The sequence below is a fragment of the Pomacea canaliculata genome, linkage group LG6 (genome assembly GCF_003073045.1).
Source record: "Pomacea canaliculata isolate SZHN2017 linkage group LG6, ASM307304v1, whole genome shotgun sequence".
Classification (NCBI taxonomy): Eukaryota; Metazoa; Mollusca; class Gastropoda; order Architaenioglossa; family Ampullariidae; genus Pomacea; species Pomacea canaliculata.
In genome coordinates, this window is record NC_037595.1 from 11264902 (window position 1) to 11409080 (window position 144179).

The window sequence follows — 144179 nt, forward strand, 5'->3', positions numbered from 1 at the left end:
CATGACATACTTCATGAAAATAACAAAAGTTTAAATACCCACTGGTCCAAATTTTTCTCTCAAATCTACCGGTTTACTTCTTTAAAAAAAAAAGATATGAATGACAGAAACCATTGGTTTTTTTTTAGTTGTTATTGTCTACAAGTTACAGAATGAATTTCTAGCCTAAATTATATTGTGACTTTGTATAACAAGTTTCAGAAAGCAGGCTGTTTATATTTAGTTAAAATAAAGTACATATCTAGTTTATTCATTACTTCACTGATAACCCTTTTTTTTGTTTTGTTTTCTGGGTTTTTTTTTTTGGGTTGTTTTGGTTTTTGTTTGTTTGTTTGTTTGTTTGTTTGTTTGTTTGTTTGTTTGTTTGTTTTGTACATGCAAGCAACTTTCTCGTTTTATTCAAAATCTGATCTCTCCAAGCATGCAGCATTGCCACAAATCAGGTTTCGTATACAGGTTTATTTTATGAGAAGGCATTCTCCCAAAACTCTGAGCCAGTAATTAGCTCCATTTTGTTGAGGGATTCCCATGTTTTTGCAAACCTTTGCGGCATTATGCTGGAACATTAAGCTTACTTCAGTGTTTGTGGCTCCATAGAACATGACAGTTGACAGCGCTCATTAATTATGACAGATATCTATAGTAATAAAGAGATTATGATCAATTATAATAATAAAATATAGGGTTAGAAGCTAAAATCACTTAGGGAAAAAAAACAAAAAAGGAACTCCAGTTTACCTTTTATTTGAAGAATTTTATTTTTGAAGAAAGCCTGCATTTATAAAACTTAATTTGTTGAAAGTCTCACGAAAATTTCTTAAAATCCCAGTTACATTTATAGCATAGATTTTTATTGCCAGACGGAAGAGAATATATCTATCTGTGAGCTAAGAGACATCGAAGAAGCACTTTACTGTCTGCCTTTTCTCATGATTCCATTTACCCCAATGTGATCACAGATGTTTTATACCCTGATGTATGCTGTTAAGGAAGGACTACATCCAAAACTAGTCAACTTTAAGTAGACATGATACGGTCAATAGTTTTGTTCTACCGGCTATCACTTAAGGGATTAAATGTAAATATTTATGACTTTATATAAGGAATATGTATACAATTATTGCATTTACAACTGTGAAGTGTTGACTGCTTGTTTTTCTTAGCACTTTAAGCTTTTTTGTTATATATTATTGCACTGTGTTATTGTTCAAGTTGTTATGTCATTTTATGTATTCATTCATATGCCCTCAGATTTGAAAATATCATTTGTGTCATATATATATATATATGTATGTGCCAAGATAAAATTCTTGTGTTCAGTTACATCATCGTTCCTTCTTTTTTATTTACAGGAAATCCCTTAAAATCACATAAGTCTTCCAAACAACATCGATCATTCTTTTAACCATGTTAATGAATGTCCTAATAATATACGGAATGCATATACTTGAATATAATTGGTTTATTTATGCATATAAGAAAACTTTGGTCGAGCTGTAATACATGAGATCATTTTCAATAAAACTAGACGTCAGTAAGAGGCAGTTGAACATGTGTGCAGCTGCAACAGCAGCAGCAGCAGCAACAACAACAACAACAACAACAACAACAACAACAACAAAAGAGCGTAAACCTCAGCAAGCCTGGCAGCGTGATAGGACTCAAGAGTCAACACTGGAAAAACAAGTCCTAAGGAACAACGTGACGAATAATAATAACCTGAAGCGAGAGACCACTAATGGACGAAAAAGAATTTATGTATCCTGTCAGCAAGTTGACACCAGATAGTGACTGTGAACAAGATGTCAACACCAGGAGCAGCAAAGCCAACCAAACGTTTGCAATGCGTAAGCCCATCTGGAGATCCACTGGCCTCAGCATCCACACAAAGATAAAGATCTTCAAGAGAAACATTCTTAGTGTCCTCCTATATGCGTCAGAGGGCTGGAACACCACAGCCTCCATCTAGAAAAAGCTAAAAGTGTTCTGAACTAAGTGTTTGAGTGCATACAAAAGATCTTTTGGCCCAACACCATCTCGAATGAAAAACTGCAAGACAGGGCAAGGACAGGGCAAGGACGTGCTCCTTGGTAGAAGCAATCGTACGTCGGTGGCGATGGGTAGAACATATGTGTGTCGAATGCCTTCAGACTCCCCACAACAGCCCTTCGATGGACACCGAAGGGAAAGTGGAAAAGAGGAAGGCCCAACCAGACACGGAAGTGAACCACTTAGAACAGACCTGGGCAAACGCCGGCCCGCGGTTCGGATCCGGCCCGCCTCCTGTCTCCGACCGGCCAGCCCGCTTGCCCGCCCGCCAGTATATATATATACTATATGTACAGTATTGGGTAAAACTGAGTTAACTATATTAGTCCGGCCCTCTAAAACCATCCCAATTTCTCATGCGGCCCCTTGGGGAAATTAATTGCCCACCCCTGACTTAGAATGACCTCACGAGCAGAGGACGATCACTCGAGACATTGAGACAAGTTCCAAAACAACAGCAGACAGAACCAGATGGAGGTCCCTTGTTGTCGCCTCACCTGCTATACGGCGCAGAGAGGACTGACTTAATGAATGAGCTAGAAATAAAACCAGTAGTGGTTCAAGTGATCGTGGGGGTGCGATATCACACCCCTATAGGTAGGTAACGGTTAAGGTCGTCCCATGACCATTTTCGGGTCGATAGTGAGTGAGGTGCTAGAGACTTCGGGTCCAGCGTTACCTGTCTTCTCCGCCTCGATTTCTGACCTTCCCAAACCCTTTTTGGAGGCAGGTACATATTCCCGCCAGTTGAGTCGACTGGGGAAAGTGAGCTATCCTTTACAGCAGCTGTTCTCAACCTTTTACTTGTGACACCCCCTGACGAACAATGGCACATCCGTGCGCCCCCCCCCCCTTAGCCACACAATGTAAGCTAATTTCACTAATACCGGTATAAGAAACTTGTAAAAAATGACCACCTTCGCGCCCCCCTTGTAAGCACGTCGCGCCCCCCGGGGGGGGGGGTCGCCCCACCGTTTGAGAACCGCTGCTTTACAGGTATCGAACCGGTGCACCTTTCAGTTCTGAATCAGTGCTCTTACTGCTCAACTATCCACTCCTTAGCACGCCTGCAGGTCAGGAGCAGTAGAGCTAAAGGTTATGATTATCATCACTAGGTGAACACAAGCACGGGGGTGAAAATAGTGATCACGACGTCCAATCACAGAGTTGTAAATGGCGAAAGTAGCTGAACAGATGAGAGGGACCTAGAGAAATTGACCAGCAGTTGTGCTGAGGTAAGGTTGATGATGTGGGAAATACAGAGGAACAATTGTCTGAAAGGTCCAGCAACATACAGCTATGACCACGGTAAGAAAGCGGCCAGTTAAGTGTTACATCTGTGGCGATGGTCATAGTCGTCGTAACTTGCATCAGGGGAAAGAACTGGCCTCACGCAAACACCCACAGCGAGAAGATCAGTGGTTTCCAATGTTATTTATCAGTTGTAGAAATGCGGGACATGTCTGAAGATTATGTCTCGAAAAGGCAGACGGGCAGGTGGCGTACGCGTGAGTGAGTGCTTAATACTTTGATTTTATTCCTTCTTACATATTTTTACACTATTAAAAGTTTATCATATTTAAGAAACATACTCTAAACAAATTAATGCAACATTAATGCCCACAGCATCGATTGTTCCACATGTAGTTTTGATCCGGCTTCGATTAAGATTCTCACTCTTTATTAGTCGGTCTCTTTGCTCTTCTATCTAAATTGATGAATAAAACTAACAAAATTTTTAAAAAAATCGTTTCCGTATCATTTCCATCGATAATACATTTTCTATTCTACACAAACTTGGCTTAGATATTTTAATTACTTCAGGGGTTTTTTCCGTCCATGATGGAGACATGATGACATAAAATATATATAACTTAAAACAAGAACAATTTCAGCAAGAATATACTGCTTGTCATCAAAAGAGATGGGAGACAAGCATGTACTTACTTATGCTTGCTTGCGTCATGTGGCCTTTACCTCCCTTGAAAACCCTTGCAGTTTGACTTCTTCGTACAGAGGGATCAAGAGGAAATGTAAAGTTTACATCTCTTTGTTGCTTTGGTTTCATGAATCATGAGCTCAGCAAGAGCAACTGACTGTAATGCATGCTCTCCCTCGCTTTAGAACACCAGTGTGTTCCTGAAATAAAACCTATATCTTCGGTAATGTGAGTCACACAACACTAGATTCTCTGTTAAAGTTCCGGATGTGATCACATCCGCCTGTCGCTTAGTTTACGTACGCTGGGAGTCAACAGACGATATAGTGTTGCGCTGTAATTGAATTAAATTGAAGTAAACCCCTCGATTAAATTGAAGTAAACCCCTCGATGTTACTTTTTATGTGTATGTTCAAAACATACAAACATGGCATTAAATAATAAGAGTATTTTTAGTCAATAAACTCGAGGGAACAAGCACAAATGACATTGATTTACTCACCAGTTGCTTCTTCTTTGACGATAAGTATGAGGAAGACTGAAAGGACATCGACGTAAACTGTATCCGGAACGTCAGCAAAATTTACATTTCGAATTTCGAATATTTGATAACTCTTGAGACATACAGAACGTCCATTGATGGTATATAGCCAGATACAAATGTTTCTGTCCAAAGACTGCGCACATAATCGCCCACTTGTTTGTCTCTCCTCAGTGGCATGTGACATTCATAGTTCATACAGTCATACTTCCGTCTCTAATGAATTCAGCTGTTATTCAGTTGGTCATAGTGTTCATTTCCGCTTGAAGAGGAAAACTCACACTTTCGATATAGTAGGTCTCGCGCTCTCGTTTTCTCGTAACCCAGTCGGTGGTAAATCGTTTGGGTAAACATGGGCAGTGAGGAAAACAGCAGCTATGTCTCAGGACTATGGATTTCAGAAAGAACTTTCCCTGCAAATACCATATAAGTAACTCTGTTAGGCAGGAACATAAACCCAAACAAGTCGGCCAAAGACAAAGACGCCAAGACCATAACAAACGATGCAGGACAAAGAGAAAGCTGGATGGAATACTTTGAATAGGTCCTGAATCTACCTCGTCCACCATCTTTACTTGACATACCACCAGCAACTGAACCACTTCACGTCAACTCCAGCCCTCCCACTAACGCAGAAATCATCAAAGCTAATTATCCATAGATTGTTCGAAGATTCGTCCTGCCCAAAACCGGGTCCGCTGGCGAGGTCAGGTTCACACAGGGAAGGCGAGGCGAAAAACTCACGCAATGATTCTTTCTCACAAAACAAAAAACACGAAACTTTTCCAGAACAGACCTGTTTTTCCTGTCTGCGGGTGTACTGTTTATCTAAATTGCAGTATGTTGGTATAAAATGTTTTCCATGTTTTTTCACTATGAATTCAACCTGTAAATTTGCAATCAAAAAGATTTTTAAAATTTATACAGCCAACAGTCTAATGAGGAACTACTACTGAAGTACTTCTATGACTTGTCTTTCAATAGCTTTATCGCTAGAATAGAGCGGCCAGTACTAAACTTACACTATAAGTTAATCACTCCTTAGCCTACAAATACAACCATAGCAGAAGATAAATCAAAAGCCAAAACTATGGAGGTCAGTTGTAAGTGTTGAAAACAAATATTCGCCGGATCTTTTCCCTATTTCATTTTTTTTCAGATGCGTATAAATACACACACACACTACAGGAGCAGGTCAGATGAACTCTGTCATCAGCTACTGTCGTGCACAAAGTTTTCCAAACAGCGTATTTGAACGTTTGTCGCGAGACCAGCAGCCCCAAAAACTGGTTTGTAAAACAATTTGCAAGCAGGTTTAGCAAATCGCTGTTTTCGAAAAACATGTTTACCAAACAGTTTTTCGTTTCCCGTTTACCCGCCGCTTCAGAATGTGGCATTTATACCTAGGGTCCATACGTTAGAATTTTAATTTGCGCTTCGATTTGTGCAGATGTTTGAAAATTCATTTCATTCACAATGAGTCCACCACTAAAGTGTAAAAGTCAAGAAATTTCAAAATGTTGAGATAAACGGTTCGCGTTTTATAAATAGAGAAAATTTGGTTGGGGTTGGTATGGACCCTAGCGGCCATTAGAGGGTTAAAAGATTATACTAGTAAATCAAGAATCAGAAGGAATTTATGAAAAATAGATCACACAAATATATGTATATACGTACGCTGAAAAAATCGGCTCATTACGTGCGCCTCAGTACAATCAGCAATTGGTACTACTTATACTATGCACTACTATTGCATCTTGTTATGCGCGCAAACACACACACACCATCCACTTAACTCTACCAGTCATTACTGCTGCTGAAAGTTTATTCCTGTTTACTTCCTGATACTAATGCCGCTCCACATTCGCTAAGCGATTGGTAAGTGGATTTGCTCATCTGGGCGCGTACCTCTGGATGCTGCGACAATAACGAGGGAGCAGACCGTTGCCACGTAGTCCCTGGGCTGTGGCGGCAGCTTGACGAATGAAATGAAAAGCAACCCCAAAGCAGCTCGCAAGAACAAGAAGGTAAACAACGACGTCAGGAAAGGCATACCACGAAGGTAGCTAAGGAATACTTGATTGACCACCGAAAGAACAGCATCCAACTCCGCCGATTTTCCAGGTCTGTTGGACGAGGTCGAGTTGGCCGTACGAAGTCTCAAGAGAGGGAAATCACTTAGGGTCAACAGCGTCTGTTTTTACGATGTTGTGTGGGGTTTTAATTACATTTTTCCTGCCATTCCCTGACCAGTCCAGCTAATTTGATCTCATTTTCTTTTAAGTGCGATAAATTTATCTCTACCCTTCTCTACTAAATTTATCCCTCTTAGGTTCTTTTGCTCTTTCTCTCTTTTCTATTTTTCATCTTACGGTCAACTATCAAGTAACACCGCACCGACTACGGAGTTGCTACATTAAAGTAGAAAACTGGTCTTCTACACCTTCTTTGTCCCTTTGTGTCAATCTGATCTGACTTGTCATTAGCTGTAATAGATTAATAGCTACTCCTTCCCACTAAGCTATGCGCTGGCACCTCGGTTAGTACTTTCAATCTTTCTCTCCTCTCTTTCTCATTTTACAGAAGAACCATTAATATCAATTTGACAGATAAATTAAGCATAATACACTGACTGAGCTGAGAATAATAATAAATTTAATATATAAATAATAAAATTAAATACTCACGACCATATGTCAAAACTACTCACAAAACAATGGGTCGTCAAATTTCCATCTAAATTTTCAATCCTCCAGTATACGTTACTTTAATTATCGTTTTCTTTAGTATAATGTTCGTTATTCTTGGTCCCTCCAATGCATATCACATGTACTAACTCTGATTTAATGTTTTCACTATGAAAACACCCCAACACCGCTCACGACTCCATTTTATTACAGTATATTGTACATGTACAGCCCTCAGTTACATACAAGGATTGTGTTGTCATCACCCTGGCGAAATATGCGAGGAAGCTGAGGGTGTGATACACAGCGGTGATGGAGTCGCTGGCGACGCCGTAAGTAACGACGACGACTATTCTGACTCAACATGTCCACCACCGACAAGTGTCCAAAGTCCACATAGCGCTGGAAACTACTTGAAGGTTGAAATAGGGGAGAAATAAAATACAAATAGTGTATAAAAACGGTAAGAACGTTTGTGCTCAACTGTTCCACTATTTATGATATTTTGAAATATATTTAGATAGGATTGTGATATGAGTTGCTCCCCTCCATGACTGCGCCTTTGGCGATTGCATTGTTCACCAAATAGTACAACCGGCCCTGATTATTCGTTTGAATAAAAAAACAAGCAAGCAAGGAAATAAATTTATCTTATTCCGTGTTTAATTAAAATATACTTGCTGCATGTTTTATGTTGTGTATATTTCCTTAATCGTGTATGTTATGAGATACTATCTGTAAATATTGTGATTGTATGCATGTGCTGTGAGTAAAAGGTGCTGTTTAGGTAACGTAGGTGCCCTTGCATCCAAATATTCGCTATTTGAACCATTCCAGACAGAGATACATTTAGATAAATTACATTAGCTTTTAGACACCAGAGGTTATTAGTCAGAAATCAGCTACAATCATCAAAAAACTCAAAGGGGATAAGTTGGAGACTTCAATCTGAAATGAGAGAATGCTCTGACCAGGCATTACTAGACTGATAGAGATTTCTCTATGAAAATACCAACCAAGAACTTTGCATAGCTCCTGGTGTTATTTTTGTGAGATTGAGAGTGTGTGTGTGTGTGTGGGTGTGTTGCATTACAAAAAAACACGTGAAAGTTGGGAAGTAAAATTATAAGACACTACATTTCTCCGTTTTTCCACACATGTCTTTTTTGTATAACATGTATACATAAATGTGTTAGTGTGTATAATTGACTTAATTGTCCATGCGAATGTATTGACAAAGGGGAGTAAAGTAGAAAAGAACAAGAGAATATGGAAAACAATTCTTTTTAAATTTAATTTTAGTCAAGATATAATTTTGAGAAAAAGAATTTTCTCAAAATTCTTTTTTTCAAATGAGAATATATAAGGATCAAAATATTTAAGGGATAAAAAAGACGCCAAGCCTTGTTTATAACGTTTTTAAAATTATTAGTATGTTGACATCTTCCTTTCCACTGCAGTTAAATATTTGTGTTACTTCAGTAGTACCTCACGAAACATTGCTAGCTGTAACCGCGCTTAGTAATATAAGGGAGACAAATTGATAACTCTTGCCATATGTTGTAATGGACATCGCTAAAGTAAATTACCATATTAAATACATGAATTTTTAATATTCTAGTTACAAAAAAATTGTTTCTTATCTTGTCATAGGTCTTATGTTATCATGATCTTTCTCCGTATTTCTGAAGCTCTACGTTCCACTTCACTTCTGACTGCGGTTCGTTTTAATACAAATACTGCGGTTCGTTTTAATATAAATCCCTTTCTAGCCAGTGGGTGCTTCAAGTCTTTGGGTAACACAGTTCGCTTGCCTGAAACGAAATTATTGTTAGTCTGCCTCTGTTAAGAAATGTACAAATCATTATAATAATTTATGAAATGCACCAAGAGACATTTCTGGAAAGGGTTTGCTTGAGAATTCAAGACGTTTTAATAGACCTGCCACGGGTATATTTTTCCTCACACAAACACGCACATACACCCACCCACACACTAAAGGTATTAGTGCTATATCATACCTAGAAGAACTGAATTGTGCTTTTCGTATAATGTACCAGGTATACGTGTGGGCTGGTAGCCCGTGTGGTTGCAACATTTTTACGTGCAAAAGAGCAACAGATCTCTCTCTTTTGTCCCTGTTTCCAGTCATTGGTTGGACATAATAAGCTGCAGTAAGTTTGATGTAGGTGTGCCAATTAGGCTATTTCTGTGCCCCTTCCAGTAGATCATCCAACTGGCGGCTTCGGCTTGTCCACTCCTTGCCACTCAGCCATCATTTCTGTTCTGTTTGCCTCGTCGACGTCCTCTCTCCAGCAAATCCATAAGGACAAAAGAACAAAACTCCAAACAAAACAAACAAACAAACAAACGAACAAAACCAGCGGTTTTGCTCTTTATTATCTCAGCTATAATCTCGTCAACGGCTTTTCTCAACAGGAACATTTTACTAAGGAGTCCACAAAATATTTGGTACATACGATATGTATACTAAAGAAAGGGAGAAGCCTACAAATTACCAGCTGTGTGCAGATCAACCATTTCGGTTCGTTCGTCGTTCAATACATCCGGAGAAGTTATGCATTCAATATTATATGGGTATTCTTTCATTATTTAATTGGAAAAATGGCAGCCAACGGGTTTTTAATATGTTAGCCTTACACTGTGTCAAGGCTACAATAATCAGGTTAGACCGTCATCCGCTCCTGTGCAAAAACAAAAAGTGTTCAGTTCTGGACGTTGTCAAGAATTTGTGTATTTAAGGAAGTAAATGTCGTCTCTGCCTTTTTCTCTGTTGGCATCATTTCTCTGGATCAGGCCATACAAACTTTTAATTATGTTTTTACTTACTCGCTTCAAACACACAATTGGTACGTACACATTACTTTTTTTAAACTACAAAAAAGACAACTTCTCCTAATTTAGCTTTTTGATAGCTTGAATCTTAATTATTTTATTCAGAATCAGTAATTTTTTTAAAAAGTTTTTAATATCTGCTCAATCGAGTTTCAGCCCACGGAGTCAAAAGATGGTCATGGCCGAGGTCAAACACTGCGACACTATCGCGTTTAATCCTATAGTTAAGAATCTATGATGTAGTAGCAGGCATTTTCATCATCTAGGGGAGAAGATAAGCTTTAATTTGATACCAAAAATCTAGGAACGGTTGTTTGAAAAACGTGCTCTAAAAGCAGATGTGAAGAGTTAAAATAGCGATTTGTTATCATCAGAAAACATAAACTGAATTTAATCTTGGCATTTAAAAAAATCGAGAATTCCTCAAACTACAAGACTGTCAGGTTTATTTTTCTAAAAATGATTCTACACCTTTAAAATAGATTACAACCGACCATGGAAGGCCCTCAAGTTGTAAAAAGTTGGAAAGGGGCACTACTCTCACGGGATCATGAAGAACTCATGATTTACGTCCCTTGATCACAAAAAATACAGCGGGGCGGAGGGAATGAAATGCACGGTTACGTTTGTAAAATAATAGTTGCTTTTCGTCGTCGTCTTCGTCCTCCTCCTCCTCCTCCTCCTCCTCCTCATCATCATCATCGTTTATTCCTTTTATCTTTTTATCAACACGTGAGCGTCTGCCAGGCGATGACCGTCTTCGCGTCGTTACCAGTATTTACAAATAAAATATTGTAGTGTTACCTAAAGGATGTCATTTATGAGGAGGGTCACGTGCAGAAAATGCTACCATCCACCCGCATGAAGCGTGGAATTGATTTCCTATGGCACTGTACTGCTGTCTCTTGCTATCCTGGTTTACATCGTCCATAGTATTACCATCCTTAATTAAAGAAGATAAATTTCACGCACCAAGTACAAATGATGTAGCAAAAAGGTTTCTTACCGTTTATCAACCACACAAGATCACTTATAAAGACTTAGTAAGTGATCGAAAAACAAAAACCACATGTAAATAATCAAGTGGATGAAATATGAAATATGCAAGATTTGTCAGCAGCTTCACAAATATCTCGAAAATTTTTTTTTTGTTTTGTGCAATTTATTTTGCTTTGTTGAACAAAATATGCCACACATTTGTTTGTTCAAGTTCTCGACTCGGAGAGAAGTACAATAGCCATTTTACCATTAGGGTGCACAGCGCGTTGCGTCTTGCTGTAGCACACAAGTGAAGCACAAAACAAACAAAACTAGAATATATAAAGAAGAGAAGAATGAACAGCGCAAATGACACAAACATAAAAACAACTGAATTTTCAAACTTTATTTTTATTGCTTTTTTTCTTTCTCTTTATCTCTTATCTTTCTTTCCTCATAAGCGGGGATATCAATATTCGGCTTGTAGTCCGTGCTGACATGTACGGTCTATGTGTACATTCCACCCAAGTTTTGAGTGCGACGTGGATGTACACTAGTGTCCACACTAGTATTATTTTATTTTCCAGTTGTTATGTTTACTTTGTTTTATAATTCAGTTTTCTTTGTGTTTTGTGTCATTTCTCCTGTTCATCTTTTTCTCCCTTATTTTGTTTTTTTTTTTCTTTATTTTATGGAGAATACATTCAATTGTCGGTCCTAACCCTGACTGTGACAGTATGTTCAGTTGCAAACCGTTTCACTTCAGCTTTCTAACCGCCAACACCAAGTACTCGGCTGAGAAAAACGTTTTATTGCTCGGTTTATTGCCTGTGATCACCTCCCTTCCTCGGGGCCAGGGTAGCAATTAGGGAAAACTACCCCTGGTACAGCACCGTGTACTCCACGTGTACTCCTACCTTCCCTCGCACGGGCGAAACCATTTCAAAAAAAATAACGCCCACCGCGACTTAAGCCTTTAAAGAGGACGAAATCAGTGCAGGAAAAGCATCGGAAATAACTCAGCATGCTAACCACAATCTTCGCTGAATAACATTCATATTATGAACTCTTTAGTTGTGTTTGCGATATAGATCTGTTTTCATGTAGGACAAGATCGGGTAATCCCTCTCTTACAAGCACCGTTACAGCTAGCAATGTGCCCTCAATCTCAAGCGTTTCGTTTTTCATTGGTCCATGCTATCACGTGACAGAGAATGCTCAGCTGTCGATGGTTATGAAGGTGATAATAAGATTGCCAACATTTTTGGTTTTGTTCTCTGACGTTTGGGGATGGCCAGTCAAAGTCCGTTGATGTGTAGAGAAGATCTGCGATTACGGACATTCACAAGGTACAAACAAAGGTTTTGTTTTGTTTTTTTCTTACTTTTCACTATTGCCCCTTTACGGCATCTTCATCTCCCTTTCTTCTACTCACCGGCACGTTCAACGATCGCTAGGTACCAAAAGTTACTAACATTTATTCTCATCTCTTTCAAAGAAGTTATTTACAGTCAACTCAGCCATTAAAGCTCTTGCTTTTGTTGTTCGTAGACATAATTCATTGAACTGCTCATTGTCATATGATAACTAGTATAGGGTGATAGTGTTGGTGTCGCACTCTCGCTTCCCCGCCAGTCGAGCAGACACGCGGGTGGACCGACAAACGCAGGGTGGATCAGATAGCTGAGCGGTTGACCATCGGAAGAACGGAATGGCTGGTGTCAGATCACTTACGGAGGGAGAGCGGCGAGGTGCTCGGTGTTGCTAGAGAGTTCTGTCCCTTGGCCAACAGGCTGAGGTGATCGGCTCTCCCTGATATTGTTTATGTTTTGTTGTCGTGGTTCGATTTTGGAGAAAAATGTTGGACCTTCATGTTTACATGTGCTTCTGCTGCTTTTTCCTCCTCTTCTGGTTTGCAACAGGAGGGTATAGAATGTATATAATGTTATTTGAAGTGCGAACTCTGGATCTATTTGCTGGGTTCTACTCTCCCGCTTCACTCGCTTCTGCAGCGACCTTGGGCTACATTGAGTAAACTGAGATGATGATCACTCTTTTGCAGTTTCATATGATAACATTTCTTCATGTTCTCAAGATTATTCAGTATAGTCCCAGTATTCTCCTGATTCTCACTAACATTATTCCCTGGAGTCGTTACCGTTACATCTGCATTTATCTCCCTTTACTGTCCGCATTGTTTTTCCTTCTACATCTTTGTTACTATTTTGTGATTTTGTTGTACATCCTTGTTAACTTGCTCTACATCTTTGTTACTTTTTGTTAACTTGTTCTGCATCTGTTTTATGAGTTTGTTCACCGCAATAAGTTCGTCTTTGGCTGAAATATTACGCTTTTTAAATTCCCACGTATTATTACTATTAACAACCTTTCCCATAATGCTAGTCCTTTTTCACACCTTTCCTTTTGCAATATCATGTTACTCTCAGCTCTTGTTATTTTTATTTCGTTCCTCTTTTTGTTTTCTGTATTTGATTTTATTCTTCGTTCAGTACGGTTGCTTATTCTTTTATAGTTTATATGCTATTTCTGTTCCTGTCCCTGGTATGCTGTTCATGTTTCGTTTTTGTTCTTAAGCGCTTAGAGCATGTTCCTTAGGAGTGTGAGTATGCACTTTACAACATTTGTATTTATTATCATTTATTATTAGGCCGAGATGGCGAGGATAGGACAGGTTAGTCAGGTCACCAACCTCAGCTATCCAGATAGAAATTGGGGATGGGGAATTGAACGATGCGAAGTAATGGAGGGGCAGTAGCGCTAGCTACGATTCAGAAGGAATAGAATTCGCTTAACGAACATCAATCAGTGAAGGTTAGACGGGTGACAATTTAACGACCTGACCACTCTTTAGAAATTGCAGGCGCCCAAGTAAGTTAACCTTTAGGTAAGAAATGTTGTCTAGTAGACTTGGGTGGCAGCAGTTGCTTCATGCTAGTGTCGATGCGCGATGGGTTGTAGTTCATAGACTGATTCGTAGAAAGTCAGCGACCACCTGTCCACATTGTACTAGCAAGGTTGTTATTGATCATAGCTAGTAACGGAATGGCAGAGAGTGTGTATATGGTGTGTTCAGCCAATCGCGAGAGATGACGATCGCCGGTCATGAAAATTTAACATTGTGCCAGTCGAGGAATCGGGGTCTTAGCACTGGATGCTCGAGGAGGAAGATAGTAGCAAAGATTTGTTCAAGGCTGTTCAGCTCCACAGAAAATAATCCCCAGAATGAGGAGCGTTATACCAACCTTTCTTTAACAAAGAAAAGCCGGGCCCCCATGACAACCGCGGACCCCTCTGTTCCCCCCCCCCACCACCCCGCCCCAAACTCAGCAGAAGGCTGCGGTCGTGACTTTGTCGCGCCTCGAAACCACTTCCGTATCTTTTAAAAACAATTTGAAACCATCATCTCTTTCTATCAGCGCTACAGCTGTTCCCGCACCGTGTTACACACGCGCACTGACTATTCGTATGCAATCACTCTCATAGGCTCAGCACACAAACACACATAAACAAGCACCTGTGTGAGTGTGTATACATATATATATATACACACACACAGACACGCAACCCAACCCCACCCCCGACACACACACCAAGAAAATTAATAACATATTAGAGAAAAAGAAACAACTAAAATATGGGAATACATTTGTAACTCTCACTCTTCTAGTGTGTATGTTAAAAGAGAGAGTGTGTGTGTTTATGCGTTCCCAGTTAATGCCATTGCTGCCGAAGTGACAGTTTTGATAAAAACAGTAATCTGTTAGAAATTAATAGCTCTTTATTTAAATTGTCACAATATAGTAAATATACGCTCTCTGCTTACTAAAACAATGCAAGTGTCTAATCTTTATGCTGAACACTCTTTGATTTGGGAAAGTCAGCGACAGACACGAGGGGATGCTGACCACAGCGCTACAGCTACAACGAGCTGCGCATGCGCACTGGCAGAATTGGTATGCAACCACATGCATAGGCTCTACACACACTCACAAACAAACAGCTACAGGCTTCTCGAACTTCCGCTTGGCTTATTTGATTCTTCTAATACTCGGAAATATTTAGCAAAGTAAGCGCCCGGCTTGTTGTCGTCACACCACAACCCCCACCACTCGGTTACACGTCAGCTATTTCCTGAGCAACGCATTGAGGAACTATGATATACCATTGACCTAGTTGAACTATCTTGAGATATGTAGACTCCCGTGATCTGTGTTATTTTTTTTTTCTATACAGCGTATCCCATGCATTATTAACAAGCATTGCTCTCTCTCGCTTTGACACTTGGCTGGTCACACTACGGGCTGCGCAACATGGCCAACCGCTCGTTAACCCTCATGTTCAAAGAGGACTTGCGATTCCGGTCGTTCTTAAGGTACAGAACAGAATCTCTTGTATGGCTGTCTCTCTATCATCGCTTGTTTATGATACGATATCATCACTTACTTAGACTTATTGTCTTTATCTTAATGATAAATACTGCTAGCGAGACAGTAATCAGGACCAATCTCTGTCTGGCCGCACTGACATTCGGACATTGATAGTATTTTTTTTCAGAAAAAAGAACAAAACTATTGACAGCCAGCAAAGTTATCCTTTTTTCTAGAAATGTTAAGAGCAAACACGTTTGTATGCATTTGCACGCGCGCGCGTACACACACTACATATGTATATAATTACATATATATTTACAACCTCTTATTGTATTTAGACAGATGATTAATATAATGCGTGTTGTGCTATAAACGTGACATGTAGAGTGGACATTTAGCCTCAACATAATTAATAAATTAAAACTTGCCGGTTTTGGAACTTCCGCTTTATTTTATCCTATTCTGTTATGATACTCGCGAATATTTAAAAAAGTTAGTAGTATTCTAGTTGTCTTTTTTCTTCTTATTTTACCTACAGACCTACTTTGGATGCTCATTGTTTTCATGGTTGTAAGTTGTGTTTTATGCCAGTGGTCTACCGCTTTCTTTGTTTAGTTTGTATGTTTTTGCAACAACAACAACAACAACAACAACAACAACAACAACAACAACAACAACAACAACAAGACTTTGAGCAGAAAGAAGAGAGTCGGGCGCATACCTTGATTATCGACTGCGACCTCAAGATACAAAACTTGTAATTAGCAGCAAAGTTTATAAATTAACCGGTTACAAAGTTTGATCTTCTCACATGTAATCGAATTATGATGCTTAATCTTGATTGCCCAATAACACAATAATAACTATAAGCCAGTAGGAATCTATGGATAGTGTGGGCAATTAATCATATGATTATTATGACAAACTTTCATTGCTGTTCTTCAGTAGTAGTTATCGTAGTTATCGCCACAGGAGAGGAAGCCGGCGTAGGCAGCGGAGTTCAGCGAAGGATATAGGTTTTAGCGGACACTATAAAAGCCCTTCCGTCGACAGGGGTAGAAGTATAGGGACCGGACCCCGACACGCCGACCAATGTATAGAAGTGTAACCGGGGCACCATCCGGTAGTGCAGTGGTTAAAACACTCGCTTGTCACCAGTGCAGTGAGCGGCTCAGGGTTAAGATCTCGTCTCGGGACATTCTCTGTATGTGATACCTGTCCACGTTGCTGCATCGGGTGTCCCTTGTCGTGTCCCGAAGCGAAATCTGAAAACAACTGCATTATCGGGTGCCATTCTCTCGTCCCGTTTCTGCTTTGCCCTTATATACCTCACACGGGCCAAATTTTTGGCGATGATTCTGTACTCCCCTACCAATTGGTTCATAACAAACGAACACATTCTTTGGTGCAGAGATGCATCTCCGGCCTAATTATAATTCATTGCCGGGCGACCTCTACACTCAAAATATAATTATGTGCAACCAACTGTTTAGCATCCTTCATAGTCTATAATCTATAGCTTACATGTGCACATACAGATGATTCTGAAGAATCTTGGTTCCGTTAAAAAAAATTATTTGTACTTGATGAACAAGCTTATGAGAGGAAGAAGATGGAAAAGAATGCGCACGTCATTTAAAAACCAAATATTCGCGAACTTTTAACGCGTAACACATGGTGCACGCATTCTTACACAAACGGGAAAATCCACTAACTATCCCACCCACGCAGGGCCGTGCTTAGGGGCAGGCGGACGAGGCATCTGCCTAGGGCCCCGCGCTTCAAGGGGCCCCGCGCTTTTGATTGTAGCCTATTGACGAACGTTACAAATAAATTAATCGTAGGCTTATGTTGTAATGTATATGCAGCGTGCTGTCAATGATAAAAGACGAGATATCCCTGAGGACAAAAGTGACTTTAGATCCCAACTAAAACCGTGTGATCGTGGCGTGAGGGCCCCGCACATGCCCTTTGCCTCGGGCCCCGAGGGGGCTAAGAACGGGCCTGCACCCACGCCTCCAAACTATCGCATTGGGTGACTTTCTTCTCCAAAGCCAAGAACCACCGAAACAAGCGCACCACGAGCCTTCCCCCTTAAATCGGGATGCCCATGAAAGACTAGACGTCATTGTCGTCGTCGTCATCATCATCGTCATCATCATCGTCATCATCGTCGTCGACTTACAAAAGATTGGCACATAGTAACATAATATATTTATCACAGAGGCGTTTATAAAGTGCGAGACTGAGAATATTTTTCTTCATCTATTCGAAGAAGGTATAGTTTCAACGTGTAAGCTACATGTATTCAATATTAAAGAAAAGACCCACAGAGAGGAGAGTCACCCTCAAACGACAAAGCAAGTATTCCAAGAGTATTCCAATACTCTGCTGAAATCATCTCCCTTATGGTGTGCTTAAAATAATTTCTTTTTCTTCAAGTTCGTCAGTGGCCTTTACACTATCCATTGCGTCAGGAATATCCGTGTCACGTGGCCTTCGTGATATCTCTGACTGAGCCTCAATGCCCTGATAGATCCCAGGTAGCTACTCAACACATTTAGTGTCAGTGCGTTCGTCGTATTTTTACCGCACACTACTCCAAAGGGGTCTGTATGATCATGACGTCACTACAAACGGCGAAGTGAGGAGCTCGGCAGCATGTGTTCGTTTCCGGCAGCGGCGGCGTTAGGGGGTGGCAAATGGGGCGGCCGCCCCAGGCCCCGCTCTCGAAGGGGCCCCGCGCTTCAGTTCCGAGGTCATCTTTATGACTTATTGCTGGCTGTGTTAAACAAGTTGTAACAAAAAAATTGACTTTCAGAAAACACTTCTAAGTTTTAATTAAGCAAATTATTGAATCCATGTCTTAACTTTAAACCCGACAATAATAACAAGCAGTTTATTAAGTTATCGTCACCATATTATTTCGCTTTAAGAAAAAGCCGGTACTGTCACAAACGGTGGGAAAGGTTACGAACAATTAAAACACTAAATTCGTGCGTTATTTCGCGAAATTGATCCAGCCTATCTAACTGTATATAAATTAGTGCTTCCGGCATCATATCAATAGGGATGTTGATACACGTACTCCATTACCCCGGCCCCTCGCGGATGGTCGGCCCCAGACCCCGCGTGTTCCTAACGGTTCCTAACGCCGCCTCTGCTTTCCGGCAGAGCGTTTAGTCTGTTTGCTGTCACAAGTTTGCTGTTCCCTTTTCACTGGATGTAATCTTGTCAGTTCTGTCTCAAGTTTTCTCATTGTGCGTTCGTCCGTCTGGGTTGCAAGACTCAGCTGACCGTCACTCTAAAAGTCAAATGGCCAGCCGCTCATCTTCTCACATGTTTAGAGAAGACTTGAGATTCCACTCGTTCACAAGATACAGAACAGAATTTCTTGCATGTCTGTTTAGCGTGTTTTCACGTCTTTCTCATCTGATATTGGAGCTACTTTTTAATTATTGTCTCTCTCTTTGAATTTTTTTCTAATCATCGATATTTCTTACAAGACAGCGCTAAGAAAACATCTCTGTCTCACAATTTCTTGTAGAAGTCAGGGTGTACAAATAGCGACTTTCAGGTATCAAAATTATCCCATCGTGCGACTTCTGAAAGACTTTAATCAGTTTCGGTGTGGGGGGGGGGGGGATTGTTTCACGGGAAGGTAGACAGTGTCGGTAGGAGGAACAATTTTACAGAAAGTAAGAACAACGGCAACAAGTTATTGGTATCGAGACAAGACAAACCTGGTCTATATTCATACTTTGTCATACTAACGGTTGGCCAATCCAGCTACTTATTATTTTTTTTTTAAAAAAAAAAAAAAAAAAAAAAAAAAAAAGCCGACAAAGTAAAAGAGAGCAGTTTGAAAAGGGGACGCTACTGTCAGCTTCCTCTAAAGTCTAAACTAATGGGTTTGCGTCCCATGAGAAAGGGCGAGGGGAAAAAAAACCGCTGATATTTTTTATGAACTTCATTCGCTGGATTAGTCACGTGGTAATTTTTTTAAAGCCGTTACCTCGTATATACTTTTCTTCTCTTCCTCTTGGACTGAAACAGTTCTCTAACTGTTCACCTTCCAACATGTGACGCTCAGTCTCTCTCGCCTGTGGGAATATTGTTAACCGACACATCTCTAGACATGTAGGGGTGGAGCCACCTATGGCGAGTAAGGGTCCTTCTCCAGTAGCTATAGTGATGAAAAAGACAATGTTTGTTTGGGTTTTGCATCTATTAAACATTCGTACTTAGGTCTTAAACTTTCTTACTTTCTCTATGAACTATTCATCCTTGTAATTATACAAACGGACCTAGTGAGCCTTTTCTTTCTTATAATGTTTCAGTCGGGCACCTACAGGCTACCTCTATGATAGTAACACCAGAAGTGAACGGTGTCTTGGCTGTGGACGGAGACGTGAACAGTGTCATCGCCGCACGTGCCCCATCCAGGAGGTCAGCGCGTTCGCTGCTCAGGCTGCAGATGCGGGCAACACAAACACTGAGTATATCAACCCCTGTGAGAGAATGATCAAAAGACTAGCATCTGCTGGATATTTTTTCAATCGCATCAGTGGTCGGGTAGAGTGCTTTGGCTGTGGGCGGAGACTAGATCAGTGTCACAGCAGCACGTGTCCCAGAGAACACCTCAACGTGCCACAGACCACACGGCATGATGCAACAGTTGATGCTCTGGAACTTTACACTACGTTTGGTGTAAAACTCAGGCAACCTTACTTTCCACAAAACTGAGACTTTTTAAAGCTCAATATCTACTTGCTGGACTAAAATCTTAACACGGTGTGCCTTTATTATCTTCGTCTTTCATCTTCATCCACCTCCTCCTCCTCCACCTCCTGCTCCTCCTCCTCTTCATAATCTCTCTGTCTGGTTGCCCTCAGCAGTTCCATGTAGCTACCAGTTCTCGTCGTCTTTGTGTGAGAATGGTGATTACTTCATCATGCAATATTACAGTATATTTCATTAGCACTCTGCGTGTCTTTTGTAACTGGGTTAGTTTTACTATTTTATTTCTGATATTTACTTTTGTTTTTATTGTTAGTAACTGTATGCTTGTTTGCCTTTCTATAGTTCAATGATTCCTGCTTTAACGAGATTTAAATTAATCTTTACATCATCCTTATTTGGATACATGCATAATTTTTAATGCTTATTTCTTTTGTAATAATATATATGTAAAGCTACACTTTGTATCTATTAACTGCAATTGCGCTGCTTTAATTTCTTACATTTTACAACATGTATGAAATCAATACAATTTTGTTCTTGGTGATTGGTTGTCAATTATAGATGAAGACCTTAAAGAATTGTAGCTAATTTGGCTTGCGACAATCTTTTAAATGTTTAGTGAACGTGTATTGAAGGACATATGCATACATACGGTTAGTTGGCTGTTTGAGTTTTACATGCCAGCATACACGCATACACACATCCAAAATATATACTAGCATACATTCAGAATAGTAAAAACACTAAGCAAACTAACAAGCTGGTGTGTAAAAAGCAGTTAGCACTCACAAATTTTAAAATGTACACATAACAATAATCCTAGAACAATCGTGCACATCACAGGACAGTCATGCCCAAACAAGCCTTCCGTCAACAAAGAGTGTTTCTTCGGATTAATTTTATTGATGCCAGATACATAAAGCATCAGCATCCCTTTCGTGGCTTTATACCACTAATTGTTTTATTACAATCCATTGTCAAGCATAGCAATTAGCACTGTAACAAGGGAGACAACTTTGTAACTCTTGACTCATAACTACTTCGATGAGTGTGCGCACTGAGGGCTGCCAGCTGTAAGTACCTTGGTACAGTGATAGAGGGAAGATTATCCTCTAGTGATCACGTGATCCAAGTATACAGACAGCCCCAGTAAAGTCTGTACCTTTTGAGGAAACTCCGCAGCTTCAACGTCAGGTCTGGGGTACTGTGGACTGTTTACAGGTCTCTTGTTGAGAGCATCCTCACATTTAGCATCGCCGTCTGGTATGGTCACCTCCTCGTCAAAGACAAGGCAAAGCTGGCCAGAATCATCCACTAGGAAAATAAAAGTACTGGTATACTAGTACTATGCTCATTCTATGTTTGCTATGCTCATACTGTTTGCTATGCTCATATTATGTTTTACATGCTCATGTTATGTTTGTATATGTGGTTGGGCTTGTGATCAAAAGAAAAATTTCTGTCTTGGACTTCCTCGGATAGACAATAAAGTTTGATTTGATTAAAAGAGAAGTTTTCATGCCTAAATGTGTGTGTGTGTCGTGGAGAGAAGCAATGTTCTTCCACATTCAATCACTTTTTTTACATCCTGTTAACTAAATGTACTAGTGTGAATGCAATGAATGTCTGCGTGTTTGAGTGAGCGTTTTTATTTTCTTTCGATTTTTTCCTTCTTTAAAAAAAAACTACTTTAAAATGAATGAAGCATTTTAAACACAATGTTTTTTAAACTCATGTTTGCATATAAATTCCAATGTTATAATTTATAAGGTATAAAATCTGAATTTTGCCGTTCTTTCTGACAAATTAAGCATCCTTCTCACAGGTGCAATGTCAAGGGTCCTCCAAACACTCATGTGGTTCTGTTCACAAACCTGAAACAAAGTTACACCATACCCGCCGATGTACTCTAAGACAAAAACAAAGCTTAACATGAATCAGAAAATTAAACGTTATTTTAAATATTCGTGTTTGAAAATATTTCAGCATAAAAAAAACCAGTGCTAATAAATGCTACTTTAATACTTTTCATAACTTTATGCTTTTGTTTCTTAACTAATAAAAGAAAGAACCAGATCTGTGAGCATCACTATACTTACCTTGTATTTTGCTCCCTGTCAGTAGGAATGGTCCTGATAAACTTGTGCAAAATGGAATAGCACCAAACTTCATCCCTCTAGAGCAGCGGTTCTCAACCTTTTACATGTGGCGACCCCCCTGACGAACACCGGTACGTCCGCGACCCCCTTAGCCAGCTAGGTCGGTGGAAGAGCGGGGGGGGGGGGGGAGCCTTAGCTAACCTCGAACGCCGCGTCGAGGAAATCAACAACGGAAGAACAAAGTTCGTATCTGCAAGAAGTATAACTGTTAATGAAATTTTACTAAAGCAAATTCTGTGGTGCTAATAAATATTATTTTATTGGACACTCACTTTGATTAATGAGAAGGTTGAGCCTGCTTGCTGTTGCATAGAGAAGCGAACCTGTGTGCGATGTTCGTACCCACTGCTATTCGCAGCTCAGCCTCTGCGTCCACACGATTTCTGTATTGAGACTTCAGTGCTGCCAATGCTGAAAATCCTTGCTCACACATATATGAAGTTGAAAATGGCAGAAGAACTTTCATTGCTTTCTCAGAAAGGAGAGGATATTCACCGTTGATGCTAATCCAGAATGTTGGCACTGGTGTTGTTTGGAAGACCATTTTCAGGGATTGGTCACTCGAAAGGTCGATGAGCTGCTCTTCTTCTTGCGTGGACAACCCGCTTGTGCTAGGATCAGCCAGAAATGGATTACGAATCCAATCGTATTTAGTCACATCAATTTCAGCGAAATAATGCTGAAACCTTTCTTGCAGTCCGCTTAGATGGGCAATAATTACATTCTTCACCTGAATCAAGATTCAAGTTAACGGCAGCCTTGCACTTACACAAGCACGGAAACATATCAAAAATATTTTCTTGGAGTATCTTCTGCGTCCACAACGAAATGTTTCGGACGAAAGCATTCATCTTGTCAGTTGTTTGTAATATGGTGGTGTCCTTCCCTTGTCTGGTCATGGCCTTCTGTCAGGGACCTATAGAGTACTAGGACTGAGCACGTGCGAATGAAAGGTGTGAATGATGGACGTTTCCTGAATGCGTGCCTTTTAGATGTTTTAAAAAAAAGAGAGGTGTGACTGGAGAGGGAGAGGGGAGTCAGCGATGAGAGATTGGGAAGAGAGAGGGCAAAAGGTGAGAGGAGGAGATTGGAGGCTTAATTGTTGAGAGGGGGATTGTGTTTTGAGTTTTGGAAGTGAGAAGTCACTGCATTGCCGAGACAGTGTACTTGAATAGGGAGAAGAGATTTGGAGTTTGATCGCCCTCACCACTCGGTTACACAATGTAAACTAATTTCACTAATACCAGTATAAGAAACTTTTTAAAAAAATGACCACCTTCGCGACCCCCTTGTAGGCACGTCGCGACCCCCCAGGGGGTCGCGACCCACAGGTTGAGAACCGCTGCTCTAGAGTCTAGATTCTAGAATATTCCAAGAAGACAGAGTTAGATGGTGAAGCTTCATAACAATCTCTGGGAGAAGACTGATAAAAGAATAGCAAAACAGTATAAAAAAAAACCCACTTAAACATTGTTGAAAACATTACTAAGATTTTCCACTTCTGTGAATATAAAAGAAAATCAGCTAATTGGTAAAAATGGCTAAATGGGCTGAATGGTTTAAAAATAGACCTCTTTTACAAGTATGACTAAATAAGTAGGCAGGCTAGCAGTAAGACTAAGACACACTTTACAAGCATAGCTAAATTAGTAGGCAGTACAGTACAAAGAGGTAACAAACTTTATACGCTTTATAAAATAAGTAAGCAGTCTTGTCTTTGGACGAAGGAAAAAACAAAAACAGTTATTCATGTGTAAACTACAGTAAATTAAATTCATGAAATTAGATCATTCGTAGTCTGTTTTTTACGGATGAATTTTTGGTTGAGTATGAACTTTTAACTGAATAAATTTAGTTGAAACTTACTTGAAGCTAAAAATTATACTTCTGAGAGATAGATTGTCTTTCTTATCATTAAGCAGCTGCTAAAGGCATATTTGTTAACATTGTTCCTTGGATTGATAGTGTGTTCTTGTAGTTTAGATAATGCAAAATCTTGTTATTTTGTTTTCATGATCATATTGTTACTAATATTTGTAAAATGCTGTGATTCATTAGGCAATGGCGTTCTTTAATTATTGTTATTATTATTTAAAAAAATTTAAGTGTTTCAGAACAAATCACAACACTCACCATGTTCGCTCTTATTCACATTCAAAGAGATATTTTAAACGGAAAACAAAATGTCATGAAAGAAACTGTGCTACAACTGTTTGGTAATCCTGTCATTTGATGGCGATGCCTATCTCACTGATTTGTCTGGAATGGGTGTTAGCGGTCAGTGAAGGACCTTGACTATCCTGACCCTTTGTTTCTTAGGATTTGTTACTTGGTCAAATTACCGCCCTTACTGCTTATTTACCTTTATCTCACATCCATATGATTGCTTTCATGGCTTAAAGGAAGCAGATCCATCCGTCCATAAAAAGGGAAGATTAAACTGTTATTAGAAAAGACGTTTCGTTGTCTGTTTTCTCCATGTTCTGACCGGGCAGGTCTTCCTTCTCTTGCCACTCGTTTGTTTCCTAGTCTGTAAAACAAAAGTAATAACTGCTAAACCAAACTCAAACAAAAACAGCGAAGCAAAAATAAAATTCCAAAAACTTTTCCTTAGAAGGAAGCTGGCTGTAACTTAACTTGTAACTTAAAAATATTTGGCATTAAAACAGAATCTCACTTGTAATTAGGGCAAAGAATATTGTGTGATCATTTATTCATTATCTTTGAATCTTGAAAAATCACGTTGTATTCCCTATGTATTCTGTATCCTCTAAAACCACAATTGTCTAATAACATTTCTGTAATAGTTCTGATTTTTTAATTTTAATTATTATTCTAAATCATACAACATATAGAATGTTATTCCAGCATCTTACATTCTTTTCATTTTCTACTTTGCATTTTTGCATAGTCAGGCTCCTACATGACACGACAGCTTCAACATTCCTTTTTACTGCACATTATTTTCTTCATACATGGCGAAAGCCTAAAAAAAAAATCATCTCCATACGACCAGCCTATGAACTGGATATGGGCTCGACAGGAAAACCAGTCCTGTGACTATTTTCCGCCGCTAACCCAGCATTTATCTCGACCTGACCTCAGTCAACTGCTTGCAATATGTCTACTGTGCCGGTCTATCATTGCCACTGTCTGTCGCGTCCATCAGACGAGTCAAACGAAATCAGAACTGAAATAGTTACCATCAAACGATGATTGGCTTGACTGTACCGAACAAATGTCGCCATATTTGTGAATACAAATCGAGTAACACGACGTAGACATGCTCACAGACAGACGACTACTTCACGTCTGCTTTGCGAGTGAAGGCGCTGCGTGGCGATCGTTGAGTCGTGGAAGTGCAAACGCTCGCTCGCTGCACAGTTTACACCTCGCGTTACTTTAACTCAATACTCAGAAACTCGTGCGTTCAAACCGAGATCTGTTCCTAATACCTCGTGTGGAGGTCACCATTATGCGCTGATGTCATCAGGCTCATCGCTCGCTCGATGACTGGTTCATGCAGCTTTTGCGCAGCCGGTCGCTCGCTGGCTTCGTTCCGAGGGTGATAAGGGGTAGAGTGTGTGGTTCGGGTAGACCCGGTGCTATGGCTGTGTACGCCTTACATGTGTAACGGGATGAAACTTCCCAGCAGGACTAAACGTCTCGGTATAGTCTGCGCATGTTACTGATAGTGAATGAAATTGTAAAACTCATGTTTAATTGATGCCTAATGATAACTCATGTTACATGCTAGAGCTGCTTGACAATGGGAAAGTAAACTAAGAATTTGGAATTCCATCTGAAATATGGCTTTATTGCTGAATCTGGGTAAATAAGGGCACCATATCAAATACTTTCCACTTGGCTCTTGCTAGAAATAAAATAACTTTGTAAAAGCAAAATTATACAAGCATATTTTGAAAATATCAGCGTACTATTCAAAAGGCACAGCAGCGAAACCAAACGTCTCGTCATGAAGCAAAGAAAAAATAAAGCCTATCGGTCACGTGAATCTTCGATTGGCAGTTTACTTGACATAAAAGTAAAGGACGAAACATTACAGGACATACGAAATAAATAACATTGCAAAAGCAAAATTATGCAACTCACAATATGCTTTGAGCTTGTTTTGATAAATAAACCCAAGAAAATGTTTACTAATCCATCGGAAGTTTGAACCGAGACGTTTAGTACTGCTAGGAAGTTTCATCCTGTTACAACATGCACAGCACTCAGAAACGACAGTCTGACATTACAGAGGGTTGTTGTTGCGATTTGTGTGCAGTTATGTGGCCTTTGGCTAGGAGACATAATCTCACTACTTACATACAATTCTCAGCAGGATTAATTCATTAGTACATCGTATGAAATAGACATTGTTTGGATGTGGAGGAGACACAAAAACATAATGTAATCACACATATTCTGAAAGCTATTATTAGCATTGCATTGTGTGTGTGTGTTTTCCAGATGGAAACGCTGCTAGTCTTTCTGATGAAAGCTTTGGGTCTCTGCGCGATCACCTCTTTCTCAGCAAACAAGCCTTCCATCATGCTACTGTCCAACCGCTTGCTGAACGATCTGCGTACTTTTTATTTTGTGCGTCTAGGCGCAGACATCTTACTTATATAGCGGTGAAAATTCACCACCACCAAGGACCGAAGGCCGCGCCCAGCGCATATTGAGCAACCAATCGGTGAGCTAACCAGCGAAACGATCCTCGCCAGGCAGACTGTGACTCGAGGAAGGTTGTACTGTTCGTTATTCAGATGTGGAGAATGTCTATGTTGAATTTCGACAAGTTAATGAACACATATGGCGACATCAGTAGGTAAGTAACTCTTTCAATTCTAAACCCTCTTGGAAAACAAGAGCGACTCCCGTCCGGGGTGTATGTAAGACAAACACAGAGGAAACCAAAGGCAGAAAGGGTAGCGCTGGGTTGAGCAAGTTGACCTAGTTGGTTCCTCACGCGGCACAACCGGGCTGATTTCCCTGTAAACCTAATTTACAGGAAAGTCGAATGCGGGCGAAACATTCCAGGTTCAGTGACTAAGAGGAGTTTTCTTTATTTTACATATTCGCCATCTATGAAGAAATTAATGAACAGAACAAGTGAGTGCCTGACCCTCTCGCATCGTGCGAACAAAAAGTAGTACTGACTCGATTTGAGAGCCTGCCATCTTGTTGAGACTGTCATGTCATACGAGAATCTTTTCTGTGTGAAATTATAAATCCAAACTTAACAATTTTGAAAATATCTTAAATCTTTTGAATAATGTTAACTTCTGGGGTATTTCAATTATTTCAGCAATAAGGTTAAGGCTGAAACAGTACAAATTTATGTATTAGGCTGTATATTTTCTGATGAAAGTAGATGGAGCAAATGTGAAATAAAATGTTCCTTTAATCATTCCTTACTGGCTGTGAGGCCAGTTAAGGAAGTGAGATTTTTCGTGATGTTTTTGCCATGAAAACCAATAACATATAGTTAAAAAAACAGGTCGTTACAAGTATCTAAAACTATCCAAATAATCATGAACAAAGGTTAAATTAAAGAACTATAATTATTTTTTCAAAATATTGCGGTTTCCCATAATCCAGAGCGAGGTGAAAATCGAAATAGATGTTATAACTATTTTATGAATTTGGTAATTACATATTTTAAGCACAAAAGCTTCTATATATATCACGATAAAAATCTGGAAACCATCGCATATGACAGATAAAATTAACTAGGTAACATTCTGGTAGGTTGCTTATATTAGTGTGATTTATTATAAATCTTTATGACCCTGACAATTGTCCAGCGACTTCCTCTTTCGTGTTAAGAACAATAGACAAAGGCCAACTGTAAATTAATGGCTGACTGCAACAGCGACAGGAAAATGGCCGATAAAGAAATGAAAGGGCAAGGCCAGGCATGCCCGCTGTGGCATGCCTGGCCTTGCCCTTGCATTTATTTTGCACTTCATGTCTTGGTGCAGCTGAACCATTAGGCCACGCCTTCTCCTACATTTTTGTTCACGCTGAGGGAAGACGGAAAAACAGATTTCATCCAAGTGACAGCTTTGAGAAATTGAGGATATTTTCAAAATAGAGATAACAATGTGCTAAATAAGTGTATTACATATAAAACACACCTTGTTATCTTAGTTGCTGAATTCATCAACTAGTCAATACATATGATTGTGAGCTTTCGTTACAATAAACCTACTTTAGTGTTTGATTAATCACATAGTGAAAGGACACGAGAGTTATCCTAACAATACACTTTGTCTGTCCCTCTTCTTTTTTTTATGCGTTCACATCAACCCTAGTAGCATTGAAAGAGGAACCCATATGGGACCCATGTCAGATTTACCTGGGATTCATCTGACAAATCCATGTGGGTCCCAGGCCGAAAATGAAAGCTGGCAAAGCAAGGGACCCATGTGTGTTTGCACAGATCTTATACTTTAAACCGTAAATGTTGCATAAAATAAATACCGAAGGACAAGTTAAGTTGTCATAATCAGTACTACTTAAAAGAATAGAATATTTCTTTCATCACAACCATCAACGCTCCAAAATTATCTCTCTCAGCAGAAGATAGTCTTTTTACAATTGACATTTTGAAGACATCCATCGACGCTTTTCATAACTCAGTCCAACATAATAATTATAATCGTGCTTCACGGACTAGTGGCTTCTCTGAAGACCACTCACTGCCCGACACGCCCCACCGCGCAGGCTTCACACACAGTAGCTGCAGTGGGGTCGTGACCTCTCCAGTGCCCCATCCTGAAAGGGTAGCTACAGTAGGCGTGACCCGAGCTGTGCTTTTCTAGTACAAGAGTCTGTGTGCGTCACTAGTAGGCGTGGCCTAAACAGCGCGAGCTGTCAACGCGAGACTGACGAGGCCGTTGGCAAGCCTCTCTCTGTCACCAACAGATGAAAAGATAGAGGGATTGGACGGTGGACGGCAAACCGTTAATATGTTGTTATGTCCTGATTCATTTCAGTTATTACAAATTTATGCTATCTGAATAAGATTCTCTGCTGCAGGCGCTTAAAGATTCAGCGGGAGGTCAAAATATAAAATACATAATTATATATATACATTTACGCAAAAATTTATAGTACATATTGGCATGTATAACATACACATACACACAATATGCGAGACAGGGACAATACTTTATTCATCCTTGTGGAAACAAAACAATACCAAAGTAGCACTACAATATCTTGTGAATCACACGTTCACTCCACACAGTCCACACAAATATACACCTACCTACCTCACTCACTCTCTCACCCACTCACCAGTATTATGACGCTGACAAAAAAATAGATATATGTTACTTTGAAGTATATTAAACCATCATTCATCTCACATAAATGTGCTTTTTAAACAATAACTTTTAAAGAACGTCGATGAAAGGATTACAAAATGTAAAAGTTGTGAGATTTATCCTCCGTTTCCTTTAAATATTGTCAGTATGTCTGCGGATATAGACACACGTGTCGTAAAATCCATGTGGGTCTACTACCGTTGTGAGATTTAGCCTTGCTGTCTGCTGACTAGGGATGTTGAGCTGTTCTTGGGGGCAAGCTTCATGATGCTCTTGGTCAGGTGTATGACCACAGCCAAAGCACTGTACGCGCCCATTATAGACATTGAAATAGTAGCCTCTGATCAACGCCAGCCTGTAAATAAGGATGTCAATAGACACTATTCATTAATTAAAGCCTCAGAGCAAAGTAATAAAAATAATTTATCAAAATAATACAGACCAGTGACAATATAACGGGTTTAAAGTGTCATCTAAAACTAATTGTTTTATTTCTAAATTAAGAGCAAGTTTATGCATTAAAACTCAAAGCTTTGAGGACTGTAGTTGTATTGCTCTTCAAATTTTTCATATTCGTGCTATCAAATACCACTACTCCATGTTACACTTCCTAATATTTTACATTTGTGTATTTTTTTAATGATCAGCACTGCAAATTGATGGCCCCATCTAATGTACTCAAACAAGCTTCCAGAAACGAAACGTATTCTGTGAGAAGATTTTCTTTAATATTTAGGCAAGCAAAGTAAGCTGATTAATTCAAAGCACCATTGTTGTACAAGTTTGCGGACACCTTGGCTTGTCAAGGGAGGTAAGACATAATCTTATGGGAAAGGCTGGTTATTGCGCTTTGTTGAAAAAAACAAAAACAAAACACAACAAAAAACTAAACCCCAAACTCTTCATCATATTATTAAGGTGCGCGCGCTCACACGTTTTTAGAATAAGTTTTGTTTTCTTTTCCAATCGAATATCAGCTGGAGGTATTTTTTGCAGATCCATATACTGCCTATTAAAAATGTATTACAATTGTGTGGTTCTCTTTAGGTACATAATAACGATAAGGAGAAGGAAACTAATATAACACATGTCTACCTACGTTGTGAGATTTAGGCGTGCAGTCTGCTGACTAGTGATGTTGAGCTGTTCTTGGGGGCAAGCTTCATGATGCTCTTGGTCAGGTGTACGGCCACATCCAAAGCACTGTTCGCGCCCATTATAGGCATTAAAATAATAGCCTCTGGCCGCCGCCAGCCTGCAAATAATGATATCAACAAACACCATTCACTAATTATAGCCTCAGAGGGAAGTCGTAAAACTAATTTATCAAAATAACACCGATTAGTGAGAATGTTAAGGGTTCGAAATTATGAACAATGGAAAACGTGAGGCAACTTTTCATGGAAATATTTATACTTTTATTTGCAGACGATATTGTAATAATATTAGAAATTATAATGGGAGTAAAGAATCAAGTGAATATATTGCATGGAACATCACTAATTCTTAGCCAAATCGTAAGGTGAAATAAGATAATATTATTGTTTTCAGAACACATCTCCCTGTATGGCGCAGACTTAACTGATATCAAAGCTAAATATTTCACTACCATTGATGATATAATTCCATTTTGCCCAGTGACAATAATCCTCTACCTAAAGCATTTAATAAAACTACTAACTACTCCTAACCCTCGGTTTAGCCAGACATGTCCTAAACCATGTCTAAAAAGAATAAACCTAATATCAGATCCCCAGCTCTGCTTCCCATTATTATCCAGTCCTACTATCATTTTGTAGCCTCTCCATGGAAGTCTAATTGTTAATTTTTTAACCAGTATCTAACATTAGTATGTGTTAATGAAAAGTGGCTATTTCATAAAATCATTATGTATCATCATGTTAGGAGTATGTGTGCTACAGCCAGATATTTTTTCATAGCGCATGTATACATGTTTGTATATATTTCCATACAAATACTTTCATTGAGGCCCCATACATCTGCTCTGTACTACAAAAGGCTGGTTTCTACATCCACAGAATGATTGCCTATCTTATATAATGTATTTATAATGCAAAATACTGCTTTCTTAGCCTTAGTTAATTCTTCAAATGTACTTAGCCTAGTAGAGAAATGATGGCCTAAATGCATATACAGTCAAATCTCCCTACTATGCCACCTACCGGGACCGAGCAAAAGTGGCATAGTAGCGAGAGTGGCATAGTAGAGAGGGTTCGTAAAAACAGCTTTATTTGTTCAAGTTACCCGTCAGTCCAAAGCAGGGGTGGGCAATTAATTTGCCCAAGGGGCCGCATGAGAAATTGGGATGGTTTTAGAGGGCCGGACTAATTTAGTTAACTCAGTTTTACCTAATACTGTATATATAGTATATACTGGCGGGCGGGTGGGCGGGCTGGTCAGAGATAGGAGGCCTTTGCCCAGGTCTGGTCCAAAGCTCTCAAGAATCGTCGGCTTCGCTAGCTGTCTTCTCTCATTCTCCCTCTCACCTCTTCATCCTCCACCCCTCCCAACCACATCCGCGCACCTGCATCCTGTCGCTAGTCGACCCCCTCACACCTTCCCTCTGTCACGTGGCTGTCACCCGGCCAGCGACCACCTACCCCCCACATTGCCAGCCTCCACCCTCCCTGTGTGCGTGCTAGGTTCCATCCACCTAACTGCGATGTCCCACACTACCGTACAGTATAGTAATCGAGCACTGCGCAGAATTTCACAACTTGTGTCTTTTAACAATCACAAAAAAGTGGCATAGTAGCGAGAGTAGGGGTGGCATAGTAAATTTTTTTTTACATTGAATTTATAGTCGGGACCGAGCAAAAGTGGCATAATACCGAGAGTGGCATAGTCGCGGGGTGGCATAGTAGGGAGATTTGACTGTATATGTATTAACCACATTCATTTGTATACTTTCATACAACCACTTTCATTCGTTGATAAGAATTTACTTTACGTTTAGGATAAGAATTAGTGATGCTTCATGCAATATATTCATTACAGTTTCAAATAGCAATCTAATATCGTCTGTAAATAAAAGTATAAATATTTCCATGAAAACTTGCCTCATGTTTTCCATTGTTCATAATTTGTAAAGCTACCTCGTTAATAAAAAGCGAGCAAAGTATAGGGATACAGTAGTGTGTGTTTGACTGCAGAAATTTGACAGGTAACTAAAAGAATGCCCCTTTAAAATCCTCCTATCGTACTTTAAAACAAAATCCAGCAGATTATAATATATAAACATACATACAAGCTGACTTACACTAACAAGGCCATTACTTAAATGCCCTGAGATAATTATTTTATTTCCACTTATTTACATTATAAAGGTTATACTTATACCTTCGGGACCTTTCACGTGTCCTTCCACGATGTAAAGCAGAGTGAATTCTGAAGGAATTAAGCCTGTCTTCTTCTCGACACATCGTAAAATTCAAGTCGTTCGCCATGATTAACTATACCGGAAGAGGCTGTCCAATAAGACCGAAGTGTAAACTCTTATTAAACTTTGAGAGGATTGTAAAAAGTTGATTTTGCCTGCAAAACAGTACTAATTAACTGAAAGGATAATAATTTAACGCTTTAGGAAACTGAATGAATAGATTCTATATCCGAGGTAAGAAGAGAGCATACACCTGTTATATGACCTATTTTTGGTTTAGATGGAAGTTACGACAAATTTACCTTATCAGCGATCGTAAACTAAGCAATGAGTTGGTGAAGTTGCGCACTGCTTCCCTTTTACAGGAGAGTTTATATCACTTCATCCTGTGACACCTTTCTTCATTTATATCATATTTACCATAAGGGATTGTGAAAAAATAAAATTAGAAATTATCGACATGTCACGACTGTCATTAACCACCAAGCAATTTCTTCTTCACTTGCTGTTTTATGAATTTTATTTTTATAAATTTGATGAACTGAATTGATGAGCGATTCCTCGTCCTGCTGGCTCCAGCTTCTGAACCGTTCAACCCGAGACTATAAGCATCTGTGACAATGGATAAACATTTAGTAGCACACTCTGAGAGATGTTGATATATCGCCATTAAAATGCCTATAGGACATTTTCTCTCATGTACTCACAATGAGTAAAATGAGCTTTCAAATAAATTTGAACATAGTGGAAAAAGAGAAATATACAGAAGCCTAAAATAAATAAGAGTTATGGACCGGGAGAACGCAGGCACGTCAAGTAAAACATGAGTACCGTGGTTCATTCGACATATTTCTGAATACTGTCTGCACATATAAGATTTAATGACTGGTACACAGTGTAAGATATACCTTCCACCCCTAGGATCCTACCCCCTTATCCACACACCCACATCACTTTCACCATACACGTCTTACTACCGTCTGAATAAATAGGAAATCCAGCGAGGAAAATGAATGCGTATGAGGCATATGTATAATTGATGTTCAACAATATATAAAGGAATTAAAATGTCCTGGGCTAGAAGTTATCAATCTCAAATGGACAGACATTGTTTTAGAATGATTTTTATAAAGTTATTGATCTTAATAAATGTGGTCCCAACCTGTACAATGAAACCGCACAAATACATGTTTTGCTAAACATATTTGCACCAAGAAAGGAGACTTCAGTCGAGTCGTTACAGAACCAATACATTTTATAAGATAATTAAAACTGGCTTTAATGAAGCTTTCTGTGATGTAAACTGATTTCAAGAAGGCGAGTGTGTTATAGAACATTTCTATAGCAGATTAATGTAGCTGTAAACTAAAAGCTGTATTTGGTAGTGCTACAAACATGCGTTGTTTCAACAATTATTAGCTATTAAAGTACATTATGATTGAGGGACCTAACCATAGAATCATCAGTGATGACTGAAAACTTGCGAAGATCCCAGCAGAAGTACTTTTAATATTCCTTCATGGTATTATTCTTGGTGTGGATGTTCTTTCATCTACCGACTTGGTAACATGATTTCAATCGCTGTAGTTAAAAGTGCATTCATTAGTATGTTATATTATAATTACTTGGTAGTGCTGGGAGTATTGTGCATTTTACTTTTTTACTTTAAAGCATTCAATTTCTAGTTCTTTAGACAGACAAAGAGGGGGAGGGAGAAGTAGAATTTTGTTTTCCCCCATTGTTTTTATCCTCCACTGTGTTTCAGTCACATCACAACTGCTGGGGAAAAACATGAAAGATTTCTTCCAATGTTTCGTTTTTCAACAGCCACATTACCTTTGAAGCTAGCTCTAATTTTCTTTTATTACTACAGTTACTTATAGCCTAACAGTGGCGAAGGAACAAGAAAGCAAGGAGGCAGTCGCCCTCCCCTTCCCCAGCCTCAAAGAGGTTAAATGTTTTTTTGTTGTTCACTGTCAGCATAGAGATCCCCTCCAAAGCCAAGAATCTTCCAAAGCCACTGTTTGCGTGTATTTTGGTTGAGTTTTTATTTTTTTGCTTTGATTTATTTAGGCTTTCGTTTTTGCTTGTTTATTTCTGGTGTCTGATCTACATGTTTCTACTTTTAATCTGTGCAGATGGTGCAAGAGGAAATGAACGCATGCCATGATATTGAAGACCTACGGGGAAGAATGGTATCTAAACATGGTGGAAGCAGCACAAAATGGTTTTTAGTACACATTCATCGTACCTTCAGTTAAGGGGCTTCCAAGAATGTGAAGAGGAAAAATCAAAGGTATACAGAATGAATGTAAAAAAAAAAAAGGAGTAATCGAGGTCATTCTGTCAAAAGGACATGATGAAGAAAGGGTCCTTCATTAAGTTCTAACACGCATCAAGAACTTATAAACGATTTTAATGCCAATTGAAACCCATACTGGTGTAAGCTAAAGTTTTTTCTGAGAAGAAGTGTATAAAATGGCTAATATGTTTTAACTCAAGATAAACACTAAAAGAAATAAGGTATGTTAAATTTTATAATTTATTATCAACAATTTATTTAAGCTTTAAGTTAACATCTTAAGACGTTGAAATTCTCAGACAAATTAACGAATTTAAGCTCAAAGAATATGTCAGCAAAAGTCTCACCCAAACATTAATATCTGCTGAAAACAAACTTGATCTTATAAAATTACATTTCAGTGATTTATTTTAATAGTAGTCGTTGACTAAAGTTCCCACAGAAATAGCCTTCAGTTTCACCTGTCGTGCCAAGGTTTCTGTCATCTATTTTGTGTTTAATATCATTAGATTAGATGTTATTGTCATTGACACCTATAACATTTGTGAGACATGAATGGATGTGTATTTACTTATCTGATAAGTTATTTATTGCTTTTTCTTGACAGTCTTCTGCCAGAGCTGATGTACGGTGAGAAAAGCTCCATCTTACTCCATGTTCGTGGAATATTCTAGAGGCCTACGTACACACGAGCGAGGCACATCCGCGGTAAGGACAAAAATATAGAAGGATTTTGATGTAGTTTTACTTGGTACAGAGTTTGTTTGATAAGACTACTAGCAATGAACAAAGAGTGAAGTAGTCATCACATCTGGGCGCATTTGGGTATGGAATGATGCCCCTAAATATGCATCGTTCTTCCATTACAGAAGAACAAAAACAAGATGAAATTACCAGTTTTCAGACATTGAAATGTTTTAATAATTTGCATATGCTAAGCTCCTTTTTTAACTGCTTGATAGCTGAAATGCAGCTCTTTGTTTCAGGCCCGACATACCAAGTGATCGAGAGATTGGTGGACCAGATGACTGGACTAAAAATTAACAAAAAATGACGAAAATGTTTTTAAGTTCTTACTATGGCTTAGAAAACGTGTGCTTAAAAGATTTTGTAATTTATAAAAAAATTCTTGACCCCTATTTGATGTTCATTCTTAACATAAGGAACGTGCCCTGAGATTATCTCCCTTACATTACAGATCGGGTAATTTGTAATGATTGTAAATGGATTAGATAATGATGCACATAAAAGTTGCACGGAAGATATGTGCTAAAAGTATATTTACGTCCCATATTTGAATAAAATTAGTCAGGAAAAAACCTCAATTACTGTGTTCAAGTTTGTCCTATTATATGTCTTCTAAATTGTTTTAAAAAGATGTGTGTCTCTCTATGTGTTTGGACGTTGTGTGTACTGTTATTTTCTGTCGATTCTCGTCTTTTTGTTATTTTTTAGTCATTCTATTTTATTTACATTTATATTTGTGTGCGTGCCTGTATATTGATAAACTACACATTCTCTAAGCAGTTGTCATTAGAAGTGACTGCCTTTGTACGACAATAAAAGACACAATAAACAAACACATATTTATATATCTAAACTTATAAAGTAAGAAATAAAATAAGCAGCTAAGCTAACAAATATTTTGATTTCTCCATATGTTTATTTATCATCACACATTTTAAAAATAAACTGGATGAGAATAATGTATAGGTAAGCATAAACATGTATTTATTTACCCACTTATACGAAGACAGAGCACATCAAAATATTGTTTATAGAAGGAAGGGGCTTCGGGCCCATCATAGACGTTTAGAGGTGGATTGCTGTCTGTCTACCAAAACCAAAGCTTAGCCTTTTGCGAAGTGATCTGCTGTTAGTCTCGGCGAGCCGTAACAAAGAATGTTAATAAACCGGAAGCTATGTCGTCTAATGCCTCGTTTTAGCCTTATGTTTAGTCTACATACTACCGTCTGTTATAGTTATTAAAGGGTGTGATAATAATACAGGGCTACATGCACCTGTATTTGTGCCTTTCAACATCCTATTATTTGGATTGAACAATCCTTGTTCGTTTTATACCTTTTTTTAATAGATGACTGCAGAAACCACAAGAACTTGTTAAAGAAGTTGTTAACGCAGCTTATTGCAGCTTCTCAGCAGACCGACTGCCAAATAGCCTTTTTGTCGTTGTTGTTACACGGGCATCTGAGTGAGCTATCACGTGAACAAAGGTGTGCCAGTGAGTGTTATTGCATCTCTAGTCACCGTACTTTAAAATTTTGCAAAATGTGTGCGTGTGTTTGCAATCATTCTTTTTAATAATGGGCCTATTGCTGTGATATCATCTAATAAATTGCAAAATATGAGTTTTATTAATTTATTTTAAATATGCTGCAAGATAACTGAAAACAGTTGTTTGTAACCTAACTTTTTGAATGTAAGGGTTATTTTTTTATGTTTCCAGAAACATAGTCTCACTCTTCATAAAAACCAAAAACTTTATTCACACAAGCAATATACAGTTAAAGGTAGCACATAATGTTTACATGCACAGAATCTTTCTCACTTCCTTGCAGAGTAAAGGACAATACAAAATGGCAATAGCAATAGACACCAAACTATTATTTTAAAAGGAGGTACACATAGAAAATCGAACCAAAAATGGGGCGAGTGAAGGCTTGGCCTTTTTCTTGTTTTGGAAACGACAAGACGTAGTCTCGTGCTATTCAGTCATTTTTATGCTTTGTAGAAGACAATGTGGAAGAAAAATAAACTATTTTGTATGTAGGAAGTCTTAGTAAGAAATATTGACACAACTCTCTTCATGCCTACAGATGTTTTACCAAGACCTAGGCAGTTCTGATACTCCTGGTCTACTCAATGCAAATATACACCGAACTTTAAACGTTGACACCAGCAAGCCAATACAATCTAAAAATTCACACACAAATCTGAAATGCAGAACTGTAAATCACTACAGTATTTGTCACTTTCCCAGAAAGGTATCTTTAATTTTTGACATACAAATACAGATGTAGATATGTTTGTGTATGGATGCAAATGCTATATATGTGTGCACAAGAGAGGAAAACAATGGTAGTAATGAAGAGTTGTGGAAAAACAAGGTTTGCATCTTTTACCATTTAGACCATTTTGCATGCCAAATCTAGAAGCTTATGTATCATGATTTTTAAAAAAAAGTAATTTTCTGATTTATCATAAATATGAAAATCAGAGCATGTCTGAAAGATTAGTGCTCATAAGGTGTAAATACCAAGTATGACACAAGTGATAAATATAACAATCACAGCTTGCAAAAATCAACCCTTTCTTCGAAATCCCCCTCTCTCACTTCAACAACCAAAAAAATTCATTAAAAATTCCAAACATCTTTATCAAAATGTGCATTTTGTCTTTACGTTGAAAGTTGAGAGACAGATTAAAGTTATTTCATTTAAACAGGTTATTTATATGGCCTTTGTGCACAAACAAGCTTTAAGAGATGCCACACCAGTCTGAAATATTTAATACAGGCAATATACTCAACTATCTTGACATGAGAGATTGCTCAAGAAAAGAAGGAACAGCATTATATCTGGGTGGAAGGAGAAGGAAAAAAAAGTTTTACCTTTATGAACTTTGACTTTGACTAAAGGATTAATAGCCATAAACAATATTGGTCCTCAAAAATAAATTACCAGGAGTTTACATCTTTACCTCATCAACTTTTTCAAAAATAAACCCCTCCTAACTCTATCAGCAAATAGCTCACCAACTTAACATGCTATTTTTCACTGTTGTTTCCACTTTCCACATCTTTAACCAAACCACTAGTCATACAAACTACTTTCTGCATGTAATCAGTTTTCCCTTTCTTGTTTTATGACATTATACAAATGATAAATATTGATGTGTTGTAATTGAACTAGACAAAACAGCCACCATCCAGCATATCAGAAAGCAACAGCCTAGATAATACCAGAGCAAATTATAATGAATTCTCGTATAGCAGGCAAGCTCTTATTTTGCCAAGGGGAGTCGACCCTGTATAGGCTATAATTGCACATAGACCCAAATTTTAATGCAACATGATTTTCTGCTGAACAGACATGTGGAAAGAAATTTCTGCAGTTCAATGCAACATCTGAGTGAACATCTAAAAATGAGCTATTTACATCAATTCACACATCAAGACCACTAAAATGCCTATGGCTGAGGTGTCAGGCTGTGGCAGTCTTTGGTACAGTCTAAAAACTTCTCAACAGTCAACCTGTTTTACAAAGACAGTTATCACTCACTGATAGTAAAAGATTGCCAAGTGAAATAAATACTGAAAGGGGGCAAGCTGGAAGCGATGACAGAAATGAGTAAGAGACTTTACTGTGCTTTTCCTGACAAAAAAAAAAGAAGGTAGAAACAGAATTTTACAGCTGTTTATAAAGCAGATTTCAACAAAAAAACTATTACACATTGCAACCACTGTCACAGACACCACTCAGAAAAAATCAGCATAGCAACAAAAAAAAAAAAAAACCCCAACAAATATCACAAAACATTTGATAACTGGCTTCTAATTATGTGACTAAGAACTTGAAAAATCATCAAGCCATAAGAGAACTGGAGACAAAAAGGTGATTGCCCCCCAGATTTGTGTGCATTCATCCTGCAAAGTGTCGAGGCTTGCACAGCATTGTTCAGCCAGCCACAAAACCTGTAATTCGACTTCAGGAACATACTGCTTATTTGGATGCTGATGTAATCTTGTTCTTTACTCCACACTACAAGATCGCAAATACCCAGAATACGGATTTTAAATTCTATGTCAATTGCTGCCTTCATCCACTGAAGTACCTTGAGAAATCCAACATATAAATCTGTCCACAACACAGAAACAGTCACTATGTATTTTGAGAGACAGGTGGTATGTATTTCTTGGTCCAACATACTGCAACAAGTAGTAACATTTTCTAACAGGCAAAACTAATAGCGTTTTAACAAAGTCAATCTGAAACATTTAATATACTTAAACGGGCTTATAAAATAATCTGAAACATAACAAAATCAACTGACGTGTTTTAGGGATGGTAGAAATTCAGGACTGCAAAGCCATGCTGGAAACTGGTGTGAAAGTGCCATCTTGGGTGTGCAGTAAGAAATTGAAGCATTACACACACTGCATGTGTCTTCATAATTTATCATTTACAGTTATAAGATGCGTCATTTTGATGCTCTCTTGGATCTAAACTTCTGTGGATGCTTCTGTCAAAGAGCGACCCATCATAGTAAGACCTTCATTCAAAAAGAAAAAAGGAAGTGGGGGGAGGTCAGGTATAACACTAATTTGTTACATTTAGGGAAAGGACCAAACCAGAAATTAGATCAGGGTCATTTTATTTTTTTAAAAATTTAGTAATGATCATGTCAGCTGCTGGGACTTGCTTTTCACCAATTCATCATGGCACCTACTTGGCAAACTGTTGGTAGGTGCTATAAATTTACATAATGTTTCCAAAATGCTCTTAAGAAGTTTTAAGATGCGATTTTGTACTAACAACAGCAGAAACAGCAACTGTGTACACGTGCAGTGGCTTAATTCAAGACATGCCAGTCGTCTGACACTCCTGCTGACAGAAAGCAGCTGCCATTATAATGTCTGCTACAGAAACCAGATCAAAGAAAACTTGAGCTGTTGCATGCATGTCACTAAAATGATCTGAGCCTTCACTTATGACACAGAATGGATGACAGACATACTCCGACGTCCCCCAACCTTTTAACACACAAGCTTCTTTTAAATTTCTAGCTGTATTTGTTACACAGTCTACTTACAGACAAAAAAACTGCAGCAACACAGGTGGGGAAATGTCCTCTCTACAAGGGAAGCAAGCTGAGCATGAGATCAATCAGAACATAAAGTCTGTAATCATATTCCACATAAAAACATGTTTACATTAACCAGTATTTACAACATGCTGTAAAATGATCTATGTACAATGACAAGATGACAACATTTATTTTGTGAGACCTTCAAGGAAAACAAAAACTCCGATCATTCAATATTTTGTATGTGAACAAAGAATATCAAAGATTAACTAACCATACACACATACATACTCTAGTGGATGCATCCTCTCGCGCATACACACATATGCACAAACAAATCCTTGTTACCAGAAGCCACATTCTAATGGAATGCATGTAGTTCTGGACAGCTCATATGCTGTTGACAGTCCCTGGCCTTTGTTAAGCATGAAAGAAGCACAAAGGGAAGATGTAGTTGTGAGTAGGGAATTAGAACCCTTGAAGAACAAACTAATGTTTAGGCACATTATCATGTTAAGTTGAAGAAATTTTGGTATGACTGATCACAACAGCCTGTCGAGAGCACATGCTATATCCCATAATGTTGGATATGAACAACAAAAACACATTATCTACAAACTGCATTCAAAAGACACATACAAAGCACTCTGTAAATCAGCAAGTCAAATGGATACAAATAATCAGTCTCATAATTGTTGAAATGTCATGATTTCAATAATAATACCCAAATATAGCCATACAGTGCATTATTGAAGCAACTACATGATTAAAAATGCTGAAATGAATATTGAATCACCACAATGATTATGCTCCACTCTACAGTTCCTTGATCATCACATTTTAAATTAGTTCCAATTGTAACACAGAAAAAATTCACCTTGTTTAGTGATCGAGATGTTTATGAATGAAAGCAGAGATGACTAGATAGACTAGGACAGTGGAGGAGCAAGAATGTAGGAATGGTATCTGCTTCTAGACCAACACTCACTGCTACTATCTCCTTTACGTTTTCAGAAGAAATGATTCACCTATAATTTTCACAACCAAAACGTGTTTGGAATTACAAACAAAATGCAGCCAGAGGATCCGATGGCATATGCTGAGGAAAATAACCATTAAAAAAATCCACCTCCAGACCCCGAAAAAAAAAATCAGTGTTGGAGGAAAAATCTTGAAGGAAAAAAAGAAAAAACACCAAGGAGATTTTGCTTGACTCCTTATGGCTTGTTACATGCTGAAGAGCCACTGTAAGGATTGTTAGAATATTTTCTTTAGCATAAAAAAATGAAACAAACATAAACGCAACTGTGAAAAATATAAATGTTTTCAAAACTTGATGTGAAGAGGCTCCAGCCTTCCTCATTAACATGGAACAAAGACAATATGACTTTGACAGCTCAGCTCTAAGTTCAAAAGCAGATGGAAATAACTGCAGTTTTATTGCGGCTGGCTGGAAGCTTAATTCGTTTAAGAAACCTGGAATGTCAGCGTGTTTACTTATTATGATGATTCAAATGTTTTCAAATAATAGGTAGAGCTGAATGCAGAAGATGGTAATATAAAAAGAAAAGATGAAAAACCTTTTGCACAAAGTTACACAATAATTTTGACAAAATGCTTACATGATTTTCCTTTTACAGGCCACAGCAATACTTTAGATTAAAAGTAAATAACTGGCAAGGCTAGCAAACTGGAAAGTTTACATATTAATGATTGACTCAATGTCAGAAAGTTCAAAGTTAATGGGACAAAGCAACTCCCCCCCCCAAAAAAACCTGGCATGATTTTTAATCCTTTTTCTGGCTGTCACTAATAATTGGGTTGAGAAAAAAATGTGAGAGCTTCAAGTTCATATTAATGGGGCACTGTCATAAAAGAGAGCTTCCTTTTGTGACATCACAGAAAATTAGGTTGCAGTCATTCCTAAATGAAACTGAAAACACTGATCAAACATCTTTATCTCGAACTAGAATTATACACTCATAGATTAAAAATTCCCAAAGAAATTTTCACTCAGGTTACTCCTTAAGCTTTAAAATTTGTTTTTAAAATCCTTCATTCCAACTTCCTTCTTTCTAAGCGTCTTCCACAATCAGACCAAAGTCTACATAGCGAAAAGGTAAGGGTCCCATGGCCTACTAGTCATAGTGATGTTAATGGTTAGTGGTTGACAGTCTAGAGCAGGTAAAGCCCAGCCCTCTCGTTTTGCCACTTTGTATTTACCCTGATAAATCACTCGCCCATTTGCATCTGGGTGGGGAAGAGAGCTTTCCAGTTTCTGGCCCAAGTGAGCCTTCTCAACTATGACCTTCTGCTCTGAAGTCTAACATTCTAACCTCATGACTTCAAATCCTCCTATTTGTGATTTCAATTCAGCATGCTTACAAAAAATGCACCACAGGATTAGTCAGTCAGTCACTTGCTAGTTTTGGCTTTTTTTTTTTTATTTTTCAAATAGCTTGCAAGAAGCAGCCTTTAAGTCCATATCCTACAGCCTTCTAGCCAAAGGGTGAGAAGCTTGCATGACTGGAATTTTCTTTAAGCAAGATGGAACTTGATAAATGCACCACTCACAATTAAAACCAAGATATAGATATTGGTTAATATGGGGGAGGTGGCAGGAGTGGAGGGGAACCCTTTTCGAAACATCAGGTCTTGACACACATTTTATGTTCCAAGAAGTAATGCAAATTAAGTCAAACATGGCATTCAGCATCTTTTGTTCCTTTCTTGGAAAATAAAATGTTACAAATAAAATGCAATGGATACAAATGCCCTTCACCTGGGCTAATGTCAGGCCATTCCTTATTGTCTACAAAACATGCATATCATTGACCATAATGGTCTGAAGATCAGAAAAGCATGTCACACATAATTTGGGGTCTGAGCTATTGAAATTTACACATCAATCTGCAGAAAAACTAAATAAATGACATCAACGATGGGCCAAAGCACTTTCAATACAAATATTATATAAATCAAAATAAAAACACTCTTACATCTTGCATGTCACTGAGGATTATTTAATATAACCTGATTTTTTTAAATCTCAAAATGCATTTTGGAAACAAAAGAATGCTCAAGACAGAGAACCACTAATGACAAGGAATAACAAGTGGCAGACATGTTCCTTTTCCAGTGACACTGTAGCATTAGCCAACAGGACCAGCAGTCACAAACATGCCGGGTCTTGTGCTGATGTGGATGTCATGTCATTGTCTATGAAACATAGGTCTCTTTTGCCTTCATGTTGCTTGTGTCACAAAACATGGGGCTCAAAAGTCTGTGCTGCAACCACGAGACATAGTAGCTTTATTTCCTTTGACAGCTGGCAGCACAGTTGTGCCAGAAATGTAGTCGGAATGGCGGTAAGGCTGTGGATAGATAGAGCTGGCACCTGTGCCGTGAATGCCAGCATGGTTGTTGGGCCGACCTGAAATCACATATAATGCTAGAATCAAGAAACAACCAACAAATTGAATCAAAAATTAAAAAAAAAATCAAAATCTGGGAATAATGCAAGAAAGAATTAAGGCCCTTTCCTCAAATAACTGTATTTTGGATGCCTTAAATAAAACAAATTTTCCCTAAAGAAGCTAATACTGTTTCCCTCAACAACAACAACAAAAATTGTTAGATAATGAGAAAATCAATAAGATGATTACCAAAACTATGATTTATCAAAGAAATTTACAAAGAGAACAAAATTTAATACAATAATCACAAACTTCAATCATTAATGATGAAAATGGAAAAGTTGGCTATGCTAACATTAAAAACATAAAGCAATGTCACAAAATACAGCTGAAGTTAATGTGGTTTTGAAAAATGGATAAAAATTACCCAAAGCTTAAAAAGATTGAAAACAAACAGCAGTATTACAAACATAATTTCTGACTACTCAGAATGCAATGACATGCATGTGATGATTTTTCACAACAAGCAGATTATGTAACTACTAATGACACAGGCCTAACTTTAGAATTTGAGTCCACATAGACTTTAAAAGGAAACATCTTGAATTCACTTTGTAAATCTTCGTTATATTTGTGGTTAGATTAGGAAAAATGCTAATGTTTTGAAGATATGTTGTATAATATGAAAAATGTTGTATAACTTAGGACAAAGATGAGTTAACAGGAGAACTAAAAATAAGCAAGGGAACAAACAAGATGTATATATCTTAAAGCAATTTGTTTTGGGGGGGTGGCTGGGAAATAGAGATATGAAGTAGTAGAATATCTAGTAGACCAAAATGATACTGATGGAAATAGCTTTGAAATCATAGCATTAAAGATTCCAATAAACCAGCACAGGACTAATGTACCATAACTTAAACACCTAAATATAAAGAATAAATTTAATAAAAAAAATATTAACCATATGCAGCATGCACACACGCATACATACATGTTGATGTGCATGCAGAGCACCTTAAGAACCATCTTCAGATATAAATCCCAAACCTTCTACAAATCTACTGAAAAATACCGCAATACTAGAATGGAAAATCCCATGAAATCCTGGAATACACCAGAAATGGCATTTTACGATGACGGCTATAGTAGGCAAGGCTTATAAAAAGAACAAATTTAAGTGCTTCTCAAAGATATTTAATGATTACTTTTATGCTCTACACAAATGTAAATGAGCTGTAAAAAATTCTACACTTTTTTTTCCAAAGAAAAAAAAACCCCAGCTTCTGGTCAGTGCTTTTCTTTGCCAATGTGTTACTTTACTGGAGATAAAATAATGCTTTGGTCAGCATACAACCAAAAATTTGTCTGTAAAACTGTAAATTTTAAGGGATTGGAAGAAAACTTCAAATGCTAAAATCAATGTTACTGCTGGTTATTAATATTATTTAAATGATGTTTACAGAAAAGAATACAGGCCAATATGCATAACATTGCATTTATTTTACCTTAGAATGTGCTAGTTCTGATTGTTGTTGAAATGTGCTTCACAAGCCCTGAAATGGCACAGATTAGCAAGATGCAAGCTAATACATGCCAGCTGGATGCTGCATGTCACAGACAGCACAATGCTCAACAGATTATGTCTATGTTAGAAAATTTTAACCATGCAATCCAAAAGCTCATGCAGATACAGACAGTTCTTTAAAAGGAGACTACCCAAAGTCTGCATACTGAGGGAAATAACTTTTGATGACAGATTAAAAAATTTTTAAGCAAAATTTCTGCAAATAAACTCAGAAAATTTTTATTTTGTGGCCATGGTCTCCACATTTTATGTTTAATAAAAAGCCATGATGTACTCAACCCAAAATTTGAATTGACCATGCCTTCTAAGTATGTCTTTGGTTTGGTTTGTTAAAAAAAAAAAGCAGACACACAAACTATTTATTTTTAACTTTTGTTTCATATAGATTACTTAATTATTTAATTTTTGAAAGACTGTCAGCAAAAGCTATCTCATCCTGAAAAGTAATAAAGAATATGGAATTCTTTCAAAGTACTCTCTCATTTGCTTTTTTCCTACAATTTAAAGTAGCACTTTTTGCATCAGAGAGTTTAAAAAACTATGCACTATAATATTTGACCTCAGAAATACCTTGCTGCATGTCTCAAATCACCAGAACCACCAAAAGATTAACCCACAGCTAACAGAGTAAGAAAGAGCAGCCAATAAAATGGAGATCCGCATTGTGGGTAAAATGGCATACAGTTCCAAGCAGCGAGTTAGAAGCCACTGCACAGGTAAAAGGCAAGGTGGGAAGGGAATCAGGGACACAAGAGACAGGAAGAAACAGATAGAACCAGCCAGCCAGCCAGCTAGTAAGATGCTGTACAGAAGTAACACAAACACAGAATGCACAGCAGCAGTCGCTGATTTTTATGACCACTGTCATAACAACAAATATTTGGTCAAGGCACGTGGGCACCAGGCGATGTAGCCACACAGGCATGTGTTATGCGAGGCTCACCTGTTTTTTTAAGGAGGCACTGCTTTTTTTTAAAGCGCCAAAGTCAGTTGCCTGCCACCATAGTACTGTCGCCTAGAAGAGACAGTAAGTGGTTTCTCTGTAGTTAGTATACTTCTTTTTTTTTTTGTGTCTGACATTGTTTAGTTGAAAGCAACATTCAGCTAAGCTTTCACTGTTTGAGAGTAGTCAAAAGGTCAGCCTGAAAATTACTAACAAAACTTTTATTTTCAATACTATCATCTGCCGTGACTTGCTGTGTCAGCTGAAGATTACATTATGTTACAGAAAAACATGGACTAAATGTGACTAACAACTGGAAACAGTTATTATTCCCAAACATTCAGTACAGTCTACTTTGATGATGGCTCATTATTTATATGCTAATAGCAAATTCAATGAGTTCTTTTATTTGTGTGTTCCATCATGTATTCATAAAATGGTAATTCTACCACTGTATCTAGTGCCTTTCTGTTGGTTTTAGCTAATGTAAAAGTAGTTTATCATGCTTGAGATGAACTTGCTTTCTTATGCAAATTAATGTCATAAAAATTTTTCAGAAGAAAATAAAGGGAAGCAGCTTTTAAAAAACCATTCTGCTAATAGGATTTATACTTCCCTTTTATATAGATAGCACAGTTCTGTATTTAAAAAAGTGCACACTTTCCAGAATACATTTTGTGCGTAGCCTGCTTTTATTCAAGATGGCAGACTGATTGAGACCACAGGCTAAGTATATTATTTTGGATCAGGTTGCATGAAATTATTACAATTTCTAGTAAATTTAAGCATGTTTCGACGTTAGCGGATCTGCACATAACACATTTTTATGCTGGACTTTGTCATGTCTAACTATATTAAGACAGCTCAGTTTGAGAATATGTGTGTCTATGCATGTGAGCGTATACATATATAAATATATATCCTAATTAACAGTTATTGAAGAAAATAATTATGTTTGTAATAATACATATGTGATGCTATATAAGGGTCTCTAAACTCTGTCTCATGCAGAAGAAATAACAGTTTTATATTTAAAACACCAAACACCGACTAAACATGATGTGTACAAAGTGCCTGCAGTTGTATGGACAGAGATAATATGTACATGTCTCATACACACTGATGAAATACTGCATGTCTTACAGAACACAAAAACCTCAAATCTGTGACTAGCAATGAAAGTATGACTTAAACATTAATTTTTATGAAGTAAATAATACATTGCTTGTTAAGGTAAATAATGCCTTTTAGCTCTGAAAGAAAAGCTAAAAAAGGTAAACATTTTAAACATTTTTGAAACATTCAATAAGAAAATAACAAAATCTGTCCAAAAAAGAAGACTTAGATACAAGCATCCCTTTTAGATATCAAAGTTTGTGACAAAAAAAGTAACAAGACTTTCTATAGGTAGCCGTTCCAAAATGAAGGATGAAAACTGGTCTTAGCAGCTCAATAATAAACAAACAAAACAAAATATACCCTTAAAAACTTTCCCTCACTACAGGTCATTAAAATGCATACTGTTTCTCAGTGTGCTTCTCCGATTCACAGTAGAATTTATGACTTTTAGGGTTTAAGAGAAGTGATTAATAATGGGGACGGTTAACTCCACCTGGAAACCTGCCGGTCCCAAGCCCGGATGAAGGAGGAGGGTTGGGCATGGGGCTAGCGACCCCACCCTGTTAAAGAAAAAACAACCAAAATGCTACAGAAACCGCAAACACATTTTGCGGCCCTAAGCTCCACTGGGGGCGACTAGTATCAAGAAGAAGAATGGGGACAGTTAGAAACTGTACCTGGGAAAAGTGGTGGATTTTTTAAAATACTAATTGTGCCCCAATACAAAGCTATTTACCTACTGACTTTCAAAAATGCAAGATATAGACAGATTTAATTTAACATCTCACACTAGCTTTGAACTCATTCCCCCATTATCACTCCTCCTTCTACTTAAAAAAAAAGCCCCACAAAGCAGCAGAGTTTTTAATGTGGGAAGAAACTTCAGTCCATGCTTTTCCTCATTTGTAGTTACAACAACCAAATTATCACTGTCTACTGCTGGACTAAAGCTGATTCTAAGCACTCCAAATCTCACAATACTCATTATCTCAGCATCATTATTTCCTAAGAACTGAAAACATTGATGCACAGTTACTTATGATTTATCCGTGCCTTATTTCTGCAAATAAACTTATCCCAGTATGAAAAGTCTGAATAAGATAACTTTAAAATAATGCATGCTTTATACCATACCACACTCCCAAAAGCCCACCTTTGCTACCCAGCACTGAATCTACTAGAATTGTTCAGACTCCTCTTTACCCCCACAAGTAGCACCTCAACTGTACTTAAATTTAGTGAAGCAAATAAAATAATAAGGGAGCATAAAATCAGCATTTGTGCAGCTCAAACCATAATGTATAAAATCAGACTTGATGTGCATGACAAAGAGAAAGATAATGGCAACTCATAAACATACAAAATGCAGTTCAATAAGAATAATGATGATAATAATAAAAAAAATAACAGTACCACAGGACACATTAAGATCCTAAAACTATACCACAGTTTAAAGCACAAACACAACAGTTCTTGAAAGCACATCTGTAATGCACCAAACTTGATAGGAAGAAAACCAAAACAAAGGAATGCCAACAAAGGATTGCTGGAAAAAAAGGACCGAAGCCAACCATTCCAAGCAATGGTCGTGATGTGCAGGGCAACAGCACCTCACTGATGTATGTGTTTATGTATGTTGTGCTGACTGTGCTAAACTGTGATATGGGGTGCTGTGCTACACTGTATATATGTTGTTCTGCTCTGCATGTGTGTGTGTTGCTCTCATATGAAATGTGTGTTGTGCATGTATGTGTACATGGCTGCACACATACTTTAATGCTTATGTGTTCTTGCTTACGCACAATAGGAGACTTACCAAGGTAGTTAAGCTGGTTAAATGTCATGTCCCAGATATGGTTCTTCTTTCCTGTAGATGTAAATGATTTGGGAAATGGAAACTAGTAGTGTTAAAAAATACCTGGCATGTGCTTTGTACAAATAATGGACATGAAAACAATCATGGGCTTGTATGAAATAGCAGACATGACAAAAGCCGACTTCTGACTACTGCCTGAGGGGCCTCTCAATTCTTTGGTGGTCTTCAATTAAAATGGAAGATAAGACCAAGCCACTTGTGAAAATAAAATATTGACCTCAGATTGCTTAAGAATGCATTAAAATGATTATTATATTAACATCATAATACAGATGTAATACTGATTGGCAATTGTGTTTGCTTCTTGTAACTACAGAACACAGACACAAAAGGGTAGTACTAATATTGTTACTTCCCCTTCAATCATGCTCATTTTTTGTAACACATCAGCAATTTCCAACATAATTTCAACATTAGAGTAACTGTTAATAACTGTTAAGTAATTAAACAATAATGTCAGGGAAGCAACAAGAGTGGAATTTAAAAACAAAATAACACACACAATCTGGCCCCCCACACACACACATACTGACATGTTCTCAAAACTACAACTCACAGCAGAATTGATGAAAATAAACTTAGAACTTCATACACAAATTTTAAAACATTCCCAGAGATAAAGGAAATGCAAAAGTAATAGTGAGCCAACCAAGTAAGGTATTTTGACAAAGAAACAAGCAACGTTGTAAGCGTAAACAAAGCTATCTTCACCTTGCATATGAATACACTTAAGAGGAAAGAGGGGAAAAAAAAAACAAACACTATTAGAAAATTAAGGAAACTGCACAAAAATCCTTTAAAATAGACTACCAAAATAAAGGCAAAATAAGACACATACACAATTTAATACATCCACAAACAAAGGAAAGAGAAGAAAAGCGCCTTACATACTTTAAAATTTAATTAAAAGTAAAGAATGAAGAAGAATACAGTTAGATAGTGGATATTGTGAAAATAACATTTCTTTTTTGAACAGAGAGAAAAACCTCCGTAAACAATTCTGCTACTGAAAGCCTAAAGAGATATGGTAAACTGAAGACAAGCAACATAAGGAAAATTGAATCAAGGGCTGTAACAATAGCTGAGATGTCACAATATCCAGATAATTACCTCCACATGTGGCTGGAGATGATGTTCCTTAGCAAGCATTAATAAAATCATCTTGATATAAATCTTTCTAAACCACAGGAGTAGGCACATAGGTGCAAGGAATGTTAGAAAGAGAGAGAGACAGTGAGATATATCACTAAGATAATTAAAATTTTTTTTTTACCATTTCCTGCATTTTCAGATTTCTTCAGCTACATCAATGACCACAACAACAAAGTGGTATGCCACAACCCTCAAAGACACATTTAAGCTTGAAATGGTGCATACAGTCACAAGAAAATGAATCTTCATTGTGCCTACGGAATTAAAAAACAAATTTTCTTTCCTTATAAGGCTTGAAAAAATAAAATCTCCAGTAATGACTCATAAGTCATCAGCTACAATTTTTCACCAGGTGTAAACAGAGAATGGTCTGGAAAAGGCCCCTAAAAATACTACATTAACAAAAATTTACATTCTACTAAAACAAAAAAAAAGTAATGTAACTTGTAATAATGCAAAATGAAAGAAATGATTCAAGAAGCAAATTGTTTAACCTAGATTTTTTAGAAATACTGAAAGAAATAGAAAAGGAAGAGCCTAGGGCATCATTGCCTGCTATGATATGTTTGCCCTTCTCCTAACACTTCAAGCTGATTGCACTGAAAGATTTATGTTCAAGTAGTATCCTAAACCAGCAGCTAAGGTTACACCATTGCAACTTGGTCTAGAGTTAGAAATGGTTGGTACATCTCTCTCAGTGAGGAATTATGTAAGATAGAGAAAAGATCTGAACCTGTAATGCTTAAGTGTCACTGCCACAGTAGCAAGCACTTAGCTTCTGCCTTATCGCTAGGTCCTGTCTTAAAACTTCAATATTATTTATATCTAATTTTTAAAAAATTCACAGGCTAAGAATGTTTTATGTGTAAACCGGCAAGCAAATAATTGCTGTTTTAAACTTACTTTCTTGACAACTGAAATGCAACATTCCTTTTTTATACAATGTACACAGTTACTAAATATGTTCAAGCTGCACAAGGAATCATTCCAAATAATATCAATTATTTCCATCACTTTCACTTGAAAGTAAATGTCTGTGCACACCTGGTTGTGGTGGTGGTTGAGGAAGTGTGGGAGAGATAGAACTGAGCTATGTGAAGAAGAGGGATAAATGCAAAATCTTCAAATTAGTAAGGGAATGCCACATTACAAGAATTTTTTACATGTAGGAATCAATCACAAAATACAGTAACACACTGCATCTACATAATCTATGTAAATACAATTATTTATGTTCTTTAATAACATTAACACAACCACTGGATATTATCACGCAATACTAATGATTGAAACATCAAAATGAACTTTAAGTGGTGGTGATGATGAAGCTAACAGATCATGCTGTGCTTGACAAGCATCTTTATATTTTCACAGCCTTTGTGTTCACTGTCTAGATAACAAAAGTGAGAGGTTCTATCCAAAGATAGATCACAATCTGATTTCTGTCAAAAAAAAAAAAGTACCATGTATAGTGCAGTCTTTGTCTATTTTCCCAGCACCTTTAGACTTTATGATTGCTACATGAGAGAAAACTTACCATTTACAGGTGGGAGCTTGCTGTTTATGGAGCCGTCAGGTGACTGATAGCTAATCATCTCCTTCTTTTTTATGCTGTCATTGGAGGGAAGCACTTCTTCTGATGATGTGATGACTGCTGGAGATGTAAAGTCAGGTATCGTACTAGTGCCCATGTTTCCTGTCTGGAAGGTAGAAACAGTAACATAACATTATTTTCATGTCTAAGAAAAAATGCCTCCTCTCTGAAATACCTTAAAAACAAGTCAATATTATACTGAAATTATAACAATTTTACTTTCGCTTTGTGTGTGTATGTGTTTAAGTGAATTTGAGTAAGAATGCATTTGTTAATGTGTAAATGATCTAAATTTTTTCAATGTAAATAATATTTTCCATATGTAAATGTGCTTATTATCACTTTTGAATAGCAATTTTGAAAGGCAGGAAAAATCACAAAAATACATAGAGATGGAAAAATGTATTTCCATAATTTTTCTATCCTTAGATATTGCATCTTTTATAACGGACATATTTAATATGATACCCAATGATGCATTTCAATGTGACCACTTCCAAGTGACAATCTTTAGTTTTAACAAATGATGGTCAGTATCCTTCCACAAAATAGAACTTTAAAACAGGAAAATATAAATATTCTTGGTGTAGCATAAGCAGTACACAGGAGCAGGACATTCAATGATCACACATGTCACTTGTTAGCCAAGCTTGCAAAGTGAATGCATACAATTTTGAACTGTTTACACAAGGGAAGCAAAAGCCACTTTTGTTCTGACAGGGCTTCTTGACCCATTAAAAAATACAATATTAATATTTTTTAACAATATCTAGAAATATTTCCACATTTTTTGATGTAGTAATAAGACCCCGCCAGTGTTTTGTGAAGAAACTTGTGTGTAGGTATTTAAAGTCGCTTGCAATCTTGTGTATTTATGTGAGACTTTTTAATTCAGGATATGATTAATAGCATATACACAACTCTTACACAAAAGCAAGAAACTTTGCCTAAAATGATTGCAGCAAAGGAAGTTTACCAATTACAATGGAAGCCAAAAATAGTGGTCTGTACAAATGTTGTAGGTTAAAAGAACAAAATAATCATAAGTTTTGTTGTTTGCAGAAATAGTAAGATACAAGCAGATCCACTCCTGCTTCAGTCTTCAACAATGGCCAATACAAAATGTAATGAGAATGTAATGTAAATGGACACCTGAAGCATGCCAACAATCACAGTTTAGGATAAGATTTTGCAAAGACAGACTAAAGGGAAAAGTTATATGAATAAGCTTTCTTCTTCACACAAAAGATAATGACAATAGAAACATAATTTCTCCTAATATTTATGAAAACAATAATTCCAAAAGCCTACTGCACACAGAAAGTCGTGCAAGAATATGGAAAATATCCCACACCACAAAAAATAAAAATAAAAAAATAAATAAAAAAAAAAAAAATTTTACTGCAAATTTTAATACCCATAAAAGAGAAATAACCTGACAGCTACTTTTCTTGCTGCTTTCTGCATACATTTAAACATCTTTCAAAGACCAGAATGGATCTATAAATATTCCAAAATGAACTCTGTTGTGACCAAACAACTTCTAGCCACTTCTCTATTTTCTTAAAACTTTGTGAAGGATGACTGATACCAACAACTTTAAATTCTTTCTGAAACTAATATTACCTAATCAAGACACTTTCACATGCACGGACAGCTCTTCTTTTTTGAAAGTTAGTATCATACTTAAATATTTTAAAGAAATATTCACAGCTGAAATGAATTTATTATCACAAATTACAAGGAAAAAGATAAGAACACATTTTCATCATAATAACCAAGTAAAAGTAACAGAATCAATCGAGGGTTTAAATATAAAAAGAGGTATGATCTTCTATATTTTCTATGTATTCTACTTATAACCATGTATAACTAACAACATAATTCAAAAGGGAGGTTATCATGAAAAAGATATAAAATCTATGCATTATATAGGTTCTTCTACTTTTCTATATATTTCTTTTTTCTGAATGTAAAGATTTCTGAGTGGACCAGAAAGAACAATAGTTAATGATTCTGAATAATCAGTGTAATGTATTACCAGTAGTAGGTATCTGTTTACTGTTATCATCATTGGTAAGTTCATCATGTAATCCATTTCAAGATTCTGCAGGTTTATAAAATGTAGCATTTGTTTGCTAGGACAAAGTGTTTTTATTTTTATTTTGCATTGCAATAAAATAGACAATCATGTTTTCTGCTGTCTTTGTGGTTAACAAGGTAGGCACTACCCATTTATTGTAAGATTTGTAAACAGGTTATGTATGTGAGCAGATGAATTATCACAATAAGACAGAACGAAAGTGGAAACACCAAAAATGCCAATGCTATAATGGATAACATTGAAGTGCAGTAAAACTGGCAGAAAAAAGTGATAGCCCGCTAAGCTACCTCTAAACTGTCTCAAAATACAAAAGTGATATAAAAAAAGATTTAAAAAGTGACCTCTTATCAGCCAACTGCAGGAGTTTAAACCAATTAGAGGATTTGTGACATTTCCCAACAGTTCACACTGCAATTTATTTTGCAAAAAACTTGAGCACACTGGAAGGAAATACTCTATCTGCCAAACATTTAATAAAAAAAATAAAAATAAAATCTATACTTTCCAAAAATCAGAGCAGCAGATATTTGACAGTCTACAAATGTCACTGGTAAGTTTTACAAAAATGGTTAACAACACTTGTCAACATCTGTGCAAAAAGAAACAATCTCAAGTGCACAATGACATGCACACCTCCCTATGCACTTTTGTTATCTTTACTGAGCACCACTATTTGCTTCAAAACAAATCACACAAATCCTTGAAAAGCAGACAAAGGTACACCACCACCCATCATTCTGTAAAGTGACCGATGTCTGCTTTTAAATGCAGCTCATTATAGACTTTGCTATAAACTGCTACACATTTTATTTATTATGCCCCTTTTTCTATTTATTGTCTTAACTAATTATTACACTTACTTACTGTAAAATGTAAAAAACTGCTCCTTCTAAAGGTTAAAAAACATCAGCATCAGTTCAAATTTATTTATGTATAGATTCTGAAAGGCTAACCATTGTGACAACTATTTTTTAACTGTCTGGTCTATGTGAATGCGCTGAGACCTGTGCACAGATCACATAAGCCTCTGCAAATCAAATGCAGTACCAAAAGATGCCTGGCATGCAAAGGTTGCAACATGCACTGCAGGTGCGCATGGCATCTACAGGCAGCGACAAGGAAACATGTAGCAAGGGAAAGCCACTCTCACCAACGGTCAACATCAACCTTACTTTCTGATTGGTGACTGTTGTAGAGCCGTAATATTCATGACGCACATTGACTGAGTTACTCTCACACTCTTTGTTTGCTTCGGCCCCACTTACATTTGACTGAATGGCGTCAGGAACTACATAGCCGCGTCTGTCCAGCAAACTGCAGATAAGACAAAATTTCATCAGGAGGTGTCAAGGCTGCAGATTCTTTTTACACTCTTTTTTGGTCAAGTAGGGAAAACCAAACACTTGAAGATACACAGGTATGCTCTTTTCAAACATAACAGCACTGCAATGGCGGTAAAGAGATATAACAGTCATCAGATGATTCTTTTCCTTCCCAACTCTTCCCACTCATCATATAACCCTTTTGTAAGTTTGGTTTTGGATTTGGAAAACCAAGAGTAAATTTCTGATTGAGCAGATCCACTGTAAAGCTTGGTAAGTAACTATCTATGAGAATTTTCATAACAAGAAAGGAAATGATCAATTTCAAAAACTTATATCTTAAAAAATATTTCATCATGACTATTTCAAAGTGACTATCATAAGCTTGTCCTGTTTTTTATTTTAAGCCAGATTCTCTTCATCTTATCAGTCTATAACCTTTCATGTAGATAAAAACAATTGATAGAAATATTTGTAAGCTTAACATAAACTGTGCAAGCAACATAACAATCTTGTGTTTTTTAAAGATCTATTATCTACTGAAAATTTTTTTTTTATGTAACCAAACGCAAACTTTAAATAAACTTTGAGCATATACAGTATATAAACATTAATTTTCAGCAAAATGCAAAGCTACATTGCAAAAAAAAAAATTAAGTCTAGGACAGTACTTATAACATGCACTACTCATACCTTGGAGGAGTAGGGCCACATAGCACCTGCATACAGTTTTTGAAAATGGAACCTTTGCTGTAAGGATTAAAGTTGTCTTGGCCTCTTTTGGATGTAAATGAGCCTTTGATCTGCAAAACAGAATTAAAAACAAGCATCCTTAGATATTTGGGTACACAAACATTGGGCAGCAGAAATAAAGATCATCAATGGATGTCATTTGAGATGGTGAAGAAAATGTCATTTGTCTGCAGCCATTTATAGAGAAGCAGAATGAATGTCACTGCAAAAGATTAATGTTAAGAAAAAAAAAAAAAAATCATGTTAAAATTATTGAAGTAAAATAAGACCGCCAATGCAGATATGTGATCTTGTGTATGCTGGCTGGTAAACATTTACTCATGCATCTGTGCATCTATCAACACTTGCACATGTAGTGTGGAAATTATGTGCATACATTCATTAATTGCATGCTGGAATACATGTGCTTAAATAGATCTGAGTGGTTTAGGTGCACATGTAAACATGCAAAAGTTGAAATATATTGAACATCTCCAAATATAACTTCACATAGTTTCCAATTAAAATTGTACAAAGACTACACAGCCCATTAACGAACCTTTTCAGTTTCACAGTTATAAGTAAATACAGCCTTTACGCTTCTGCTGTTGTTAACTGTGATTGTACTCACGTCTTCATTGGTTGTAAGTTCGGAAGCAACCAAGTAGGAATGGAATCCCGCCAGGCCCACAATGGACCAAACGGAAAAGAAGCAGATGATAGCCTCAATCACAGTGTCAAGAGTCAAGGAAACACTCAAAGAATTGTACTCACATTCTACAGCATGCACAGAGAAGGCATACTTACAAATACAATGTACATGGCAGGTGAGCTTATACTGCAACATTGTGCAGTGATTAGCTCTCACAGTCACCCAAGCTTCAATAACAAAACACACCGTAGCCATTTCTCCCCTCTTCTCTGTAAGCAAAACTCACTAATAAACATACAAATAAATAAACACTTTGAAAAAGCACCTAACACCTGGCAAATAAAACATACTGAACATCTTATAGAAATATCTTCCATAAATCTTTATTAATTAAAGTTCTCAAAAAATAAAGGGTAAGAAATGCTTAGTTTCATTGCACTCTTTCAGTAAATCATTAAAGATGTGACTATAAGAATGTAAATGAGATTAATTGGGATAAAAAAATTGATAATTTTGCACAGCAAGTCTTGAGCTTTCTGGTCTTTGATTTATATATATCTCATCTTTTTAACTTTGCAACTGGTGATCACATTATTACTAAAGAGATTCAGTTTATATTATGTGCAGCAACTAAGTTAATCATAAATGAAAATTAATTTCTGCTGGTGACCTAATAAAATGGGGAATAATATTTATTTTAACAGAATACATAAAAAGCAATCAATAAGAAAGTCAGTTGCATCTATTTCATGGCAAGGTAAAACACAATACAGATATGCAAAAAATACAAGACAGAAACTTTTAACATGTAACACAAAAAATATTGCAGTAAAAACATAACAGCCAATTCTGGATCTGACAAAAAGAGTACGGAAAGAAACAAGACTGCTACTGAAGTTTCAACTTTCTTAAAAATGATAGACTGCAGTAAGAAGCTATATAAAGATATATTTTTGAAAAAGAGTGAAAGAACAATTTAGTTTTGTTAGCAATTTCCAGTATGGATAACAGTCCCCATTATCACATAGCTGAGAATTTTTTCCTGACAATGACTCAATGACACTGTAAAGAAGATGGTGGACTGAAAAGAAATTCCCTTAAGGCAAAACATGAAATGACATCTGGAGCAAGTTTCACAAACCAGGAAGACTGTGTGGATCACACTGTTGGTAATGATATAGTCAAATATGTACCTTTATATTCAAACAGTGAAACTGACAATAAATTAAAAAGTTACATGCAAAAGCAATGAGTTGAAAAAAAGACATATATCCTATTTGCAAAGCTGCCAGAGAAATGAAACCAACATCCAAATGCTCATACATGAAACAACAAAAATTTGAAAAAAAGGAAGGGAAAAAATAGTTGGTATACAACATATATGCTTGCATTTTTCAGAACATCTGTTTGAACTCACATCTTCGTTTGTGGTAATTTCAGAAGTAGACAGATAGGTGTGAAAACCTGCCAGGCCAACAATAGACCAGACAGAGAAGAAACACACCAGTGCTTCAACAATGGTATCCAGCTGTCAAGGAACCTGGTATTTTTTTTGTGGTCAATTACAACATGCATTATTAATGTTTATCTGGTTTATTAAGCCTTTTAAATCTGTTAGGTACAACAAACTCAAACAAAGAACGAACAAATGTGAAATGTGGGACTCATAGTATAAAAAATTAGGTGTTTCAAAATTGGTGGAGAGATTCACAAAGAGGTAGAATTAACTAAAGACAAAAATGGCGGAAGAATAATAAAAGAAAAAATATGATAAACATGCTTTCGGCACAAATGAAAAGGACACTTTGCAAGATTAAGAGATAAGTTTCAGAACAGAAAGACAACAAAAGAAAGTTGACAACAAAACACAGGAAGGCTGGAAAGAAGAAATTATACAAAAGAATGAAGGACAAATATTTACAGAAATGATGCTGGGGTAAAAAGACTGAAAAGATAACACAAGAAAAATTGTTTATAACTTGAAGCATGAATCTTATAAGAAAGAGTAGGCCCATGTTTAGACAAAAGAAGAGAACAATCTTGTACATATACAGATAAAGAACTGGACAAAAATCCAGGACAGGTCAACTAGATGAAACACAAACTGAAGACCCAAATGGCACTAGACAAAAAGTGACAACAGAATATGCCAGGGCAAACAAGGCTCCACAAATAAATTCCCCAAGCACCACATGCTACTGCATTGAATATCATCTCGTAGGTAAACTTTGGGTGAAACATTCTGACTGCATCACAGTCCAACCAATCCATCTAAATAAATAATGGGCTGACAAAACGTTAACTTGCATAAAACAGAACTCTGCCATTTCCACACGATACTGAAATAACTGCCCTAGTTGCCTACACGGTTATGGCAGTTTGCAAGCTGTAAAAACAGTTCAAAACAAGGCTGCACTGCCTTTTTAAGAGGCTATGCACATGGCTTCCACAGCTCAAGCAATAAAAGGATATCTTGCAGGTGAATCTTTCATGGCTGTCAGGAAATTGTCTTGCTGTGCTCCTGGAAATACACACAAATGAACTTCAAAATGTGTCTAAGTGCAGAATGTATGTCAAAACATAGGTTGCAGCTGTTATTTTTATTTATAGATAGAACTATAGAGACAAATAAGGTTTACACACTCCAATCAAAATACAAAAGGAAATCATGAACCAAATGCACGACTTTTATGGACTGCCATTTCTAGGTCTGTATTCAAAACCTGCAGATTAATGTGTGGCCTAGTGGGAAACTACAAACTAAAACAGAAGGCTTGCCTTCCAACTTAAAAGTAATCAAATCAGTGCAGACTTTTCCAAAGGATGTAAAAAGTGATTAGAACTTATGGTTTACTAAAAGATAAATAATTTGGGGGATGCACTTTGAATTAGAGAAAAAGGCAAAATATTACGAGATGACTTCATTTATATCAGATTCATTTTCTTTGATTAACTTTGGTTAGATCAAACATATGCAATAAAGGCTCTGACACACGACTTTTTGTTTTTCAAAAACAGTGGTTTGCCATACCAACATGCCAACTGTTTCACAAACTGATTTTTGTGATAGTTAGTCACACAGCAACTTTTCAAAAAATATTGTATGACAGTAGCTTCCCTTTCTAATTATGGCATTGATAAAATATTTTTAAAGGTGTAAGGTATAATAAAATACAAGTATTGTTTGACTGACAAATTAGCAACTCCTGAGCTCTTAAGGCAAACCATCCATCATTAATGTATTGATTTTATCTTTCGTTTTTTTAAACCAGCTGTCTGAAAATGCTAAGTTTTGAAAAAGTCTTTAATTTAGTTCAACTGCATGAGTAATGCTGTTAAGATAAGCAAACACAAAATATGAAAATAAGAAATATATCCTTTTGTAGCAATTGGATAATTCAGAGGAGATGAGGATAACTAAAAGCAATGTAGTAAGGGATACATCAGAGGCCCTATAAACAGCTGATAATTTTCCCATCAGTTAAGCTACGTAATTAAGTCTTATAAACAAACTTACAAATTAATATTCTTAAGCAACATTTGGTTTTTTTTTTCATGTCATTTTACTCATAGATTCTGTTGTTACATCAAAACCACTAATTTATGATTATTTACAGATTTCATGAGATTTATGAAAAATTAGCTTTTAGTTATTTTAGCCTTACTATTGTAACCATCAGTTCCCCCCCTGCCCTGAAAAAAGTGCTCATACATTTTGTCCTAACATCCTTTTAAAGTTTGAAGATTTTTGATATAGTTATATATTAAGTTAATTGTTGGTAATTTCTGATACAGTTATACATCGATTCACTTAGATGTTGCTGTTGTTACTTTTAAGATTAGAACAGGCTAAATTAATGTTCATCTACCAATGATTTCAAACTTCTAAAATCCATGGAGCAATTTTATTTACAATAGGTTAAATGTCAGGGCTCAATTTTAGTGATTATAGCTACTCTCTTTAAATCTGTATGCTTTCACATAAAAATCTGGACCGTGATGAAATGCAAATAATGCTATATTAAATTTGTGTTGTGAGCTTTAATTTGTGCGTGACAGTGTTGTATGGTGGTAAAATCAAACAGGAGATGCAGCAGAATGCATGTGGTTCAAATGAAAATAGCCATAAAGGGATTATTTAATTGGTGTTATTCGTACTATATTTACGTAGATATGAACAAGGTTATTAGCTTCTTTTGACAATTTGTGTACACTATCATTCTTGCTGTAGATTAGTAAGGGATAAGCAGTAATGTAAATATGTTCCTGCTATAAATGTGGTTTAAAAAATTGTTCTATGCAAATAGACTGCTGAGGCTGTCAGCTTCAGAATTGATAGAGTCTTGTAATTTTTAACAATATTTCCCTCCTTCCACCATACCAAGAGTCCAATCTCATTTATAGTAATAAGTTATAAATGGCTATTAAAAGCATACTCACGTAATATGAGGTTAGTGAGAACACAGGCAAAGATGTATATACAATGAACTGACAAGGACAGTATGAAGAGATAGAAGTAGCGATAGTTTCTCTTGCCAACACAATTGCCAACCCATGGGCAGTGATGATCAAATCTCTCTGAAAATAAACATAAATGTGTTAATTAGAAAATAAATACACCTGTAATTATGAGAAAATCTATTTCCTACTGTTTTCAATACATGTTATTGATAAAAAAAGTTCAGAAATATAATTCACTTGCCCAAAATTATGAAATAGTTATATCAAATTGTTTCAAAACTAAATAAATAAAAAATGAATGCGCTGCAATCTCAAGAAATTGTGACATCTGTTGTGCATGCAATTTCACACTTTGGGCACTTCCTAAATCATAAGCTATTATACATTTATTTAGTTAACTTTAATAATTATCCTGCTTCTTTAAGAATAAGTAATGTCGAGAGCTTTTGTTCATTATTTTTTATTTTTATGAAGTGCACATCTAAAAATCTCCAATAAGCCTATTATGGCGTAATATGACTAGACAGCTATATAACAGACAACAGATGCAAAAATTATTTCAAAAGTGTACACACCAACACAGTTGTCACACAAGCTGCAATGTGAAGCCCGTGGTGGTCGAAAGATCTTGCAGGTAAAGCAGTACTTCAGCTTTATTACCTGTCCTTTGACAACTACCTCTTTTGTACGAGGTGGTGGTCTGTAAGTAGTACCAGGTGAGCCAGCATTTGGAACTTCTGAAAATGTAGAAGAAACTTATAAACAACTGTCTGTCTAAAATTTCTGCAAACAAAATTATTTAAAAAAATGTGAGCCTCATTTATTTTTAAAATATATTTGTCTGGTTATGGTTTCTTCACTGATGATTAGCATTAAATAAATGAATATAAGCTGCGTGTAAGTAATATCCACTCCTAAAAATGCATAACTGGCATACAGTAAATGATATGTCTAACAGATAGTGTTTCAGAGAGTCTACAATATATATTCCAATGAACAGTGAATAATTAAAAGTCATTGTTCCTAACTGTACACTAGCTGAGCTAGTATTTCATACTGTAGTGTCTGATCAGCAACAGAGAGAGGAGGTAAAAAACAAACATCTCCATTACCATGGAACTTTAAGGTGGTCAAGATCACAACAACAACAACAAAAATAGCTGCTACTACAGAACATAAAACAAGTGTCAATTTAGTTCATTTAACTCCACATATTAGGATTTTTTAATATTTTAATCTGAAAATTTTTTCTTAATCTGAGATGGCATATAGTAACTTGGGAGCTTAAATTAATCTCTGTTCTTTTTTAATACTTAATGTCTCACAGGTGCCTAGATGGATAACTAGCATTAATAATGCATGATTATCGTATAAAGTTCACTGGTTTAACAATGCTAACTACTGCAGTCAAGTTAACCCAATAGTATACATATATATGTAAATCAAATCCATACCAAGCTGTTTCTCCAAATCAGCTGCTTCCTCTGAAGTTGCCCGAGGAATGACCCCAGGATCACTAAAGCTAGTTCTGAACAGTGTTGCCATGACAAAAATGAAAAGTGCTCCTCCAATAGCTGGGATTGCAGGTGTAACATGTAGCGCCAAGTAGACACAGCTAACAACCAGGGAAAAATTACTTTTAGTCGACAGTTTATGTCATTCATAGTCTACGTTAGTACTTATCACAAAAGTGTTTCTGTTTAAACCAAGCTTATTAATAAGTGAATTTAATAAATAACCATTTTACATCATAAAACTCTTCATAAAATTGATACAACACATTCTTGTTTTAAAACTGTCAAATAAAAAGGCAGATTTAAAGATAAAATAAAGATGTGACATGTAATATTCACACCTTATAATCAATCTTGCAGCCCTATGCTTCTCGAGGAGTAACAAGGAATAAACAACAAATATAATCAATCTAATATTTTGCTTCAGAAGAAATACGAATTATTGCTAATATTAACTGTCAAATGATGAACTGCTGTGATAAAGTATGTGGTACATTTGACTATTATTAGTAGTAATATAGCGTAAGTTGACTAATCATTTTAACAAGAAGTGAAATGATGAGATCTAGAGCAATTCTTGAATTAAAAGTCAATATTGCTAATGGTAAAATCTCAAAATTACTAAAAGTTAAATGCTTAGATATACACGTCTGGTGCACCAAAACTCTTCATATGTGTACAATCAATTCTCAAGATATGGTAATCCCTTAGATATGTTATATTTTGTGACTTTATTATATTTAGAAAAAAGAAATTAAGATGCATTTGAGTGACACTGTCAATACTTTCTATTCACATTTATTAACCGCAGACTCCGTTCGGAAATATTTCACTTTAAGAACAAAAACTGATATAGTATTTATAAATAACACAAAGTCAGGTAGTCTGAATCAATTGGTATCCTCGTTAGGACTGTTGACTTACTCAAAACCGAAGAACAATCCACTGGTCACGATGATTAATGTACACGTGAGATAGAATATTCCAGTCTGCCGTGCCATCATTATCCGCCCGTTGCAATGATATTTGTTCTTGCCCGGGAGAACTTCCCAACGTCGCTGAAGCTTCTTTGCCATGATATCTTTCGTATCTTCGACGGTGTCAGGAAGCTTCGTCGGTGGCGACTGTGTTGTTGGAACTGGAGCGTAGTAAGAATATGGCTCTTTCATTAGCGACGACACCTTCATCCAAAAAGTGTACTAAGATTTTGTCAGTTACTTCAATCATCCCAGTCGGGGTAACGTTCTTCGTAACAGATCAGTCCATCAAAGTCAACACAACATTCTCTGTCGTCCATGGTAAAACTAAGCACATTTCGCTTTGGCGATTGTCACAGGTCGCCCTGGATTTGTTGATCATAATGACATGCGCATTGGCACGAATTACAATGAGTAATGAAAGTTTCGTATTCAAATCGGCATGCAAATAACATTATTATTTCAGTATTAGGTCTTTTTATCAACATTAAATGGCATCAAGCTTGCTCCATTTATTTCAATCGTTTAAACACGTATCTGGTCTTCTTGTAACTCTGCATACCTTGAGGTCAAAGGTTAAACTCGCAACTTTGCAGCATGGAGCGAAAGGAAGCAAATGCAGTGAATGAACACCACGTCGGTAAGCCAGCTATCCACACTACCTCACAGTTTCCGTCTCGGATTAAAGGTAAGGTCGCTAAAGGTACTCTTAAATAATGAACATTTTGTAAGACTCGTAGTATTGAAAACCAGATGTGAATGTCTACGTACATCCGAAGGTCGTACTAATGATGTTCTATTCTGTATAGTCCCAGGGTGATGTAATTGTATAAATGTTATTTCCTGAGAAATTAGCGATTACCTTTTAATATTCTTCCCCGGGAAAGATAGCGGTACCTGTTGATAAACAAGACGAGCGAAGATTATGGATTACCACAACGTCTCACCTTGTTTACGAACATCACATGAAGGTTTTTTTGGTTCAGTAGATGTATCAGTCTGTCAGAAGTAAATTTTATCATTTCCACGTAAACTAAGATTTTGGTCTCTCGGGTGTTATGACTTATTAACTTAGATTAATCACCTTCAATCATAATACAGCTGGACACACACACCCAACCTACTTATGAATGAAAAAGAGACATGATCCCAAATGGTCACTGGTCATTTTGCCCCAGTCTTATTACCCCACAGCCTGAGTCAAATCGTCCCCCATCTATATCCATTTCATCCCAGAAGATCATTTCATCCAACACAAAAAAGTCAAATCGTCCTAGGTTCAAGAGATGAATGGATCACCGCCTGCTGTACATTAATATACTGCTCAATTAAGGAATATCAGATGGCAAGATAAAAGAAAGAGAAAGCTGACCAAAAGATCAAAGTGTGTGAAACATGTTCTAGCAGCAAAGCTAATCATTTAATGCAATTAACAAAGTATGATTCAGTTTCTGCCACCTAGTGGATTAAGTATCTGCTTGGCAGTATAGTCAATGAAATAAATCTTTTTCATTTTTAAAAAATAGACCACTTCTTTAATGGCATCTCTCAGTTTTCTGGTTTTATTCTTTCTCCTATCCATCAAGCATATATTAGTTTTATTTGTCATTTATTAAGCCACATGGAAACACTATGTGGTGAATACCTGAATTAATAATAATTATAGACAAACCTGAAATTATGAAGAATTGTAGTGGGCATTATTTGATATTTTGTTTCTCACATGAGTTGTTGTGAATCAAATATCACCAGTGCTATCAATCAACAGAGAAAATTTATTTGAACTGTTTCATCGATGTCCAGTTTTATCATGTTTTGCCTACAATCTCACAGATGAATTTCGTAGACATTCTTTTTTGACTTTTCAAACATCCCTTTAGCTTTCAAGCTCTGCTGATTTATTTTGAATATAGAAGTTTGTTTCCTTTATATTTAACCAAGGAGGTACAGGCCAGGAGTTGCTGGCTCTGATCAAAGACCGTGTTGTTTTAAGTTCACCTTTTCATTTAGATATTGTTGCCTAGGATAGAACCACAGTATTCATAGCAGTGATATTAGTCCAAAAGACTTATATTTAGTAAGTCAGCAATTTACTAAGCCACTGAGAAGGCTGTGCCTTTCCATAAAATTGTGATTTAATTACTCATAATAATAATCAATACAGTATTTGTAAACCACCCACTTTTTTTTAAAGCATTTCAAGGTGGATACATACACATTTATGGACACACTAATGGAATTTAGGCACATAAAATAGATACAAGATTTTAAAAAGAGAAAAAGAAAGGATTTCGGAAATGTTATGAAAGAAGGAAGATTGAGTTTCTGAGATTAAGGAGGGGTAAAGTGTTTCATTTAGTGGGCCGGAGACAGACAATCAATGTGGCTGGGGACCAAACCTACCAAGAATGGTGTTAGAAATGCAAGAGATCTAAAGAAGATTTAATAAAATAAGGCGTTGAGCTAATGAAGTGAAATGATCAGGCAACAGCAGCAGATCTCTTGAGACACTTGGAGCAGCCTCTCGAGGAGTCCTGATCATGAAGCAATCTAATCATTAATCAATATCTGGTTATCTCCTCTAGAAGCTTCTCTAGCTTACTGCATCTGTTCGAACTTGACAGTTAAAGGTGACTGAGCAGTCACACTACTGACTCGCACTGTAAAGATGGTAGTAGATGTTAAACTAAAGTGCCGATTTACTCCCGAATGAAATAGATACAACTGGAACAGACCATTCGACGATATATTACTCAAAGTTTGGATCTAATCTGTTTACATCAGAAACCTAACGTTCACAAGCGACTGTTGTGACATCGCCATCTTTTTCAGTTTTTAAAAAAAGTAAAATACTCAACCCCATCGTGTCCAGTGACGCTAGCGCGGTAGTGTGTAAGTAAACAGGTTCTGTGGCTGCAGTGTGGAGGAGCAGCTAGATGTCGGATGACAGGATCGATCATGTCGGCCACAATGGCCGCTCGGTCACTATGATGTCACGTGGTTACACAGCCTGCTCCCGTCCTGGTCAAGATGCTGGCCGCAGCCATGGCAACGCCGTGCTTACGTCGCCAAGGTGGTCAGCTAGCACGTGCTGCTTTGTTATTAGGCTTAACAAGCACGTGAGTGCGTCGGTCCGACACCACAAGCAAATGTCCTACTTTTGCGGATCAAGATGGATGGTTCCAGATCCGAAAGGATCATGTTTTTTTTTTTCCTCTGGGGAATTTTTTTTAGTAAGCCTGTCTTCCTCCGGGGAATGAGGATTATTAATGCTTTAGTGTGTGAAAAAAAAAGTGCGCGTTCACTTTTGCAAGTTCAAAAACTTTCAGGATGAAGATCAGTGTATTGTCGACAATGTACTTACAGTAGGAGCAGGCACGTACAGGTTCTGTTAATACAGGTGTTAGGTACAACCACGAACTTACCTAAACACGTCCGTGGTACTACAAACTGACTGAGCTGTTGTGATTGTTTCACAGTTTTGTGAAAATTCCCACACTTTCCAACACGCCGTACATTTTTGTTTTGCGTTTGGACATCAAAATATGAACGCCGAATAATATTTGTTCTTTTTTTCTGTCAAATGGAAAGCAAGAGCTGTTGGTGTATGGGAATGACGTAAAATAAGAGAAATTTGGTGTTATTCTCTTTTGTAAATGACCATAGATGTACAGAATTTTGTTGCCAACCAGTTGAAGTAATCATTCTGGATATGCCCAATGTTCACATGCATATGCCTGACTGCTTGTAAAGGGGGAAAGGAAGGACAGAAAGCATGCACCTCACCAATAACCTAGGATAAAGCATTTTTTTTTTTTACGGCGGATGTACTTCAATATGAGTAAGTGAAAGCGTGTTTTGTTTTATGACCAGTCGTTCCTGCATATACTGCGGCTAAACCAAACGGTAAAGTGGCTTGCTGAGAGGAATTGTGAACAGGCAGAGAAACAATCACAGCACTCAAGGCAACAGGAAAAAAAAACGCGTGCAAATGAAGTTCCGAGAGAAATTGCAAGAAAAGCAGAGCAAACAGCAATTTGAAGGACGCAATACTTGCTGCCAGGTGTGTCGTGCTGAGATAGAATGATGTCTCAAGGCTGATTGAGAAGATGCGTTTTTTTATGCATCACCACGAGAGTTTTTTTTCTGTTGGTCATGTTTCATATTCCAGCAGGGATTAGACTTACCAATGATGTCAGAATATGGCCGATTTTAAATGATGCAGCCGTTGCTGATATTGCTGATAGCTTTAAAACAATTCATGCGTTGTGAAATGCGAGTGTATATGTTTTCTGCCTGTTACTGGTGCTGTTAATTAAAAAGAGTCTTTTAGGAAAGCATACATAGAAGATCGCATGTCAGTCTGAAGTGTTGTGAAAAAAAGTTAATACATTTGTTCAAAAGAGATCAACAAGTTGAAATTATTGGCATCAAAACCATTTTCTAAATCAAAGATGAAAACAATCTATTTGTTTATGCAGTTTTCTTTTTGTTTATTAATGATTCAAATTTCATCTTGGAGTATCTTCTAATGTAGTGTGCTATCGAGAACAAGGAGTACAGTGTATGCGAGACATTCCATGACGCCATCTTGGTAGATAACGCCAGTTTGAGCGACTAATTATTCTAGAATGAAATAGCCATACTCCCAATTAACTTTATTTTTGCTGATTTATTTAGGACAGGAGGGCATACAAACACGACGAAGTATGAACACATTTAATCATCGTTTCGGACAAAGATCGGATATTTTAGAAAGCTGGACTCACAGCGGTGTCTGATGACTTTTTCGCTACCTTCAACAAACAAACAAACAAACAAACAAACAAACAAACAAACAAACAAACAAACAAACAAACAAACAAACAAACAACCAACCAACCAACCAACCTTATTTCTCTCTTTCTATCTCGCATGCTTACAACGTGAGTGCTTACACTTCACGCAGTGTACACATCCATTAATATACATACACTATGCACGTACGTGAGTGAATATACAGCGAGCGAGCGCGTGCAGCGTGTTGGTGTGCGTGTCGTGTAGATGATGAAATAGTGCGCATCAGCGGCGGCTGAGCCGTTGGGAAAAACCTAATCGATGCTGCTGATGAGCAGCGGGGCGGAGGAGGGCGGGATGCCGTGTCGAGGAAGAAAGGCGCGCACCTACAGTAGAGGAGCCTGCACGTCAGCTTTTCTTGTGACGTCAGAGCTGATTCATAGCAAACACCCATCTCTCCCCTCGTCAGTGTTCGTTTGCCCGCGCAGTTTTTCTTCCGTGCATTATTTATGTTTCTTTCGTCTTCTCCCTTCTGTTTGTGTGTGCGGAAGCCCGTGTTTGCGCGCGTGTATGCTTGTTTTACCTATATGCCATTTCACGTGTTGCGTGCTATCAAAAGTTAGGCTGACCCAGGGAGATCCAGTTTCATTTGCAACTGGGAAAAGCAAGACTACCTCGGTATGTTTACAGAAATGTGGACGAAGACAGTATCGTCTGTTGATAAGCGAGTTTGCTTTTTTTAAATTTTTTTTTCCTCCCCTACAAGACTGGACTATGGTGTAGACAGCATCCTCACAGGTATAAAGATTTCTGTGTATGTTAGCAGATGATCAGAACCGATTATAACCGTTCCGAGAATATCTTGCTTATTTCCCATTGGAAAAATTCTAAACTTGTATTGCAGCTCAGTATGACGATTGACCATATCGTTGAATTTCTCCTCTCCCACCGTGAACACTTTGAAAAGTTCGAAAGGAAGTGACAGAAAATAGCAAGTAAGTGGGGGAAGGGGTAAGAGAAAGGCGTAAAATCGAGAGAAAAACTTACATCAATCATTTGAAAGACATGATCCCAATTTCCGGAATGACACAACGCTGTGTTCTTTGCCCTGGTCTTTCATGAGTGCGATGGTTGCTGAAATGTCAGTGGTGCATTTTTTTTAAAGGGTCCTAAAAGCCATTGTGAAGAGATGATAGAGGGTGAAACGAGGAAATTGCGAGTAATTTCAGATAGTCATCCGAGGCGTTGCTCGGTGTGTTCGGGGAAAAAAGTCCTCACTCTGTACAGAAACTATAAAATAAATTATTCTTTGATACATCAATATATTTTAATAGAGAGGAATCAGAAAAAGTTTCAAATTAACCTCTACATACATTGAGAGTGTTGTCTCCTAATAAAATATTTTCATGTTATACAGATGGTTTTGTCAGTTAGCTAACACCAATGTCGCTAGTTCCGATGCAGAATTAATGCTGCTAGGAATGTATCCAGATTTCATCCATTTCTCAGCATGTATTGAATTTTTGATGACATTTTGAAGACACCATCTGCGTTTCCCCAAAAAAGGGTGGTATAAGGATTTTTAATGTAGTTTTATTTTTACTCTTTCGGTGTTAATGAAGTGCTTATAAAAAATTTATTAATGTATTTTTATACTCTTAGACAGGATTTACACAAAGTTTCATCGTCTCCATATCTTTATTTTGTGAGGCTTTTCTGCGTTCGCAGAATCTTGTCTGTACCGAGTAAGAAAAACATATTTAAATGAAGTTGCCTAGGTTTGTTGTCGTCTGTTTGCTTCAGTCACTCGTCACCTTGTTAAGATTACAGATGCAAAGGTTTTTTGTAAAGTGTCTTTTGGAAGGCTTTTCTAATGGAGTGTACAACTGGAAAAGAATGGGTTATAAGTAATGGAATTCACCTTAGTACCACCCTGATCGTCTCTATCGTCTCTGCCGCGCGCGAGATGGCGGTCCACCTGATGTATCGTCTCTGGTTGAAGCAAGAATCCATCACAACGGTTCGCAGGTCTTGCGAAAGCTTTTTCCCAGTCTTGATTGTTTGGTCTGTCAGATGACAACAAACCTTTGTGTCGATGTGTGCTTGCCAGGCAGCCTGGAATCGCACGGTTAGTGCTTGAAATAATGACAACTGTCGCTTTATGATGAACTGTATTAACGAAAACTGGGAGGAAAAACCCAAGAGGGTACCTCAGCCTCAGCGCATGGGTGTCTCAAGTAATCTGTTTCCGTCAGAAGATGGTGGTCCATCTGATTTAACATTCTTTATGCGATCTATTGGCTAATCTTCTCTCCTAAATTTTTTCCCCCATGTATGTGGTTATCTTTTTGATCGCTTAGCCTTTTTTCCTCTCTCACGCGCAAAACAAACACAGACACACGTTCAGTGTACCAGAATCAACCTACCACCTGCTTCAAACACTGGAGAACAGCACACCCACACTAATAATAATAATAACTATAAATACTATGACTTTAACATGAAACAAATTCATTTTATAGCCTTAGCTTCTGTAATGAATGCCAATAATGTATATGTGGGATATATGAGCTCTATACTTATTATCATATATATGGGGAAAGAGAGAAATTTTCTCCCGCAGTTTCGTGATACCATATGAGTAAAAGTGAATAAGATACAAATGAACGTGGACTGCTTGTCCAGAAGACACGGCAAACGAGGGTTAGTCATATTTGCTGTAACTTGCTTTGACCCGTGGTGCGTGTTTTAGCACAACATCCTATGACCTCCCTTTTTACTATTTTTTTTCTTTCTTTTTTCCCCCCTACAATCAATCCCTCTTCCCTTCAACATCACCTTAAGTTGAAAGATAGGAGAAATGCACACAAACTGTTTGACCGCAGTGTCCACAGCCACCGCCGCCAGTGTGCTGCTGCCTGCATCGTGCCAGCCTCCCCGTAGGCTGCTTGAGATCAATACACACAGCAGAGAGGCGACGCGCCGTCCGCGTGAGAAGTAGTCCTCGGAAGGTTTTTTTTTTTTCTTCTTCACCCTCCCTCCTTCCTTCAAGGTCAGAACTCGCCCTGGTCGTTTTCTCGGAGACAGCAGTTGCCAGTGGCCACACGGCGCAAAGGACAAGACAACGAAGAAAGGTCATCTGCTTTCTCCGAGGGAAGAAAATGTCATCGCCAGCCAATGAAAACCGGCAATAGAAGCGAACATGATAGCGGCGGAGAGAGAGAAAAAAAAAAAGTGGCGGATGAGGCGAAATAAAGAGAAGAAAAACAACATGCACGCACCGTTGACATCTTTGCCGGAGGAGAGGCTGCTGGGACTGCTGGAATTGATGGCAGGTGACTTCTCCTCATGCTGCTCCATCGATGTCGTTGTCTCACGTCGCCGGCGTCCGCATCACATATCCGCAGTCTGCTGCTACTGCTGATGTTGCTGCTACTGTTGCTGATGCTGTCGTCCTTTTTTTTTTTCTCCCCTGAACACGTAAAATTTCCCCTCGGGCCGCCGGTGGTTGCCTTGGCGGCTTCGTGGCTAAACTGGCGGCTACAGGCTTACGTCCACGGTTGCTGCCGGTAGGAGGGGGAAGGCTTTCGGCGGTCAGACCGCGTCGGCAAGCTGTGGGCTCTCTCCTTTCTGTCTCCCCCCTACTCCCCAGCCTTCATTTCCACCTCTCCCTCTGTCTCGTAATTCCTGCGTGAGATGATGGTGCAAAGGAATTGTCCTAAACTTACGACCAAATTTCGGTGCTGTGGACGACACTTTATGCTTCTTTAAATAGTTTTTTGTTTCACCCACAGTTCATTTCTTCAAATCCAGTCGAATTTGTAACTTTATGTTGCAATTGGAAATGTTTTGCAGTCTTGCATAAGCCTTTTGTTTTTTTGGACGAGTCATTTGACTGGGAAAATATTCACAAGGCGTTACAATTAATTAAAAATGAAGAAAAACTGAGATTTACCATCTCTCCTATGAAAAAAAGGTAGAATACAAATATTTCAGACGGTGGTAAAATCGATTCAGTGTTTAAGAATGTCTGCGTTCGCCTTCTTTTTTCTTTTGCCTGTGATGAGAAAATTTTTGCGGTTTATGTTGTGCTAACGGACAAACGGTTTCTGAGTGCTCTGAGGCCTTGGCTTTCCTCCCTCCGTCAGCCCAACCATCCAATGTTGCAGAAGTACAGCCGGTGCAATTTTCAGCGGAATTTTCCAGGCCCGAGGCAGTGTTGGCTGTAAAATAATGTCTTCCATCATTATTAAGGATATCCACATTTTTGTCTCAAACTAGTGTTGGTCAAACCCAGAAATGTAGCATCACTGTTTAAATCGCGCTGTGATTTTTTGGCGATCAGAGGACGATAACACAAGTCCGAAAATACGCGAGGTGGCGCTGAGGTTGGGGTGGTTGTGGGTTGTCGGGGTGGGTGCAGAAGACTTGTCTAGTCGTTCCTCCCAAGTTCGCGGGAGGAGATGCATCAAGGCTTAGCGGTCAGGTCCATTAAGTGGAAGTTGCTTGTCCTGACATGATCCTCACACACCATGGATCGCGGAAGCTGCTCCTTGCGAGGGCTTTGAACACTTAAGACGCTTTCAGTAACACCTGGCGATTGCCCACCTACCAACTGTTGTCCACTCACATGCTGTTTGATGCGGTCGTGATAACAATGGTTCATTCGGTGTTTCATTTCTGAGAGAAGGGCTTTTGTTTGTTTGCTTTTTGTTTTGTTTTTCCAGGCACGCAATTGAGTTTTATTTGGCGTAGATACCTTTGTTTCCTTTTTTACAGTTTAGAACACAGGTAAATCTGAGGAGCACAATTTATTGAACTGACATCGGGCAGCTTCAGGTGCTGTGCCAGGTAAAAACCAAATTTCTTTAGACTGAGAGTTAGAGCATGCCTAGCAACTGCTGACTTTATATTTCCTACATTCAAAAACAACGTGTCACGTGATGGCGTCTCTGATGTCATTAGCTTGACCTGTGATCCCAAGTTTGACCTGACAGTTTTTTTTTTTTTTCAAATTTCAAATATCATATTCACATAGTCGGTAGTGTGTCCCTGATGTCATATCGGGGATGAATTGGGACACTGAACTCGGGGACATGACTAATAAATAATAGTTCGGCCAAAATGCAATTTCTTCGCTGAAGGGTGAGAAGGAAGACTGATTTTCCATGTATGGGTGTCGTTGAGCTGATTATAGTGTATGCAGACATCTTAAAAACTGATGGGTTTTCAGAGTTGATGACACAGCTTCGACCAGAGTGACCAAGATAATGCTTGGGTCGATCATAATTACGACCTTCTGACATCTGGTGCAGGCACGAGACACTGCTTATCGCTTGTTATAGGCGGACCATTGACATGGCAGACTCTGGAAGATGGGCCAGCGAACGCTTTGATTTTTATTTATTTGACGGAAATCTCTCTTTTTATCTGTGTCTGCGTGTGTTAACACAACTGTGATAGTCTGGAAGCAAGACTGGTGGCTAAAGGTTGAGCCTTGGTAGGTGACACTCGGGCCACGATTACAGACAAACGTTCAGTACACCCTGAATTTTCCCCTCGTCTCCACCCCGCACCTTCAGCCCACCCTGGTGCTTCAGCGTGTCTCACCGTGTGTCAGAGGCTTTAGTCAGAACCAGTCTGCACACGTTCGATTTCTGCTTGTCGCTGGCTTGTTAGACGCGCGGGTCGTCAGACGCACTTGACGCCAGTCGGCATCAGACATGAGAATGTCGCCGCGGGGCTTGTGACAGTTTAGAAAACCGCTTCAGGTGACTGTTCTCGTTATAGACGTGCGTCAGGAGCAAGTTAGTCATGCCAGCGACAACAACAGACTTGCTGTATGACCCGAGGGAAATAACCAGATTTTTACAAAGGAGCAAATATGGATTCAGAGGAAACCAGAAGTAATTTCATACGTTGAAAGTGCTTGATTTTTTTTTTTTAAGAGGGGATGAGGGAGTAACAGGGTGACTCGGTGACGCAACAGTAAAACGCTTGAAAAAAACAAACAACAAAAAAAAAAAAAACAAACAAAAAACAACAGTGAGCATCCAAGGTTTAGATCGTTGGCCCATCTCTTGCTATTGTATTTTTTTTTTTTACATTGCTAAATTAGGGCACTTATTGCAGGTTGCATTTTACAAACGCGCTCAATTCGTTTGATGTTATGAAAGGCGAAATCTGTGCGATTGTTTCGCATTCATCCTTTTTGAAGAATGAAAAAAAAATTCGTTGAAGACCATTCTTAACACTGGGCAAATGTCAGATTGTTTGACCAAGTTTGGCAACGTGAAGACAGGTCCCAAAAGAACACTGGTTTTGGGGACGAACGTTGGGGTATTCGATCTTAGGTAAACATGTTAAAGCCAAACTCCAGTGCATTGACCAGAGTACGACGAGAATGTGGATTTGGGGGCTCTCAAGAGATTCTTTAATGTCACACTTGATGTTTTGCAAACCAAACCGCCACACTCATGATGTTTCTCGCTAAAAAAAAAAAACAAAACAAACAAAAACAAAAAAAAAAAAAAAACAAAAAAAACAAACAAACCAACCAAACAAACAAAAAAATAAATAAATAAAAAATAAAGCCGAACACAAATTTCGAGAAGTCTGTGCTTTTCATTTGTCGGTTTAAGCCGTTGGAGGGCTTGGCAGCTCCGTGTGAGTGTGACCCGTAAGCTGGGTGCACGGGGCATCGATCCACCAGCGCCATCCTTGCAGGTCTGTGAAAGTTTTCGCTTCATCGTCCATCGTCCTGCAAGTTCCAACGGCCGGTTCGTCCTGTGACGTCATGCGACGCCGAGGGAGAGCTGGGAACGCGGTGACGCGACTGAAGCAGCTGCAATTGTTTCGGGTCACGTGCTGCTGTCCGAGTCACGCGGGGCAGGCGTCGTGTAGAATGACGGGCATGGGAGGGTCAGGTGACCTACGACTGCGCGCGGATATCGTTCTGTTTTCGTGTCTGTGTGTGTGGGATGAAGCCAATCCCTCTGGCTGTCCTGTCCCATCCATCTGATTGGGATGAGAAACTAATGTCCGCTGGTCACGTGTGGAGCAAACTTTGTGGTCAGAAAATTAGCAGGACGTGTTACACTCTCAAGCTGGCTCCTTTTGTTCGTATACTCTAGCTAACACACACGCACGCACACACACGCCCAAGGCATTGAAGGGAGTGCACTCAGCCTCCCAGTCCACCTCCATCATCTGCGTCCCGCTAGTCTGGACAGCTGCCAATGACTAGGGATGCGTTCAGAAAACTGCTTTGTTCACGGCTTTAGTTTGCACTGGCCGTCCTTAGTTCGAGTCTGACTACTGTTCTCAAAAATGAGAGTTTTTTTTTTTTTTCTTTTTTTTTTTTTTTCTCGCTTTGCCGGATCATCAGGAAGAGTTCGTGGTGTAAGGAGGTTTCAGGTGAGAAAGCGAAAATAGCTGCAGGATGGGATGTTAGGTTTATCATTCCCGTCTTAACCTGCTTTACAACTCGCCCGCTCAAATCATCAGAAGGAAAAGCAATTGCATAAAAAAAGGGTTTATCATTGCATGGGATGCGGGTACCCATTGCAGGTAGGGATGGGATTGGGCGGTGGTAGAGAGAGAGAGCGTGTAAGGGGGTGGGATGACTGCAAATGTGTAAAAGCACGTGATGACCCCGTGTGCTAAAATCCAGCGATGAGTGTCGGCCTAATCGTTGCAAGTGCATCCGGAGGCACGTGCGTTGTGATGATAATTCTTACATTTTATTCCCGGGGAGTTTTTATTTGAATAGATTATTGACCTTGATTGTTGTTGTAAATGAGGTTAACGATCCGTTGGCGATGTGATTCATTCAGTTATCACCTAAACCTCCTCTTGTCTCTGTGGGTCTCACATCCAGCTTCACTGCTGTTACATCGCAGTCCGTTTGAGGTGCAGCTGGTTGTCTTTTCTGATCACTAGATCATTCTCCATCTTTAGACTGTTTATCAGCACACACCCCAGCACGTACACGCAGAGAGAGAGAGAGCATGGGGAAGTATAAAAGGTAATGGCTGCTTATTAGAAGTGTTGAAAGTAATTGTCATTGAAATAAGGATCGTTTTTCTTCCCAGCTTTGAAATGTCAGTCGATGACTTCATATAAAGAATGTGTGATCAAGTGTCGAGCGGTGGTGATTGCCAGCGAACTAGGTCACTGCAGTTGACATACCTGTCGATGAATGAGGTCAGGTCAGTCGCGTTGAGAGGTGTGGTCCATGCAGCCAAGGTAAAAAGTCAGCTTAGTCATAGTCTCAGCAGTCAAGGTATCTAACAGAAGTAGTCGTTGAACCTCAGCTCCGTGCAGCATCCCACCATGGGTTGGTTTATGTGATCTGGTTACAGGATATCAGCTTCATCATCGGATTCATTTATGCTGGTGCACGTACACACACACATACAGGCTGGCAGCTAGTGGATGTGGTGCCGGCGGTTGTTGTCACGTTAGGAGGCATTAATTTGCCTAATGTCTAGTTTAGTATTAGACAACGGCGAAAATTAAGGTGCACTGTCATTCTTTCGCGCCTTCAACTGGAAATTACCGAAACAAATTCGAACCAACATGGCAGCAGCTTTGTACTCTTATCTACTGAGTGTCGTATATGGCATGTTGACTCAACAGCTGTTTCTTTGTATCAGTGGATCTTGTAACCTCTTTCAACCTTTGAAAGTGTCAGGTTTCCAGGTGCTGGGAACAGTTTTTGTTTGTAATTTTTTTTTTTTTTGACCGCAAATTTCGATTTATCTTCTTCTGCTATGAACTGTTTATCAGCGTTGATTTTCTTATGATACCTGTAGCAACTACTTAACTCCGTAGCCGTGCAAATATGGGCAAATTCTTGACCAAATATGGCCAAATGTTTGCATGACGGCTGTATAAGTTGTATAAAAGCTTTACCGAACTTGCTAAAACGCTCGTCCACGTTTATCCGGTTAAGAACGGAAACTGAACTGTTAAAAGGACAACTTTTGATAAGTGATACAAGGTTAGGTTTGGTGAAGAGTGGATGTTTTGACCAAGGATGTGACTTGTCTTCGCTGCTTCGCATAATCAGTATTTTTATCTTTCTTCGTTCTCTCTTTCATTCACGTTATACTGGTGGAGATAGTGTACTATTTAGACGTGTGTTTTCGCCTTAAGCATATTTTTCTCGTGGAATATTCGGGTGAGATGGACCACCCTTCATTGTCTGTTTGGACGAGTTAGCGCCTAGCATCCTCCTGGTCTAATTGATGGCCAGCGGCGGTCAGCAAAATACTCACCCTGTCGTGGGCGATCGCCGGAAAGTGTCCACCTCCGGACTGGCAGGCAGAACTGTTAAACCATCTTGATGCCAGGCCAGTCTCCTAGATACCTTGTCTTGTTGTTCTGGTGGTAGGAACGTCTGTAATGGACTTTGCTTGTTTGTCGCAGCAGGAGGGGTCATTATGGCGAGCGTTTGCTAGTAAAGATGCTGTGCAGACGACATCGAGGCCTCTGCATCAGATCAGGTTCAGCTTGGGGATCGAGAGTATCTAGGACTTCTTTAACCTGGTCTGACTATTAACGATAATTCTGGCGATGTTCTACCTTTTCATGAAGTCCATTATGATGCTTAAAGTGAGTGTGGTGGGTAGGACTGCTTCCGTTGGCCTTGGGTTTCCTTACTTTCTTACTTCGTTACGTCCTCACACGTTTCTCAACGCCGGAGGTTCCGTTTTTGTAATGATGTTTGTTGACGAGATTCTTTGATGAGGCTGGCAGCAATAAACCTCTAAATGTATTTTCATCCATTCTTGCTGAGTACGTTAGCCTTGACATTTTAAACCACTTGTTGGGACAAACTTCTTCTAAGCAGTGCCAACATCATTAGGTAACAGGGCAAGATGTAGGTAACAGTTTGATTTCCTCTTTCGTTGAGATGTGAAGGTCATCAGTGGAAAATGTAGGCTTAAAAAAAAAAAGAAGAAAACAAAAATCGCGTTTCGTTTGGAGTTGTGTTCTGATACGAAATTTAATAGTATTGTTGTATTGTGGTTATTTCGACTTCCCAGTTGTTCGTTTTTGTTGTTCTTCTTCTTTCTTTAAAAAAAACAACAAAACAACAACAAACCTTTCGCATGTGCGGAATCAGTCCATCTTGAAAACTTTTAATGTCACTAAGTCTCTTGAATCGTCTCAACATGAAACAAGCGCAGAAACGCAATTTTTCAAATTTTGTTTTATTTCCGCTGATTTTCGCTCCACACAAGAGTTATTTTCAAGAAAGCTGTGCGCAGCGATTGTCCCTGTAGCACGTCTTGAGGTCTCCTGTCTGCGCTAAATGATCTATCCCCCATTAACGGGAAACGTCTGCCAACAATATTTTTCGAAAACTTTCTGGAATAGAATTTGTGGATTTTTTTTAAAAAACATTATTCGCGAAAACAGGGCAGGCTAACACATTTAAGTATCCCTAAGTGATATATAGCTTCTTTTTCTCCCTGGTATCGTTTTTTTGTACATTCTAACGCGATTGTTTTTCCCGAGACGATGCCTGCAAAGTGTAGATAATTGAGGGAGGAAAAAATAGTCTGTCGGGTGTACGCGACTGGAATAGGTTTCGTCCACAACTTTGCTCTGTCTCTCTTTCTTTCTATTTTTGCTCCCGATGTTATCAACAGCTAGGAAGACAGGAAATCATTTCTTTCATGACCCAGCCTTTCTGGTCTCTGTCTCTGTCTCTGTCGCACATCCTTCTCCTTTGTTCACGACATTGACGTCATCATGTCAACACCTGGATGAGGTCGACTTGGGAGAGGGGAGGGGCGGGCTCGTCGAACTGCAGGTGTGCTGTTTGTTGTTGTTGTTGTTGTTGTAAAGGCAGATGACGTCATAGGTGTGGTCTTCACCTGGATGAGGAGGCAAGAAGTGAAGACACGTGCTTGTTAGAAGATGAGTTTTTGTTGCTTGCTGCAGCTGTTGTAGTCTATGTGTGTCTTAATCATGCATATACACGTGTGTTCCAGAATCAGTGTTCCTGGCGACAGTGGCGGGCATGTCCATTCTTGGAGGCTTCGGAATGACCATCGCCATGGCGAAGAGGAAAGACCCTCACATGTTTGTCAAAGTACGAGTTCCTCTCTTCATCCTCCACTCTTACATAAAATGCGCTCTGTCCTTCACCTTGTGCTGAAGTTTTATTTTTATTATTTTCCTCCCTCCATTGACGATGTGGTCTGCTAGGTGCGCAAGTTTCAGTAGACAGCAAAATGATGAATCGATATTTTTATTGGGTAGAAACGGCCGGGAGGTGAGGAACGAAAGGTCTGCCTGGCTACTGTCGATGGTGGTACAAGCTGGCCTGGTGGCTTGCCGGTCTGACTGCCTAGCAAGCAACGATGTGTGTGTCTGTGTGGTTTGTTTTAAATAAAGGAAAGACGAATAGCTTTGTTCGACGAAGTTCATACGTTATGGACTGGGCACTCGGACTCAGAAGAGAATCACACTTAATGTAAGATTATATGATTTCTGTAATGTTGAAGCTTTGCTTAATTAAGAGCTGCCTAAAATGTTATATTTTTGGGTGGAAGGTTGCATAATCAGTTGATTTTCTTTATAGCGTCATCCTCCTCCTCGTCGTCATCATCATCATCCTGCCATCCCACAGCTGTGTGTTCAACTCTCCCACTGGAGTGTTCAGGTCGTTCCAGCTTCTGGTGGTAGTAATTGTACCTACGACGACAATCGACAACAAAATGTTTCCCGCCTCATCTTTCCGTCTAACGGGCGTTCTTAAATTAAAAAAAACAAAACATGGACAAACGTTTGACCTGGACCGGCAATGTTTTCATTTAACTGTCATGTCAAACCTTTGTCAAACTCGATCAAACTTCGTCCATGTTTGTCTTGCAAAGAACGGCCTTTAAGGGAGGTCCGCTCGCAGCTCTTGGCTGATGTGTGCTTGAAGTCACTTTTAGTCACAGAGTTCGAGGCTGAGAGGCTTTTCTTCCAACAGCCCAGGCGTTGGTCGCTGGCGACGGGCAGGGTGCGGGCTAGAAATTTCCACGCGTGCGAAAACAGTGGAAGCAAACATGGCAGTCAGCAAACGCGATCGATGTGTCTGGAACATTCAGGTAGCAGAGGCGGATACCCCAAGGATAGTCGTGTTGGGAAAAAAAAACCACCACCAGAGGACTTCATGCGCAGAAGACTCTAGCTTCCCTTTATAGGAATGCTTTGCGAACACTTTACTTATCGGTATTCTCTTTCTTTCTCTCTATCTGAGGCGAGGGCTTCTTACATGGTAAACCAACAGACGTCACGTTCCAGAGATGGGTCCTAGATCGTGACCCGGAATCAGATTAAAGGTCAACTGTTCTTTTGCCGTCTCGTGGCGCCTCCGTCATCACTTTGTCCCGAGTTAGACGCGCGTGATGAGTACATATCATATCCAAGGAGTGGTGGGTTGAGGGAATAATCACTGTCTTGTTCATCATGTGACGGAAATATAGTTTAGTGGGTTTTCCTAGAACTCGTGCTAAAGAAAAGCATTCCCCACTCACCCCTGTTTTTATATTTTTATCATCATCATTCGTAGTCGGAAGAGAGGAAGACACCGAGGCAGTGTCTCCAACAGCAGATGCTAGTGAATGAACTGCGCTCACGAGGACAAGAAAATACCGCAAAACTCCACACGTGAGGACCTGGTAGACTGGTAAACATCGTGTGCAGCTGGCGGTGCAGGGCAAAGGGCAGTTGCAGTGGAGGGGTGTGAACTGCGTTTAGCTGCAAGCCTCTCATCAATACACATCGCGCACATCGATCGGCTGTCAGGTCTGGTGGCGGTTCTCCCTGTGTTGTGTCATCGGTTCCGCTGTGCTATTCCCGGCCCTGATTACAGGCTTGGCAATTTTCCGGTGTTGCGCCTGCATCATCATTATTGCATGGCGTAAACGTATTTTGAGCCGTGTGCAGCCTGATTAATGCACCGCGTAAACTTACTTGAGCCACGAGGTTTTCAGACTGAGGAAGATATAGTGCTTCTGCGTGTTTACGTTTCTTTTTATATAAAAAAAAGGAGGGCGGATGTGAAGGATAGGAAGAAAGAAATACAACTAAAGGAATTGATAGTGATACTTTAATAACTAGAAAACCCCAGACTTTGAGAACTTTAAGATGAAGTTTAAGTTTCTGTTCTCCCTTGATTTGTATAATGTGATTGTCATCTCCATCAGTTTATATCCTTTTCCGTGTGTTTCCAGGGTTTGCTTCCGTCACGTGAGGTACCCGAGAGTGGAGGCAGCTTAGCCATGCGAGCGCTTGGATGGGGAACGCTGTACTCAGTAGCAGGAGTAGGCTCCATTTGCTTCGTCGTCTGGAAATTGCTTGGCGTTCAGAATGTAAAGTTCATTTCCCTCTTTTTTTTCTTTCTGTCCTCTCTCTCTCTCTCTCACCTTTCCACAAGTCTTAGTTTTTTTTTTAATTAACTAGTCTTGCATGCTAATTAAAACTTTGCTGAGAAAGAGCATCTTTCCATTAAGATCATTCCGGGTGATTAACTATGGAAGGCGGACCATAGTTGTCAGAACAGACTTAATAACCGAGATGATATTGTGCAAAGAGACCACAAAGTGCGTTTGCATTGTTAAGAATGTATATTCAGTGACAGCGAGTGCGACGTAAGGCGACATTTGTGTTTATTTTTGGGAAAGGGCCATGAGCAATTGCGTCGTTTTTTTTTTTTTAATATACAGTGGAACCTCGGTTAACGAACTTAATCCGTTCTGGAAAGTTGTTCGTTATCCGAAATGTTCGTTATCCGAAACAATTTTTTCCATAAGAAATAAGGGAAATAGATTTAATTGGTTCCCAGCCTCTGTTGACTCGCTAATATTTGAAAGTTACAGGCTATATAGATATTTGTAATGAAAACAGTTATAATGCAATATAAATGAAGTTAAATAAACATAAAACATTAATGAACGCATTTAAACATCAGAAAACTTGCCGTTTTGATGGCGTGGTTGGAAGCAGGTGTGGGAGGAAGGGGTGGAATTACTGCTTTGATTCCCCCTCCATGAGCACGTGACATTGTAAAGTCGGGGTGACTTCCCTTTTCTGTCACTTTGAGGTTAAAGGAAAACACTTGTCCAGTGTCTGTTCCTTCTGCCTTTTTGTAAAACTTCGGTAATACGACATCACATATCCGACAGACGCATGCCACCTTCATACTTTGAAATCATTTCCTTTTTCAATTCATTTGTTGGCCGCTTCCTTGTCATTACCTCACTACTATTAATTGCTCTTAATCTTCTTTGGAGCCATGATTGAGGACTAACTTATTAAAATAAAGCACAAAAATCACTAAATAAGAAGAATGCGCACAGATAAGGAACGACTGATCGTAACTGTGTGTCGACCGCGAATGATGACACGCTGGTCGGTCACGTGTGGTTCACGTGGCTGTTCGTTATCCGAAATTTTGTTCGCTATCCGAGACAAACTTTTAACGAAATTTTTGTTCGTTAACCGAAATATTCGCTATCCGAGGCGTTCGCTAACCGAGGTTCCACTGTATGTACACAATTTTAGTATAAAACTCACTTAAGGGAGGTAATCTGTATGAACTGTCTACTCTGCGTTCTTAACCTGTGTTGCCTCCCTTACCTCTCGTGCGATTGTCTCATCTGTTCCACACTGTTGCAATAATTGCATTTTCCGATTTTTTTTTATTTCTTACACTATAAAATACGCTACAAAGTTTTTCTCCTTTTTTACAGTTGAACGAATTCAGAGAAAAGGTCGGTAGTGTTCTTCCTAGAATTCCCAAGAAAGAAAATCCAGGCCGTGGAGACTTTAGAACACTGCGAGAACTTCTTGAATACATCATAGAGGAGGACACGAAGAAGAAAAGCGCCAAAGAATCTTAACCAAGAAGACCAACCATCGACGGGATTCCCAGCAAGCATTGTGATTCTTGATTCGTGTTGTTTTGTATTGTTACAGGGACAAAATGTGAACTTGCGCTACTGCCGAAATGGAATTCGGTAGATGACCCTTGAACTTCTGTTACATCAGCAGAGTGGAGGTGGTACAAAGCAGCACAAAACTGAATTACTAAGACATCATCAGTAAGAGCAAAGAGAAAAACATAAAGCAACACTGCGTGTGTGTGTTTATTGCCAGTTCAAGCATGTACATTTTAAAATTGTTCACCATTGAGAACGGGTGATATCTTTAAATTTTATTGCCAATCACGTCCAGTCGAACTGCTGATGTGTTGTTTTACATTTTATGGAATCTCCTGAACCCTTTATGGAAAATACAGAAATATAAAGAGTCCGGGAGAATTGACATTGACCCTACATGAGGGATGCTTGAATGCAATGCACTGTATTAAAAATAAAGAGATGTTTTTGTTCACATATTGTTCACACAACTTGAAGTGGGAGTAAGGACCCGACTGTTTTGAGGGACGTTGTTGAGGATTGTGAGATGCCACACTCCTGAGAAGGAAAACATGCATGATTCTTTGACATAAGCAATGCATTTTTTGGTGCGACAGGTTTATTTAGTGATTGAGAATCCGTGTGTGTTGGGCCGTAGCATGATCTCTATTCAGGCGCGCGTGTATACACAGATTCTAGTATTTGTAGACGAATGTTTTTAAGTGAGCGTGCATGTTCAAATGTGTTGTTTGCTTGCATATATATATTGACTGCTCCTGTAAAGAGAGTGCATGTGTCGGATGCCATTGTTGGTAATAATCGTGCTTACTATGCTATAACATGCTGCAGTGAAAAACGATATAACCTCATTCAAAAGTGTGATGTAGTCATGTCTCTCGACTGATTCTGAGAACCATAAAAAGAATGCAATAAAGAAGTTAAAGCGACGCCTTTTATTTGTTATTAACCTAATCTCGAATCGGAATACCATTTGCCTTTGCTCGTGTGCAGGAATACTTACGAAGCCTCAGGAGACTATGCCAGTGTCAAGGGTCACCTTTTATCCTTCCTGCGTAAATTCGACATTAACCCAACAGCGATGGTGTACTTCCCATGAGTGGAAATGTGTATAAAGGCTGCTAGTCTGAAGTGAGAAGATCGGAACTTTGCTTCCGGTTGTAGAACAGGATTTCCTTAATGAGATCGGGGACCTGAGGACAAGGGTGCCTCTCAGGCGTTTGCTTGAGGTCATAGCCTTGAAGATGGTTTTCCAGAAGTTTACTCTTCCTCCAGTTTCGCTGAAGTCTACAAGTCAGTTCTCAAATCCACTTGGTCAACGCTATAAGTACTTGACAGGCGAAACACCCAGCACATGGTTTACAGTTTCGTACTAGAGTTGGACTGGACGGAAAGGCAACCTGGAATTATCCACTGCGATATCAATATGCATTTTATGGAAAACAAAGTAGTAGTTTTACTAATAAAATAACCTTTTTCTTTTTTTCCCCATAAGAAGAGAATGAGGTATGATTAGTGAACTTTCTAATGAGTAATTTTACTTGTGATCTAGGGCTCTCTTTCTCTCTCCGTGTGTGTTCTCCAATCATTCCGAACATTCTTTGTAATATACTACACCTCATTGATTTTAACGAGTTAAAACAATCCAGGAGATTGGAATCAAGTGAAACTTTGTACCAAACATGGAATGTGCTTACTTATTAAGAGGTAAGTGTCTAAACAACTCCAAACTTAAAAATAAACTTATATACAGTATGTCCTTCACCCAAACGAACTTCTCCAGGTGTCACGTGGTCAAAATTACACCAGTGACGTCGTTGTTGCTGCGGTTTTTGTCAGCTTCAGGCTGGAGACCGTCTACATTTAGGCTGATAACAACAAACTAATGGCTTCACTTCCCGCGAACACCTTGTTTATTTTTAAGTGTTTGTTTTCCATTCAGCGTCATCCACGTCTGGAGAAAAACAGTTTTTTGTGACGGTTTTGGATTTCACAAGTTAACAGCACAAATATTCACGTTCGATTCCCTCTCAGGTAGTCGATTTTAAAATAGACGAACCACATTTTGGAAGTCAGTCAGTTATTCTTTCCTTCCTATTGAACCTCAGTGCGAACATGCACACAACCGATGGGGTGAGTGAGTGTGAGAGAGATGGAGAATTTGAGAAAGGGTTTTGTTTGAATATGACCTACATGAACTCGTGCATACACATTGAATGTATGCATATATACCAGACGTAGAGATCAATAGCTACTTTTTGAAAGCAGACTTTCTCTTCCCGAAACAAAGTTCATCTGACCTGCTTGATGTTAAGAGCAATGAGAACAATTAGCGCCGGGATGATGTGTAATTTACTAAACAATTAAGACCTTGGCTAAGTACATCGGTGGTCTAGTGGTAGAATACTTGCCTGCCACGCGGGTGACCCGGATTCAATATTTTTTTTCCCCTTTATGTTCTTCAAACTTCATTCTGAATGTAGGCGTGCACATAGACCATACATTGTATTGAAAGCCATATATATATATTCCGTAGTTGCGAGTTCCGTGTAATACATTTATTTATTTTGAGAAGGAGCATTTTTGCTGACCTGATATGAAAGTTGCTTAAGGGGAATAATCTTGCTGAAACGTCTAGTTTGTGTGCTAAGCCTGTATTACCTCCCCTACTACTTGCGCAACTGCAGCCGCGATGCGTGCACAAATCTCGTTGTTCTAATTATTTTTAAAAAGCACAGAATACAAAAGTCACAAACCGTCAGAAAAGTGCTACTCAAGCAACAGGATCTCACTGAGTACATGACTGAGTCATACAACGGAGCGGAAGGAGAGGTCATGAACTCGAAGGTCAGTGCTCACTTTCTCTTTATAGTTTGTGGTTAAATGTATTCAAGACACACAGTCTGACATTTCAATAGTGTAGTTCTGAGATGTACTGTTCAGAGAAAACTAGAAAAGTGGATAGTTCCGTCTGGTGCAGGCAAGTGGCAAGTAGTGTCGCGGTCCCTCTAATTTAACCTCCTTGTTGTATTTATTGTTGTATTTATTGTTGTATTTAACCATCCTTGTGTGTGGCTGCCGATATCGTCTTCACCCCACAAGGTTGGCAGAGTGGTCAGCAGACATGAAGCTGACCTGGGCTGTCGTCACTTTTATCTGGGGTGAGTACACATCCTGGTCATAAATAAGGATTGGAAACTCAAAGGCGTACAGTTAGTTGATGAAGACATGCATTAATGAGCAGTTGATTGTATATCTGCCTTTTTCGGCGGTGGTAAACAATAGACATTTTTTGTCTTGCATTATTTTGCGAATATACTACTGTAATTTTTCTTGCTGTTGATAACAAAACAGAACTAATTATTCCGGTAACATGTACTTCTACATTAGTAACTTTTAATTTCTAGTATTGTTTACATGTCAGACCGAAAATGCGGAACCAGAGCCACCCACTGGGCGCTTAGTTTTCCTTTATAAAATAATTCAACTGGATACACATATATAGCACATAACCAAAGTACTATTGAGAGATTATAAATATAAGATATAACCATATAAGTACAGAATAGCACTCTATTTCTACACTTAAAGCGCTTTTGAAAAAGAAAACTCAAATAAAAACAATTTTCAAAAATCGCAAAATTCCCTGCAGGCACTCTGTCCACAAGCACGGAAGGGCTCACCCTGGCTACTAACGGAGCAAAAACAGAAATAAAGACAAAGTGTAAGGGAGACAGCTTGGAGTTACACGAACCACGTTTTGACGAGACAGCTCATCATGTGTTTGTCTATCGCAACGATGAAACGGTAGCCACTACCTCCGTGCCGGCGGTTGGACGCATGAAGGTAAAATTATTGTTAAATATAACTCTAAGGCAATTGAAAATTATTTATTCTTGAATCCTACAAATTGTGGTAGAAATGTAGTAGAAAATAAATTTTAATTTCTTTAATAGGACAACGCGTAGTACCTATGGGTACGACCCGTCCCTAACGGATCTGTGCGGGGTGAGGTCAAAGGTGAACCAACCGCTGAGAAAGAGAATACAGAAAATTTTTACAAGTGGGATTCAAAGAGCTAAGAATGTACTATGCAACACACACACACACACACACACACACACACACACACACACACACACACACACACACACACACACACACACACAAACGCGCGCGAAGGAACGGACATACACAATCATGCACTGACTCATTAAAGTTCGTAGAATTCATGCAGCTTCGTCTTACCAGGGTCGCCTGCTCGTGAACTCTGACACAAGTGTCCTGTTGACCAACCTGACGTCAGCTGACCTCGGGCTATACCGTGTAGAGGTCAAGCTACCTAATGAAACAACAGAGGAGTTCAGCGTGAGCCTTGTCATCGGAGGTGAGAGAAAAGATTTCATGGAAAGACAGAATGTCTGATGGAGAGATAAGGAAGGTGTATGGCTGACCGAGTCTTTTCCTGACCAGCTAGTCAATGACTATGTTACAAAGCAAATAAGAAACTAAGACATTGTTGACGTAAGTTGTCGTTATTTACAAGTTTACACATACTGAGTTTAAACAAGAAAGACACTTGCACCTCAACTGAACAAATCCATTTATTATTACAGCGGTTGTATTAAAAAATATACAATGTCCACACAGTCTTTTGAACACGTGATGTCCATTTGTGTTTGTTTGTTCGTAATATAACAAATGTATCAAGTAAACATGTTTTTTCCTGTTCTCGTGACTCTCTTACCGGACTAAGAACGTTTCTCTGTCAAATATCGCTTGTCTCGTCCAGCAAAGAAAAGATGTGTAAACTTGTAAACCTGAAGTTTGCTTTGGTTTTGCAGAACCGCCGGAAACCATAGACGGCAAATTGTTTGTCTTTTCTGACTCGTCAGAAACGTCCTTCGTTAGTCTGAAATGTGGTACATTTACCTCTCTTGGCTACCCTCCGGTGTCAGTCGTATGGAGGGTGAGTGAAGGCCTTTTGTTCCAGGATGGTGTGAATGGTAGAAACCACCAAGGCTTTATTTGAGAAATTATAATGTGAGCAGGGGAGAGATATGTATGGGGAGAGAGAGAGAAACATCAAGGGGGAGAGAATAAAGTAAAGTAGTAGAGGCTTTATTTTGATTTGTGCTACTACTGAAAGTTTTGCTACATGCATTGCTTCTTGTAACGTTAACAAATATTTTTCAGTCCGTCCCTGTGATCCAGCCATCAATACAGTTAGGATTAGCTGTCCTGGGTTCAGAACCCATTACGGGTACTCTGTTATTTCTGAGCATGGGGCACCTGTTTACATGGTTGGCTTCTTTTTCCCCTTGCCTCCACACCCTGTCAGGTTCAGTAACTGTAATAGTAATGCTCGACCTGAGAGAACGACTTAGCTAATGACTCTTCCCAATATCACTGGCACGTCTTCTTTATTCTTCAAAAAAAAAAAAAGCATAACATTATTTTAGATATTGGCACTACAACATATTTTATTTTAATTCTCTAAGGGTTCCAGTCTATAATTTTGAGTTCTGTATAATTTTTTTTTTCAAACACCACAGATCTTCAAACATTGTGTTAGCATGGTCTGAGATTTCTATTCTGCTTGTGTCTAGTTTCTCGCTACTAATTCTCGTGCTAGACACTGTCGTCTGGTAGTTGGATGTTGTCAGCTATAAAAATGACAGCACACTGACGTATTGCACATTCAAACAATTGAATACTATCATCACACTCATTCTGTCTTTCTCAGGATCCAACCAACAAGCCCTTTAACCTGATTGGTTTGTAACACATCCTTTTGTTCCAGGATCCCTCGGGGCTACTGCTAGCCAGTACAGGATTCTCAGAACAGTTCTTTACATTGAAGTTACCTGTAAACATCGCTAAGTCTGGAAACTACTGTTGTCAGCTGGACTGCGGTGGACCCAACTATTGTTGCCTTGACGACAGGTCCCCTCTCAGGCAGTGCGCGCAGGTTGATGTACAAACCGGAGGAAATGACAAACAGGAAGCAAGGTATGCAACACCTTCCAATCTGACCAGCCTTGAACAGCGAGTCTCGGAGATGGACGTGATTCTGCGAGAATTGAATGTCACCAGCCTGTTACAACGAGTCTCGGAGGTGGACGTCCTGGTACGAGAATTGAGAAGTGAGAAGGTGGGTCAGGACTGTGGTCACAGCAGTGCGGCTGCCATGGCTCATCTGGTTCATCGCCAAGCTAAGTGTGACCAGCTCGACAGTTTCATTGACCGAGTGGACGCCGCGGAAATGAAATTCGAAAAGGACTTTGAAGGTGTCGATAGGATCGTAAAATATATGCAAGATCAGCTAGACTCCATGAATCAGACAATGACAGACCTTCAAAAAGGCGTTGGACACGATTATTCCTTGGACAATCATCAGTTAACAACTAACATGAGCGACCAGTTTGAAGATTACATCAGCAGAATGGATGTCATAGACAAGAAATTCAGTAGTTTAGATAAGACTCTTAATGACCACCGCCTACAGTGCAACGAGGAAACGATGAAAATAAAAACAACTTTACAGAATGAAGTCTCCAGACTGAAACTGATTGATGACAGAATATTGAAACTCGATGACCGCATGTCAAACGTGGATGACTGGATGTCGAAGTCATCAGACTATCAAAGTCAAATGACAAGAAACCTCACGACCATTGGTCAAGATGTAGTAGCTATCAAGATGGCCGCTGATCATGGAGTCTCGGCGACAAAGAGCAAAGTAACATCACTGGAGAAGGACCTGTATGCTTATATAAATCGTTGCAATTCATCATGTTTGGACTTTAATGCTTTGAAAGGTGAGTAGAAGAAGGCACCTTACAAAAAATATTGCGATGAAATGGCCAAAGTATAGACAATAATAATTTTGCATTTGCAATTAGCTGCATGAAGGCAGGGTTAGTTAGACCTGTCATGTGCTGTTGATATTTTAATATTTATTACATAAAACTGATAACTGTTGTCTAGAACACTTACTGTCCTCTGATGCCTCGTGTTTTATGTCCAGGATGCCCACAAGAGAAGGGCTATCGTCTGTTTGGCAAGCGCTGCTTGAAGCTGTACACGCTCAAGAAAAGCTTCACTGAGGCGAAATTGCACTGTGAGGCCGATGGAGCCCATCTCGTCCACTTAAAGTCACGTGATATCGACCTCCCGCCATTTATTTCTCTCATGGCTGCAAATGGTACGCTAGTATGATAAAATGTCTTTGGTACGCAAATACATACAAGGCTCAGTACTCCAGTATCATTTCCCTTTTCCATGACTGTTCATAGAAGCAAATATATTGTCTGTCACTAATTCTTCCTGCTTTTTAATATGAAAGTACTTTTTCTAAAATACTGTGATCAATATTTTATTTATTATTATTTTTTTTGTTAACCGCCATTTTCCTTCTAAGAAACTATATATATATACCGATAAGAACAGGAAAGATAAAATTTCACTTTTTCAGAAAGAATGTACAATAATTCTATACTTCTGCAGGGCGACAGAAAAGTGGATCCTACTATGACGGTCTGTGGATTGGAGCGACTGACATTCTGACTGAGGGAAACTTTCAGTGGAGCGATGGAACCGAACTGTCGACTGACTCCGACCTCTGGGGCAATGGAGAGCCGAACGATAAGCATGACGACGAGGACTGCGTTCATGTTCTTTACTGGTCGTTTACCGTCTTGAATGATGCAAACTGCTCCAGTGAATACGACTTTGTTTGTCAGACAGACCTCCATTTCGCTACATAGTCAAGTATATTTGTTTGTAGTCAGAGGTAACAACAGGATCTGCTTTTACTATCCTCGTTATCGTTGTCGTCGTTCAGGGTTAACTCCCTTCCTTCTCTTCTACTTGCATGGGTAGCCCTCAGACAGGGAGATGGGGAGAAGATAAAGTTCTCATAATCCTCCTTCTCATCCATCACCCATGTAATTGCCTGTTAGTGAAAATCCTGTCTTGTGAGGTACGCCAACATTAATACTCAAAGCTATCTGTTTATCTATTTCTAACAGTTTATTTGCGCTCACTTCTCTAACGTATTTTGTATCATCTCTGACCATGCATCGAATAAAAAGAAATTAAATACTGCACAAAACGCTTGCAATAAAAAATAGTCTGATTGCTTTTTACTGTTCTTTCTCTTCCATGTATAATTATCTTTATGTTTTGTGTATAATATTATTACTTTTGTGTGTTTACATTGGCTGCTTTGCTGGGAAAATAAATTTCCATTGTAACATTTCAATGAGTTTTGAATATTGTTATTTAATTCTTATTTATTACATCAGCCGTTTAAAATATTTTTAAATACCCTTATTTTAATGATGACCTGCTCATGACTATCGCAGTTCTTCAGAGAAATGAATTGTGGTAATCGCAGGGACCTTCGTGCATTATACTAAAGACCATTTGTAAAAATTCAGCAATTCTGACCTGGTCTGTTCTTTATGTATACTGAGAATTGCTTCTTTCCTCTTCAAATTCATCTCATGCAGAGGACCCTATTTATAAAAATACTACCCTTTCGTCACTTCCTGTTTTGTTGACAAATCCAAGTGTGATGAAGAGAAAAGACATTTATGATACATCTCGTGCTTCTTTATGCTCTATTTCTAGCAATATTGGCCGAGCGCTCAAGTTAGCCTTTAAAAAGTCAGCTGATGTACGTCCTTCACCCTGACGAACTTTGCAGGTGTCACGCTGTTATAATTAGCTCGGTGACGTCGTTGTTGCTGTGGTTTTTGTCGGCTTCAGGCTCAAGACCGTCCATCTACATTTAAGTCCCCAACAACAACCTAATGGCTTCCCTTAACTCATGCAAACGTCTAGTTTATTTTGAGACAAGTGTCTGTTTTCAGCCCTGCGCCCTCCATGTCTGCAGAAAAAGAAGGGCTTCTGTGACAATTTAGGTTTTGCGTCCTTCTCAGCTGTTAGGGCTTAAAATAGACAAACCGGATTTAACAAATCAGAGATTTATTTCTTTCGTTCAATCTATCTTTCTTATTTTCTTCTGTGCATCATCGAGCAAGCATTCGAGCTAGATGGAGAGAGTGTGTGTGTGTAAAAAGGAAGAAAGAGAATTCGAGGGAGACAGCATCAATATGCACTTATTATTATATGTGTAAAATGGCGTATGTTCAGATGGAGAGAAGTTTGGAAGCAGATATTTACTTTACTAGAAAAAGTCTACCTGAATAACTGTAAGGACAACGAAAACTGTCATCGCGAACGACAGCTTACACAAAATATTTAATACTCTTGAGGAAGCAAGTGTGAAGCATCGGTGGTCTAGTGGTAGAATACTCGCCTGCCACGCGGGTGACCCGGGTTCGATTCCCGGTCGATGCATCCTTTTATTATTTTCTTTTAAATTCAAGTGTGCTTGAGGTAAAATTAGTCTCTTTGACTTAGCTCAGTCTATGGCCGTCGAGTTTTTTTCCCCCCCCCCAAACCTAGTACATTTATGATATGCCTGCAATGCTATGGTTTTCTTTCAAATAAAATCAATCAAATTAGTTTATTACATATACTTTTTTTGTCACAATGAAACATAAGCAAAGATAAGTGTCATTTAAAAAAAAATTGCTTTGAATCTCTTTTTTCCCATAGATGGTATTTGTATGTGTCAGCTTCTCACAAAAACCTGTTACAGTCCGAGAGGCACAGACAAACAAGCACGGAACGATGCACAAGCACACACGCAACAACAGCAACATCCTCCTCCTCCTCCTCCTCCTCCTCCTCCTCATCATCATCATCATCATCATCATCATCTGATGCTGTTTCCGTTCCTTCCATGACCACTGCCCCTGCCACCACCATCAGAGCCACATCATTCCAAGACTGCGAGGATGTGATTCTGAGTAATAACAGTTTTACTGAGAGAGGGGTGAGCAGTACTCAGGACTGGCGCTTTCCAAGACGATTCGCTTGACTACAGGACTCTTATTTGTATGTGTGTATGTGCGTGTGCATGTGTGTATGTGCGTGTGCATGTGTGTATGTGCGTGTGCATGTGTGTGTGGAAAGGGGTGTTTAGGGAGGCTGAGGAAAGTCACTCATCGATCCCATGTACCCGAAATAGAGACAACCGTGAAAATTGTAGTAATTGCCAGCTTAGCACGGGAATACTGACCGGAACTGAGGACAGCTTTCATCGAAAGTCGGTGTGTGAGTTAGAGAAAAAGAGAGGGGAAGTGTATAACGGGATGAGAAGATACTGATGAAAAGGAAAAATCAAAGAGGAAACGAAATAGGAAACAAAAGCAGATAAAAATGGATGCATAGAATCAGCACATTCAAACGTACACGTAAACTAACATCACACACACACACACACACACACACACACACACACACACACACACACATGTATACACATGCATACCATATAGTATGTACTTCACATGCTCATCACAATGTATAGTACAATGAACAGTCTCATCACACTCTATAATCACAATCAATGTTTTCTCTTTTTTATTACAGAATTATCGAAATTGTCAAAAATTCCCCATAAATCCTACCTAACCTCATCTCTCTTTAACATGTTATTTATTGAAAATCAAAATATTATTCCGATAGATGATGTAAGAGTGTTGCTATGCGTATTCAGAATTGTTGTCTCAGTATATGTAGCTGTGAATGTGATTTATTTGATATCATATTGACTTCTCCCGACATTTTTAATTACGATTAGTGGTCAAAGATCATGATTGATGTACTTGTTGAACCATCTTTCACCAGCTTCTTAAGACCCCTTGAGGCAAGAAAGAACCCAAGAAACTTTACAAACATCAATTATTTACTATTATTTACACAATCGAATGTTTGAAAACTGGGCTGGTGCGAAATCGTTAACCATCATCCTTTCAAAAATACTCGTATTTCTTTCGTATTAAAAAAAAAAAATTGGTGTAAAATTCTGGAGGTCTTGCAATGTAAATAACTCCGTTTGGATGTTGTCAACCAGGAAGCCGAACTCCATGATGTTTTCTTGCGCACGTGCATTTTCTTTAAGTCAACAGCAAAAAAAAAAAAAAAAAAAAAAAAAAGGAAAAGCCAAAGTAGACGCATGATATTTACCAAACTCTGTCAGCTGGCTGGCTTCCTGTGGAGTCTAGAGTCTTGTCTACACACTGGCACTCAATACAGCAGCTGCTCCTGCGTCCTCTCATCTGGAAGGCTTCCAAACAATTTGGACCTCAATTTACAGCTCGTCAATAAATCAGGAGAAAAAAAAACTTTCTCGTGTTTGCCATCGCGGTCAGGTCGTTAACTGAGGCATTATCAGACAGCATCACGTGTCAGTGTGGAATATGGCGGTAAGGGAAAGGAGATAGGGGACTGGGGACAGGACAGAGGGGAGGGGAGAGGGAAGAGGGAAGAAAAGAGAAATGAGGACGAAGAAGAAATAAGTGTGACAAGGACATTAGTGCTGAATAGAATAATTTATATCTTTAGATCGATATTAAAGAATTTTTCTGAACAAGAAGAAAGCTTTAATTAGGATTTTTAAAAAGTTGTTAAAGCACATGCGTTTGTTCAGTTCTCATCCTTCTTTGCAGAACGAGCGATCAGATATATCTACTTTTTTTTTTATCTCGTTTAGTTTTGTTTTTCTAAGACCGACCTAAAAATGCATGGATGTGAGTTAAAAAGAGGTCCCTGAGCTCAGATGCAGACAGACCATGGTACAAGTGAAGAAAATGAAAATGAATTTTAAACTGAAGAACATAGGAATAAGATGATTCGATGATACACACATTTTAATCAAAAAAGCGTATTTTCAGGACACGGATCACAAGTGTAACAATATAACAATAACAACGCCGTTCAAGAACAAAACTCAACCTTATGGTCAAAGTTTAAAACAGCTAATACAAAATGATTGCAGAAAAGCTACATGTCAAACATAATTAGCAGGCGAGGGCATTAAGCGTCGTCATGGTGATAAGTTTAATTAAGCGATGTACGATGTTGGACTGATAGTCATTTCCAAGAATGCTTAAGCCGCTCATTGTTGTACATATTATACATAGTTATAACAGCAATGTGTTCGAAATTCCAAGGCTTCGATATTTGTGTGATAATAAACTTCCCGAGGAGTGTGTGGATGCTCAGTTCATTGAGATGTTGACTGCGTTTCTATATAGTCATCAAAGCATTACTACTACTGGCCATGGGATTAGACAAGGATATCAGTGGACTTGGTACCCCCAAAAGATCCAGATATCTGAAAGTTTCTGCTCAGTACACGTGGATGGTAGAAGACAATGAAAGTGAGTTATTTTACAAATACTGTTTTTGAAATTCCTGTGTGAGATCAATGTCCAAAGAAAGAAATAATTCTAAAACTATTTATAGTAATTTCTTTAAAGACAGTATCTTCCTTACAGAATAAAGGCTAAAAGCTTATCCCTAATATTCATCAAAGGACTAATTGTATGGATGTCAAATACTTTGGTAAGATCCACAATTGTTGCACAGGTTCCTACAATCTGAATCTGACCGCCTCTTACTACCGTGCTTCCGTGATGGACGTCCATCGAGTGTCAGTTCAAATATGTCATACGAACGATGTTGATAAGATAAACTCTTCTATAATTCTGCTTGAAATAAAATGAAATAAAATGTAAAACTTCATTCTGAATTAAATCTAAGGTAGTCCTAAGCAAATGCAAATGCAAAAAAAAAAAAAAAAAGCCGATAATGAATCTCATGTCGTATGGAATCCATACAAAGGTTATTCAGTAAAATGTAGGCACAAATGTTACATCGAAACACTGAAATAACAAAATCACCGATGTATAAACCACGACAACATTTTATAGAAGTATGAATGTCAAATTATTAGTAAAATCGTAATTGAAATTGTTTCATACACAACGAGAACATAACAATGTGCAAGAAAGCTATTTAACAAGAAGTGAAAAAGTAAAGTGTAAAAGGCAATTGTTTGTTTTGAACATGTATAAATGCTTTCATTTTAAGAGGAAAGCTAGAAAACGGATGATTCATATTTTACAATTTGTATTTCCCAAATTTATATTTTTATACATTCTCTTTACAACATGTGAGATATTCTAAGATCCAGTCTGAACACTTTACCTGAAAAAAAACTATTCTTAAAAATGCTCTGCTTGAGGCTACACTTAAGGCATGTTTTTGGAACAACAGCAACAAACAAACAAACGTTGCTTGACAACACCACTTGACCCCTTGACCTTTCTTTGCCCATGAAGTGTCCACTCCAGCATCAAACCCATTCATTCGTAACTTCCAGTCTCACGACCACGCTGACAAACACTTCAAAAAACTTTGTTTACATTGTGAATCAACGGCGCTGATGTGCATATGTCATTTTCTTTTTACATTTTTATTTCATCTGCTTTTAGCAGATGCCATTAATATTCTCGGCGTTTTCAGATGCTGAACTGTTATTTTCTTGAAATAAAATGGTATTTTTAAGTCAAGCTTGGATTGTGTGAATAATATTTTGATATGCGCCCTCTGTAAAAAGCCATTTTGTGTGTCACTGATTTCATAGGATAAAGCCAAAATCTTTATTAACAAAGTGTAAACAGAGAGTTTGCAAAGATCTTTTGATAACAGTCTATCACTAGATAAAATAATCATGTTTTTAATTAATTGACTCTGCTTGCTTTCTTACTTTCATCATCAGGGCTACTTAGCTGTGCAAAATGAAAGACTACTTAAATTGTAAAATTGAAGTTCGATCATTGAAACATCTTATTATTGACATTATCCCGATCGGTATGTAAAATGTAAAAACGACAGATGTATTCCCAAGTTTTATTATACACAAAGACAGTTTGTTGGTACAGAAGCACAGGTCGGCTGTTGCAGACTGTCATGATGGCTTGATGGTTGTAGCTCCAGACATTCTACTCTACACAAGACGAAAGTCAGTGAGTTAATATGACCACAGACACTAAATATTGGACAAAGTATTGTGCGAAAGCCCAGTCTGCGTGAGAGAAACACGTGAAACTATAACATGTAAATGTCACAGGATTCACTAGTTTCTAAAGATGCCAATGAAAGCCATATTTACATTCAATTTACAGTCCAACAAACCATAAGGTATGTATGTAACAGTTGGAGATAAATAGTCAACACAAACGCATGAAACTGTCGGGTCGAGTTGGCATTGACTACATCCTAGACTCTCAATATACTCGTACACAAGTATAAACAAAATGATATTATACTAGACAATAGATTGAACTCGATATACACTGGCATGACAAAAGTTGTCTTATTACAAAACTTTGTCGAGCGCAACTCATGAAGCAAAGTCAAAATATTTTTAGAGAAACAATTAGGGTTTTGTCTCTGTACGGAAGAAACCCTGACCCTTTAGGAAAGAAACTACTGGTTAAGACTACATCGATGATGAAAGAAAAGAATCGAATATAAAAAAAGATAATGAAGGAAAGATGGAAGATCGATAGATGGAAGAAAATAATACTAATTAATAGATTATTTACAAAGCGCACCTTCCGCTTGACAAGTGACTGAACGCTAAACCGTAACAAGAAGAGAAAAAGTTAAATAAAATAAATAGATGTTAAAGAATGAAAGACAAAAAAATGTATGTAAAGATGACCAAAACTCGAACAATTCTCTACCAACCCTCTTTTTTCTCAAAATTGGAGAAAATTACATTGATGTAGGCATTAGGCTAATTCGTGACACACTCTTGACATGTTTGAAGTGTCTCTTCTCCACACACCCCATCAATCTAGAATAAAATGAATTCGGGGTCCTTCCCACTCACGCCATGGTGCAGGAGGAAAGATTTCAACTGTCAAAGCAAATACCGGCACACAAAAAGTCACGTGAGAGTTACGTTGTTTTTACGGCATTCTCCGATTTCTTTGATTCACCCCGTGACCCTTATTTCTCTTCTCTAGGATTGTCTCAGCTTTCTTGCTTTCGATTCCTTCTCTCAGGTTTCATGTAAATAATTCAGTGGCCGTTTGTTATTGACGCATTCTGTCTTCATCTCCATGGAAAAAATGAGAAAAAAGTAATAAAACCTCACTGAAACCCTCCTTTCTTCCTTCATGATAGATGCTGTGCCCGAATACCAATCTTTATGTCGTAATGTCCTCCTGCTGCGGCTATTTATTTCAACATTACTGGCCCTCACACGCACGTCCATATAACTCAACAAAATTTATAACCGTGTGCTGAGCCACAAATTTATTCTTTTGGGGGATCGAGCGGGTAGGAGGGGTCCACGTACAACAGTCTTGTCGAAGAAAGAAAGAGAAGCAGCTTCGCCACCCTTCCTGTTCTTCAAGCCAGCACGATGACCGCGCACATGAGGTATATGAGGAGAAAGACGAAGAACAGCAGACGATCGAGAACGAGGCCGACGAGACGCCATTCGTTGATGACCTCAGTGCGCGAGTCCTGAAGATGCGCTCGAGCCGTCAAGAGATGCAGCTGTCGGCTGACCTCCTCGACCTCACGCTCCAGCCTGGGGCTGCAGCGCATGTCCATGGCCGCCGGCTGGTCCCGCCGGTCGCAGGTGACTGAGGACGTGGTGAGGGACGTCTTGGGCTGGTCCAGTCCGCGCATGGAGATGGTCTCCAGGTCGTTGAGCAGGTAGTAGGTGTCGGAACCGAGGCACACCAGGCGTTTCAGGCTTCTCAGGAAGATCTGCAAAAAAAAATAAATAAATAAATAAATAAATAAATAAATAAAATTAAAAAAAAGAAAAAAAGAAAAGGTGTCTGGATGTTCTTTAGATAAATCAAAGCCAAACAATTCAACTTCCATAACGTTCAGAGCTGAGTTCACGGACAGTTGAATACTGAATGGGAAAATAGCAACAAAAATAAATGTCTCCAGTTCCGTTGTTACGGGGCTTTATGCATAATTTATTTCTTCAGTTATTTAGCAGGACCACACTTCTAATTCAATTTTCAACACTTTACTGCACATTTATTTTATTTATTTATTTTTTAGTTTGTTAATGATGGTGTGATTTCTCTTAGAAGCATTTTATTTCTGCTCAATAACCGAAAGCTGTGATCAGATAAGTGGTCTGACCTGTGTCATATGCAGATTTCCGTGGTCATAGCCTTTGATAACGCAGTTTATTATTCAGTTTATCATTTCTGCAAAGGGATTGATTGAGACTGAATGCGACTTTATTGTTTGCAACAAACTGCAGTTGTCGTGTATTGGCTTCTCCACTTACCCAGCGAATGGTGTCTGGAACTTTCCCTCTGCGCGGGGCTCTGCTGTGGAGGTTGAGGACGACCATGGAGGAGAGCAGGGCCAGAACGCTCCATAGCAACGACAGAGTGTAAGAAGAGACCTGGAGACAGCACGAGGGAACATTTCGGAAATACAACTGTTTCAAGTAATGACCAATGCAATAAACCTATTAAAAAGCAAGAATAATAAGTGATCATACATATCTTCCTGAATATTTATATAGACACAAATACATCAAAGTACGTATGTTTCAAACGTATATTTGTAAGATTTTCTCTTTTTAGGCAATAGTGTACCAACACCAGTTAGAGGCGTTTCCTGGCAACAAAACTCATCACTGACCTATGGCTGGAAGTTCAGCATGTGCGTTGGGCAGTACGTCCTGCAACTTGATGATGAGCAGCAACAACAGCGCCATCAGGATAGAACCTGCAGTGGGATGAGTCAAAGGTTAGTAACGGTCACACTTCATCAAAAATGTTCCTTTCGAACTCTACATAAGGCAAAGAAGCAGAGGGTCAAACAAGCAGATAAAAAATAGAAAGAAAGAAAGAAAATATGAAAATAAAGATAAAGATAACAAAGAATAGGAAATGATGGAGAGAACAAAGCACCGAACAAAAATAAAGGAATTACAGAACAATTTCCAGGCAAAAGTTTAAATTTCATCAATTCGTGATAATTAATGTGTTGTAGGGAAGAGGTAGTCACTACCTATCGGTTAAGTTCCAACCGGACATCACTGAAGGTTTGAGCAGGACTCACCCAGTGTGATACGCTCGGAGGAGTCTGGCGGAAGCAACATGTGGAAGGGCACCAGCAGACCAATCAGAAGTGCGGGAATGATGAACACGTGCACGTAAAACAGTGGATTTCGTCGCAGTGTCAGGGTTACGATGAAATCCGGGAAACTCTCCAGACAGCAGGAGTAATATTTACTTCGGATTTCCGCTTCTCGCTTCACCACCGTCCATTCATTGTTCGTCTGAAGCAAGTACAAGTGGCTGGATGTGAATATTTTGTTGTTGTTGTTGTTGTTGTTGTTATTATTATTATTATTATTATTATTTAAACTATTAAAATAATAAACATTCCTGACATAAAATTAAAATACTGATAAGGCATAGTCAATAGGCTGGTCTAGAATAAACTCTAAAATAAACCTTTACCAGGAAAAACAAAGATATATATATATACTTAGCACCGTACATCACCAAAGACGACGCTAAAATATCTTTACAAAAAAAAAAAGATTTAAAGTAGGTTAAAATAAACAAGATAATCAAAAGATAGTACCGACTACTATTCATTTCTTCCGAAGTATTATTACTACTGCTACTACCACCACCACACACTACGTCCACAAGAACGTCTTCAATAGGAAGACTGTGGATACCCCGTCAACCCCTGTTACCTCCTGTTCAAACCGAGATGATAGTGGAATCAGACCCAGACTCCAGTGGCAGTCATGACTCAGAAAACATCAGAATGAAGTCCAGTGACAGAACAAGACATCAGACGAGACATAAAGGTAGACAGCAGTCTTCTTAACTCGTCCGTCCTCAAGTCCTTCAGGGTACCTCGAATCGGAGTCACACGATCTCCAGGTTTTTAACCACGATGGGCATCTCGTTGAATCAGTGAATGTGTTTCGTTTAAGTAAATTTTTTTACAAAGTCAGGCGAGGTAACCCTTCTTGTGAAAATTTTCTCCAGCGACTACTCAAAGTCGCAATGTGATTGGTCATGACGTCACCATAGAAGGTAGGGCATCGAGGGTTAATTGACTGTTTAGATTTTATTTTCATGGTTGTCATTATTGCCAGTCATGTTCAAGAGAAGATAACTTTGTACACACTATTATTAAATATAAGTTATACATACTGTGAGGGCTGGAATGATGTGTAAGGGTTACAACGATGCTTTGATCACAAATTGCAACACGCCGACTGTGACTCTCATTTTTTTAAAAGGCTTCATCGAGAAAAGCATCTGTTCTATCTCTATCATCCAAGACATTAATCTAGTCATCTTCCGACTGTTATTTACGTCTCTTACCGCCTCGGACTCGACCTTAAAAGCAGCTCCCGAGTTGTCTCCCCACAGGCTGAGGTTGAGCTGGTTGCCATGATGGGTCCAGCTGGCGAAGTAGAGGGCGCACTGCTGCTCGTCAAACGGAAATGTGTGCAGATCGACGCGACAGATCGTGCGCAGGCGCAGAGGTGCAAACCATATCACGTGACCGGAAGCGAACACCGACACGGTGGTGTCAGCCAAGTTCTTGTCTGTGTCCAAACTGCCGCCAAAACAGAGATAAAACCGCAAATTATTCTCGAAAGAAAGTGACAAAACTGTGTACGACTGTCACGTGACTGTCTCCTAAACCTGTCACACGACTGTCACGTCAGGTTAGCGTAGCAAGCACTTCATGTGGAGTTGTCCTCCCGCAAGGGTAGTCAAGCTGCACGGGTAGAGCTCCCCCTAGACCTACCTGTTATATGGAACAATGTCCGGCTTCCACACTTTGCTGGAAGGCACTCTGACCTCCGTGACGTCAGCATACTGAGTGTAGTTCCACTCCAGGCGGAAGTCGTGCCACGACTGCATGATGATGGCGTACGTCTCCAAGACCTCGTCCTCTTCATTCTGCAAGAAAAATGACTTTTTTGGAACGCGATAACTAAAATCAAAACGAGAATTTCTTAAAATTTAAACGCAATTTAATGTTATAACGTTAATTACAGTCTTGTGAATATTTGTCAAGAAAACACCTAGGTGTCCGAAGAGTTCATGTATCGCCAACGCCTTTTCTCAACGGCGTGTTTGTCTTTCCCGTTATCCTTGTCATTCCACAGTCCCAGTCATAATTTTACCTATTTGCAGGTAGTTAGTGTTGACCAAATGTTGTATATTATAAAAGTCATCCACAAACAAAAAAGTTTTGAAGACCTTGACATACAATTTTGTCAAACTTGGGCAAACGTTCAACGACCTCACTCCAGGTTCAACACTCGGCAACACCTGGCATCGAACACCACGTCATAGGAATAGCAGGACATAGCAAAAACAATCATTAGCATTAGCAGTAGCATGGAAAACAATAGCTTACCAGCTCTAGGATGTTGAGAAGATCCAAACCCACGGACACTTGGATCGCCTCCGTGTGGTTGTAGTACGGTCGAACATTCATGTCATAATTCTGGAAAAGACTCTTGAGTAAACTTTGCTCAGCATCCAGAGTTGCGTACTCGGTTGTGTTCCACGCATTTCCTTCTGCAACCAGAATAAACCCTCAGCTTTGAGCTAGAAACTATAATGAAAACAAAGAGTGGAACAAAGCAAAAAATAAGTTGTTACTTATTACATGAATAAAGAGTGAATGAATGAATGAGAGGAAGTTACAAAGACAAAACTAACGGGTGCCTGCAGTTTGTCCACAGCAGTCGTGGTTGTGAGAAGATGAAGGAGGAATCAAAAATGGTCTTTCAAAGCATAAGAAAGAAAATGGAAGAAATCTGAATTGGTCTCAAGAGAAAGGGATTTCACAGAACTCTTTGATGAGCAACCCTAGAGATAACTTATAAAGATCTTACAGAACTGGAAGCTCAGAGAAAAAAGTAAGAGAATAACAAGATTAGCTGAAAGAACCTAAAGAATTTCAGAATGTAAGCTAATGGCAAAGGGATTTTATCTACATGATGAGGCTTTGGTAGTTTTTAAATCACAGAATCCGAACAGAACTCAAAGGTTGCAGAAGCTGCTTCAGTTTACAAGGTCAGGGTACGATTACTTTTTTTTCTTTAATCAGGAATTACATTTGCCTAACTTTTAACATTTTCTTATGTAAAATAGATGTAGCACATTCTTGATGCCTTATAACCCAGGATTCTCTCGTTTTAAAGTACCTGACAATGTCGCAGTGACGCCTGTCAGTACATTTACAGTTTGTATCTCAGTTCAGACTTTACAAGTATTTCATTATTTTATTTCATTGAAATTATAAATGGTACCAAAGTGCAGCAAACTATCTCCACCTTTAAGTCTTGCTACAATCCACCAAAATCAGATTGTAATGAGAGAAAGGTCATCGACCAGTTTGCTTTCATTGCACTAACCACGACTTCTAATACCGCTAATTTCGCAGTTCATTTATTAAAATATTTAAAATAAACTATTAACACCATAATCACATTATGCTTTTCTTTTGTAGTTTTTTTTTCGCTCCAGTAGTAATTACCTCAACATCATGATAATCAGTAGGAGGTATCGATATCTAGTATTTCACTAATATTAGTCTTCTGATGATTTCCTGAAATGTATCCTCTTGTCTGCAACTATGGCCGCATAATGCCAGGGGGTCAAGGCAACAACAACATTCAAAACATGGTAAAAGCTACTGGGAAACATTATTTGCAATTAATGGTGTCGAAATTTGAAGGTATAACAACAAAACAACATGAGAAAAAAAAGAAGAAATAAAAGAAGATGAAGAAGAAAATCACAAGAATATTAAGAAGTACAAGAAGACAAAAAATGGCGATCTTTCTCTCTCTGTTTTCGTTGATAGCCAAGACAAAGGATGGTTTTTGTTCTTTGAGTAATGGGGGAGAGCACTGTGCAGGGCTCAGGTGACGTAACTCCAGCACAGCAGCCTTAATGTCCAGACCAGCAGACTTGGGATTCCAAGGTCTGGAAAGTCCAGGGACAAAAACTGTGGTGACGACCCTGAACGTGATCCGCCGGCTGATGGGGAGACACGGCGTCTAACAGGTTTTCCCAGGCTCAGCCACGTCCTGCTCTTCCTGACCTCCTTGTGGAAATGAAGACAGACAGACGAGGTTTTATGTCTGACCAGACGGTTTCCTATACCTCTGGGCGTCGATCTCGTCTTCTCATTTAATTAGTGCTACCTTGATCAGGCATCTCTTAACTAGTTTCTCGACAAGGTCAAAGTGCACAAAGCAAGACGTTCTCGTTGTCGGTGAACTACGACTTCAGTTACATTGTTTCCTCGGAAAAAATTCCGAGTAAAACTAGAAAATGTTGTGTCAACTAATTAAGTTTTCCTGTTACTGCACGCGATCATTTTTTTTTCCTTTTTCTTTCTTTTCATTTTAGACAGGAAAATGGTAAAAAAATAGGGTGGTGGAAGGATGTGTGTTTTTAATTTTTTTCTAAAGTGTGTACTCACGATCGAGAGAAAGAGTTTGTTTACTTGCTTGCACGTGAAGGGGTGTACAATGGCAGAAGGTGACGAAAGAAATGGAAAGGTGACAGGGATAACAAAAACGAATGACGATAGAGGAAACAGTGAGCATGAAAATAGATAAAATTGTTCATACACATATATACTTTCACTTATTTGTTTCACAATACTTATCTTTATTTAATTATAAAATGTTTTTCATTACCGCAGTCACAAAACGACAACGAATTAGGACGACGAAGATTTGCACTTCCAGAAAAGCATAATAATAATAATAATAATAATAATAATAATAATAATAATAATAATAATAATAATAATAATAATAATGGAAAGGAAATTTCAGCAAGAAAACACAATTTTGTCAGCTTCCTCTGTGAGCCCCTGACAAATAGCCCGGGGTAGGGTGGTTCAGCGACCTCGAAATTTTTTTTCAAACTTCCTTATCTACGAGAATGTCTGAAATGTCAACAGAGACGTTAGGAGGCAGGAAAGAAAAGAAAAATAACGACATTATCGTCGGCAGCCGAGGTGCGTACGACGCTCGGATCACTTTACGTCACAAGACAAGTTCTTGGCTTTGCCATCGATCAGCTGCCAGCCCTGATTCCAGTGACCTCGCCAAACCAACGGCTGTCAAAACAGGTTGCATGACACTTGTAAGAATTATTGTTTTTCTTTTTTCCTGATATTAGTTTTCTTTTCTTTTTTAAGTTATTATTATTTTTTTTAAAATTCTCCCTGAAAACTTTTTCAACACTTTTGTGGTTATTTTGTGATAAGGTTCAGAACGAGTTCATGTCATCTTTAATAAGTTATTTGTTCTGAGTTCAAGCCAGTTGGCACGTTCTTCTTCCTTTTATATTTAAGAATTTAAGCTTAAGAATTTATTTGGAAGTGACATTGGACTAGGAAGATAGTGATGGTTACAATTATTACGGTCTTCACATTCACGGACGCACACTCGAAGGCTTACAACACACACACACACTGCCGGCTATAGAAACCAAGGAGACGAATAACTTTCTGTTCAGACGAGGACGAGTGTTGGCTTGACATTTAAGGTAATGAAAGGTCTGTTTGCCTAACTTCTTTTACAGAAGAGCAAAAGCAGTTGTAGTGCATGCAATGTCCATGACATGATCCAAGGAACACCAGGACCTAGTAACAAGCCATTCGCTTCAAAAGTAAAGTGAGAGCACATCCGTGTAAACATGATGCTAACAAGAAGCTGCTGCCAAGACAGTGACGAATTATTTGGACATTGTTATCTCAGAACTCACCGACTTTCAACAAGAAATCAATCTGAAGAGACGGGAGGCCACCTAGTTAACATCAAAGAGCGCGGGAAGACCTTGTAAAGAGATTCCACTATCCAAGCCATCGAGAACTTCCCCAGAGTTTTGCTGAAGCCTGTGTTTTTACTTTCCACAAGTGAAAAAATGGATCTTTTAAGCCTATTTTATTTTTTAAGCCGATCAAAGTGCAGTCTGATCTCGTACAGACCTGTAGGCTACCGACGGGGAAGGTAGCAAAACGAACAGATGTATGTCTACATGTCCTACTTCAACACTTTCCCTGCGGAGACCACGTGTCATGGAGTCACGTGCACACTTGACAGCAAGTGATATATTGTGAGAAACTGCATTTTGATAACAACGCTGATATATGGTTTTTTTTCTTTGTGTGCTTTTTTCTCTCTCCTCCTAATTACCTTCCTGCCTTTTTTGATTTATTACTTTCTATCTCTCATGTACGCGAGCTCACCTGTGTGCACCGAAGAAAAAAAATTCATATTTTAGACAATATTTGAATTTTTGTTTGCTTAATTATCAACATCATGTAAAAATGTATCCAGTATGTGACAATATATCACCGACTAGAAAGACGGTTAGGTTCACAAAGTTCGTGCACTCTCATGTCACATAAAAGAAGTTCCACTGATTACAAGTCCTGCGAACTGCTGCACTCAGTCTATCGACTTTCATGAGGTAATCACTCCATCATCGAACGGTCTCATGGGGATCAAAGCTATTACCATGTATTACCAATTAAAGAAAGGAACAAAAACAAACCTTAAAAAGGCGCACCAAGCTGTCTTTTATGTTCTGATAGGTTTTAGGGGAAAAAGTGTTAATGGGTTTGGAAGATTTTGGATCGGTTTGAGGTCTCTCGGAAAATGGAAGTGACGTTGTCTAGGAGATGGGGAGAGAGAATTCAGCAACCCTGTAGTGAAAAGGTTTTTCGTTTAGGTTCATCTGGTGTATTCGAGATATTTTTACGTGAGTGCTGCTGTCTAAGATGTGGAGCTTTTTCAAAACCAATTTCAAACTACCGACACAAAAGATATGTTTCATGTCGAGACATCTGTTGACATTAGAAGAGATAGTTAAGTGGCGAAGGACTTTATCACAACTCCTCTCACCCCTAACCCAAACATTGTGTGTTACGAGTAGACAGTCCTACGGAAAACTTACCGTAAACTCTTTCACTGTCAGTCCAGGAAATACATTACAAGAAATATAGGGTTTCCATAAACAACTACCCCTAAAACGTTTGGATACAGTTCAACTTTTCAATTGACCAAAGAATATACAAGTAAATATAAACAAAAGTAAACAATAGTCTAGCCAGGCTTGCAGACATCTCTACACAGCCTCCCACCTGGATGTGGATCTGTATTTATATAGAGAAGAAGAAGAACCGCCATGATGCCAGATGCTCCTCATCAAGATTGTTTACTTGATTGTTTACCCCTACAAATCAGAGTTCGCACCACTTGTACTTTGTCCATGAAGACAGGGTGTGCGTTGTCTAAAACGTCTTGGTCATAATGACAGTGTCAAAGACATTTTCCTTTCGTATTTTAATTATGTGTTGTATATTTATAGATAAATAAATTGTATCATATTCTTCGAGTATCCCTATGGAAACCTTTTACTTAACAGTGTTCTTACTTACAGTTTGCATCGATCTTTGAAAGGGTTGGAGACAGTGGATTACTTGCTGATTATAATTGTCTCAAAAATAATGACATGTACCTCAATATACAGGCATACATACACGCTGTTGCAAACATACAGACAGACAAGTAGTATCTTTAAGAGGAGTTATCTAAATTCCTAAAGCATTTCTTTCTTCTCAGTACAGATACAAGAGATCGCGTTTCCTATGTCAGATATTATTTTTCTCCATGAAGCTGTAACAGATCTCGACTCCTAAATCGTTATTTTTCTGTAAGAATGAAATGTTGGGTCGTGTGTAATCCAGTCTTCTTTCACACATACAACACAATGTACGTGCTGTCTTTGGGTGTTTTTTTTCTATATTTCTTTCCTTTTTCAATTTTTTTCTTGCCACAGACTGGCCGAGACGTAAACAAGGAGGATTTACGATTGCGTGTCTCACAGACATTGTCGCACTCCAGTCTCGTCGCCATCTGGGTCAAGCCATTATGAAATCCTCTGTCGTGTATTCAGGTCGTTTCTTACACGACTGTGCGTTCCGTTTCCCTGAGGCGTCCGAAGTTAAAAACAAACAAACAAAACTCTAAGATAAAATAAAAAGAGAGAGTCAGAAAGAAAAAAAAAACTGCTCAACAACTTGTTTTTTTCTTTTTTCAAGGATTTTTTCCATCTGTTAAGATTCACACACGCTCATGTCCAATATGTCAGTGCATACCACACAGATCCCTTATCAGACGTTATAATTACCTGACATTACCGGATTACCTGACATTACCGGATTACCTTACATGCAGAACCCGGTGACAGCTGCATCACCGTACAACCTTTGCTGCGGATCGCATAAGTGCATCTTCCGGACACGGGAGGGGCTCGCGCCGTACCGCAGGAGGGAATGTGGAGGGGGGGGTAGACGGGAGGGTGCAGTGGAAGGGGGACGAGGGCCAAGCGGTTAGGGTAGGGTGACTCGAGACTGGGTGCATTTGATTACCTTAATGGACGCGAGCGCCGCGCTGTCATAAAATCAATTCGCCGAAAATTCACTTGACGGCCAGCTGCTAGGGGAGGTAACCGCAACAGGCCCTTGGCACCCTTTCTTCTGGACGGAAGTAGACGGAAGTTTGTCGTTCATTTTGTCCTCACCGCGTGCTGCTTGCCTGTGAACACGCAGCATTGCAGACGGACATTGTCTAAGTTCACATGCACCGTTTGTGAGAGTCTGGGGGCATACTTCCGGTGTACGATGTCGGGCAGAGAGAGCGATCAGAAGGTCTTCGCTTGCGTCTCCAGCTGTAGACTGCGGACCTTCAGCAGTCCAGAGGGAGGACGGCTAGTCGATGTCATTGAATTTCTTCATCTGTCTACGGTTTCGACGATCAATTTCGCTATAAATGCATTCGATTATCATTCTTCTCACAGGATCAGACACTGAAGTAGTTCAACAGCCAAACGTTTTACAAGTGCAATTGGAGACTCTTGCTTGGGACGGGATCATTCGAATTAACACATTTCCAAAGATTTCTTTATCAACGAAACAAAACTTATTGCATAGCGTGATAGAAGAGATACAAACAATAGTCCGAAAACAAAGAAATACAGAAATAAAAATATGTTCGACCTCTGGGAGATTGGAATCCATTTATTAGATACAGCCAACATCTCACGAACGACTGTTGGTCCCAACAAATCTCAAATTTCCAATTCCAACTACCCACGTTCATTACAAATCTCATTTGCTCACCACAAGACTCAGACAGTTGTGGTAATTCCCTACAGTCATCACAGCAGCGTTTTCAGTATCAAGAATTCCCTGTAAATAAGGAAACAGTCCCGAGGAATCACTGAAAAATGACTTGTAGACACTGAAGATGCTATGCAGACCAGATGTGTCTGTTCACTTACCGACTGCCACAAGCAGAAGCAGGATAGTTGTCGGAATGAAGATGCGGTGAGTGGCGTCCAGCCCTCGGCCATCTTGAGGTCTGGGTTCGGTTCCGGGCTGGCGACAACGAGCAGCTGCTTCCTCTGACAATCGCCTCGTCAACTGTCGCGCCTGAAAAAGTCAGGTTGGTAGATGGATTGTGGTCCTTGATAAATGGCAGTGAGTAATTAATTTACAGCACTGATTAAGATTGTCATTAAATAAGGTCATCTGAACCGACACACCGTCCAGGGCGCGTGTATGGCAAAGTTTTGTACGTGATGGTGAAATATAGAATTTGAAATATCTGATACTGTGTCATGTTTACAGTTTTATGGCTGACACACACACACACAATTTCTCTCGCACTTTTACAAACTATCAAGTGTAGTGTCGGGTTGTCCACGGTTTTCGTGTACCGTAGGTCTTACCAAAAAGCATGGCCATGTATTTCTTTTGTTATGCCTGACGGTCCATAGCTGTATTCCTGCATGTGAACAGAACGATATTGTTCATTTTTATATATTCTGCTATGCTTTGTTAATATTTTGACTGAACCTCTCCCAAGGGATAATGCAGAGATCAATGACATTAAAGGCATCAAGTGTCTTTGTTCTCTTCCCCAACTCCCTGTCCTAGGAAACTCCTTCAAGCTGCTTAAGTGTGTTACTAAAAGTTTGTTCTTTGTAGTAGAAGTACATTTCCCAACACACATCCATATCAACTTCATATAAAAGAAAACAATAACCCTGCTCACAAAAGGGTTGTTGATCTGCATTATTAAACCACCCACCTTCACAAACATGCAAACACACACACACACACGGATACACACTGTCTGTGTGTTTGTTTGTGTGTTTGTGTGTGTCTGTGTGTGTGTGTGTGCACGTTTACAAAACTTTCCGACATCCGCTGTTCACTTAACCGAAGCTAAAACACAGTTGTCATGATCAGTTGCGCATTCTCGTCGGAAATATAACACAACATAAACAAAGACAGCTGAAGCGATGAAGAGTAAATAAATTAGCAAATAATCCGACTTTCTCGCCGATCAATATCAGCTCCGTTTTCCTGCTCCACTCAATCGTTCCTCCCGGCCAGACACGAGTGTCGAGCTGCTCCCCATCCTCCTCTCCATCCTCCTCTCCTCCTCCTCCTCTCCTCCTCCTGTCTGCTTGCTGCCTGCCGCACCGAACTCACAGACTGTCAATACGCAATTTTCGTTTTGTTGCAGCAACTCCGATTGTCAGATGGCAGACGAGAACGCAAGGGCGCTGCCTTGACCTTTAAGGGCCCTTAAGTATATCCGGGTCAAAAGGTTAGCGGCAGACCCGCTGGTCTACGCACGGTGCCGACCACGACACTCGGTCTGAGGGAAAAAGCACTCAATGGTGCAAGTCCGTGGCATGAGACAGGCGTCATGTTCACATTTTCTTATCTTTCTTATTTTTCGTGTAGTTTTGTTCATTTTTTTAAGTGGATCGTCAAGATCAGCGACAGCAGAAACATAAACAACAATGTCAACATTTTGTTTGAGGTTTTCTTATCGAACACTTTTTCACTATGTTTTCTTTAAATTTAAATTTTAGAAAATGGAAAGAAAAGATAAATTTTATTTATTCGTTTGCACAGGTCATGGAAACTAGTTCGTTATGATATAAAGATTCACTTCTGGCAGATATGTATAAGATTGAACTGGACTTACGGTAAAATATTTTTGGCGAGGAAAACTTGAGTTGTGATTGTGAAGGGACACCTGACGTTGAGGCCGTGGACTTCTGATTTTGATTTTAATTAGGCAAAGTTTACTGTTTCTTAAATCTGCCATCAGGTCTTAGAAAGCTGGAAGCGGGAAGTGGACAGGAGAAAAGAATCTGAATTTAAAATTTTTGTTGAGTGGCCTTCGATCCTTTTCAAGGGAACAATGCAAACGCAATTCAATCAAGGATGCATACCAAGTTACACATCGACGGACACTGCATTGAATATCCAACTATCAGTTTAAAACTACTTCCTCGATCTCCTCATAGGTGTAATGAACTACTCTGACAGAATTAATTTTACTAACATTAAATAATAACTCTTTATAAACCAAGCCACGGGCATGTATGATATCTAACACATTTAAAATCAGCCTACACCTCCATGACCTGATTTTTTTTCATTTCAGTCTTTGGTTTAAGTTATAACTGTGCAACTTACCGCTTATTAACAATAACAATGAAACTAAACATTGGAGGAAAAAAGATTTACCTTATTTATTATTCTCCTAAGACATTTTAAGTAGCCAGTCAGTAAGTACTGATAGTAAATCTTCAAATATTTGAGCGGAAGCTTTAGGAAGTCCAGTTGTCCAGAAATGGAATCAGTTTTTGGCTTTTTCCTGGCAGAGTTAGCAGCGGGCAGCCAGGTACAGTTAGCAGTTTAGCTTTAAATTGAGCAGAAATCTGTCAGTTTTGGCTTTGCTGGCGTGTGATCACTGTTCTGTCTCCCATTAAGATGTATTTCCGTGCACACAAATACACAATTACTTCCCGACATTATTAGATCGACATCGCAGTTTGCTGGCACTGAGCCAGAAATATCGGACCTGGACAATGCTCTTGCACTTTATACCTTCAGTCTTTCGTGTGAGCTCTTATCTACATGGAAAACTACTCCTCCTCCTCGTCCTCCTCGTCCTCATCGTGATCATCATCATCATTTTATTCTAACGTCTAATTGTCAGTAGAAGGAACTGCACTTTTTCCGTCTGAGATGGCGATCCTGATCAAGAATATTATATTTTTGCACGAATAAGACTCTCTTGGGCAATAAGAACTTATTCATGGTCAATCTTTTTTTTTTCTAGCCATCAGTTCAGCTGTGTAAACTGCTATTGAATTAAGTTGGAATTCGTAAGGTAACTTTTTATATTTTGCCGCCTCTTAATTTTTTTTCCTTTGTTCTCCCGTAGATTCTGTGTGCCATGGGGAGTAAGGCATCTTGCAAGAAACTGGGAAACAACTTCATGTATTGTGTAAGGAAACTGCGCAATTACATCGGCAGGTTTCTTCCGGTGTGTGGCGGGAGCACAGTCTCCCTGCCATGGCCCCTCCCTAGTCCTCCAAAGTCTGAAACCCAGAAACATCGGAGCCACACGATGCCCTGACGCCAGGAATATTGACGAGGAGGAGTTTTGTACCTAACACACTGGCATAAAACAGCAGTAAAAGGAGAGAAAGAAACAGAGAGAGGAAGAAAAATGGAGAAAGAAAACTGTAGGAAGCGAAATAGAGAGATAAACTTTGACATTTGACATTTAACACTCGACTTTAATGTCCTTAGTCATGGCAAGAAGGAAGGATCAAGCGTAATATGAGAGTGTATGCTAGCAGGGTACATATCCTGGATAAATATAAGAATGGACATTTTCGTTACTTTGAAACCCGAGAGGATATTTGTGACACCGAGAAACCAAGATTTAAAATGATTGTGTGCATTAATTCATTAAACTCAGGACATCGCGAGAAGACCGTTTCCAAAACATTCACAGACCATTTACAGAACATCTACAGACCATTTACCTTGCACAAAGGACAGATGAGATAAATACTGACTGGAGGAGCAAAGATATCTGATCGAAAGTAGGCAAAGCTTACGGTTATACATGGATTGTCAAATTTCCTAAATCTGCCACCAGAGCCGAGGTCAGACAATCTTCGAAAGGGAAAGTGGAGAAGAGACGAAAGGAGATGAGACCGGGACGAGAGAAGACGCGGCTTTGGTGAGATCTCATCAATCCTCCGGCTCTCCTCCAGTCCCTAACACCTTGCTGATTCTGCCTGGCGCCAGACATTTGTTTATCAGTCTATCTCATTTTCTCTTCCTGTGTAACTGTGTGATTGTGTGATTGTTACTGTGTGACTGTGACTGTGACTGTATGATTTGTAAACTCATGGCTACCATATCAGCATTTAAAAAAAAATAAAATAAGGAATTATGTGAACAAATACAGTAAATAAATAGCTATGATAATGGAAAAAAAACCAAATGAAATAAGACTTTGGCTATGAATAAGCAGGTTTGTTCATCTTTCCATGGTTTGTAACGGTATTTCTTATGTATGTAGTCACTTCCGGTTGTAGAGTGGCGACACGATCAAGAACTCCATATTGCGAGCTCGTGAGTGTACTTCCGGTTTTCTCATCGAGATTAACTGGAAACGTCATCTCTACTAGGGTACTAGCATTATAAGCAGCACTGCAATCATGTCGAGCTGGTTTCCCCGAAAAGTCATGTTCACATGCATAAAAAGCGCGAGAAAAGACAGAACACGACGAGGACTGTACGACAAAAACAAAAAATAAATAAATAAATAAAATAAAATAAAATAAAATAAAAGAAGACAGAACAGAGCGGCGACGACGGGTAAAATCGGTATTCAAATGTGTAGACGGGCTTAGTGTCTTTCTTTGTTCTATGTCTGTCATCAAGAGATTTAAAGGTCTACTGGATGCAATTTGTTTTTAATGGCTGATTAAAGCTCTGCACAGGACACTATTTCCTCCATGTCAGGGTAAAATATTTCACTCTGTTCTTGAGATAGATGCGTACAAATGACAAGCACAGAAAAAGGTCCTCAAGACAGACATCATGTTGGTACATGACTATTTTCATTTTAACCAATGGTGTGCTCCGAGACCATATCATAATTACGCATATCTGTGTACAAGCGTGACATCACATGTTTTACCTCTCTCTGTGCATGATGCTCTTTCGAGGCTTGTATCTCAAGAACTGAATTCGAGTACTCACTCACCTGTTGGGCTAAGCGTTAATAATATTAGAAACCAAAATTGCACTCCGGTAGTTGTTTAAGGTAAACTACATCGATGAATTGGCATCACCGCCAGAAATACTTCATTACATTATTAAAAACAATAAAGAAAACGAAGAGAGGGATAATTGAGTAAGTGAGGAAAAAATGATTAAAGATGAATAAAGAAGAAATAATAGACAACATTAAACAAAATCGGCAATGTTTTCTCATCATTTCGAGGAATCGAATCTCAACCATCCCCTCTCCGGTGCAGTGTAAACAATGTGGTCAAACTTTTATGATGAGTCGATTTCAAAGTCTGCGAGATTCTCATCTCAGCTCTTGTGCCGATTATGTGTACACAGGCCTTCATCTCTAAAAAAACTTTATTTTTTGAAGAAAAAAATGAAAATAATGAAGGAGAAGAAGATAGCACGGCTCAGTTATCTCTCAGTAAAAGTGCAGCTCCATCATTTTGAGGCAGGAACTCCATCTGGCAGTGTATAGGGCTAATGAAACTGCTGGAATGGCGTGCAGGAAGGGGTTCTCTCTGCCTCATGATACGGCTAAAATAACAAACTCGAGAAGCTTTTCTGTTGGAAACACTAATTGTGGCAGAGAGCAATCAAACTGGAGGGGGTCAAGAGGCCGGCGGGCTGGCATGCAAGTAGAAACCACTGACAGTCTGAGAAGCTGAAGGTCTAAAGACAGGAAGACTTGACAGAAAAGAACAAGGACATGGCATAAACACATACATGGATAAGAATAGAGACAGAGGAAAGTAGACAGAGAGAGAGAGAAGGGGAGAGAAGAAGAGAGAGAGAGGAGGATCGGTCTCCACAGCCAGTTTGATGTTAGGCAGATTTTTGTAGATGGGGAATGGTTTCTTTGCGGTCTGACATGCGGTTCGATCGCCATGTCAAAGCCAAAAGATTTTCAGGAATAGTGTTTTGCTGGAATTGGCTCGTCGTGTTTTTGCAGAGTAAATATGAGAGAAAGAGCGAGAGGTCCGGAAGTTTTAAGAAAGCGCTCAATGTTGAGCAGTTGCCAAGTTGTTGATGTGCAAAAGGCTGATGCACGGAGTGAGTGTGAGGCCTGCGTGCTTTTTAAAGTGTGTGTGTGTGTGTGCGTATGTGTGTGTGGGTGCGTACGTAAGTGCGTACGTACTTATCACCTTTTAAACATGCATGCATAAAAATAAAATGCTATGTCTATATATCACACGCGATTATAAATCTAACAATAGCTGTAATTTTCATTTTCTGTTTCTTTCTTTCCGTTTTCTTATAGAGCTCACAATATACAATTTATGCAATTTTCTTTTCTCTGCCTGTCTGCCTGCCTATCTGCCTGTTTATCTGTCTGTCTCACTCATTCCAAACTTATGTGTATTTGTGTGTATGCACGTGTTATGTATATGAGTACACATGCGTGTTTGTGTATATGTGTATGTGCTTATGTATATGCTTGTGCCTGTGTATATACGTATGCATATCTCTTTCTATATATGTATGTGTGTTTGTATGTGTGTTTGTTCGTCCACATAGCCTCTTTCTTATATATATATATATATGTGTGTGCATGTGTGTTCGTTCATATAGTGCTAGTGTTTCTTTCCATATACATCCGCTTACCAGCTCAGCAGTACATACATACAAAGCAAATACAAATAAAATTGCTAAATGATCCACAGAAACGACAGTGATGTCAGTCCACTTTCTGCTCACATCGACGCCCCCTTGCCAAAGTCCCGCTGATCATCTCTCCCCTTTCATCTCAATTTACCACAACAAGAAGTGCAGCTTACCTGTCAGCGGCGCTGGGTGTCACTGGCGGCAATGAAAGAGTCAAAGGGCGTCACACAGGTCATGAGCTCCGTGCATGTGCTCTACGTCACTGCCCCGACTGTAGTGGTCAGACTGCCCTGCAAACGATCTCCTTGCAGCTGACCGCCCGACCGAAGACTGCGCTGGCATGTGCCGCTCCCCCCCACTGGTGCAGGTCGCCCAGGCGGCGCGATGTTGCGAGGAGCGAGTGGAGCGACTGGAGCGAGTGGAGGCAGTTGGTGAGCACAGACCACGACGCCAGGCTGGCGCGTGCATAGCGCGTGCTTGGAGAGTCGCAGGCAGCTTTTCTTTCTTTCTATCTCTCTCTTTCTCTCAAAGACTGCTTTAATCGGTCAGCCAGTTAACTGCACTGCCAAGCTTTTGTGGATTGCTGACTACAAAGATTAATATATCCTCGAAGTGAAAGAAAGAAAGAAAGAATAAAACCTAGAAAAGAAAGACGGTGAAACGTTGGTCAACATTTAATTGGGACGAGAGGGATGATGATGATGATGATGATGATGATGCATCACGACCAAGATGCATCATTACTCTCTGCACAGACCAATAAGGATAAATGAAAGATAACAACCAGTGGACAGTGTGGTACTTATAGACACACTGAACAACAGAAAGATGAGGTACAAGGATAGAATGAAATGTAATGGATGAAGGTATGAAGGAATATTCTTGGCACATCCACCTTTCTGAAGCCCTTACAAAGCTGAGTTTTGTTTCTAAGCTTCAAAATTAGACTTTAGCAATCCTTTAACCCTTTCAGTCTAAGATCATTTTATAGTAATGGGATGTATGTCTAGTAGTAAAGACAGCACCGCTTGGGAAAAATATTGTGTGTACCCTATCCCTACACTGCTTCGATCATATCCCTTATGCCTCGGTAAGAGCTCGGTCAAATGTTCGTCACAGATGAAGGTCTCCCTCAAAAGGTCCCGTACTGTGTTGATCATAAATTCTTAGGGACAAAATTAAGTCTTTATTGTGTTAGACTTTCAACAGGAAGGTTATATATTTTCTGGGCTTTTTTATATTAGTCATGCTTCGATAACACAGACTGAAGGTCAATACAGCCCTAATTAGTCTAACATCTGTGATACACTCATCAAAGAAGATATTTTAGAAAAATGAAACAAGAAAAAGTCGGCGATTCTTGGTTCTCTTCATATGAAGAAAAAATCTGTAGCTAACATTGAATATATAGCTTTGCCAATTTTGCGTTATGTCTCTCATATTTCCCTGAAATTTTTGCATGAACGTGAACAATGGCTGTGAGGAAGTAATTAACAAGGACGTGGGATTGAGGAGTATACAATCATGACCGATGAACATCGTCACTGTGGTCAACAAACCTGGTCTTCTAGCCGCAGAAAAGTAAAGTAAGTACGTAAAATTTTATGTGTAACATAATACATGATAATAATAATACATCCAATTACACAGTGCATAATATATGATAATACATGCAATTATATAGTATATATGATCATGATAATAAACTATTGTGTCTGTTAATAGTCTACGATGATCGCCTAAGGACAAAATCATCTAATTTCTTAGAACTTATCTCCGTCGTTACTCCACAAATAATTGCGCTTATCATTGCTTTTTCTAATCAGTGAATTAGTCACACGAGCTAACTCAGCTCTTTTCTATTTATTTATTCTATTTATTGTTTATCTGTAGTTGTAAGTCCAGTAACAAAAGTCGTGATATAGCAATGACAAAGTTCAATTTTCCTGTCGTGTCTCGAGTTCCAGCACTACCTTGTAGGCTCAGAAGCTGATTATCTCGTAGAGAAGTAAACACGGGCTTCATCCTCTGATAATCATCTTTCTCACTATTGCTTTTGTCTTCTTCCTTGTCGCTGTCTGCTAATTCTTCTTCCTCATCGATTTGTTCATTTTTATGTCTCTCGGTCAATCCCTGCTCTGGAGATTTTGATTGCTGTGGTCGGTTTCATGAAAGATTCTATCTCGCGTTTTGGGACATAAAAGTGTCCGTAAATATCAGAGGGTGAACGGGCTCTACAGTCACTTTTATGTTTGGACTAAACAAGACAGCGACTCGTGCAACCAGGCCCAGATCCATTCTTCGGCTGCAAGTGAGGACTTGGGTGTACGAGACATCATCGACGTTAGGCACCAGACGGCAAACTGCACATAGCGCGAGAGATCGATCCTCCTTGTGGAGGAAAAGTCTTTTGTGTGGCATCCCCAGTGTCACCCGCCTGTAGGGTCAAGGCCATCTTCTAGTCTTCTGTGTGCATCCGCAGGCACTGCTTTCTCAGCTTCGCTTTCCAAACTTCCAATCTTTTATGTCCAGAATCGATTAACCTAACACTCTGTATCCACCCAGATGGGGAGAAAATCTCGGGGGTTGATGCTGTCAGCGCGATCCAGGCCTGCTTCAGCTGCAGCCAGACATCAATCACCGACCGCCCAGACCTCGCTTGGTGGAGGAGACGATGGTGTACGAGGGTGTGTGGCGGCTGCAATGTGGGAAGTGGTGTAGAATGTGACGTAATGTGCGGAGTGGGATGCGTTATTTGGCGGGCGTGGAAAGTAGCGTGACGTATGGTGTGCGCGCGGAAGGGGAGGCGATGTGCGCGTTGTGACGTAACGAATGTGCAGGGAGTGTGACCCGATGTGCAACATGTCTAGAGTGTGACGTAGTATGCGAAGAACGCGACGCGGTTTGAGAGAGAGAGACCTGATTGTGACGTGTGTGGCGGTGACGTAGTGAAGATCATAACTTGCCTGTGGAAGAATTTTCTAGATAATCCTCATTTCCTAGTTGTTTTCATGCAAACGTACAGTCATATACATCATTTAGAGCAGGGGTGGGAAATTAATTTTCCCAAGGGGCCGCATGAGAAATTGGGATGGTTTTAGAGGGCCGGACTAATATAGTTAACTCAGTTTTACTCAATACTGTATCTATATAGTATATATACTGGCGGGCGGGCCAGCGGGCGGGCCGGATGCTGCCCGCGGGCCGGCCTTTGCCCAGGTCTGATTTAGAGGATGTATTCTGGTTGTTAAGAAACAAATAAACTTTAAAAAGAACAAGCAGAAACTTTCACTCATTCATGTCATTTTGCAAAAGAAATAAAAGTTCACTTTAAAAAAATAATAATACTTGAAAAATTATCTGTAAAGGTGAAAAGATGGGATACATATCTGAGAGTTGACTTGGACCAGTTTATCAGCATGTTACATTTAAAAAACATTATGGCCAGTCTTGATTAAAGTAATAAAAAAAAATCGCCGTCTGTAAAACGCATTTTGATTTGAGCTGTACGCTGATACAAAAATCCGTTCATTGTTAAAATATTTTATTTAACTTTGGATAATACTATCCTGACTTTTTAGCTTTATCTGCGCGATGCATGTATCGCGACAGTCAGGGTTTTAAATGACCACGATTACAAGATAACTTGCTACCAAAGGGAGACAACACCATTTTGCTACGGATTTGCTTGATGGAGTTACTGTTCTTGACCGTTCGCTGTGCCTACTCTGAATTGTACGACAGTAAACTCCAGTAACTCTTCCTACAAAGATCATTACAAACAGAATAGTTTTTTTTTTCTTGAGAGATTTTTCATTAAGAAAACTTATGCAGCAACAAAAGAAAACTTCAGAACTAACATTAGTAAATACGGTAGAGATGATGATGAGGAGGAAGAAGAGGAGGAGCGCAGTTGTAGAGGTGAACCAAATGCACTGTACTCGCAAGGAGACTTTCGTTATTTTATATTAATCTTAATCATCTTAATTATCTCTCTGTTTAGAAAAGTGTTTATCTTCATTGTCACGCTAAAGAGGGTAGATGGTATCAGCACAATTGATAAAAGATATACTTTACACCCCACGCGGCAATGCCAAATCTGATCGCCAGCCAGGTATGTGCAGACATTGATAAAATATTTGCTGCTAAACTTTCTCAATGAATATCCAAAGTATTCTTCATTAATCTGATTAATGTGACTGCAATTGTCTGGACCACATGAAAACCACAAGTTGAGAAACGATCAATCATTAAAATATGTTCACGTTAACTGACAACTAGAGATAAAACACAAAAGCAGACGAGAAGATGAAAACTGAAGATTTACTTTAAAATCAGTTAAAAGACCCTAATTTTTTTCATGTCTGAAGGAAAGTACCTCAGTAAATGGGATCCGAACTGATACATCAAGCAAAAGCAAAAGTGAAAGTACAGTCTTCTTTAGGGATAGAGAAAAGGAAACTTATCATCAGGAGCACGTTGCTGACTGTGTTTACATCTTATGTTATTTCACGACAGGCAGATAAAAATTACTATCAAAAACAAATCACTGCGCATGTCCAAATTATCCGCCCCTTTTCGACTTATTTCCCGCACATATGATTACACTTTAGTCTCTTTTAGCGAAGGGAGCTAGTCGGACGTAGTTCTTGCTGAAAAAATCATATTTGACACCAAAATATTACCACATCACAACCGAGATTTCAAATACAAGATGGCGACTGGGCGATATCAAACTCTATCTGCCCTCACCATGATATTCTTTACATATTACATCCTCTTACTTGGATCAACCGTTCAGGCTGACGTTTAGAGCAGTCATTAGCCATAACCGTAAAGACGTTGTCACGAATGTTTCATGATAAATACCGTAGTTTGAACGTATCACTCACGCAGACCCTCATTATAAGTGTTCACTAGCCCATGACCGGGATTACTCTAGTTCGCTTTCCTCCCTGTAAACTGAAACAATCTCATGACAGTTGGCTTCGTGAACACGACAGTGTGTGTGCTAAGCAGGATGTAAAGGGTTAGACCGTTGGTCCCTGCGATTTGTGAAGGCGAGATAACACACAGTACGTGCTAGATGATACTGACTGAGTGCATGTTTGTGAACTTAATCGATTGTCCTCCCCTCCACCCGAGAGGGCTCAGTGTGGACAGTTGATACCCCGTGTGCAGCGTTACCCCTTGTGTACTAAGTCTTATCAAAAAAGTGTCACTGCGCATGTCTGAGTCTGCTTGTACTTGTCACAAGGGATTTTACATTTTCCTTACTGCTGCCGCTCCAGACTAGTTGTGGTTACACTTGCTTGAAAAAGCCTGATCGACAATACGATAATCAGAACCATCGTTTCATTGGCATCGTTTTCAATTATTAATTGTCACAAGTTTACCATATATAAGGACAGGCAGGGGGTTTCAATTACTACATCCAAATGGCGGCTGGACGACATTACAAGCGGGGCTCCGATTTGCGTTTGTCCTGCAGTCTGTGCATGGAGTCCTATCGTGGTCGCACCCCCAAGCTGCTGCCATGTTTTCACACCTTCTGTCTGCCGTGTCTCGAGAACATCGTCGTCACCGCAACGTCCAAGAAATCGGCTTCACACGCAGACGACAGTCCAGTCAAAGACAAGAAGAAAACGTGTGAAGAGAACAAGCAGACCATAGAAGTTACTGAGAAGGAAACAAATCCTGGACAAAAGAAAGAAGACAAAAATGATGATAGTACCGAGGAGGAAGAAGACAAGGAAGTGATATTTCAGTGTCCTACATGCCGTGTCTCTATACCTGTCCCCGCAGGTGGAGTGAGTCAGTTTCAGGTGAGTCACACGTTCTACCTTGTCCGTATACTTCATTCAGTTTCTCACAAGTATTATCCTGCTATACTCTAGCAATAAATCGTATAAAGGTGATAACAAGTATTATTGTGAGATTCTGCAGCTAAGAACTGATCGAAGGACATCAACAAAGTTTCCAGAATCTTCCCCTTATACTATTTGTATCAAAAACCTGATAACATTTAACAAAACCTCTACCAAGTCTTGTTGCTTTACTTATTCTCATTCTCCCAGCCACTTTCTTTTCTCTTCCTCGTTCTTAATTATTTCCTTTCATTGTTTTTTGGCTTTAAGGGGATTCTGTCTTTTAAAAAAAAATGTGTTTAGTCATTTTATTGTAGAAATGTACAAAACCATTTCAAATAAAAAAATTAACACGAAATAAATAGAAAAACTGTACTTTTTATACTGTTGTACAATACCCACATTTGTTTGAACCCTGCGGTGAGGAAAACAAAACAAGAAGTAAATGGGTTGTGTTTTTAAGTGTGAAGCAGCCTTAAGTCTGTCTGAGAGAGCAGGTAGACCAAGTGTACATCTCACCTATTTCAGACCAATTTCTACGTGGACTGTGAAGATGAACCTGAAGCCAGTCTAGACCTACCTGTGGAGTGTGACACGTGTGAGGACGGCAGCCGCGAGACAGCGACACACGAGTGCGGAGACTGTCGTCACAAGATGTGCTCCCGATGCAGTCGTCTGCACGTGATCCATGCGCAAGGTCATCACGTGCGACCTCTCGAGGCCGGAGCTGCTGGCAAGGCCACCTCCAGAGTTGTAAAGACAAGAGAGTGCCCGAGTCACGCTGGCCAATCGCTGTGCTTCCACTGTCGTCAGTGTGACGTCAGCGTCTGCCTGCACTGTAAGCTGACGTCACACGAAGGTCACACTACGGAAGATTTTATGGCGGCTGTCACACGAGCCAAAGGAGAGGTAAACAGACTTATGGTGACTGCAAACCAGCAGGTGAGTCTGTTCAATAAAAGCTTTTAGATAATCTTATTAACATTATCTGACTATTCTAATCTGACCTCTAGACGAGGAAAATATTTGAATGTCTCTCTCGTATCTAGATCCAAGTGCTGGAGGCTGTACTGGGTCGTCTGGAGCGTGACACGCTAGAGTTATCCCGCCAGAAGCAGGAAATGTTGTCAAACGTGACGTCACGATACGAAGCATTGATGACGTGGGCGACCCGAGCACGTGACGAGGCGCTGGAGGAGATGGAGTGCGTGCAGCGTGCAGCACTGAAGGAGATGGAGGCCGAGCGGATTGTGGCGCGTGACACCAAACAGCTGCTGTCTCGCCTCGTGACGCGTGCGGCCTCTTCCTGTCACACCGACGCCGACGCCGACATCGTGCTGCACAAATCGGAGCTGCAGGCGGCGCTGCTGGACGACGACGCTCTCACCCGATACCGTCAACGGGGGAACAAGGAGGGTCACGTGACCTTCTTTAGGTGCAGGTCAGATGACAAAGCCGTGCAGCTAGACCAGGTGAGAGACTTCGTGGGCAGACAGGAAGGACAGGACCAGGACAAGCAGGACAAGATGGTGATGATGTCAATGAGAGAACTCTCAGAAAAAGCCGTGTCGATGACCAAGTCAATGGAGGATTTGGAATGAACATGACTAGAATGATAGGTATGTAGAAGGAATATTGTTGTGTGCGACATAGGTCTAAAGTTTGAAATGAAATAACTTAGGTCTTGTACTTAAATTAGTATTTTCAGTAATTTTTATATATTTTCAAACTGACTTTGATATCTTAGAGAGCTGTAGCAATGACTAAGGAACTGAATGATTTGAAGATAAACATGATCGCGATGCTTTAAATGACCAAGTCCTTACAAGAGAGACAAATGGCACATAACAAATCCTTATCTATGAGGGTAACAGAATAAGCAAAATTTATTCTTCTTTACATCTAGTCATCGATCTTAGAAAAAATACTTTATTACTACAAAGACACTACAATAAAAAAGAAAAAAAAATACTCGTGTAGTACTTTAAAATTGGACGAATACAATGCCTCAATGTTATGGCCATTTACATTGTAACTTAAGACGAATAATGTATAGCCATAGTCTCGATCGGTGATCTCGACGTCTTCTTAAAGTGACTCACTCCCAGTGGACCAATGATACTTCGTGATGCTGTTGTTGCTGTTAATAATATTACAACTAGCTGTAAAGTACCTTATACGCACTATAAACTATACACGCACAACACAACTCATTCCATCACGCAAACACACATGAATTTCTTACGGATGTAATATTTTCCACTAACTCGTTTTATCACATTTCACTGTTGTCTTCTAACAGAGAATGCGATAAGGTCGGTGTCATTCAGAGTACGGCGAAGTTCGAACCTGACTGTGACGACAGGAAATACTGTGATATTCGATATGGTCGACTACAACGAAGGTGGAGGCTATGACACAGCCACTGGTGTCTTCACGGCCCCCGTCACTGGAACTTACATCTTTGTAGCCAACTTGTATTCCACGTACTATGCGACTGGCTATAGCTACATCTCTCTCTCCATAGACAGTAAGATTATGAATTATATGAACGTTTCAAACAGCGTTGGCATGCTCCACGATATTGTCAGCCTTAAGACCGGCCAGAAAGTGTCATTAGTACCAAACACGCAGTTCACATTATTGAATAATGAGTTATACACATTTTACACTGGTGCTCTGCTGTGCGCCAACCCAGGCATTGAATGAAGTCAGTGAACACACACAATGTGCCAACATCAACATTCTCGCGCTGTAACATGTCTGTAAATACAGAAACTGTTTATTACCTGTTACCTCCAGAAAGACATGTTTTAAACCTTCAGTACATAACCTAGAATGAACTATTTCCCACCTGCTGACAGACTTACAAAAGTAACTGCTGTTACTGGTTTCTCAAAACATTTCCACATTCCGTTGTGGCCAATAGTATTCTTCTTTGAAACACGTGACACACAAGTAAAGCGGCAGCTTACATAGGGCGTTGTCATAGCAACCTGCACACACAGACGTCTCCACCTTATTTCGTCAGGCATCTGACAATTCGATATTTAAATATTTCACACAAATATAATCCAGCTGTTTTGCCAGAATTCTTGGATTTAAGATGCTTAAGCAAAGCTAACAATAGTGCATGAAATTTATTTCCATGTGTTTACAAGTAAAATTATTTTAATTAAAATACCGATCACCTATCTTGATTTTACATTAATTCAAAATTAAGTAAACGAAATATCTATTTTGTCTGAAATGATGTCTAGTATTTCCTTCATATTTGATTATCTTGTGTCATATCAAATGTTACAGAAAGAAAATGACAAGAAAATACTGTGCTTCTTTGATAAGGGAGATAACGTTTCTCCATACGATTTTTTTTTCATGGTTACTGTTCTTGGTCGATTTTGCTCCTCGTTGACTTTTGTAATTAATTGTAAAGATTGGAACATTAATGATAAACGAATGAATTTATCTGTAGTCAGTTAAAAGTATAGATACAACATTTAACTATAGCACATTAAAATGAATTTTCCTGTGTTTAGAATTAAAATTATTTGAAAATACCGATTACCTATCTCGAATTTATATTCTTTTCAAATAAACGGAATACCTATTTTGTCTGAAATTATGTCTAGTATTTCCTTCATATTTGATTATCTTGTGTCAAATCAAATGTTACAGAAAGAAATTGACTAGAAAATACACTCTTGGATAAGGGAGACAACTTTTCTCCATACGATTTGTTTTCATGGTTGCTGTTCTTGGTAGATTTTGCTCCTCATCGATTTTCGTAAAGGGTTCTTTCATTTCTTAAATTCTAAAGATTTAAACATTAATGATAAACCAATGAATATGTCTGTAGTGGGTTAAAGTTTATATACAACACTTAAAAAGATTCCCACAAATAAAGGGAAATAAAGCAAATCCCAGACCGACAGTTTTAATACCGTTTTGTCACGACTTTGGAAAGAGAGAATGCAAGAAAGGATTAATAATACTGACAACTGTAAATAAATTTGGACCTGTAACATTAAAGTGACAAATTGCCACCAAAGGCCTTTCGTTTACAGAAATACATCGGACACCAAACTCGTTGTCTCTTAAATGACTCATTTTAATTTTTATTTCTCTTTTTAACATACCTGCACTATTCTCACTAGTCTCGCTACCTAGGTTGAGTTATTTACCACAAATAGACAAACGGATGTTACAGGCAGTAGCACGAACTCGTTGATTGTTGAGAAACCAGCATGACAATGAAACAGTTTTTCCCCGAAACACGATTCATTGCTTTCGTTTCACTTCGTCGTCCCTCGACTGGATCGGTCGTTGGTCGCTGGAGGTGAGCACATGGATACAAATGGCGGACTGCAAGGCCCGCCACTCACAGGACGATAAGTTCTTCAAGTTCGTAAGCCAGATCTTCCTCTCCTCTCTGCGGCGTCGGACCTTCTCCAAGGTACTTTGAATAACAGTATTCGACAAAGTGTCCTGTTGGGTCACGTGGCCAAACGAGAGCAAGAGTCGCCGCTTGACTGGTTGGACTGTTGCAGCCACGTGACGTAGCACACTGTTAGGGACGCTCGTTGATCGCAGGTGCGAATCCCGTATTTTGCTAGCAGAGAATTAATTAAAGGATTCGTTTAGGAAGCTGAAATGTACAGGTTAGGTTTAAATCTCCTATATTGTCATATCTGCAATTAGACACAAACCATTCATGTTGGTCTTTAAATACCCTCCCCTGTCCACCTTAACGAGGGGTGAGCAAGGCACGAATCGCATCCACTTCGAGGACACACGCTTTCCACGCTTTCCACGAGGCAGAACACATGGGCAACTCTACACCCGTCCCCACTCTACCTGCCCTCACCATGATATTCTTTACATATTCCATCCTCTTTCCTGGATCAACCGTACAGGCAGACATATAGAGCCGTCATTAGTCATAGCCGTAAAGCCGTGAGGTTATTTCACTCTCTCATAATAAATACCCTAGTTTGAACATATCACTCATTACGACCCTTATTCTACGTGTTCACTATCCCATTACCGGGGTTACTCTAGTTCGCTTTCCTCCCGGTGAACTGAAACAAACTCATGTCAGTTAGCTCCGTGTGTGTGCTAAGCAACCGGTAAAGGGTGAGACCGTTGGTCCCTGCGGTTTGTGAAGGCGAGATACCACACAGTACGTGCTAGACGATCTTGACTGAGTGCATGTGCCCTCCCCTCCACCCGAGAGCGACGCAGTGTGGAAAGTGTGACAGTCGATACCCCGTGTGGAGCGTTACCCCTTGTGTAGTAAGCCTTATCAGAAAAGTGTCACTGCGCATGTCTGAGTCTGCTTGTACTTGTTGCAGGGATTTTACATTTTCCTTTGTACTGCCGCTTCAGACTAGTTGTGGTTACACTTGCTTGAAAAAAGCCTGCCGGACAATACGGGAATCAGAACCATCGTTTCATTGGCATCGTTTTCAATTATTAATTGTTACAAGTTTACCATATATAAGGACAGGCAGGAGTTTCAACGTTTCAATTACTACATCCAAATGGCGACTGGACGACATTACAAGCGGGGCTCCGATTTGCGTTTGTCCTGCAGTCTGTGCATGGAGTCCTATCGTGGTCGCACTCCCAAGCTGCTGCCATGTTTTCACACCTTCTGTCTGCCGTGTCTGGAGAACATCGTCGTCACCGCAACGTCCAAGAAATCGGCTTCACACGCAGACGACAGTCCGGTGAAAGACACGAAGAAAACGTGCGAAGAGAACAAGCAAAACATAGAGGTTACTGAGAAGGAAACGAATCCTGAAGAAAAGAAAGAAGACAAAATTGATGACAGTACCGAGGAGGAAGAAGACAAGGAAGTGATATTTCAGTGTCCTACATGCCGTGTCTCTATACCTGTCCCCGCAGGTGGAGTGAGTCAGTTTCAGGTGAGTCACACGAAGATCTAGTTTGTCCTTTTATGTGCTTCCTTCAGTTTCTCCCAAGTGGTATCCTGCTATAAGTTAGCAATAAATCGTATGAAGTGGTAACCAAGTATTATTCTGAGATTCTGCAGCAAAGAATTGATCAAAGTTTATCCACAAAGTTTCCAGAATCTTGCCCTTATACTTGTTGTGGCAAAAACCTGATAACATTTAATCGAACCTCTACCAAGTCTTGTTACTTTATTTATTCTATCCTCTCAGACAATTCCCCCCCCCCCCCACCTCTCTCTTTCTTTCTCTTAAATATTTCATTTTATTTGTGCTCGCCTTAAGGAGTTTGTGTTTTAAAAAAGGTGTTTTTGTTATTTTATTGTAGAAACTTACAAAACAATTCCAAAATACAAAATAGGACGAAATAACATATAAAATTGTACTTTTTTCCCCTTTTCTACAATACCCACGTTTGTTAGAACCCTGCGGTGAGGGAAAAAAAAAAAAACAACCCAAGTAAATGCGTTGTGTTTCTAAGTGTGAAGCAGCCTTAAGTCTGTCTGAGTGAGTAATATCTGGAGGGCATAACTTTTTTTAAAGCTTCTGTTCAACAAGGCAACACGCATAGAAGATAACGAGGAACAAATTTGTACTCTTGTCAAATGACCAGAAACAACAGAGAAAAATATCCTTACTAAATTTGAATACTACATGTATTAGAGGAACTACACTTATACCCTAAAAGGATCACTACAAAACTCATAAAGCTTTCGTCTTCCTACTTTTACATTGTTTTTCAGTCAATCTTTCATTTTTGTAGGATCTTAAAGATTAATCATATTCATCATTTATTTTGTATTAACAACAATTTAAATGATTAAACGTATTTGTTTATTTGCTTTCCAGAAAAACAGTTTCAAGCGTAAAGTGTTAACATCAAACCAACGATAACTTTGACCTGTACTTGTAATCATGTATATCAATATTGCTACAGCATTTTACACTCGTGGATACTCCTTTCCCTGACAAATGCTTTTATATTTTTATTAATACCTTTTTCAGTCCATACATTGATCAGGTTTCAGATCAGTTAAAAATTAAATAAATATGTGCAGACAAAGGTAAGCCACTTAAAACAATATCATGACGAACAAATCTTCCATCTCATGTGTTTGGTCACACTTTATAGATTGGAATATAATTTATATTTTGTGACACGATTTACGTTGTAACCTAGCGATACAACACGATAGCAACATTTCGCTGAAACAAATAAATAGGACATCTAGAGAGCAAGTAGATCAAGGGTACATCTCACCTATTTCAGACCAATTTCTACGTGGACTGTGATGATGAACCTGACGCCAGTCTAGACCTACCTGTAGAGTGTGACACGTGTGAGGACGGCAGCCGCGAGACAGCGACACACGAGTGCGGAGACTGTCGTCACAGGATGTGCTCCCGATGCAGTCGTATGCACCCCATCCATGCGCAAGGTCACCGCGTGCGACCTCTCGATGCCGGAGCTGTTGGCAAGGCCACCTCCAAAGTCGTGAAGACAAGAGAGTGCCCGAGTCACGCTGGCCAATCGCTGTGTTTCCACTGTCGTCAGTGTGACGTCAGCGTCTGCCTGCACTGTAAGCTGACGTCACATGAAGGTCACACTACGGAAGATTTTATGGCGGCTGTCACGCGAGCGAAAGGAGAGGTGAACAGACTTATCGTGACTGCAAACCAGCAGGTCAGTCTGTTCAATAAAAGCTTTAGATAATCTTAACATTATCTGATTATGCTAATCTGACCTCTAGAAGTGGGAACTATTTGAATGTCTTTCTTGTGTCAAGATCCAAGTGCTGGAGAATGTACTGGGTCGTCTGGAGCGTGACACGCTAGAGTTATCCCGACAGAAACAGGAAATGACGTCAAACGTGACTTCCAAATACGAAGCGTTGATGACGTGGGCGACCCGTGCTTGTGACGAGGCTCTGGAGGAGATGGAGTGTGTGCAGCGTGCAGCACTGACGGAGATGGAGGCGGAGCGGATTGTGGCGCGTGACACCAAGCAGCTGCTGTCTCGACTCGTGACACGTGCGGCCTCTTCCTGTCACACCGACGCCGACGCCGACATCGTCCTGCACAAATCGGAGCTACAGGCGGCGCTGCTGGACGACGACGCTCTCACCCGGTACCGTCAGCGGGGAAACAAGGAGGGTCACGTGACCTTTTTCACCTACAGGTCTGATGACAAAGCCGTGCAGCTTGACCAGGTACGAGACTTCATGGGCAGACAGGAAGGACAGGACCAGGACAAGCAGGACAAGATGGCGGTGATGTCAATGAGAGAACTCTCAGAGAACGCATTGACAACGATCCAGTCACTTGAGGATCTAAGGATGAACATGAGGACCATGACACGTAAGAGGAACAAATGTTGAAGTCAAGCTATTTCTTAGATTATTTGATAGGCAGTCTGTGATCATGATATCATTAAGGAAAAAGTAAAAGTAGGGTTGACCGAAATCTTCTACAATGATTTTAATGTATTGACCTACTACACCGTAAATCATAGAACTGAGCTCATCACAATATTTTTTATATCCACTAGTGTAAAAGATGAATTATCTACTAAGTATTGTGTAGTCTATTTGTCAATCTGGCTGTCATCAATGTTTGTGTTTCAAACCTCTGTCTTTGTACACAGGCTTGTACATCGAGAATTTGGTGGTGGTCACCAGAATTTTGAGCAAAATCATCTTGATTAAAGCTCTTTCCAATTGTTAGTTTATTATATATTGTAATATAATAAATGCCTGTATTAGCTATATACACACACAAGCAAACGCACAAACACGCTTGAAGTTTTAACTAATAAAAAACATATATTACCCATCAGCAAAAAAAAAGTATTTTATGTCTTTTTTTCTCCTGACAGAAAATGCAACAAGACTGGTTTCATTTAGGGTACGTCTGAGTACACCTCTTAATGTGACGGCAGGTAATCCTTTTATATTCGATGTGGTCGACTACAACGAAGGTGGAGGCTATGATACAGCCACTGGTGTCTTCACGGCCCCCGTCACTGGAACTTACATCTTCATGGCCAACTTGTATGACCAGACATATGGGAGTGGCTATGGCTACATCTCTCTCTCCATTGACAGTAAGAATATCAATTTTATGAACATTTCAAACTGCGTTGGTATGATCCACGATATTGTCAGCCTTAAGACCGGCCAGAAAGTGTCTTTAGTACCAGACTCGCAGTTCACATTATACAGCAACGACTTATACACATTTTACTCTGGTGCTCTTCTGCGTGCCAACCCAAGCGCTGAATGAAGTCAGTGAATACATACAATGTGCCAACATCGACATTCTGGCGCTGTAACATCTCTGTAATGAGAAAACCCGTTTAGAACAATAACATTTTTGTGTCGACATACTACCGTTAATATTTGAATAAAATGATTGATAAGATGTCAAAGTCAAGACAAAACCGCGTGTACAAACTAAATATCTGAACGACCAGCTTTTGCTTGTGTAGATATTACATTTGAATGTTGTTTACTCTAGCACAGGCTGTAAGCAGCGGTCTCTAAATATCACGGTATCAGACTCTTCGGCTCTATTCAATAGCTTCAAACCTGCGGACACTTGGAGCAAATTCTAGAAGTAAAAGTCCAAATAATGTTCAAAACGTTGTCGTGCATAGAACATGAGATAGAGACTTACAGGAACTGCCTCCATCGTCTTCCTCCTAGATACATTTTTCCTCCGGTCCTAGTTATTGCCGGGAAAAGGTCACCTAAAGAATAAAACATTAGTTTCCTATAAAAGTAATGTAGAATGCAGTGAACTTCATCGTTTTACATTATCATCGAACTGATCTTTTGAGTCACATGTTTTTTGTGAAATTTAAATAAAAACTTACATCTTCTGATCATGATGGCGAGAGACAAAAATGACCACAAACAACAAACCTTTTTGTTAAATTAAAGGAAAGGAAAATCAGTTTTATTTAACTGCGACACATTTTCCTTGAATGCATAAAGCACCCCCATTATTCACTCTTTTTTTTCTGTAAATAGAAAGAAATTTTCTCCCCTGTAATAAATAACTCAGACCGAACACGTTCATACGTACTAACAGTTCTTACAAAACACTGTTATTGGCTTCTCAAGCAAATTTTATTCTTCCTTTCTACCCCAGAGTATTAATCTGTTAACCCTGTAACCTCACTGATATCTGCCTATGTCGTAAGTAAAGCGGCAGCTTTAATTAGTAGTAGCCATAGCAACCTCTTGAGATTTACATAGAAATCTTAACCATATTTCGTTAGTCATTTGACTATTTCGATTCTTATTATACTTAAGACAATTTAAATATAGCATATGATAGAAAATAGTTTTCCTGGGCTTAGAATTAAAATAATTTGATTATACCGATTCATAAACTGAGTTGATTTTATATTTATTAAAAGTTTAATAAACAGAATGTCTATATTGTCTGAAATGGTGTCTTGTGTTTCCTTTCATATTTGATTGCCGTGTGTTGTGTGAAATGTTACAGTAAGAAAATGTCTGTTATAAATACTGTAACTATTTTCTTTAATAAGGGAGATAACTGTTGGCCCACAATATATTTTCCCTTATTGATTCTTGTAATGGATTCTCTTCTCTACAACACTTATGTATTAATTTTTTTTTTACGAGAAACAAATGAATGGCTCTGTAGTTCTAGTTTCAGTTTATATACAACATATAAGCCCTTGTCACAAAGAAAAGTAAACTCATAACCGAAAGTTTTGAATGCTTTTTGACATGACTAGAAAGAGAGAAGGGAAGAAAGATTTAATGATGAAGACAACATTTAAATTAATTAACACATAAAAAAATTTTGATCTGAAAGAACACCGTCACTTTTTAAAAGCGTTTTTTAAAAATATAGATATCGCTCAACTAGTTCATTAGCTAACTCACATTTTATTTTAATATAATACTTACTCTGTAATATATACCTTCACTTTGTGGTGCGTATTTCGTGACACTGCCTTGGTCAAGTCATTTACCACAGGTGGACAATCGGATGCTGAAAGGCAAGTGCGTGTTTGGGAGAACGAATTGGTTGGTTGTGAAGAAAAAAAACTGGAATAGTTGACAACCAGCTGTTCCCCGAAACATTTCTTTCATTTCATTATTCCCTCGACTTGCACCAGTTAGGGGGAGCACATGGATTCAAGCGACAGACTGCAAGGTCCACCATTCTCAGGGAAGCAATGTAGCAGACGTGACAGTTGGCACCCCGTGTGCAGCGTTCCCCATCATCTTGAGTAGCAAGTTGATTTTAAAAAAAAAGTGTTACTGCGCATGTCTGAGTCTGCCGGTACTCGTCTCCGGTGCATTTACATTTTACTTACTGTACTTATTCATGTTGCTCCCGAGTAGTTGTATACAATACGGAAATCAGAACAATTGCTTCATTTCCTTCGCTTTGATCTATAAAGTGTGTGGTGTGTGACCTGGTGTTATGTGCAGGGAGTGTGACCCGATGTCCAACGTGTCTAGAATGTGACGTAGTATGCGAAGAACGTGATGTGTGTGTGTGAGAGAGAAAGAGACCTGATTGTGACGTGTAGCGAAGATCTTGCCTGTGGAAAGGTTTTCTGGGTAATCCTCATTTCCTACTTGTCTTCGTGCAAACGCACAATCATAGACATCATTTAGAGGATATATTCTGGTTGTTAAGAAACAAATAAACTTAAAAAAAATACAAGCAGGAACTTTCACTCACCATGTTATTTTGTAAAAGAAAAGTTTACTTTAAAAAACAACCATAATACTAGATTATACACATACATTACAAAAAATATCTGTAAATGTGAAAAGGAGGGATACATATCTGTGATTGGACTTAGACCAGTTTATCAGCATGTAACATTTTAAAAAATCAGTCTTGACGGAGTAATTTTAAAAAATCGCCGTCTCCAAAACGTATTTTTCTTTGAGCTGTACGCTGATACCAAGATCCGCTCATTCTTAAAATGTTTTAATTAAGCTTGGATAATACTATCCCGATTTTTTAGCTTTTACTTGCGCGATGAATGTATCGCGACAGTCAGCGTTTTAAATGACCATGATTACAAGATAACTTGCTACCAAAAGGGAGACAACACCTTTTTGCTACGGATTAGCTTGATGGAGTTACTGTTCTTGACCGTTCACTGTGCCTGCTTTGAGTTGTATGACAGTAAACTCCGGTAGCACTTGCTACAAAGAGGATTATAATCAGAATAGTTTTTTGAGATATTTGTCATTGAGAAAACTTATGCAGCAACAAACTAAAACTTCAGAACTAGCAGCAGTAAATACAGTAGAGATGATGATGATTGATGATGATGAGGAGGAGACTTTCGTTATTTTGAATTAATCTTAATTATCTGAAAAGTGTTAATCGTCATTGTCACGCTAAAGTGGGTATATATGGTATCAGCACAATTGATAAAAGATATACTTTACACCTCACGCGGCAATGCGAAATCTAATCTATATCCAGGTATGTGCAGCCATTGATAAAATATTTGCTGCCAAACGTTCTCACTGAATATTCCGAAGTATTCTTTATCACTCTGATTAATGTGACTGCGATAGTCTGGACCATATGAAAACCACAAGTTGAGAAACCACAAATCACTAAACTATGTTCACCTTAAGGGACAATTAGAGATAAAACACAAAAGCAGACGACAAGATAAAATCTGAAGACTTACTTTTAAAATCAATTAAAGACCCAAGGTTTTTTATGTCTGGTACCTCAGTAATGGGATCTGAACTGATACATCAAGCAAAAGCAAAAGTGAAAGTACAGTCTTCTTTAGGAGTAGAGAAAAGGAAACTTATCATCAGGAGCACGTTGCTGACTGTATTATACAATTATCAATCAAAAAGTATCAATGAAACTGTAACCTTCACGACAGGCAGATAAAAATTACTATCAAAAACAAATCACTGCGCATGTCCAAATTATCCGCCCCTTTTCGACCTATTTCCCGCACATATCATCACACTTTAGTCTTTTTTAGCGAAGGGAGCTAGTCGGACGTAGTTTTTGCCGCAAAAATCATATTTGACACCAAAATATAATTACCACATCACAACCGAGATTTTAAAGACAAGATGGCGACTGGGCGATATCAAACTCCAGACTCCAGTGAGGTGCGTTTGTCCTGCAGTCTGTGCATGGAGTCCTATCGTGGTCGCACCCCCAAGCTGCTGCCATGTTTTCACACCTTCTGTCTGCCGTGTCTGGAAACCATGGCTGCTGCAGCAGCTTCCACAAAATCGTTCTCAGACGAAACAAACGCAGATGAAGACAAGAAGAGTGGAGAAGATGCCGTCATAGATGAGGAACAAAGCAAAACAAAGACCTTCCTGTGTCCGACGTGCCGTGCCTCCGTTGTTGTGCCTGAGGGTGGAGTAAGTCAGTTACAGGTGAGTCACTAACGGAAAAAAGAACACAAAGGCCTGGGCTAGCGTTGTCATGATTGCATATTCATTTGTTAATACTTACAGGTTCTGTCAGACTGATTCTTACCTTCAGCCCACTTTCTCAAGGTTAAAAATTTCTTCAGGTGAGTTGGCATGAGACAATTTAAGATGAGACCGTTCTAGGTGAATCAGATCCATGGCAGTCAACAAAATGCAGTGCCCTGATTATTTGAAACAATGTTGTCCTAAAGCAAATTCTAAAATAAGGTTTTGTTTTTAAAGAATAAAGAATAAAAGGGATGTAGATAAATGATCACATAGGCAAGAAAACAATGTTGATTTATTGTAGGGTTCTGCTTAAAGAATTCATACCCTGTCACTATAAAAACATTTTTTATTGATGATTTATGTACATTTAAGCGCGTAATTAATACTTAATAAAGAAAAAAAGGAGTGTAATCTTTAATCGATATAAAAGAACTTTGTTCATCACAAAGATAAACAACTAGATTGCTAAGTTTGGATATCTTTCAGACCAACTTCTACGTGGACTTTAATGACTCGTCAGATGTGACTCTACCTGTGGAGTGTGACACGTGTGAGGACGGCAGCCGCGAGACAGCGACACACGAGTGCGGAGACTGTCGTCACAAGATGTGCTCCCGATGCAGTCGTCTGCACGCCATGTTTGCTAAGGGTCATCGCGTGCGACCCCTGGAGGCCGGTGTTACTGGCAAGGCCACCTCCAGAGTCGTGAAGACAAGAGAGTGCCCGAGTCACGCTGGCCAATCGCTGTGCTTCCACTGTCGTCAGTGTGACGTCAGCATCTGCCTGCACTGTAAGCTGACGTCACACGAAGGTCACGCCACAGAAGATTTTATGGCGGCTGTCACGCGAGCCAAAGGAGAGGTGACCAGACTTATGGTGACTGCAAACCAGCAGGTGAGTGGTTCCAACCAAATAAAAAAAAATAAAATAAAAAAATAAAAAAATTAAATAAATAAAAGAATGAAATAAAATCTTTAATTGTGTTCCTGTGTGTGCTACTTCTGTCTAGATCCAAGTGCTAGAAGCTGTACTGGGTCGTTTGGAGCGTGACACGCTAGAGTTATCCCGCCAGAAACAGGAAATGACGTCAAACGTGACTTCCAAATACGAAGCGTTGGTGGCGTGGGCGACTCGTGCACGTGACGAGGCGCTGGAGGAGATGGAGTGTGTGCAGCGTGCAGCACTGAAGGAGATGGAGGCCGAGCGGATTGTTGCGCGTGACACCAAACAGCTGCTGTCTCGCCTCGTGACGCGTGCGGCCTCTTCCTGTCACGCCGACGCCGACGCCGACATCGTTCTTCACAAATCAGAGCTGCAGGCGGCGCTGCTGGACGACGACGCTCTCACCCGATACCGTCAACGGGGAAACAAGGAGGGTCACGTGACCTTTTTCACCTGCAGGTCAGACGACAAAGCCGTGCAGCTCGACCAGGTGAGAGACTTCGTGGGCAGACAGGAAGGACAGGACCAGGACAAGCAGGACAAGATGGCGGTGATGTCAATGAGAGAACTCTCAGAAAAAGCTGTGACGATGACCAAGTCAATGGAGGATTTGGGGATGAACATCACTAGAATGATAGGTATGTAGAAGGAATATTGCTGTGTGCGACATAGGTCTAAATTTTGAAATGAAATAACTTACATCTTGTACTTAAATCAGTATTTTCAGTGACCTTCATATATTGTCAAAGTGACTTTGATATCTTAGAGAGCTGTAGCAATGACTAAGGAACTCAATGATTTGAAGATGAACACGATCACGATGCTTTAAAAGACCAAGTCCTTACAAGAGAGACAAATGACAAATAACAAATCCTTATCTGTGAGGGTAACAGAATAAGCAAAATTTATTCTTCTTTACATCTAGCCATCGATCTTAGAAATAAACTTTATTGCTACAAAGACACAACAATAAAAAAGAAAAAAAAATACTCGTGTAGTACTGTAAAATTGGACGAATACAATGCCTCAGTGTTATGACCATATACATTGAAACTTAAGACAAATAATGTATAGCCATAGTCAGTCTCTATCGGTGATCTCGACGTCTTCTTAAAGTGACTGACTCCCAGTGGACCAATGGTACTTTGTGATGTTGTTGTTGTTGTTAATAATATTACAACTAGCTGTAAACTACCTTATAGGCACTATAAACTATACACGCACAACACAACTCATTCCTTTACGCACACACGCACGGAATTCTTACGGATGTAATATTTTCCACTAACTCGTTTTATCACATGTCACTGTTGTCTTCTAACAGAAAATGCGATAAGGCCGGTGTCATTCAGAGTACGGCGAAGTGTAAACATCAATGTGACGGCAGGAAATACTGTGATGTTCGATGTGGTCGACTTCAACGAAGGTGGAGGCTATGACACAGCCACTGGTGTCTTCACAGCCCCCGTCACTGGAACTTACATCTTTGTAGCCAACTTGTATAACCAGGTGACTGCAAGTGGCTGTGGCTACTGCTCTCTCTCCATAGACAGTAAGATTATGAATTATATGAACATCTCAAACAACGTTGGTATGATCCACGATATTGTCAGCCTTAAGACCGGCCAGAAAGTGTCATTAGTACCAAACACACAGTTCACATTAAACAAAAATGAGGGTTACACATTTTACACCGGTGCTCTGCTGTGTGCCACCCCAGGCACTGAGTGAAGTCAGTGAACACACACAATGTGCCAACATCAACATTCTGGCACTGTAACATGTCTGTAAATACAGAAACTGTTTATTACCTGTGATCTGCAGAAAGACATGTCTCAACCTTCAGTTCATAACCTAAAACGAACAATTTCACACCTGCTGACAGACTTACAAAAGTAACCGCTGATACTCGTTTCTCAAACAATTTCCACAATCCCTTGTGGCCAATAGTATTCTTCTTTGAAACACGTGACGTCACTGACGTCTGCTTTGGTCACAAGTAAAGCGTCAGCTTACATAAGGCGTTGTCATAGCAACCTGCTGACTTTTACACACACAGACGTCTCCCCTTTATTTGGTCAGGCATCCGACAATTCGATGTTTAAATATTTCATGCAAATATAACCCACTTGTTGTGCCAGAGTTCTTGGACTTAAGATGCTTAAGCAAAGTTAACTATAGTACGTGAAATTTATTTCCATGTGTTTAGAATTAAAATTATTTTAATTAACATACCGATCACCTATCTTGATTTTACAGTCTTTCAAAATTAAGTAAACGAAATATCTATTTTGCCTGAAATGATGTCTAGTATTTCCTTCATATTTGATTATCTTGTGTCATATCAAATGTTACAGAAAGAAAATGACAAGAAAATGACTAAGAAATACTGTGTTTCTTTGATAAGGGAGATAATTTTTCTCCATACGATTTTTTTTTCATGGTTACTGTTCTTGGTCGATTTTGCTCCTAATTGACTTTTGTAAAGGTTTTCTCATTTCCTTAATTGTAAAGATTTGAACATTAATGATAAACGAATGAATTTATCTGTAGTCAGTTAAAAGTTTAGGTACAACATTTAAATATTTTGCCTCAAATAAAAGCAAATGAAGCAAATCCAAGACTGACAGTTTTAATACGGTTTTGTCACGACTTTGGAAAGAGAGAATGCAAGAAAGGATGAGTAATACGGACACTATTTAAATAATTTTGGACCTGTAATATTAAAGTGACAAATTACCACTAAAGGCCCATCGTTTAAAGAAGATCGGACACCATACTCGTTGTCTCTTAAATAACTCATTTTAATTTTTATTTCTCTTTTTAACATACCTGCACTATTCTCACTAGTCTCACTACCTGGGTCGAGTAATTTACCACAAAGAGACAAACGAACGTTAGAGGCAGTAGCACGAACTCGTTGATTGTTGAGAAAACCAGCATGACAATGAAACAGTTTTCCCCATTGCTTTCGTTTCATTTCTTCGTCCCTCGACTGGGATCGGTCGTTGGTCGCTGGGGTGAGCACATGGATACAGGTAGCAGACTACAAGGCCCTCCACTCACAGGACGATAAGTTCTTCAAGTTCGTAAGCCAGATCTTCCTCTCCTCTTCGCGGCGTCGGACCTTATCCAAAGAACTTTGAATAACAGTATTCGACAAAGTGTCCTGTCGGGTCACGTGGCCAAACGAGAGCAGCAGTCGCCGCTTGACTGTTTCGACTGTTGCAGCCACGTGACGTAGCACACTGTTAGCGGCGCCCGTTGATCGCAGGTGCAAATCACGTATTTTGCTAGCAGAGATGCACAACCTACGGCCCGCGGGCCATATCCGGCCCGCGAAACTTCTGCCCACAGTGCAGGAAATCGGCATGTTAGTAATAAAAGAAAACCTTAAAAAAACGAAAAAAAAAAAAAAAAGGAAGAAGAAGTATTTATCCCCACGTAGGGGCGTTTCCCAATCTTTTTTCAATGGACGAACATTTCTATTCAGTGCTCTGACTTGGTGTCTCTACGATGCAGCCGGACATTCAGAAGTTGGTTTCGGGAAAACAACTTCAAATATCCCACTAATTAGTACATAATTAATGGTAAGTACAACTTGTTTCTAATAAAAAATGGTATCTGCTCTATTTTTTTTTCCTTTTTGTATTTTTGCGGTGAAGTGGCCCGCGACACGGCTGTCCGAAATGGATATGGCCCGCAGGCCAAAAAAGGTTGGGCATCACTGAATTAAAGGATTCGTTTAGGAAGCTGAAATGTACAGGTTAGGTTTAAATCTCCTATATGTCATATCTGCAAACAGACACAAACCATTCATGGTGGTCTTTAAATACCCACCCCTGTCCACACGAGTGAGCAAGGCACGAATCGCATCCACTTCGAGGACCCACGATTTCCATGCTTTCCACGAGGGAGAACACAGGGGCAACTCTACACATGTCACCCCACTCTACATGCCCTCACCATGATATTCTTTACATATTCCATCCTCTTTCCTGGATCAACCGTACAGGCAGACATATAGAGCCGTCATTAGTCATAACCGTAAAGACGTTGCCCGGTTATTTCACTACCTCATGATAAATACCCTAGCTTGAACGTATCACACACGCAGACCCTTATTATAAGTGTTCACTAGCCCATGACCGGGATTACTCTAGTTCGCTTTCCTCCCTGTGAACTGAAACAAACTCATGTCAGTTGGCTTCGTGTACACGACAGTGTGTGTGCTAAGCATCCGGTAAAGGGTGAGACCGTTGGTCCATGCGATTTGTGAAGGCGAGATAACATACAGTACGTGGTAGACGATCTTGGCTGAATGAATGTTTGTAACTTAATCGACTTCCCTTCCCTCCACCCGAGAGAGACGCAGTGTGGAAAGTGTGACAGTCGATACCCCGTGTGCAGCGTTACCTCTTGTGTAGTAACTGTCACTGCGCATGTCTGAGTCTGCTTGTGCTTGTCACAAGGGATTTTACATTTTCCTTTGTACTGCCGTTCCCGAGTAGTTGTGGTTACACTTGCTTGAACAGGCCTGCCCGACAATACGGGAATCAGAATCATCGTTTCATTTGTATCGTTTTCAACTATTAATTGTTACAAGTTTACCACATTTAAGGACAGGCAGGGGGTTTCAATTACTACATACAAATGGCGACTGGACGACATGACAAGCGGGGCTCCGATTTGCGTTTGTCCTGCAGTCTGTGCATGGAGTCCTATCGTGGTCGCACTCCCAAGCTGCTGCCATGTTTTCACACCTTCTGTCTGTCGTGTCTGGAGAACATCGTCGTCACCGCAACGTCCAAGAAATCAGCTTCACACGCAGACGACAGTCCAGTCAAAGACACAAAGAAAACGTGTGAAGAGAACAAGCAGAACATAGAAGTTACTGAGAAGGAAACAAATCCTGAACAAAAGAAAGAAGACAAAAATGATGATAGTGGAGAGGAGGAAGAAGACAAGGAAGTGACGTTTCAGTGTCCTACATGCCGTGTCTCTATACCTGTCCCCGCAGGTGGAGTGAGTCAGTTTCAGGTGAGTCACACGAAGATCTACTTTGTCCGTTTATGACCTTCCTTCAGTTTCTCCCAAGTTGTATCCTGCTATAAGTTAACGTATGAAGTGGTAACCAAGTATTATTGTAAGATTCTGCAGCAAAGAATATTGATCAAAGTTTAACCACAAAGTTTCCAGAATCTTACCCTTATACTTGTTGTGGCAAAAACATGATAACATTTAATCAAACCTCTTCCAAGTCTTGTTGCTTTATTTATTCTATCCTCCAAGCCACTCTCTTCTCTCTCTCTCTTTCTTCCTCTTAAATATTTCATTTTATTTTTGCTCGCTTTAAGGACTAAATTTTTTAAGCTTCTGTTCAACAAAACAATTGGAGACCCGCAAAGAAGATAACGAGGAACACAGTGGTGCTCTATTGAATTACGAGTCCTGTATGTTTGCAAAGTACACTGTGAACTACACCTTGTACATCCATTACCTACAGTGTTAATAACTTCTCTCATTCCACGCTTTTATACTCTTGCATTGAAAATACAGAGTTACTAAAAAAGACATAAATGTTTATTCTACATTTTTGGACTCTTGTCAAGTTACCAAAAACAACAGAGAAAAATATCTTTACTCAGTTTGAATACTAATAGAGGAACTACACTTGTAACCAAAAAGGATCACTACAAAACTCATAAAACTTTCGTCTTCCTATTTTTGCATTGTTTTTCAGTCAATGTTTAATTTTTGTAGGATCTTAAAGATTAATCCTATTCATCATTTATCTTTTATTAACAACAATTTAAAAGATTTAGCTTATTCATCTATTTCCTTTCCAGAAAAATTTTCTAGCGTAAAGTGTTAGCATCACGCCATCTATAACCTTGACATGTACGTGTAATCATGTGTGTCAATATTGCTACAACATTTTATACTCATGCATACTCCTTTCCCTGACAAATGCTCTTCTATTTTTATTATTAATACCTTTTTCGGTCCTGACATTGATCTGTTTTCATATCAGTTAAAAATTAAATAAATATGTGCACCCAAAGGTAACCCTTATCTTGAACACTTTTGTAGCAATAACATGAAGAGGTTCTTAATCTTAAACCTCATGTGTTTGGTCATACTTTATCGATTTGGATATAATTTATATTTTGTGAAATAATTTACTTTGTACCCTAACTCTATCATAAAAGGAAGCAACAACGATAGCAACATTTTGCTAAAGTAAATAAATATTACATCTAGAGAGCAGGCAGACCAAGTGTCCATCTCACCTATTTCAGACCAACTTCTACTTGGACTGTGATGATGAACCTGACGCCAGTCTAGACCTACCTGTGGAGTGTGACACGTGTGAGGACGGCAGCCGCGAGACAGCGACACATGAGTGCGGAGACTGTCGTCACAAGATGTGCTCCCGATGCAGTCGTCTGCACGCCATCCATGCGCAAGGTCATCACGTGCGACCTCTCGATGGCGGAGCTGCTGGCAAGGCCACCTCCAGAGTCATGAAGACAAGAGAGTGCCCGAGTCACGCTGGCCAATCGCTGTGTTTCCACTGTCGTCAGTGTGACGTCAGCATCTGCCTGCACTGTAAGCTGACGTCACACGAAGGTCACGCTACAGAAGATTTTATGGCGGCTGTCACACGAGCCAAAGGAGAGGTGAACAGACTTATTGTGACTGCAAACCAGCAGGTGAGTCTGTTCTATAACAG

The 144179-nt window shown here is 39.1% G+C and overlaps 8 protein-coding genes, 2 long non-coding RNA genes and 1 other non-coding gene across 21 annotated transcripts in view; 8 read left to right on the forward strand and 3 right to left on the reverse strand.

Annotated features, from left to right (window-relative positions):
• Positions 1-21078: 21078 nt before the first annotated feature.
• LOC112566900 lies at positions 21079-22366 on the reverse strand. Its single transcript, XR_003099719.1, has 3 exons — positions 22284-22366; positions 22008-22058; positions 21079-21498 (listed from the first exon to the last, which is right to left on the reverse strand). It is a non-coding gene; the product is annotated as an uncharacterized LOC112566900 (long non-coding RNA).
• Positions 22367-27044: 4678 nt separating this feature from the next.
• LOC112567300 lies at positions 27045-36706 on the forward strand. The gene is made up of 4 exons (XR_003099786.1): positions 27045-27177; positions 35222-35379; positions 35993-36093; positions 36372-36706. It is a non-coding gene; the product is annotated as an uncharacterized LOC112567300 (long non-coding RNA).
• Positions 36707-37866: 1160 nt separating this feature from the next.
• LOC112565627 (palmitoyltransferase ZDHHC9-like) lies at positions 37867-73080 on the reverse strand. Of its 10 annotated transcripts, none has more exons than XM_025241188.1 (14): positions 67520-67679; positions 65524-65558; positions 64609-64822; positions 63625-63785; positions 62746-62907; positions 62150-62287; positions 60182-60230; positions 57689-57791; positions 57019-57128; positions 56176-56317; positions 52843-53005; positions 51264-51290; positions 50094-50144; positions 37867-44644 (listed from the first exon to the last, which is right to left on the reverse strand). In XM_025241188.1, exons 1-14 carry the CDS (start codon positions 67522-67524, stop codon positions 44487-44489), a joined length of 1518 nt encoding a protein of 505 aa, XP_025096973.1. In that variant the 5' UTR covers positions 67525-67679; the 3' UTR covers positions 37867-44486. The 10 variants fall into 10 exon arrangements, with proteins under 10 accessions (XP_025096973.1, XP_025096971.1, XP_025096970.1 ...); XM_025241192.1 differs by lacking the exons at positions 65524-65558; positions 67520-67679 and adding exons at positions 47159-47230; positions 72719-73078 and having other exon boundaries at positions 44509-44644; XM_025241186.1 differs by lacking the exons at positions 57689-57791; positions 65524-65558; positions 67520-67679 and adding exons at positions 59127-59229; positions 72719-73080.
• LOC112565628 (transmembrane protein 242-like) lies at positions 65200-85312 on the forward strand. The gene is made up of 4 exons (XM_025241196.1): positions 65200-65349; positions 80444-80544; positions 82679-82816; positions 84197-85312. Exons 1-4 carry the CDS (start codon positions 65259-65261, stop codon positions 84344-84346), a joined length of 480 nt encoding a protein of 159 aa, XP_025096981.1. The 5' UTR covers positions 65200-65258; the 3' UTR covers positions 84347-85312.
• A 1991-nt stretch (positions 85313-87303) lies between these two features.
• Positions 87304-92648, forward strand: LOC112566845 (C-type lectin domain family 4 member M-like). The gene is made up of 7 exons (XM_025243239.1): positions 87304-87543; positions 88035-88228; positions 88634-88769; positions 89227-89351; positions 90186-91203; positions 91413-91589; positions 91892-92648. The coding sequence occupies exons 1-7, from the start codon at positions 87507-87509 to the stop codon at positions 92149-92151; spliced, it is 1947 nt and encodes a 648-aa protein (XP_025099024.1). The 5' UTR covers positions 87304-87506; the 3' UTR covers positions 92152-92648.
• Positions 92649-93680: 1032 nt separating this feature from the next.
• On the forward strand, positions 93681-93751 carry Trnag-gcc. The gene has a single exon. It is a non-coding gene; the product is annotated as a tRNA-Gly (tRNA).
• A 2402-nt stretch (positions 93752-96153) lies between these two features.
• Positions 96154-117595, reverse strand: LOC112566079 (neuronal acetylcholine receptor subunit alpha-7-like). Its single transcript, XM_025242024.1, has 10 exons — positions 117358-117595; positions 110731-110881; positions 103769-103932; positions 103151-103305; positions 102718-102955; positions 101426-101645; positions 101003-101089; positions 100860-100867; positions 100641-100760; positions 96154-100096 (listed from the first exon to the last, which is right to left on the reverse strand). Exons 3-10 carry the CDS (start codon positions 103847-103849, stop codon positions 99731-99733), a joined length of 1275 nt encoding a protein of 424 aa, XP_025097809.1. The 5' UTR covers positions 103850-103932; positions 110731-110881; positions 117358-117595; the 3' UTR covers positions 96154-99730.
• Positions 117596-122243: 4648 nt separating this feature from the next.
• Positions 122244-125492, forward strand: LOC112566210 (E3 ubiquitin-protein ligase TRIM56-like). The gene is made up of 4 exons (XM_025242232.1): positions 122244-123009; positions 123580-123993; positions 124101-124670; positions 125354-125492. The coding sequence occupies exons 1-3, from the start codon at positions 122623-122625 to the stop codon at positions 124650-124652; spliced, it is 1353 nt and encodes a 450-aa protein (XP_025098017.1). The 5' UTR covers positions 122244-122622; the 3' UTR covers positions 124653-124670; positions 125354-125492.
• Positions 125493-128448: 2956 nt separating this feature from the next.
• LOC112566206 (tripartite motif-containing protein 45-like) lies at positions 128449-133468 on the forward strand. 2 transcript variants are annotated; one of them, XM_025242226.1, is made up of 4 exons: positions 128449-128981; positions 130297-130710; positions 130814-131384; positions 131902-133468. In XM_025242226.1, the coding sequence occupies exons 1-4, from the start codon at positions 128595-128597 to the stop codon at positions 132306-132308; spliced, it is 1779 nt and encodes a 592-aa protein (XP_025098011.1). In that variant the 5' UTR covers positions 128449-128594; the 3' UTR covers positions 132309-133468. The 2 variants fall into 2 exon arrangements, with proteins under 2 accessions (XP_025098011.1, XP_025098012.1); XM_025242227.1 differs by having other exon boundaries at positions 131965-133468.
• A 2584-nt stretch (positions 133469-136052) lies between these two features.
• Positions 136053-140060, forward strand: LOC112566208 (tripartite motif-containing protein 45-like). The gene is made up of 4 exons (XM_025242230.1): positions 136053-136456; positions 136988-137395; positions 137511-138081; positions 138768-140060. The coding sequence occupies exons 1-4, from the start codon at positions 136142-136144 to the stop codon at positions 139172-139174; spliced, it is 1701 nt and encodes a 566-aa protein (XP_025098015.1). The 5' UTR covers positions 136053-136141; the 3' UTR covers positions 139175-140060.
• A 1680-nt stretch (positions 140061-141740) lies between these two features.
• LOC112566207 (tripartite motif-containing protein 45-like) overlaps positions 141741-144179 on the forward strand; it is a 4995-nt gene continuing 2556 nt past the window's right edge. Inside the window, exons 1-2 of the mRNA XM_025242228.1 lie at positions 141741-142483; positions 143746-144159. Coding sequence (XP_025098013.1) covers positions 142097-142483; positions 143746-144159 — 801 coding nt within the window. The 5' untranslated portion in view covers positions 141741-142096. The remainder of the gene's footprint in view (positions 142484-143745; positions 144160-144179) is intronic.

Coding starts and splice junctions, on each gene's coding strand:
- LOC112566206 (XM_025242226.1), top strand. CDS start 128,595: ATGGCGACTGGACGACATTACAAGCGGGGCTCCGATTTGCGTTTGTCC. Junction 128,982..130,296: donor GTGGAGTGAGTCAGTTTCAG/GTGAGTCACACG, acceptor CACCTATTTCAG/ACCAATTTCTACGTGGACTG. Junction 131,385..131,901: donor GAACATGAGGACCATGACAC/GTAAGAGGAACA, acceptor TTCTCCTGACAG/AAAATGCAACAAGACTGGTT.
- LOC112565627 (XM_025241186.1), bottom strand. CDS start 72,797: ATGGAGCAGCATGAGGAGAAGTCACCTGCCATCAATTCCAGCAGTCCC. Junction 56,318..57,018: donor TGTGGCCCTACTCCTCCAAG/GTATGAGTAGTG, acceptor TCTTATCTGCAG/TTTGCTGGACAGACGCGGCT. Junction 53,006..56,175: donor CAACAGTCACCAATCAGAAA/GTAAGGTTGATG, acceptor TCTACCTTCCAG/ACAGGAAACATGGGCACTAG.
- LOC112566208 (XM_025242230.1), top strand. CDS start 136,142: ATGGCGACTGGGCGATATCAAACTCCAGACTCCAGTGAGGTGCGTTTG. Junction 137,396..137,510: donor TGGTGACTGCAAACCAGCAG/GTGAGTGGTTCC, acceptor ACTTCTGTCTAG/ATCCAAGTGCTAGAAGCTGT. Junction 138,082..138,767: donor GAACATCACTAGAATGATAG/GTATGTAGAAGG, acceptor GTCTTCTAACAG/AAAATGCGATAAGGCCGGTG.
- LOC112566210 (XM_025242232.1), top strand. CDS start 122,623: ATGGCGGCTGGACGACATTACAAGCGGGGCTCCGATTTGCGTTTGTCC. Junction 123,010..123,579: donor GTGGAGTGAGTCAGTTTCAG/GTGAGTCACACG, acceptor CACCTATTTCAG/ACCAATTTCTACGTGGACTG. Junction 123,994..124,100: donor TGGTGACTGCAAACCAGCAG/GTGAGTCTGTTC, acceptor TCTCGTATCTAG/ATCCAAGTGCTGGAGGCTGT.
- LOC112565628 (XM_025241196.1), top strand. CDS start 65,259: ATGGAGCGAAAGGAAGCAAATGCAGTGAATGAACACCACGTCGGTAAG. Junction 65,350..80,443: donor GTTTCCGTCTCGGATTAAAG/GTAAGGTCGCTA, acceptor CGTGTGTTCCAG/AATCAGTGTTCCTGGCGACA. Junction 80,545..82,678: donor ACCCTCACATGTTTGTCAAA/GTACGAGTTCCT, acceptor GTGTGTTTCCAG/GGTTTGCTTCCGTCACGTGA.
- LOC112566845 (XM_025243239.1), top strand. CDS start 87,507: ATGAAGCTGACCTGGGCTGTCGTCACTTTTATCTGGG. Junction 87,544..88,034: donor TGTCGTCACTTTTATCTGGG/GTGAGTACACAT, acceptor AATTCCCTGCAG/GCACTCTGTCCACAAGCACG. Junction 91,204..91,412: donor GGACTTTAATGCTTTGAAAG/GTGAGTAGAAGA, acceptor TTTTATGTCCAG/GATGCCCACAAGAGAAGGGC.
- LOC112566079 (XM_025242024.1), bottom strand. CDS start 103,849: ATGAATGTTCGACCGTACTACAACCACACGGAGGCGATCCAAGTGTCC. Junction 101,646..102,717: donor TTAAGGTCGAGTCCGAGGCG/GTAAGAGACGTA, acceptor TACTTGCTTCAG/ACGAACAATGAATGGACGGT. Junction 100,097..100,640: donor TTCCAGACACCATTCGCTGG/GTAAGTGGAGAA, acceptor TTTTTTTTGCAG/ATCTTCCTGAGAAGCCTGAA.